Below are 141653 nucleotides of genomic sequence, written 5' to 3' on the forward strand. Positions count from 1 at the left end.
AACTATTAAATCATACATCGGGCATAAGGCAATTAGTCATTCTCCTTCTTTAGATTGCCTTGGGGCGCTGTGCGTTTGTGGGTAGATTCTCTGGAAAATGTACCTGCCTATTCCATTGTAAGGACTGGGGGAAAAAACACCACAACTTCCTGATATTTTTGTCGTACTGCAGTTTATCTCAGAATACATGTGTAATTGAGTTTCATGCCACAGCATGATAAGAAAATGCACAAGGTTTGTCAGACCAATTACAATACATGATTCAAGCGTGACTGAGCACATCCAACAATGATTTCCATACGCAAATGTGGATGGGGGGGGGACACAGAGAGAGTGGTAAACAACACGTGTGGGTGTTGGTTTCAACCGACAGGGCCGTGGCTGGGGCTATTGCTCAACAACACTCATGCACAACCAACTCATCTGACTGTGAAAGAAAAAAAGTTCTCCTACAAGCAGCGCTCACAGCTGCAGCTCATTTCTGAATGTACCAGCGCAATCCTCGAGGTCCTGTGTCACCAGTTGTTACTCTCTGTACCCAAGTCACTCCCTGTGTGAGCACTGAAGTAGAAACAAATGAGTTGGCCTGTAAACAAATTGACCTACACATCTAAACACTTGTCTCTGTTTTAACACGCAGAGCTCGACAGGCCTCATATATATATGTATTAGTCATATTTTTTTATGTTTTCCCATTTTTAAAGGATGGGATATTTATGAAAAGTCTCCTCTCAGTTATTGCAAATAAGTTAATTAAGTAACAAAGGTAACCAGCAAATTAATAGAAATATTAACAGCAACAGTGGTTGTAGTCTTGGTGGCCGGTGATCGGTCAGCCAGGGCCTCCGCTCCTGGACGCCGCCCGACACAGAATGCACCAGACCCTTACGGCGCCTCCTGTGGGTGGTGGGCCTGCAGGAGGATGGGCCCATGTCCCTTTTTCAGGCTGTGCCCGGCCGGGCCCCATGGACTAAGGCCCGGCCACCAGACGCTCACCCTTGGGCACCCTCCCCGGCTGGCTCCAAGGCGGGGGGCCTGGTACCCCTATCCCGGGCAGGGTGAACTGTCCCTTTGATGTTCTACTCATAGGGGTCTTCTGAATGACTCTTGTCTGGTCCCTCACCCAGGACCAATTTACCATGGGAGACCCTACAGAAGATATCAGATCATCCCAGAAGAGCCCCTGGACAACATAGCCCCATGGACACACAAACCCCTCCACCACGATAAGGTAGCGATTCGCGGAGGGAACGGGATACAAGCGGCGATAATGAGCTTCCTCTGAAGGGTACCTGGCCTCTCCCTTAGAGATAGGGTGAGAAGTTTAGCCATCCAGGAGGGACACAGAATAGAGCCCTTGCTCCTCCACATCAAAAGGAGCCAGTTGAGGTGGTTTGGGCATCTGACAAGGATGCCTCCTGGGTATGTCCCACTGGGAGGAGACCCCGGGGCAGACCCAGGATGAATTGTGTTGATGAATTGTTAATAAATATGGTGCAGCAATGGCATGTCTGAAGAGGGGGTATGTGGTCGTTTCATAACTCATGACACGCTGCTCTGCCCTCCATAAGCTACCTTTACATTTTAAAAGTATCAGTATTTGTATCAGCAATACTGGACCTGGATTACTTGGTATTGGATTGTTAGTGAAATTTGCAGTATCACATACCTCCCCGAAATGATTGGCCCCTGCAGGGCCCCTCCTCCAAACAATATCATTGTACTACAGTTCCATTAATCTAACCACTGGATTAGAGCATGGATAGAACCAGTAAGATTGTAACTAAGTAAAAAAAAATTATTACTTTACTGAAGGACAGGTTTAATGTACTTGTATTTTATTTAAGTATTTCTGTGTTTTGCTTTCTGCTTTTACTCTACTAAATTTTGGATGCAAATATTGTAGTTTGTATTCCGTACCATTTTTGTAAAGCTTTAATGGTTAACACATTCACCTTATATGCAAAAGATCTGCATTTCGAGGCTGGAAATAGACACAAAACTCAGCGTCAGTGGATCGCAAACTATTGTATTCCTAGTGCCAGTCCCAAGCCTAGATAAATGGGAGGGTTCCTTCAGGAAGGACATCCAGTGTCAAATCTGTGCCAACTCAAGCATGAGGATCCATCTGCTGTGGCAACCACACTGGAAATAAGGGAGCAGCTGAAAGTATCCATACTTATTTTATTGCTGACAAAATGCATTCCCACAGATCAAGCTTTCCAGCAAATATATAAGAAATTCAAATCAGCAGCAGCTGTAATACTAAAGAGATATGCACTGATCAGTCACTTTGCTAACACTGGGTTGTCTTCAGGACTGCATTATTTCTATGTGGCATAAATTCAACAAGGTGTTGGAAGCATTCCTCTGACATTTTGGGCCATGCTGACATGACAGCGTCACACAGTTGCTGCAGGTTTTGAACTGCTAATCCATGATGTGAATCTCCAGTTCCACCACATCCCAACGGTGCTCTTGAAATCTGGAGGCCATTTGAGTACAGTGAACTCACTGTCATGTTACAGAAAAGTGTTTGAGATGATTTGAGCTACTGATGGTAAGCAACCATCAGAAGATGGGTACACTGGTACACTGTGGTGATAAAAGGATGGATATCATCAGCAACAATAGACTGTGGTATTTAAACAATGCTCATTTGGTACTAAGGGACCCAAAGTGTGGCAAGAAAATATCCCACTCACCATCACACCATCAACAGTCAGAGCCATTGTAACAAGGCAGATTGAATCTACACTTTTATGTTGTTTTCATCTAATTCTGATCCGACCGTCTGAATGCTGCAGCAGAAATCAGCAGTCTGGTTGAACTGTGACATGCTGGTTGCTTACAGCATGTCACAGTAGCTCAAACACTCATCAGACCAGTGAACCCTTTTCCAATCTTCTATTGTCTCATTTTGATGAGCCTGTGTGGATTGTAGCTTCAGTTTCCTGTTTTTAGCTATTAGGAGTGGCACCCAGTGTGGTCTTCTGCTGCTGTAGCTCATCGGCTTCAAGGTTCAACGTCTTGTGCATTCAGGATTCTCTTCCTCATTGCTTGGTTATAACAAATGGTTGTTTGAGTTATTGTTGCCTTCCTATCAGCTTGGTGCAGTCTAGCTATTCTCCTCTGACTTCTCAAGAAGGCATTTTCACCCAGAGAACTGCTGCTCACTGGGGTTTTTTCTCTTCAGACCATTCTCTGTAAACCCTAGAGATGGTTGTGTGGGACAATCCCAGTAGTTCAGCAGTTTCTGAAACACTCAGACCAACCCGTCTGTCATCAACCACTGTGACAGATTCAAAATGACTTATATCAACTTTCTTCATCATTCTGATGCTCACTTTGGACTTCAACATGTAGACACAGTCATCTCAACTATGTGTACAGTAATAGTGTGAGAAATCTTGGAATTGTTTTTGACCAGGATATTATTATTGGGCCCTAACACAGAAAGGCAGACAAACACTGACACTTACATTCACACCTACAGGCAATGTAGAATCACCGATTAGCCTGATCCCACACTTTTCTTTGGACTGTGGAAAGAAGCCGGCGTACCTGGAGAGAACTCATACAGACACATGGAGAACATGCAAACTCAGACGGGCTCCAGTCTTTGGGTCAGCTTTTGCAATTGAAATTTGCTATCGGTTATACAAAATAGACATGGCTGTCCACATATTTTTATACACAGCCGTTTTTTGGGGGTTTTTTTGCATTTGGTACAGAAGTATATTTTGATATTTTTCATAAAAAAAAAACCATTTCATTTCATTTAGTGGGCTGCATGCTGAACTTAGAGCAGCAGTCCCCAACCCCTGGGCCACGGACGGCTACTGGTCTGTGAGTCATTTGGTACCGGGCCGCGAGAGTTGAGACTTTGGTGTGAAATGTATGGTTTTCAGGGTTGGTATCGTTTTTTTTCGTTAACTCGGTTTTCCTGGGTCTTTTCACGTGTGTTATGAATAAATCTTCTTTTTTTCGGTACCGGTACTAGTTTTATTTTGTTGTCTTTATCCACGACACCTTAAAGGCCGGTCCGTGAAAATATTGTCGGGCCGTGGCGCAAAACAGGTTGGGGACCACTGACTTAGAGGACAGAAACCAAGTATCGATCTTATAGCACTAGTATCAGTCCGATACTATCGACATTTGGATCGTTCCACCCATCTCTACCACAAATGGGCAGAACATGCAAAGTCACAAGGCCCCCAGGCTGTACTGGAACTCAGTACCTAGTGTGCACTGACAGTGCTAACAACCACTGTGCTGGCCAAACTGAGGTTATTTCAGAGTAAATATAACCCCTCCCCCCTAGTCTTGTTTTTTGCCCCCCCCCCCCCCCCCCCCCCCCCCACACACACACACACACACACACCCTGTCATCTCATTAAGAAAAAATCCTGGATACGCCCCTGTAATTGTAACTAATTCAAACAAATAGTCCTGCTAAGTTGGTTTAGTTAGTTGGTTTAAATGCCCCATAAATCCATAGTAAATGATTTATTAGGCATTCTTTGTCACTTATAAACCCTTTGCAAAGGTTGTCTAAATATGAACTCCCGTTTAGCGTGTCCTTTAAAACCCACTACTCTGTAATCTATATGCAGTACGTGTACGCTGTTGTCTCTCTTACATTCACATGAACCCCCCCTCAGGTGCAGCCACAGTAAAACGTTGAGCTGGGCCCCACTACCCTCCCACTCTCTTTCCCCCTCCCTCCCGCTTTTCAACGGCCAAACTGCCGAGGCTGGATGCAGATAGAGAGGGGATTAGCTCAGGGTGGGGGATAGAGGGAGAACTTTTTTCCCTCTTTTGTGTTTTTTTAAGTGTCGTTTATTTCAGTGTGAAGAAAAGAAGAGGGGAGGTGTGTGTGTGTGTTTGTGTGTGTGAAAGAGAGGGAGGACTGGTAAGATTTTCCAGAGAGGTGGACTGAGACGGAAACTGAACATTTTAGTTTGAAAGTTGGGTCGGAGTGACCGAGGCTCTACCCGGAGAATGGAAGCGAGCTGAAGGTCCGCACATCTGCAGTCGGAGCCTTTCTTTTTCTTTCTTTTTCTTTCTTTTTCTTTCTTTCTTTCTTTTTTTTAAGAGATTTGCATAAGGAAAGGCAGGGACGGGGAGCAAGACCATGCAGCCGCTGCTGTCGGGTTAGTGGAGCTTGTGAGTTAGGGGAAGAAAAAAGGAAGAGCCTGAGGAGAGAAAACCGGTTTTCCCTTGAATCCTACCGCCGCTGCTTTTGTGTTTTTGAATGGTTGGCTGCCTTTCCTGCCTGACAGGGCCGAGTGTCACAGAAAAGTTTGAGGCTTCAGCAGCTCACGGGCGCGTCGGTAAGTTTGTAACTTTAACTTTAGGCTAACTTAAAACATATTTGTGTGTGTGTGTGTGTGTGTGTGTGTGTGTGTGTGTGTGTGTGTGTGTGTGTGTGTGTGTGTGTCGTCCACAATGCCAGCCTACTCTGGATGTCATCTGCGGTGTTAAGTGTGTCAGTGGATATCTGAATTCAGTTAACAGCCGTATGGAGACAATAGCCGCATATATTCCACTGATAGAGCTGTTGATGGCTGATTATAGTTGAATCCAGATCCTGACTGATCGATGCCAAGCTCTACAGCTGCTCCTCTTTTAAAGTTTTTTAAACTTGAGGCACGTAATGCAACTTATCCCGGAGCCTTTGGGCACAAAGACGTAATGATCCGGGATAATGCAGGCTTTTTGTGTGCGCACTGAACCGGACACTTACACCAAAGTCCCACAGTAATGTGCTTTAATCAGTGGAGGCTAACAACTCAATGTTAGTTATGCTGAAGTTGTGTGTGGGGGGAGAAATAAAAGTCAAGATCTTAGTTGAAGTTATCAACCGCTGCTGATTTGTGCTTTTAATCCGGGTTTTATGTGAGAGCCACAGGTGGTTTGTAACAACACCCTACCTTCTTTTGTATCCACCCAGCGTGCATTCAAGGATAACTATATAGTTACATCTTTTTATGTCTGTGGATGGCGTGCAAAGAGCCCTGCCCTGTGGTTCTGCTGTGTGATCCAGGGTAGGAGTGCCTCTTGGTTTTTCTGGGCAGTATGATGACAACCTTCAGGTCCCGTCTTTACTGGGGGACCACAGTCTGCAGTTACAGCCCCTCCGTGCACCCCCCGCCATCTACACGACCTTCTCCCTCAGCCTGCACCAGATGGTTTTAAAAACTCCTTTGAACAGGCTGAGAGGAAGCCCTTCCCTGCTTTGGGGAAGGAGTAGAAGGAAGCGCGAAGCGCAGGGGCTGATGAAAGTCAGTCTGCAGATGTCAGCGTGGATGCATGGGTCTCGGTTTTTGTCTTTTTGATGTTAGTAAAATATGCTTGCTCATCTAAAATCACTGAAACACAAGGTGACATTTCAGAAAAATGTCAAACACTCTTTGGAGTGAGTGTATGCACATTTAAATCTTTAACTTGACATCTCGGTAGGACGTAGATTACAGTCTGTGTTGTTACATTTTTTCTCTCAAAGTGACCACAGGCTGGTTTTTATTCTTCTGACTAAAGCATTGACTTGCTGCCCGTCTTTATTTATCTGCAGTTTCAAACCTATATGAGACATGTTTTTGCTAAAGATGGAATATCTAAGTTAAATGTCCAAATGCAATGTCTTACAGCACATTGCCAAGTAACATTTAAGCAACAAGAAACACAAATACACTTGTACATCCAAAATGCTGTTGGATGATGATTATTTAGAAAAGTTCACCTCTGAAATTTTCAAGACATATGTGTTAGTGTGTCAGGCCACATGCTTGACCCCAGTACTCTGTACCCGTGACTCCCTCAGCTGCTAGGAAACTACAGCAAAGGTGTATTTCTGAAAACTTCAGTACTAAAGTAAGGCAAAAATGCAGAGTGCAATTTAAATAGATGTGGGCTAAATGGACCTTTACACGCACACAAATATTTATGGCCAAAATGCTGATTTAAATCATTTGACAACATGTACATTTTCCCATGCAACTGTGTTACATAACGACAACGTAAAACATCAAATGCAATGGAATCAGGTCAAATAAAATGTACCTGATTGGTATACATTTAGTTTATGTCAGTCATGTTTTGCTAAATGATTAATTATATGAGAAAATAAACCCTCGATTTTATATATTTCAGTTAGATTTTATTCAAAATTATTGCTTTACATTTACGAGGGCAAAGAATGAGCACTTGAAGCTACAAGCCTCATTCACCCATTCACATACACATTCACCAAGCTTTTTATTCTATGGCTAGGCGCCTTATCTAACATTCACACACACACACACACTTACACTCCGATGAATGAGGGGCAACCCAGGGCTCGGTATATATTGTGTCTTTGCTACAGTGCAGAAAAAAAAACTGCATTTCATCACGTTTTCATCAATTTTCTTTCACTCTAACCGTTGTCCTTTGTACTGATACGAAGCTAAACTGAGTGTTACATGTAGCTTTTAAAGAAGTAAAGACCATAATTTTGAAGGGGGTTCTTCTTCCTGTTAAAAAGGAGATTTTCTTTCCCACAGTCTTCAAGTGCTTGCTCATAGGTGCTCATTGGATGGTTGGGGTTTTCCCTGTATTATCGTATCGTAGGGTCTCTATCTTTTAATATAAAGTGCCTTGAGGCAGCCATTATTGTAACTCGGAGCTGTATAGTTTGAATTGAATTGAACTGAATTCTCTAACATCCAAAAACTATTTAAAGTACTCTGTGCTATAGCTGTGACATGAGGGTGGTGCTGGGTTGGGGGGGAAATGAAGGACGTGTGATATTTTCGGCTTGTGACAGCGCTGTAGGGGGTACAATTATTGCAGGCTGGAATTATACAGAGAGGGTTAAAGGCCTGCTCTAAATGACAGAGCTGCATTGGAAGTGCTGCAGACGTACTGTATATAGACACAGCACTAGAGGTCCGAACCACTGCTGTGTTACGCTCTGACGTCCCTTCCTCTGTACTGGGCTTTCTTTACATTTCAGTGAGTGGCCTTTTTTCAAAGTTTCATGATTGGAGGTTATATTTAGACTCCGGCCTGGATGTCATTGTTCATCAGCCGCTTATATTATCTCATACACTGCCACGCTGGCGCTAACATATGGACATCAGACTCCACCACACAGCCTGCTAAACGCTGCTCCCCCACCACAGACGTTAATAGAGCGTTTGTGAACCCGCCCCTCCTTACAGCACATACGGTGCACTCACAGTGGTAACTTACCACAGCACAGTTGATGAATATACATTACACGTTAGTATATTTTCACTGTGTTAATGACCTTTTTCTCTGAGGTACAGTATACACTCATGCACCACTGACATGTGACTCTCTTCAAAAGGCTGCTCATTGTATATCAGATTTTTTTATGCCTCTTTATGAATAGCTCTCTAAGGATCTCTTTTATTGAGGTGAAAATCAGGCAAGCATGAAATGGAGAGATTAAAGAGCAGGAAAAAAGTTAGATTGCTGCTCATATAAAAAAAAAAGGGAGCCATAAGTGGATGTAATTGGGACCCAGGACTACAGGGGAAATGATTTTGCAGTGAAAATATAAACTTGACTGAATTAGAAATTCAACTAGTGGCTCTCTTATTGTCTTGCAGAGTACACGAAAATACTGCCAATGTGCATTTCCATACCTCAGGGTGATGACCTAATTCAGGGACCTCCCACTGTGGAAAATGAGGTTGGTTTTTTGACCTGGGTCAGTTTTGGGAGGCAAATAGAAGAAATTGTTTAACTTGAACTCAGCATTTAAGAGACTGTGGTCACAAGGCAGTTTATTATCCCCTCTGAACTGTTTGGTTAAAGGCATCGATTGCACTGAGTTTTGTGACATTTCTTTATAGACAGATGTACGGATCCCTGCGTGTGTAGGTATCTCTTTAGTATAGATCAGGACCACGAGGCAGAGAACACATGAAGAACTTTAAAGTGAGGGGGGGAGTTGCAGGTCAGATTTGTGCAGTGAAAAATTAGGTTTATGTTGATGTCGTAGTTCACATGCGGCCCTAAAACGGCTCTTGAAAGTTTGGATTGATATGTGGAAAGTTGTTAAAAACAAGTTGTTGTTAATTCATGTACAATGGAGTGAAAAAACACAGAGAGACCTGAGTTACCTACGCCTCAACAGCTTTGAAAAATGCTGCTTTTTAAAGGTTTTGAACCAAATAGCTTGCCCCTAGTTTTATAGCTCAGTTTATAAATCTCTGTGTGTATTGTGTGTTTAGTTTTTTGGCACTTAGTAATCAGAATGAATAAATAAAAGGACCACAGCCAAGAGTTTGTGACAGCTACTAATCTGTTTTCATACACGGATGCATATGAAGAAGAAATGCAAAGCCCGCAGGGACTCAAAGTCTGGTCAAAGTGAAAACTGACTGTCATGTGGTGCTTTGTTCGTTATGTAAGTTCTTAGCATACAAACATGGCAGTAGCTATGCAAAAAACCCTTCTGAAAGTAGCCACAATCACGTAAGCTGGGGCATTATGACATAATTGAAAGTGTTATGTGTAGCTTAGCCCATGAGCCAGACAGATTACCAGCTTATTAACGCTGCATCATAAGGTTGCCTATCCTGCAACTTCCTAATGGTCAAATTTCTCAGGTGAAATGGTTTCTAAAGACACTGCTAGTTTTTTGACTTCCAGGTAGTTGTTTTTCCTCAGCTTTGTGTGTTGATAATCCAGCTCTTTGATAGCCTTTTTGGTCCATGTCACAAACACAGGGGGTCAGTTCCTGCTGAAACCTGATGTTCCACTTCCTCATGTGGTCCTCAGTTTCCTGCTACGGCGAGGCAGGAAGCTCAGCAGTGGGTCATTTGAAGTCTTGCTCTGTCTGCTTTAGAGTTAAAGCAGATGTTATTTTGATAGGTTTTGTGCTTAGCACAATATGTATTATCATATTTAAAGACCCCAGCTGTGACATTAGTTCGCTTTATTCACATTTTTATTTTCTTGACTCAGTCTTCCAGCTGGTTGGGGTCTTCACCTTGAGGAGACATAATTTATACCAACAACTGTTGAGACCCCAGTGCATCTCGCATTCTTGGTAGGGTCTTCCAAGTGAAGCTGTCAGACGGCCAGGCCATAGCTCTGCAGGTTTTTCAGTTCTCAGCTGGCCCTGGCCGTCAAGTCGGAGAAACGCTCCCAGAATCTTTGGCTGTGCTCGCGCACGCCCACCCCCTTGATTAAACACACCCGCATTAGCTATGTGGGGAACTTTTAGTCAGCCTTGTCTGTTCCAGCAGCTGAGCACTCAAATCTGTGCTGTTCAGGACAGCACCCCGCTGGGTGTGTTCAAGGGGAGGATACCCAAGGACAACACGTTATTCCAATAGCGCTGCAGCTGATACTGAGTGTGAGCTCAGTGAGCTTTGTAGAAGGGATCTGAATTATTACTTGTTCATTGTGTTTTAACAGTGCAGAGGTAGACAGGACACAAAGAAGGGAGGGAAATGAAGTGCAAAAGAGTTATTAAACTGTACAAGCTGCATTTCACAGTAATTTCAGGGCACTTTATGTTGTAAAGTATAAACCTTCCAATGGTGCAATATCCCAAAGAGAAATGGAACTATTTTCTGTTTTCAGCTGGAAGAAATCTGCAGCAAAAGCAGACTTGGGAGCGGCCGATCCAGCTCAATGGAGACAAAACAGAAGAGACTAGAGAAAATACAATAGAGACTACAACAGAGAGAGAAGACAAAGAGGAAAAAGATAAAATTATGGGAGGGACGACATAATGACATGCAGCAGAGGCGCAGAAATTTATGGAGCCAGAGAGAAGCAAAGCTCAGGGCATTCATGATATGAGATTCTCCAGTAAAAACTAAATTGATTGAGCAATAACTGTAAGTGTGATCAGTACAGAAACTTTCAGGCCTGTTCATAAAAGGAGCTACACTGTCTGCCTCAGTAAGACTTTTTAAAACTGAAGGAACCACAAACCTGCACTCTGAGGTGCTTTAAAGGGTTAAAAGCTATTGTGGACTTTACTGTGTGAACTAATGAAGGGAAGCTACAGAAATCTGATTCGTGTTGCTAATTCCTCATTGTACTCACACTGCAACACTTTGGATTAGCTGATGGTTTGTCACAGCGGAGCTTCTGGCAGTTTTTGGGATGTTTTATCTAAGAAGCAACAGATGCATGGGCCTATTTTTGAGTGGCAGTTTGAGACACATGGTAAGCATTTATAAGAATACTTATATGAAGGGCATTTTCCGGCCTTGTTTTCTAATGAGTTACTTTCATTGATGACGCATGGCCTAATTCAAAGTATGTAAACAAGGTGCCAGCAGCAGCTGCAGCAGCAGCATTATATCCAGTGATACAGCGAATATCAAATGTAAGCACAGAAGTAGCTTTGGGTAGTTTTCCCCCCCAGAAAATCTAGTAAAGTAAACTTATAAAATATGTACTTAACACTTACTAAAGTAACTTAACCTTGTAGCGCTGCACACCACGGTCGCATGATTACACTGAAAATTGTTGTCTACCTCTGACGTCAAGCTTTTTAACCTGTTGCTTAAAGCCCTTGTTTTCCACCGTGTAAGCACAGCAATAATTTCCATTCACCGCTTGCTCTTCCTGTCATGCGGGGGGATAGTAAATAGCTCGTCCTCACTCATTCTTATTCTGCTCAGGCTACGGGCACGAATGCCCTAAAATCCTGATGCGTTTCTCTGTTGTTAGACCCTCCATGAGGAAGGGTAGGTGTTATACTTCACCTTAAATGTAGATTTAAGGTTACGGGTGATTTGTTTGTTTTTTTTGCATTATAGGAAGACAAGGTAAAATTTTATTTGACCTCTTTATGTCTTTATATAAATAAAATAAGGAAAATTTAAAAAGAGGCTTTTCTTATGAAAGGTTTTTAGAAAGGCCCATTTTTGTCCAACTACACCCAAGCTCCCCCTGGCTGGTGGTCCTGTGTATGTGTTGGTGTCTATTATTAGCTTATCTAGGTGTCATATTTTGAAAATTTCCCAAATAGCTGCTGTAAAACTAACGAATTTCACTTTAATTTCCACTGAGTCGTCAGAATTGAATTCATTAACCTTTTTGCAGTACTTTGCTGCATGGGGGAAAACCAGTGATGCTACCTTCTGACTCAAAGCGCTGCCAGGCCAAAGTGCAGCCTCGGAGAGCTGCCTGTGTGGCTGCAGACTCAAAGTCTAGTTGACTTCTAATGAATCTGTTGCCAGGCAGCTTGTTGAAAATTCTGCATTGTAAGGTTTTTTTTTTTGGCGGGGGGGCTCCAGGGAGTTCAAGCGTTAAGACTGATAGCTCTGTCTTCCAGTTTAGGACCACCCTTCATCACTTACCAGCCGTCTGAAGGCAAATACTTGGCTCCCCTCTTAAAGCAAACGACTTGGGATGTAGCAGCGTCCTTGCTGCTGCGCTCAGTCATCTTTATGCGGTCTCGTTTTTCATTCGCATGGTTTCCTCCGAGTGCCACTAGAGGTCACAGCATGGGCCTCAGAGTCTTTGTTTTGCCCCATAATGGCTCTATTCTCCCACAGCGGCAATGACTCCCAAGGCTGCTACACATAAGACACCATTGTGACGAAAAGGGAGCATGAGGCAGAGGCATGGGACTAAAACATGGGTGTATATGTGTGTGAAGCTGAGGCAGATTACTGTTAAAATCCTGCTGAAATATGAGCTGATCTCTAGTTTAAGAGTGAATTAAGTCATTATCTTAGCAGTTAAGATATGAGATCCAACAGTAACCAGATATGTGAGAGAAAGGAAGAGGCCTGGGTTGTTATTTCGTGTTAGCGCCGCCGCCGTCCTCCTGCTGTTTAACTAAACCTAATTAGAAGACGACAAAGTGTTCATTCAGAGTCGGGCCTGTGAGTGTAAATGTGGAATATTGTTAATGTGGAATAACAGGAATTACTATAAAAGTAATAATATTTAATAACGGCCCACAAATCTTCGTGGTAAACATTATTCAGGTTGGTGTTGCTGTAGTTGTTTAGAGCCAGTTACCTACCCAGGACTTTAGTCTTCTACTAATTTAAAGGAGTAATGATGCCTGGAATATGAAGAAGCCATCAAACTTGTAAAAACTGTTAAAAAAAAAGAAGACAAAATTGAAGCAGCTGTTTCATATCAACACTGACCAGGTGTCATAATAACACCAGCTAATGCAAAGAGTCTTTGACACAAACCAGCTGGGTTTAACATTGAGTTGAGTGTACACTAAAAGTCAGCTCTATTCATAAATAAAGTGCATCAGCCAACTTTCTTCATTCAAATTCATTTGACACCTAAAGAGAGTCACGCATATACAAAACCTTCCCCTTCTCTCACATGACTGCACCTTTGGTAACACGAGGAGGGAGACCGTAGTACTTCCCCAGCCGGAGGTAAACAAAAGCCTCTAACAGTAAGGGATTTTTTCCCCTTCTAAACCTCTTTCACAACACACTGACGCGAACATCTGCTCGAAATTTAGTGCTTACTCTGAATTTTAGGAGGTAGCATTAACCCTTAATCATACAAAGAATGCAAAAATGTCGAAGAAAGACACCAGCTGTCATATTTGCACTGATCCACCAATGCTGCCCGGACCTCTGTGCATAGCTGCGTCCCAGAGCTGAGTATGGGCCTTCATTGTAAGCTGGCAAGGGCTGATGTGAAGATTATAGTCATGATTGTAAACAGAGATCTGGCCCGCAGCAGTCATTCTTGTTAGAAAAGTTTTTTTTCTCCTTTTTATTATTTGTCCTGCTGTAGTCAACAGAGAGCACAGCTTGGTTTCATTACTTTTTAAAAACAAACAAACATTTTTTTTGCAATCTTTCTATTTGCACAACAGCTTATTCCTTTTGGTTTACTGTTCCAATGAAGAAACTGACAAATAGGAATCATTATAGTCTGAGAATGAGGTTTTTTATTATGAGAAAAGTAAGATATGCATATCTTTAAGTCATTAATCAGTTTTAAAATGCAGGGGAAGCCCAGCAGACTTGCACTGATCATGTATTTTTTCTTCTGTGACCCACAATTGGGACTTTGCAGTTTCAGTGACAGAAAGAAGAGGGGCAGAGAGGGAAAAAGGCAGAAGAACTGTGAGAGACTGCAAAAGAAAAGAGAAATTTCCAGTGGCCAGTTCATTTTTTCCATGTAAAGTCATTCTTAGGCAGGACATCCAAATTAGTCATTCTTCTGTCTGAGGAACAGATAGAAGAAGTGTGTAGAGTTAAAGAGAAAACAGCTGCAAGGTGGGGGAACTTCGATGTGAAACACGGTGAGGTAAAGATGGACAGAAAGAGAGGAGCTGGTTATTAAGGAGAAAAGGCAGCACCGAATGTTCCTGAGTGTCTCAAGTAGAAACGTGAGTTAGTTGTAATTGGATCTCAGCTGCGGTGAGCTCATACAGGAGTCCTGCCAGCAGCCTCAGAAAGAGCAGTCCACCCATAAGTCTTTAGCCCCACTGCAGCCCTCTGTGGCGATCTGCAGGCCTGCCAGCTTAAATAGCATATATAATCTTTTAAGAGTGCTTGTTGGTGCCCTTCCTCTGAAAAGAGATTATAACAGAGTAGAAGAGAAGGTGGTGGGGAAATATTAACAGTCGCCTGCAGTTACAAAAGTGGACTTCAGGCCAATTTAGCCCATAGATAAATCTGTGCCTTTGTTTTCCACGAAACGATTGGTGATTTATTTATTTATTTTAAGGAAAGGGTGAATTACTCAGGGGAGAGAAAATTAAAAACACAATCTGTTAGTGTTAAAAAAATTGGGTGTAGAAGAGTGGTTTTCATGAGACGGTAAAACGTGGTGAAGAAACATAATTCCTTTACCATGAAACCAGAGTTTGTTGACATATAAAAATTCCTTTTCAGGAAGATCTGAGCTTGCATATGAGCGGAGCGAGTGAATGAGATGTTTGACTGCAACATTTAGGGTTTTATTGAGTTGCAGTGAGAGTTGCACATACAGAGCAACATACAGATTTAACACCCTACTTTTGAATTACTTTATTTTCAGTGTTAATCAGCATTAAAAACGCTTCACTGATTAGGATACGGTCACCCTTTCTTAGGTTTCCTTGTTTTATCGGCACTTTTCTCTTCTCTTGCAGTCACACCTGCTCTGATGGACTTCAGATAACGCCCACAGCGGTCCCCGCCTTCCTTATCCTGACTTTCAGCCTGTCCCAGAGCCTCAAAGTTCAACACGATGACGGATCCCACTGGACTGAGCTCTGAGGGGGCAGGGTCAGCCATGGCAGATGCCTGTAGTTTGGAGATAGAGAGGAAGTATGATGTCATCCCTACTGTCATCTGCTCCATGTGTTGCCTGTTTGGAATCATCTACTGCTTCTTTGGTGAGGATCTCTGCTGGCTTACAGAATTTGAAACTTGGGGCAACATGAGACTGCAGGCGCACGTGCAGTCTGCTGTTTTTATCTTCTGGTCATATATTGGCCTAACTTCATTTTTAGTTTCCTTCCAGTTCTTCATTCTCTAATTTCCTCACTACACGTCTCTCCTGTGTGCCCTCCTCCGCCAGGTTACCGGTGTTTCAAAGCTGTCATGTTCCTGTCTGGCCTGATGTTTGGCTCGGTCATCATTTTCTTGCTGTGCCACAAGGAGCACGTGCTGGACACGCAGCTGAGCGTCGAGGCCAGCGCAGGCATCGGCCTCGGTATAGGCCTCCTGTGCGGCCTCGTCACTATGCTCGTGCGAAGCGTCGGCCTCTTCATGACGGGCCTGCTGCTCGGCTTCCTCCTGGCTCTCGCCGCCCTGCTGGTCACTCAGCAGTTCTACACACCTACCACACTGTGGGTGCCGCTGGGCGCTCTTCTGGGATCGGGCATGCTGTTTGCCGTGCTGACACTGCAGTGGCAGAAGATGTTCACCATGCTGTCCACCGCTGTGTTTGGGGCGGCCATCATGACAGTGTGTGCCGATTACTTTGTGGAGATGCTGGTTTTGGGAATGTACGTGTATGAATGCCTGCGCCTCACACCCGGACAGGCGCTCTGCTGGTACAGCTGGGTCATTCTGGGCATCTGGCCTGCTCTCAGCCTCATAGGAGTGCTGGTCCAGTGGAAACTGACGGACAACAGCTTCTCACACACAGAGGGTAAGCGTGGCGCTTTCATTCCTCCGATGAATCAAATCAAGCCAAGGCTTAAACTTAGCATCAAAGTATTCTCTCCGTATGAAAGCAAAGTTTGGCGATCACATCACATCTTCTGACCTTTTTGTGTGAAATCATTTAAATCTGAACTGCTGGAATTTTTCAAGCTTAGGTTTCCCGCATGAAGTGAAAATAGCAAACTTTTACTTTCACAAAATTAACATTTTTTTTCTCATATTACTTTCATAAATATAGACTCACATTTTTCAAGCACGATTCACAATTGATAAAAGTTGCTCTCGAACTTTCCCTTCACCTCATAGTTGTCATCAGTCGGAGACAGAAGAGAGTCCAGCTGATGCGGATCCGAGAGAAAGACGCCAAGAAGCGACAGCAGGCAGGTGGGCAGGAAGGCACTTACCGCCGTAAACCCACCCCAGTGAAACGTTACGCTGGGGATCTACTGGCACCGGTCAGTGTGACAAACATGCCGCGTGCGGTAGCGATTAGACGTTAGACGCTGGACTTTTTTCTAGCTCTTTGTTCGCTTCGCTAATCTCTCTGTTTTTCTTCTTCTTCTTCTCCTCAGAGCTACCTGCAAAGTCTGCGGGACAGACAGATGGGCACCGGCACTTCCCTTAGCAGCGTGGGAACCGCCAACCACACCACGATCGACTTGGACTACGACACTGGCTCCACGGTGCCCCTCACAGCCACAACGCCAGTCGTCAGGGTCTGAGCAGCACAAACATAAGAAGGGACTACTTAATGCACTCTGGTTCTCCAACTGTGTCTTCCTAATGTAGAGTAGAAGTTAATAACTGCTCTTCTATCCATGGGGTGTTTGTCGCCCTTGAACTGATTTTCTCCTCAGTGGGTCGCAGGTGTTCAGCAAAACACAGCGCTGCTGGAGAATGTAAGAGGATGAGGCTAAAACCACTGCAACTTCTGTGTTTCACAGAGAAACACAAGAAAAACCCCAGACACGAACAAAAATAAAGGTCGACCATTTCCACTCTTCACTGAGCACATAACAGCCCAATGAGCCTCGAAGACAGATGTGTTTCTGTTCTGATAGTGAACATCACAAAGCAATGCTTGACATTACATGTACTGTACTTCAGAAGTTAGTCATCGCAATCAAGTGTCGTGTTATTACCTGTTTTACCCTTTTCCCGTCCGGTCGTAGGATTTTTTTTTTTGGGGGGGGGGGGGAGGTCTTGTCATCACAGTAAATTTTATTTTGTGTATTTCTTCAGATGGAGTATGATGAAAAAGTGAAGTATAGGACCTGGCTGTGTGGAGTAAGACAAAGTGAAGTGAAAACTAAATGATGTGAGAGAGGAAAAAACCTTTTGCTGGGACCTTTAGCGGGATCTTCTAGCAGAACTCTAACAAATTCTGTGATCTTTCTGTTTTTGCAATGTAGCTCCCATCAGAATAAAATGGGCGGTGATTTAGAGTCCACTTTTTATAATTTAATTTATATAAAGTTCAAGTACCTTAGTAGCGCTAAGTAAAAAAAGAAGAAAAAACTAAACAAAAACAAAGCATGTTTGTTGTTGATCTGTAGATTTTTAAATAATTATCCAGATGTTGTTGGGATCTTTTTTTGCAGTGACTACACACGTGTTGCCCGAATCTGTAAATACCTGTTGATAGAAGTGTCAAAGATTAATAAATGTGTTTAATAATAAGCAGTTTTTAGTCGTCTCTTGAGTCGGGGGGGAGTTATTGAGACTGTTTGTCTCTCCGGGCTCTTAGCAACACTGCCGGCATTACTCACCAGATTTCTCATAGGCAATAAAGAGGTCATGGGGAGGATTTCCTACTCTGCAATTGGTTGGAGTTGCCATGGCGCTCGCACAGTTTTCTGATTTTTTTTCTTTGCAGACACAATGTGAGACAGACCGCCCTTTCATCACAGTAAATATTTTTTTTCTGTCCTTTCAATGTGGCTGTGTGAGCAACTGTTGTGAAGATGCTGTGAGCAATCCGAGACGCAGTTTTATTGTTGATGTTATGTCTTGTTTATTCGTAGAAAATGATACATTTTCACTTTAAACGAGGGAACGAGTGAGTGTCTCGTGCTTTTCTCGCAGACCAGTGTTACTCATTGAACGCAATGAAGTCCATAAACACAACTGACCAGAAAGTGCATGTTCCCGTCATCGTATTACGTCTTACTGAGTGTATAGTGACAGCTAATCCAACACACATGTTAAATGGAAAAAACAAAAAACAAAACAGCTTTGATTTTTCTCAAGGATCATATAATACAAAAGTTTGCACAATCCTGCATTCAGAGACACACAAACACAAACCTGCTCTCGAGGGTACAGGTTCCCACACTAGCTTTTCCATTAATGTGGTCAGTGATTACTTACGATGAATTGCTGCTCTTGAGGTTAGGGTGGCTTGTAAATGCCCTGTGCTTCACACCTTTTGGTACCTGCTGCCCCCTGATGGTGGAGCACTAGCATCGCATCCAGCGTTTCTTCTTGCTCAGTGGATAGCCTCTCTCTGCTTTCAGCTGCTCATTCACTCGCCAGTAGTCGTCTCCCTTGAATATGTATATTTTGCCATTGGTCCAGGTGAAGGCTGCATGAGGAGCGGGTGGCACTCCAGTGAAGAGCATGCTGAGCGGCTTGGGGTAGAAAGTTAGGTCGTTGTATTTCAGCTCATCCCACTGCCAGTGCTCTGATCCCTACACAGGGTGACGGAAATAAAAAAACAAATGAGGCAATGAGGAATAGAAGGTGTGGATGTAGATGCATGTTTAAGTGCTTCTCTTCATAGCTACCTTAATGAAGACAAGCTTTTTGTTCTTCTTCAGATACAGGGCTGCATCGATATTAGGGGGAATCCTTTTCAGCTCTTTGGGGTAGCCGTAGTCCAGAACAAAACTGGTATACCTCCACACTTTATTGCCTGTGACCAGAAAGAGCACAAACCTTTTACGCTGACTATTCCGACCCAGAGAGCGGTGGGTAACTGAAGTGTAGCTTGACTGGACTAAAATTACCTTTTAAGAAATATGTCTTGTTGGTTCGCTGAGAGTACACAGCAGCATTTAGGTTTCCTGGGAGGCCGCTCCACAGTCTGTCAATTCTTATAGGTGGGTTGTGTCCCAGGTCAGAGATAGTCCACACATAATCACCACTAAAAGCAAAGGTTTTCTCCCAGGGACCTGATTGAACAAATAATAACAGCCATTCATGAGAAACGATCTGAATAACAAGATCTATTAACCCTTTTAACTCATGGTGACTTTGTAATCTTGGTATATTGAAGTTTCATTCTTTAAACTAATTTCGATGGCCTAATGTAAAGTTAGCTGGTCTAGCAAACACTGATCGATAACTTACCTAATATAATCGCATCCAGTGTTGCTGTGCAGGGATCAGGGATGTTCTCAGTCCCCTGGCTGCTCACTGTGGGAACCAGACTGTCTGGAGTTGTGGGACTGGCTAACGTGCTTATGATGCGTTTGCCTTAAACAGATAAGTTAAACATTTTTAGGACGATTGCATGTTTTCTTATATGCAATCAGAGCCCAGAATCATCACCCTTAAACTGACAAATGTTGTATATGTGCAACATCGACAGCCCAGGTCCAGTAACAGCACCAATCATGTTGCAGGACCCCCTCGACACACTCACCGTATAGTGCCTGGATGCCATTCACGTCATCTGAGTGCAGCCTGAAGTTGACACGGTAACCAGAGTAGACCGGTGCCATCAGAGCGCTTCTGAACTGAGAGTGACCCAGGCCGAGAGCATGGCCAATTTCATGAGCAGCTACAATACGCAGATTAGTGCCATAATATGTTCCCTCAGTCCAGAACTCATCCTCATCAAAGTGGACAATACCCGATTCTGGTGACTCAGCATGGGCCAGTACATGACCTGCACCCAGAGCAAATAAACAGTCCCAGCAACCCAGTCACAGACGACCTAGTGACACATGCATTTATAAACAAGACTTACCACGGCCATCAAATGGGACAGAGCAGAATCCATCTTTCTTATGGAAGGAGATCTTTATGTCGGCTCTGCCATAATCGACCTCTCTGAAGGTCAAAGCCGCCACATCGCTCCAGTACTTGAAGGCAGAACGGACGGCGTTCCTGACGTCTGACTTGATCATGTCAGGAGTGTAGTTGTAGATGCGATAGGTTAAGCTCCTTTTCCTCCAGCGGCCTAAAAGAGAAGAACATTTTGTTTCTAAGTCATCATAATGAAACCGAAATCAAGACTTTATGTACTTTATGCGTGGAGAGTTGGGTGGTTGAAAATGCATTTTGTCAGCTCCTCAAGTAGAGTGGATGAATTTGAAACTGCATGGAAAAGCCTGTTTCAGGAGTGTGTTTAAACTAACGTCATAGCTGTTGCCTTTAAAGATCCAGCTTTTTAATGCTAATCTGCAGCTGTAACAAGTTAACAAACGAGTACTAAATCATACTATACCCGGTCATGACAGCTTGTCTTGTGTAATATACATATATTCTTAACTGTAAAGCCTCGGGATACTAGAAACACTGATGTCTTGCTGCTCGTGGTTTTATGAAACTAAAAAAACTAAACAAACCAAAATAATCAGGAAATTGTGACACTGGCTGGGTATTTTGTATAACAGTTGCAAGTAAATGTTAAAACCACCGATGTACACAATTTGCTTCTCACCCATCACTCTGTACTTGTGAAATTTCTTGTTGAAAGGATCCTCCAAACCACAGCGGGGCTGGTTCATCACTTCCAGTGTGGCTTCATCTAACTCTCCAGTAGGTGGCAGATCATTCACTCTCTGGAAGACACTGATGAATACAAGGAAATCAAATATCTGTAAAGTAATGGAAAAAAAACACTCCACCCCACATCCTGTGTAGGGAGTATCGCTCTAACAGATCCTGATCTAACAGCAGATGTTACTGGAAGTGTGTTCTCTGTAGAAATAGCAATAATCTACTTTACCTGAGGGCTTCAATGACCTCCTCTAGGTAACGAGGGTCCAATGTATCGATGGGCTCATTCAGGTAGCCGTACTGCCTCAAATAAGCCTGTGCATGTGTGAGAAAACAACAAAGCTGTCATGTGCGACCACGATAAATCAACTAATTTGGCAGGAAAATAAAGAGACATCTATAAACACATCATAAGGACTCTCTGATTAGATAAAGTAAAAAGGTCTGCTTTTAGAGAAGTTTTCAAACAAGTCACAAAACGACCTGCCATCTTACCGTTGCTTCACTGAACTCCGTCCATGGTACCACTGCGCAAAATACTCCTTTGAGGCTGAACACCGGCAGCAGCAGCACCAGCAGCAGTCCTTTGTGCTCCATAATCATCCTCAGATTTAGATTTCACAGCCGGTGCTCCGGAGACGTGCTCAGCGGAGTCCCACAGCAGACTCTTTGTTCTCTTGGCGCTCCAGCGGTTTTTAACTCGTCCGGCGCATGAGTCAGCCCCGCAGCTGTGATGATCCACCTCTGAAGAATGAGGATTACAAGAGCAGCCAGTTGACCTACTATCAACATGTCTGCTGTTAAATTGTACAGCTGTCAGGGAAGACCGAAAGCCCCCCCCCGCCTGCATGCTCTACACATAAGATGTAGTAAATGTTACAGTAGTGTGGGTTTAGTTTGGTCTTTTTATGAGCTGGTGGAGAGAGGGCCTTCTTCCTGAACATAGCAACACTGATATATCACTATCCAGGATTACAGCAGAGTTGTTCATTCCTTAACACATGACTGGAGTTCAGGTATGGGCCTAAACCACAGGATTTGCCCTGCCCTCTGTTTTCACATTCCTGTCACCCCCACACCTGTATTACCTGGAACAGATATCTTTAATACACAAACAGATAAAAGCTTTAGTATTTCCATTTGTGGAACAGTATTCTTAGTGGACCTGCATTTTATTTTATTTTTTTCCCCATTTTTTAAAAATGTTGTTTTGCGATTCTCCTTATTGTCTTTAATTTCACAAATAAGAAAAAATATACTGTCACAGCTGCGGCGGCAGTCGTGTGGGGTTGAAGGGAAAGGGACCCAATCGGGGGCACTGACGATGCAATGAGTGAGCTTTATTTACATGAGGTGATACAGACAGAGCAGAGATGGGACAGACGGGAACTAAGAACAAACCTAAACTGGGACAATCTAACAAACAAATCTGAATCCGTAACTGACAGGAAAACATACAGGGTGGAACACGGGATGACACGACACAGGAAGAAACACGGAGGAAACAGACGGACCAGTAACAAGCAGAAGAAAACACAGGGCTTGTATACACACAGGAGCAATCAGGGAATGGGAGACAGGAAGGAAACAAAGCCGGGAGGAATCAGAACTGACAAGACAAGGGGAAGCAAAACCAGACACACTACACACAGGACAGGGACCATCAAAGTAAAACAGCAAATACAACAGGTATGAACAAACACGAGCTTAACACAAGACATCAGACATGGCAACAGGGAGGGAACACAGAGACGTGGGAGCAGCAAAGGCACAGAGACACAGAACAAAAGGAGCTCAAAAATACAAAACAAATATCAAACGTCAGAACAAGAAAATCCTAACAAGAATTAACCTGAAACATAAGATAATAATCAAAACCACTGAGTCCACAGACTCAGCACCATGACATTTACAATAAAATGCTCTGAGTGTTCAAGTAAGGCAGAAAGGTGCGATATAAAAACCAGTCCTCATGATCAAGTCCTCATGTTTAGTTTTGCCTTTGGTTTCGATTTCTTCTGCTGCATGTGTATCTTTTTCAGGTTTCTTTGTACAACTCCACTTCAAACTACAGAACTTGAGATTGTGTATAAAATGTAAATAAAAACATATTGCAATGATTTGGAAATCTCAGAAATCCATATTTTACCTACAATAGAACTTAGAAAACAAATCAAACGGTTAAAATAAGACATTTATGATTTCAAGAAAACATGAGCTCATTTTTAATTTGATGGCAGACACACATCTCAAAAAAGAGGGACTGTCTAGCTGATAACAAGGTTCTTGACCTCCATCAAAAGCCTACATCTCTGATGGTAAAAGGGTCCATTAGTTCCTTTGGAATTGACAGATTACATCTGGAAATCTGGAAAGACACCGTCAATGCTGAAAGCCATGTACAGGACTTAGAGCAACATGTGCTCATTTATTCATATGATGTCTTTTTCAGGAAGCTAATGCTAAACAACATACTGCATTACTATTAAAACAGTATGGCTTCATAATAGTAGAGTCTGGGTGCTGGCCTGCATGCAGTGCAAACCTTTCATCAACTGCAAACATCTGGAGCACCATGAAATGAAAACCATGACCAAGAAGACTCAGAACTGTCGAGCAGCTAAAATTCAAATCAGCTGTGTGAATGGGACAACATTTCTCTCCCAAAAGTCGGGAAGCCGGTGTTGTGCCAAAAAGTGATTGTCTGCCAAAAACTGATTTCCGGTATTTGCCAAAAAGCGATTGCTCATATTTAAAGTGCTATCGTCCCTATAGGTAACTTGTTGGGCTATAATATGTTAAACATATGTCAAATGCATCCCTTATGGATGACATAAAGTCATCTTGAGCCACAAACAACATTCGTGTAACAAGATAGAAGCCGCAATCAGTTTTTGGCAGTGACTTTTATATAACCTTTATTTATGCAGTAAAAAAAATCTCATTAACATTAAAAATGGATTTTGTAAGAGTAAGTTGCCCAACAGGACAGCAGAAATGGCAGCAAATATTACAATAGTTCTGTAAAAATATTTTAAGTGAGGATAAAGGACCGGCTTGGTTATAATGTAAGTACAAGTTGTAAAGATACTTAAAAAAAAGAAAATTTTTTAATTCTTTATGTAACCCCTTTGTATCCCCTGTTCACCGAAGTCTATTTACGAACATACGTAAAGATATTACACATAAAAAATACACAGAAACATCAGTTTTTGGCAGACAATCACTTTTTTGGCACAAAACCGGTATGCCAGATGGCCAGTCCAGCAAGTCATACCTTTTGACGAGCTTAGCTCATTTTGAAGATTTCCTGATTTCGTTCAACCCTGCTTTGGCATCTAATGAAAAAATTGCAGATGATGGAAGGCTGAGATTGTATTTTGATGTGTATTCTTGAAAATGTCTGCGATATGATTGGAATAGAGCGCTGTGTACTGAAGTGGCATAAATGTACAGGAGCATTAAAGGCAGTAAAACAGCTGGTCTCAAGATGTGAGTGCATGGTTGGCATCGTATAGCCTCACAGGTACCACACAGGCAGTCTGTTACACCAGCAGAGGAGTCTGAATCCACATTTTTTTATTAGGTTATAGTAATAACTTTTATAACGTGATGTGTCTTTGCTCATAATTATTCAGTTCTAGCACTGATTTACATAGTAGTACTAAGCTAAGAAGAATGACTTATGTCTCAGCTGTCCAGGTTCATGGTAGGCGCGAGAGCCTGAAAAGTTAACAGGACTTCTTCAGTTCTTTTAGTTCTTAAAAAAAAACCTCTTTCTCATCATATCAATGACCGAGAAGACAGATGGTGTGAAACAGGAGTGAAAGAGGTTATCAATGTCCAATGTGAACAACCATCATTGAACAAGAGGCGGTGACTTACACCAGCTTTAGCCACCTAAAATGCAGTCTTGAGATCTCTTCCCAGGATCTTCAATTAACACTCACACTATTCCTTAGGTGACCTCACATGGCAGAGTGGGGCAAGGTCTCACAGGGGGTTTCACCCTTAACCCCTGGTGATGGTAATGACCCACGCCTTTTTTCCACAACTTGGCTCATATGAGGACCCTCAGGATTACTTCCAAAACCCCACTAGGGTTTAAATACGTTGTTCTTTTTCCACTATTTGTTTTTAGAAATGAAGAAGCATCTTCAATGAGAGGTGAAACATCTTTTCTTAATATTTGTCTTTTTATAAAACTTTACAAAGAAAACAACTGTATTGCAGACTTCAGTTATGTTAATCTTGCATCATACTGGCAAAATATTACCATTTACCATCAATGTGACAGTTCTGCGTGTTTGCTGACCTTGCAGTAAACCTCAGGCGTCAGCTTTGTGCTTCCTGCCATTTGCATTTGTCATTGTTGTGAAAGTTAGTTATGTAATTAAAAGGGAAAAAGGAACAAAAGGAGGGAAGAGTAAGACTAGTATGTACAAAGTGTTCTTTTTTTGAGATCGGGCTGCTTTTGAAATCATAAGACAACACACACACACACACACACACACACACACGTAAGTATCTAAAGCAAACAGAGCAGAGCTACGTGACTGACAGGAGGAGTTGTGTGTACCAGCTGGACTGAAAGTTGCTGAAATCCATCTGTAACAACAGCCATCTGTCATCATGGTGTAATTATTCCTTGTACATTAATTTGAGAAAAAAAAAAAAAAAAATAGTGTGAAAGGCCAAAATCAGGAAAAGCTGAATAACCAGACATAGGCCAGTGTAAAGTCCAAGTCTTTATTCATTGTAAGCAGTTAAATACATTTCATGATTCTCACACTTTCAAATATAATCCACCTGTTAATAAGACTTAAGAGCAGTGCATCGGCATATTTTCATAATGTTGTAAAAAAATAAAACCTGCAGTTTCTCCAGTTCTTCAAACAAATGCTAAAATGACTAACCGTTACATTTTACTGGTCCTACATATTATTCTCCCGTCCTCTCTCTGAGTGTAAGGAGTCAGCACTCACTTCTCAACAGTATATTTTTTCTGGCCTCTCCTTACCACACAGGGACCTCTGCTGCGCTGTAGCGTTGTCCTGTACACAGCTGGACTTCAGCTGGAACTTCACACTATAGTTTTGTATTTCATATCTCCTCTGAAAGAGCAGCATGATTAGTCAGAGGCCACAGTCCACCACTGATGCGCTAACCTAAGCCAAACATCAGGTAGATTTTCTTTGAATAGCTCTAAGTTCATCTTCAGTGTTATAAATATGGATTATAAAAAATAAATGCTTCATCATTATAAACCACAGAGCTTCAGAGTCAAACTGAACCACAGTTTTGCTTAAGAATAAAAGACAGTGACTAATAAATGGAGATAACCAGACAATTTAATTTGGCTGTTCACAGCCTTGAGCTTCATCCCATGTGTGTACCGCTGCAAATCTCCCAGGCAACAAAGTGAATACATTTTTAAGGCTGTTTGTCAAAAATATTTCAAAATGTAGTGCTACTCCTGGTTGATCCTACATTTGCTGAGTCCATGACACAAATGTAATTAAAAAAGACAAAAAGAGCCCACTCTGAGATGACTCTGTTTAAGCTCTAAGTCTTTTGATTTCTGTACTTCAACCGCTGAGCCTATTCTTCGTCGTCATCCTCGCTGATCTTCACCTTCACTCTGTGCCAGGCGTTACTCAGCAAGCCCCTCACATTCCAGATCGGACCGAATGTGTCCGGCTGCGTGTTGTAACTGTTGTCCACTGCCTTGCAAATGAGCTCCAGCTCTTGGGCCTCTGGAGGAAGAGGAACCGTTATCTCCCACAGCTTCCATGCCCAAGCTCGTCCTAGTGGGGGAGAAGTTTGATCTCCTTCCTTGTCGCTGCTCTTCAACTTGGCCTCCTTCCACGTCTTCCCTCCGTCCACAGAAACATCGACGCGTATCACCTCTCTGCCCCCGCCGCTCCAAGCGTAGCCCTTCACAGTCAGCATTTCTTCGCTGCGATCGATCACGGAGCCTTCTGCAGGTGTGGTAATGGCAGATTGAACAGGCAGCTCTTGGATGGCTGGAGCAGATTTGTAGTCCACTGTGTCCCAGTCTATTCCAGGGGCGAAACCTTTGTAATCGTTCTGCTGCCAGTGGCTGCTGCTCTCCTGTGCACTGACTACTATTTTACCCAGCCACTTCACGTTGCGTGTGCCCACTACACCTGGTACAACCACACGAATGGGGAAGCCATGGTCGGCTGGAATATCCTTGCCGTTCATTTCATAGGCCAGCAGCACATCACCCTCCTCGCTAACTGCCTTATTTATAGGGATTGAAGCACCGTACGCAGTCCCTGTTATTTCTTTATCCAGTCCTTCAAACTGAACGTGGCGAGCCCACTGGGCTACATCTGGCCCGTAACCTGCAGCCAGCAGGACATCCCTGAGCTTGGCGCCGCTCCATGTCGCATTACCAATGGCACCAAAGCCCCAGTTCAGTCCCTTAACCTGCCGGGTCTTATTCATCTCACTACGGCGGTTTCCTGCACACTGCAGGGTAGCTGTGATGGTGTGTTTGGGGAATCGAGTCTTCAACTCTTCTAAAGACAGTGTGAGCACTCCTCTGGGTAGCCCCTCCACATGTAGGCGATATAAATCGGGGTCCACCTGAGGAACCGGGAGGTGGTTTCTTTTGAAGAAGAAAGCAGTGGGCGTGATGTAGCTGTCAGCGAGGATTTCAGGCGGAGGTTCAGCATTGAAGGGCTTGAGGCTGTTGGTGCGCAGGGCAGGGTGACGCTCAGGGTCAGAAGAGTAGGGGTCTGATGATTTAAAAGTAGATTGCTTCTTCAGGTCTTCCGCTTTCAGCTCACCAATCTTGCATCAACCACAAACACAAAGATTTTATTAGACCAAAACTGCAACTGAACTTCTCTTCAGCTCAAGAAGCTAATAAAAACATTAGCCACACATTTTTTCCTCAGTGACCACTTGAGGGAGTGCCAGCATTCAGCTTACAGCCATGAGGTTTTCCTCAGTATATAGTGTGCAGCAGACCTTTTCATATGTGTCTGCATTGAACAGAAGGGCAAGATGAACAGCATACATTTAAAAAGTTAATTTAAGGATAAATTCAAGCGATGTGCTGCGAAAGCTCATCAACCTCTGTTGCAATTTTTCAAAAATATCTAATGAACAGCATCTACTGTTTTATTATTATGTCAGCTTTTCTTTTGAGTGAGAACCTTATTAAAAGAAAGAGCTCTGCAAGCTTAGCAGTGGGTATGTCTGTGTTGATGTCAAATGAAAGGCTCACACATGTGTTGAGGTCTGCAGTTTGGTTTAAGTGCAAATTTCCACACAGCTATACTTTGTAATATCCCGTTTGACACAACTATTTCCACCCATAAGAAAGTTTTTTTTCCTGGTAAATTTCTATGAATAGCAGTGTTGCTAAAGCTTTTACACCCACGCTCCCCTTTAGCTAACTTACTACAGGGGTGATTATGTTAAACTCTAACCAAGCTCAGTGGTTACACCTGATCTTTTAATACTGAATAACAAACCCCAGTGCAGTACATTTTAACTCCTTAGTATGTAACAGCGCTTTAGTTAAATCAACAGAAACAAGCGGGTTTCTCACCTTATACTCAGAGAGGATTTCCAGCACATGCTCCTGATTGTGTACCGCATAAAGCGACCAGAAGGGCTCAATGGCACCACCTGCTGCCATCATGATTTTCTCCCCACCAGGGTGTATGGAAACAAACTCGGTAATGTCATAGACACCGCCTTGGTAGGTGACCCAAACGCCATCTTTCAGGGAGCGATGCCTTGTAACTTCCTCCTGGCTGATGATAGGAAGCGGGGAGCTCTTCTCTATAGCCTGCACAGAAAGGCATCAGGCATCAGTTTCTATCAAAATAGCAATAAACTAATGGTCATGCACAGACCTATATACTCCCTACTTATATTAAAAACACCAAAAAGTTCCCTGGGATGTCAAAAGAAGAAAATATATGAGCTTTCAACTTTTCAAATTTGAAGCGCTACTGCTGCTTACTACCTTAACATAAAACCGTGTGGCCTTTTTTATTTGACTAGATAAACAACCAGTAAGCAGCTCCTTGAGAGTTAGCACTGACTGCTTGCATACGAGCCTCATTAGGTACAGCCTAATTCCTGGAAAGACATCAGTTGACATTTAACTGTTAAAGTTAGAAAATGTCAGACTTGGCAGTTTGAGAAAATTATGCTGTCGGTGCTGTTAATCTGGTTGTACTGCTGAGAAAGGGTTTCTGTAACGACCGTGGACTTTGCAGGGCAGTGCTCTGTTTTTGCTTGACAAACTCTGAAGGTACAAAATCTGCTGATAAAGATTTTTGCTGAGACGGTGCAATTTTAAATTTTCATTTGCTGCTGTGGTTAAAAACATATGTAGTTAGCATAATTTAGCAAATTATGGCAAAAAAAAAAAAAGTGCATTAAACTTTAAAAAGAAAGTAAAAATGGACAGATATTGTCCGTTTGTAACCTTGTGACGGTGTAGACCATATGCTAGTACAGCCCCTGTGCCAGCCAGCAGTCCTGCCAGGACGTGTCTCCAGCTGGCACTGAAGCCATATTGGTGAAACCTCTGGTCATTGCTGCTGCTGCAGAGACGAACTGCACACGATGCAACTACAGGTGCCACCTGATTTCTGAGAACATTTTAAAAATGGAAATATAACTTTGACATATATATACACACACAGCAAAACCTACTAGTAAAATTCTAATGAGAATGAAAGTGAATGTTTGGTATGACCACCTTCATTCTTAAACACAGTCTGACTCTCTTAGGCAGCTTTCTTGTCATTTCATTAACTAGTCTTCAGAAGGCTAGGCTTCTTGAAGGACATTTAAAGCGCTTCTTTGGAAGATGGCTGCTCTTTGTTCGGTTCTCTGTCATAATGATCCCACACTGGGTCAGTAAAGTTGAGGTCTGAGCTCCAGGATGGCCAATCCATGACTGATGCATGCTTTTACTGCACTGGCAATGTGTTTGGGTTAAGCTGAAAAATGTTCTTGTCAATCAGACACTTTCCAGGTTTAAGGCACTTCTGCATTTTCTTTACTTTTTATTCACTGGAAGCTACAGCCATCATTTGTTTACAGATTATGCCTGTGACAGAAAGAAGAAGTGCACAATGCAAGACAAAAAAAAAAAAAAAAAACTAAGACATCCTGTAGTTGTCAGTTTTCTGTCAGTTTTAAATATATTCCAGGTTTTTCCTGGTGAACATGTTGCTAATTGCTACTGTAGCACCAAAATAAAGTGCAAGCTTTTAGATTTATTGTACACTAAAAACGTAACCTAAAAACTCGTAACACTAAATTAATTTGCAGGTACACAGTCTGTTAACCAGAAAAAGTTGTCTTAGTGGAGCTCAGCTACTGAGCTACATCACAAGTAAAAATGAAGTAAATTATATGAAATAAACATTAGAAATACGTTGTTATAATAATGTACCTGTCAATGCTGAGCGGGCCAATTGGATTCAGCCTGTGGCAGCGTCTGAGGAGCAGCATTGCATTGACGTTCTGACAAAGAAAGAGAAATAAAAAAATAAAAATAAAAATAAAAAAAGCACATGAGCATCATCTGGTAGCTGATCATTATTTTTCCATCCACACTTTGTTAGCAGATAAATGTACTTCTGAAAATGTCAGTAATGTGAAACATTTCAACAGAGTTCCCAATTTTTACTTGTATAATTCAATGTTGTTGCACTCCTCGAGAAACTCCAAACTGTGTGTACACTTACAGCCAATGGGTTTTGAGTAAATGACAAACAGAACTTTAAAATGTTTCCATTTCTAATCAACTGACCAACAAGCTGTTACTTCATCCTTCAAAAAAAAAAATAGCCAACCAGCTGAGGGGGAGTGAGCAGGGAGGAGGGGAACGAGGAGGCCAAGGGTTCAATTCACTCTTGTATGTTGTCCAGCAAACAATAAAAACTGAGGAATAGAAGATTGACTAACCCGAGAATCGAGAACAATACCATACCAAACTAGAACTACCAACCAAAAACGCATTTACAGACCATTGATAAACCAGAAGATATCACATGACATAGCTGTGCTTTATCAGGTGATTACACATATCTTATCACAACAGCCATAAACATTACTTTGACTTATCTGACAGCTTTTAAAGAAGCAGCACAGTTACAATCTAACCACTTTCTTTTTTTTAACAGAAAGCGTTGTGCAACCACCGAGTCATGTGTTCACAAAGCTGAACAGAAGTAATGCCATGACCTCAGTCTGTCTCACTCAGAATGACAACTGAAAATTTCACTTTTTAGCAGAAACATCACCAAATCTAACCTTTCGGAGATGTTACAACTGAGCATATCACCATAAACACAACTGTATTGGTGTAAAATAACAACAGGGCTACAGAAAAACATCTGTGTGTGTGTCTAACCTGTAGAGTTAAGCTTACCTTATATTTTATCATATAAAGTATTGGGACCAAACTTGGTACAACGCTCTGCACGATTCTGCACTGTTGATTTCAACTACAAACCTGATTTGGACAGACTGTATTTAAAAGATGACACAGCTTTTACAGTGGTTCTGGTTTTAAATGTGGATGTATACTAGCAATCATGATTCTTGGCAACATATTACTTTATGAATGGGTGTAAGACGAGCGACATGCAGCAGTATTGTTACAAGTATGCTAACATGTGACAAAAGCACAATGATGCGGTTTTTGTTGGCACCCACAGCGATAAGAAAAAGATAAATAGATATAGAAAATAAATACATAAAACCTTGATTTATGATTTGTATTTATGATTTACTCCAACTTGAAAAACAGATTTTTGTTCATCAAAAGGCTTGAAATAACAAGAAAATGCATAAAATCCTGTTAAATAAGGTATCACAGACTCTTTGTGTCTGAATGGTGATAGATGGTGAAATATCCATATGAATTTATGGGTAGAAGTTCATAGGCCACGATGCAGGGTCTCACACTATACGGCCTGATATGACCTGAGTGCTCAAACTGTGCATTCATAACATGAAGCTTATCATACAAAATCTGTCTCTCGCTCTCCCTCTCTCTGTCTTTCACTCACTCACACAGGCACACACACCACCACCGTCAACTTTGCTAAATTACTAATGAAAAACATTGACCAGGCAGCTGTGATTGAGCAGCAATGTCCATCCAGCTCTTTTCATGGTTGTTGTAGTTGTGATAATTTTGTGAGGCCACATTGAAAAGCCTCGGATACGGAAGCGTATCAATATAATATCACGTTATTACAATATACAGAATTATCACGTTCGTACAATATAAATATTATATAGGCTACATCGCAGCTCCAGTCACGCTTCCATCAATGTCTTTCTCGTCTTTTCCCAGAGTAACAGCCAAACAGGAGGATCTATTGGCTAGCACTGCTTAGCCTTGCACGCATTCTTATTTTAAACTTAACCCATATGGAAAAGAAATAGTAAAAACTTATGCGATTACTCATGAAAGTGGCCACTTTCATGAGTAAATTATATAAGGCTTACATGATTTACTCATGAAAGTGGCCATTTTCTCATTACTTTCATACATTTTAGTAAGTATCCAAAACATATAAGTTTCATTATATAATTTTTCAAGGGATCTTATATCCATTTTCACTCTTATATGCTTTTCATACAAGTTTCACACAAGACAGATACAAACTTTATAAGATTTATATATATCTTTTCCATATGGGTTAATCTGGAATTCATTGCAAACTGTTTGTGCGGGATATGAATGACAAGATTTTGTTTTTCTACAAGAGTTAGTAAAAAAACATCTCCAGTGTGATCGAATCTTCTTGCCAAACATCCACAGCTTTGCAGTGTATACAGCACTATAATGACCAGAGCTAATTCTTTTGAAAACCTTATATCTTTCCACAGGTCTCAACTTCATCGGACATCGCCTAGACAGAGCTGGATGAGGCCAGCGCAAAAAGCAGCCTAACCGACTAAGATGATGGATCCATGGGGTCAGGAAAGCCAGAAGCAGGGCTGGAGAGGTACCTTTCATGTCCATTCACTGGAGGTGTGGCTCTATTGCATGGTGTTCCTCACATCAAGAAGCTGTTGATCAAAATCAATACAGCTCTTCCTGCATCTGGAGCTTGTGAAGGACTTCTCAGTCATGCAGGACTCCTGTTCACTGATAAACAGTGACAGCTTCACAGCAAGAACCTTGAGAGCAAACTGCTGCTGAAGCTTACCATCACCTCACTGAGTGAAGAAATGGCACATTTTTGCTAAATATGCAGAAATAGATGCACACCCATACAACTTATGGTAAACTGAGCTGCCTTGTATGTACATATGATGAAGATACCTCGTTCTAATGTTTTCTCTGAGGCTGCTGTGCCATTTGGAGCAAAAATGAATATAAAGTTTACAGCATATCTTGTCACTGGAAATTGTTTGCACTGTTTATATATTTATATTATTTACTGTAGGTATTGGTGAAAAAAGCTTGTTTGAAAAATGTTGTGAAAATCTGAAATCTTGAAATTAGAATTGTTGTGCCTTATTTTGTTGATTTTTACATATATTCCTTTTGAAAATACTAAAATTTGTATATTTATTTATTGTTTGTCTGATAGCATTTATTTATAAAAATCAGACATTTCAAACAGTTACTCGCTACTTGCGTAGTCTTTTCACCAAGTACTTTTTTACTCTTACTCAAGTAACTTTTTTGAAGACTACTTTTCACTTTTACTTGAGTAATAATATTTTAAAGTAATGCTACTCTTGCTTGAGTACAATTTTTGGATACTCGACCCACCTCTGAAATTCAACCACAATCAGTAACCACAACCACAGACACAACTTCCCCCAGCACAGCCTGCCAGGGCAGAGCTCAGTCGCAGCTCTGAATGGTGAAAGGACGAATGAATAAATGTATGTTACAGCCTTACCAACTGATCTAATCAGTCACCATCAGCATTTATATCATCCAGTAGATGGAATTTTAAAAAGAAAGGGATAGGATAAACGCCAATCACCCATGTTATGAGTGTTAACATTGCGTAATTTGTCCAGCCTTGGCTTGGATTTTACCATCTTTGGTAAAATCTTTGGAAAGCAACAACAACAACTGATCCCAGCAAGGTCGGGCAGAGCATAAAGGAGTAAATAACAACACACAAATGTTATGTAAATATGTGCCTCGAAGAAAAAAAAAAAAAATATTGGCCAATATATTGGAATACTGAATTTACAAATCAACAAAATCTGCAAAATCCCATATTTGGTCGGGTTCAACATTTTTTGTAAAGTGCTAAATCACCTTGTTTCTGTAGTATCTGCTAGTATCTGCATGGTGTTCCTCAAAACTAACACTATGGACAGGACATACTTACACTTCATATGTTACACTTCATAAAGTAAATTACATGTATTAGCAGACTTATATAAAATGTATGAAACTAAAATGAAAACAATATAAAATCCTGCATTTCAGAAAAAGTAAACTAAAAGGACAATATGTACTTTCAAAACAACCAAGACAGAAATAAAATACAGAGGAATGTCCTTTTTACTTTGGTCAAACCTGGCAAAACAACCAGCATGGACAACATCATCATAATAATAATACCAAAAAAGGAGTATGAGGGCACAGAAGCTCCAGGTCCCTGCTGGTTCACGCTGAGTACACATTAGCTAAACCGGTTAGAGGCTTCTGATGACAAGCGAGGGAAAAATCTATTAAAAATCTTCACTGACTATTTTATATTAACCACAGCGAACCAAGGCGGCAATAATCCTAACGAATTCAACACAAGCACAGTTTTAATTTAAATTTTATTTTATTTTTTTAAAAATGGCAGCACTTCAATGTCTACGTAACAAACATGCCGGCGTTGCGCTTCATCACCATCCTCACGGCTAACCTAGCTAACATTTCAGTTAGCAAGCATGCTTCTTGTAGCCCTTCCTCACCCAACTTGTAAATAAGTCTTCATGAACAGAAGAAATCAGTTTTCTCCCGCTTTTTGGTCCAAACCGCAGCGCACTCACCTCTCTTGTGTTTCTGTGTGCAGTGTTCTGTGTTGCTCAAGATGCCCGAAGGACAGCTACCCTGTGGATCTCTGAACTTACCCACACACACAGTGAACGAGGAACGTTCAAGAAAGCCACTACTTCATCCACGTAATGACAGCACAGGGCACGCTTCATCCGCCGAAATAATTAATAATAAAACTAAATTTTGAATATTCTGTCTTAAAAATAAAACAACTTCACTACTAACTGTCTAACAAATAAAACACCTTTTTATACCTTTAATTAACCATGTACACCTCGTTATTATTTTTTTGCTGCAAAATATAAAACATTTATTAGCGTATTATCATATAGTTATTAATGTGATATCAACATCTATGGCAGAATTTTACATAACAGGCATTATAAACAATTTGCTAAATTGACTGTGCCAGCAGTGACTTTAACACGCTCAGCTCTAGTTAAATGACCAGATAATCCTGAACGCACCTGATTGACAGGTTAAATACTAACTGGTATGCAGAATACAGCTTGTCCTCCACACCAAAAATTGAGATAGAGCAAGAGAACAGAAAACACAGAGACCACACCCTGAACAAATGCACAAATGTAGAAGCCACGAAAAGCCTTCATGCGCTGCTAAAACGAGCAAATATAATGAATGGGAACAGCCTCACTTTCACAGAGACAAGAAAGCTCTGAAGGAGCTGCTAATGTTCCAGACACAAGACTAACTGAATGTATTGTTTCTTCAATCAGCACAGCAGTTTTCCGCTTTGCTCATGTAACCGAGGACAAGGGATGAGTAAACGGGGCAAAGAAATAAATTGATCATTTATTTATTACATGAGTTAGACATACAAATTCCCAGTCATTTCCAGACAGGACTTACAACACATCCTGCTGATATCCCAGAGCACATGAGACTTACCACACAAACTGTGCGAAAATAACAACACTGCAACCCGTCACACCCCGCTTAGCGACACTGCAATCGTGGCACACACACACCGCAAACAATTCGGGTCTCAGCGCAGCTGGGAATCAGTGCTATGCATGGCCTGCGATCTGGGAGATAAAGGGAAGTGGCACAAACAATTAAAAAACAAAAAGGGGGATTAGTCCGCCCTTACACAACTTACTCTCAATCAATAACCGCCTTTACGGCTGGACGGACTAACCAAAACAAAATTACAAATCAATCAAAAGAACGAAAAAAGGACGAAAAAGGACAGCAGAGACAGCACAGCTGAAAAACAAACAACATTATCAATTAAAATATTACCCAATAAAATATCAATTTTATGAAACCATTCAAAATCATGAAGCTAAAACAAACACTCAACATACCTACAATATTGATCAGTTTCCCTGCGCGCAGTCGATCTAGGGCTTGATCAATTCTTCTATTAAAATTCGTGGTCACACCAGAGGCGGAGCCAGACATTTGAAACACCCGGGGCTTAGCCCTAAAGGGTAGTATGCATGTGGGATTTTTTTTTTTTTTTTTTTTTGGGGGGGGGGGGGGGGGGGTTAGAAATGACTGAAAGATTAATTGGCTTTGTTTTGAGTTTTGTTCAAAAAAGAATGACTTCATATAGGGAAAAATATATATCACATGTGCAGGACACCTTAAACTAGTTTTTTAATTAAGCAGCAAGGCAGAACAAAGTCTGGCTGTATCAAGACACGAGGACTAAACCCCAATTCAACCAGACCCAGAACTGATCCTGAATTAAAACAGGACTACAACAGTTCAAAATCAGGGCTACTTGGGACTTAACCAAGACAGAATCAGAATCAGAACTAGATGATAGTAGCACTAAAAATCATCATAGACCTGCACTACACTTATTTTTTTAATTCTACCAAAGTACAATATTTAGATTGAGAAAAGTTTATATAATTATTTAGCCTTGTTGTGCAAACAAGCTGCATAACTTAATAAATACAGAATTTGAAAAATAACAAACCTAAAAAGAAACACTAGGTACGAGATACATGAGTACCTATGATACGGTGATACTTGTGGTAAACGACCATTTGACTAACATGTGTGTCTACCTGCTCTTGTTCATCTCTGTTCTGTTCCCATTCTCCTCTCCCTCTCTCTCTCTCTCTGTTCCTCTCTCTCCCTCTTTGTGCTGACAATCATCAAATCTACAGTTGAAACCAGATATTTACGAACTCTTCAGATCAAAACACTTTTTTTAATTGTAACATCAAATCAGACTAAATGTTTTTTTTTTTAGATTGATAAATATAAAAAACATATTTGTTAACTTTAAGAGTAAAGAGAGAAACTATCTGTATTTCTTAATTGTAAATGGCACCAAATTGTATTCAAACTTGAGCCACACTTATGGAGCTCCACAATTCTTTTCCTGGTGTTTTGGTTGATATCTCTTGATTTTCCCATTTCAAAGAAACAGGCTCTGTGTTTTGCCTTATATGCATCCACAGGTGTGCCACCAATTTACTCACATGGACTCTACTAACCAATCAGAAGCTTCTTCAGCTCAGAATGGAATCGTCTGGAGTTTTCTTATTAATTAACAATAAACTTAGTGTATATGCACTCCTAAATTTGATGAAAGTGATAAAAATAAAAGCTCTGTCTCTTTTTATTCTGACATTTAACTAATTCAAAATATATTTCAATATTTATCTAAAACAAAAATTTACTCTAAATTGATGTTGTACAGTTAAAATGTTTTACGTTTTCTCCCTAAAGTGTATGTAAATATCTGGTTACAAATGTGAATATCCTGCTGTGTACTGAAATCCCTCTTGTTTTGCATAGAAATATACTGAACACCATACATAGCATAATATATAAAATAACATTTACCTGAGTTTTTTCTTTGAAAGAACCCTCTAATGTCCATTCTTATATTTCAGTGCATTACTGAAACCGATTTAGTCGGGGAGAGTAAGAACTGAAAATATGAAATAAACACGCGTAAGCTAAGACTCTCTAAAAAAAAAAAAAAAGCATTTGTTCGGCTTTTCATTTCGCCATTTGTTGATTCACTTGAAGAGCAAGTAATGTAATATTGGTCAAGTGATCAGTTTGATATCAATCTTTCGTGATGCACAGTCATATTTACATTATTTGTACGGTACGAATGATTTGCTTTGGTACCTGGTCAAACTTAAGCTCTCCTAGTATGGCTGGCTCCGTTTCTCCAACAGCGCACTCACAGGCGGCAGCTGCCCTGCCCCCTCGCTCAGTCGCTTAGTGCCTGAGCTTGGATCATAAATGGCCTGTATTTGTATAGCGCTTTACTAGTCCCTAAGGACCCCAAAGCACTTTACATAGCCAGTCATCCACCCATTCACACACTGGTGATGGCAAGCTACATTGTAGCCACAGCCACCCTGGGGCGCACTGACAGAGGCGAGGCTGCCGGACACTGGCGCCACCGGGCCCCCTGACCACCACCAGTAGGCAGCGGGTGAAGTGTCTTGAATCATACCAATATCAGGGGGGATTCACGCACAGTCGTAAATTCCCACAGTGTGCACTATGTGCTTCGAATATTGTGTGTACTTTTTGTTTTATACAGTTGTCAGCCAGGCATCCAACTATGAAAAAATTACACTCCAAAAGACCCCGGGCTTCTGACAAAAAGACCCGGGCTTAAGCCCAGTAAGCCACCCCCACGCTCCGCCCCTGGGTCACACTAAAAAAGTCCAATGACACATTAAAAATAGACACATGCAATAGCAAATGATCCAAACAAAGATGGCAAAAGTCTCTTACCGACAGTATACCCACTCGCACCTGAGTGAATTAATTGCCTCTGGTTTTTTCCACAGAAGAGCGCTGACTTCACCCCACACACCCACTACCTTTTCTCAGCTCTTCAGCCAATCACCTGGCAGAAGGCAACAAACTGCCAGGTGACACTTGTTACACTCACTAGTCTTTATGCATGGTAAACTTGCAGAAATGGTGGCTGCCGCCTTACTCTACACTTTTGCAGATGTTCTGCTAAAAATTTATATCTGGTCGTTTGATTAATCATCACAGTGGAAAGGAAAAACTCCTTTTTAACAGGAACAAACATTTAATAGAAGCGGGCACAGGGAGGGGGTGAGGGGAGGAAGAGAGCACAAAAGACCTTGTACTTTCTTTTCAAATGCAAGGAATTTGAAGTGAATCCCAAAATTTGGACCAGTAGCATGACATTTATCCATCTGCATTCATATTTGTAGAGGTTGTGATAGCTCTGACAGGTTGGCAACACGGTTACAGTACCTTCTCAAATTAGTGCAGATATTATTATGATTGAGCATTATTGCTCCCAGACACATAGATCCTTATCCATTCGCTTCCACTTATCCTTTTCAGGGCGAGATACGCCCTGACACACAGAGACAGACAACCATTGGGCAATTTGGATTAATCAGTTAACCTATTCCCACAAACTGCATGTCTTTGGACGGTGGGAGGAAGCCAGAGTACCTGGAGGGAACCCACACAAACACAGGGAGAACGTGCAATGGAAATGGAATTGAACTCAGAAACGTTTTTATTCTGTGCATCTCAGCAGGAAGAGGTGAATGAAACTGCAAAATGAAGACAAAATGCCTTTTTTATGATGGCATGGCAACCTGTTTTCTCTTTTAATCCCATCTTTTCAGTTTCATTTTGAGGTCACGCCCGCAGTTTCACTTTCCTTTACACATTCAAATGGAAAACCCTGCAGTGACTCACATTTTGGAAGAACTTAGCAGTGTGCCCACATTGGTCCACTCTTGTGTTTGATGTGTCAGAGTGTTGCCCCTTTCCTTTGTTTAAACTTGGCCAATATGTGAGCTTTGCCATGTTTGAGTAATCCAGTCAAAACTGGTCTGAGGACAGGGTTGCTATGTCAACAGCAGATTTAGTGGACTGCCCTATCTTTATTTTGGCAATCTCCTGGTACATTTGTGAATGTGTGTGTGATTGGGTGGATGACTGAATATAGTGTAAAGCGCTTTGGGGTCCATAGGGACTAAGTAAAGCGCTATACAAATACAGGCCATTTACATTTGCACACATAGTCTTCTTGTAAATCAAAATATATATTTTCGTATCCAAGTAGTGATACATTGCCTTTTCTTTTGTTTCTTCATGTTGTTGCTAGGTAGCCCGTGAAACAGGTACTCATGTTGTGTATTTTAACATTTCACAGACAAAACCTGGTTAATGACAGATTCCACATGGAAAGAGAGCCACCAGGTTACATTCAAACTTTACACACACCTTATATAAATATTTAAGAGTTACTTATGTAATACTAACAGTCTGCCAGTGGTGTGTAGGTTGTTGCAATTCGGTGGAATGTACTAATTTACAAGAGTTGTAAAGATCCCTGTAGGGTTCAGTTCAGGTGAAAAAATTGAATGGATTATGTTCTTATTGCTGTGGAGTTCATATAGATTTTCAACAGCTTATAGAATTTATTCTCTGAGCAGTGAAAGAGGTGGGAAGAGTGTGTAAGTGTTTTTATGTCTCTGTAGGAAAATTCTGTCACATATGTGCATAATAACACCTAGAATAGTGATCCTGTTGTTTTGTTAACTGGTTGGCTTTCTAGTGCCATCTACTGGTCAAATGTACTCCTCGTGTCTTAATACTTCAGCACTTTGGTAACAAAAAGGGTGACACTTGAGAGGAATCTGGATTTTCTGGTTCTTTAAAATTCATCTCGAACAAATCAGAGCAGGATGGTTAAACCTGTACTGACATGCTGTCAGTTTAATGAAATGTGTTATTTTGTCAGTCCTTTAAATGCACTTGGTATGTATTTTGGGAAGACCATTGACTATTCATGCCTCATTACTCGTTGTCATTCAACAAAGCTCTATGGTGAAAATAAAGTTTAATGTAAAAGTTAATGACTCTACTCCATCCTACAGTAACTGAATGTTAGGCAAGATAACTTCCTCTAGGATTAATAAATTAATAATAGAGAATGAAATTAGTTTTGTGAGCAAACAATATTTTAGCCTAATTAAGGCATATTAAGCTTAGTTAAACAGAAGAACAGGGCAAAGGCCTGCAGGGCGCCTCTTATACAACAAATAAAGCTGTTGCAGACTAACAGACTAATATCACACAGGAAGAGCAAAGGCCATAAATAATTTTCCCCTCAAATTCTCCCAATCCGTGCATTGACCTCACTGTTATAGTTTAGTAAAATCTTTCTTACTGTTGAGATGATGGAATAAAACTGATTAAACTTAAGTTAAAGGCACTCAGCCCAAGAGGAACAACGTAATACACTCAGTTTTGCTCACATGCATTACCTTTTTAATTTGAAAAGCCGAACTAGCGATCACTGGTGCTCTCAGACACTTTAGTGGTGTTCAGCACTTAAAGTGTCTAAGTTAAACAGGGAGTTCATTTTCCGTCAGTATGCTTCATCATGCATGCATGCATGCTAAATAAGCATATAAAGAGTCTCAGTCAAAAGATATAGTGGACTTATACCTCGAGTCATCTTGTGTAAAGTCAATATTCAGTGTTTTCAGATGTTTTTCTATTAACTTCTTATTTACAAACAGATTTCTTTGCAAGTTTGTTTCGTCCAAAACTGTTTTTTTCTTTTTTGGGAACATGCAAAATTTAATATTCAAACAGCCAGACATTCATTGTGTATACAAGTTTATTAATTTGAAAAAGTTTTACTACAGAATTTAAATACAATATTGTGAAAAGCTGGAAAAAGCGAGGCTCTGTGAGAATGTCTACATTACATACAACATAAAATATCCACACACCAAGTAAAAACCTGTTGCTGTCGTGCTCCAGGATTTAGCTGAAGCCTGTGTGAAAATCACATTTCAGGCTGAGGGGTGAGAAGGCCATTGTCAGTCCTATCCCCTCGAAGCACTACAATGCCTCACAAGAGCACCTGTAACCAGTGTTGAGCAGACTGCCTGATATGACATGCTCTGCTGCCATAGGCCGATTCTGCAGCTGCAAGGCTGACGATCACTGTTGTGTCATCTTGGCTGCTTCAGCTTTTATTAGAGAGATGAGATCCAGATTAATAAGAAACACGAAGCGAAGACCTGCAATCTGAAGAAACAGACAGGTTATTTAAGCAAGAATAAAAGATTAAACAGCCGTTTAATATGAATAATAAACAACTTGGTTAAGATTCTGACATTACCTCCACCACTGAGTTATTATTTAATTTCCACTTGTTGCCTGACAGGACCGGTCTGCCATCTATGTAAATAGGCCGCCTGCCCTCATTGGCAATGAAGAAGTCTCCATTGTTCTTCAACTTAATAATTCCTGGCAAAACAAACAGTAAACATCAAGTACATCTGATCGACCTCTGCAAGCTGAAACACTAAAATTTAACCAGACAAACTGATGCTTCCATTTGTCAAAAGAATGATTCAGTTCTTCTTCTTCTGTTTTCAGCTGCTCCCTTTAAGGGTCACAGAAGTATATTATCTGCTTCCATCTCACCCGTTCCCTAACATCCTTCTCTGTCACACGAACCCTCTGCATGTCCTAGTTCATTAAATCCATGAATCTTTTGTGCTCCTCCTCTTTTCCTTCTACCTGGCAGCTCCATATTCAATATCCTTTGACCAATACATCTATAATCCTTCCTCTGCACATGTCCATGTCCAATAAATAGATACATGTGGGTGAGAAACATCAATAATCATGGCTGTAAAAAGCACAGGAGACACAATGAGCAATCAGACAGAGGGAAGGGAGCAGATTTGACTGTGAGAGAAATGCTGTTCCACAGCACAGAGAAGCACAGAGAACAGTCTCCTCTGAGTTTAACTCCAGAGCAAGGGACAGTCAGAAGCATCGGATCAGCAGACAAGAATGACCTGGAAGCTGATCGGGGGTGTAAGAGGTCAGAGATTTAATGAGTGAGTCAAATCACTATGGCTTTTGTAGGCAAACAAGATGATCTGAAATAGATTCTGAACCTTACTGCCAAGCAGCTAAAACAGGTGAGACCTGATGTCTTTTTCAGGTGCCTGTGAGGAACCGAGCAGCAGCATGGTCACGACGAATAACAATCTTAACATCTTCAACTCTGCCACCTCCAAACTGACCTCCTGTTACCATACATCCCAACAGGTCTCAGTACCATGATGTAAATCTTCCCTTGCACTCTTGCTGCCATCCATCTGTCACAAATAACCTGATACTAGTTTCTACCCATTCCACTCTGCCTGCACTCTCTTCTGCACTGTCTGTTAGGGCTGCTCAATTAATCGAATTTTAATCACGATTACGATCTGGGCTTTCAACGATCATTAAAAATGACTGAGCCGATTATTAGGCCCTCCCTAATTTATCTGCGACACCTTAAAGGCCGGTCCGTGAAAATATTGTTGGGCATAAACCGGTCCGTGGCGCAAAAAAGGTTGGAGACCGCTGATTAAGAGGACCCGAGGGAAGCTCGGAAAGCTAAGCAGAAGTTATTTGGAGAGTGACTGCCGTTGGTTGAAAAGAGAGTTTAAAAAAAAAAAAACTTCAGTGGTGTTGCACACTATTTTATATTATTTTTTTAAAGTCATTGTTAACCCTTTAAAGCCGGTCAGAGCAGCACGCTCCGTTTTGCGTAACTATTTTTAAATCCCTGTAGAACCTGAACCGTGTAAGCTAGCGCAATAATTTGTTTTGCATATGAAACCGGAGGAGTTGTACTTACATCTGATGCCATCAGCTTGTCCTCGGTCACGGTTTCCTTCCACATATAGCTTTGCAAAAATTGCATAAAAAGCGCTTGCAGGAACAAAAACATAATATTCCAGAAACACGCTTTGCCGTTCCTATCAGCTGTTCGTAACACTTCCCACAGTGAAATGATGCACATGCTGTTTTCTTTGCAAATTTGCATCATAGGATTGTTTTTTGTTTTTCCTGCAGTATATAAAAATTGCTGTATCTCCAAAATAAAACTATGAAGACACTCAAAATAAATTTCCTGTGGTGGGAAACTATTTTTTGCAACTTTATTGTATTTAAAGTTTTGAGGGATAAGCCTCTTAAATTTCTCCAAGTAGAAATATATGTAAACAAAACAAAAGCGATTTTCAATTTTTTTTGTAGTTTATTGCACTTTTTTGCAATTTATGTAATTACTATGGACTTAATGCATACATATTATTAAAATATGGGCTATAACAGTTGTATTGATGTATAGCAACTTGAAATGCTCCCACAAATGGCACTACAGCATGTAAAAAAATAATATAAGCTCTGGTGGACTTGGTTCTATAGTAGGTCTTAAAGGGTTAAATAAATATCGTCAAATAATCGTGATCTCAATTTCAGTGAAAATAATCGTGATTATCATTTTTGCCATAATCGAGCAGCCCTACTGTCTGTTGCTTTGGATGGTTGACCTCAGGTATTTATACTCATCTACCTTCGCACTCTCTACTCGTTGCATCTTCACCTTTCCAACTCTCTCCCTGTCATTTACACACATTTTCTGTTTTGTTTCTACCGACTTTCATTCTGCTTTTCTCCTCTACCTTTTCAGGCTCTCTTCCAACTGCTCCCACTACAGATCACAGTGTTATCTGTAAACATCATAATCCATGGAAAATCCTGCCTGACCTTATCTATTAATCTGTCCATGACAACTTCCAACAAGAAGGAATGGTGCGATTTCAGAGTCTCTAAATGGTTACTGGATAAGCCATGAAGACAAGCTATACTTGTCATTGCTTTCTTTATGCATGCATTTGGCCAAAATCCAAATGAAGGGACTAACAGTGATGTGTGCGTGACTGGACTTAGGAAAAAAAGAAAGAAAATGATGAAACGACATGGTGTTGTTCAAGAAAATGCTAAGTTACCTTGTTTTCTTGAGATTTTCCAAGCAGGCCCCTCTAGCGACAGATCTACATCGATCTGTTTGTCCTTGGTTGCTCTGCCTAATGTAATCTGTGTGAATACGGGTTAAACAAAAAAAAAAATGTATCATACTCCAACAAAAAGAAAAAAAAGATTTTCTTTTACAGTTACTTGACATTTTCTAACAAACATCTTCCTTAAGCATATTTTCTCTTTAGCCCTTGTTTCTATTATTGAAAGATTACTTACCTCTCTTGATCTCATAAGGTAGCGTACCATTCTTCCACGTAATGCTGCAAGTGTCTGGTTGTCAAAGTCAGGCATGCTCATCCCTGAAACCCCGAAAACAAAATAAAAACATATGCACACAAATAAGTTCTGCATTCCTCAGAACATAAACAAATATAAAGGCTTTCATTTGCACTTTATGAATGAAAGCTTAAGTAACCTGTGATACTGTCCACAAGAACCTGCCAACGAGGCAACTCCTGCTCCAGCTGTCTGATTTCTCTTTTCTGGTGACGGTCTGAAATCATCAGCTCTGAAAGAAAAAAAAGTGTGGTGAGCAACTGAGATTACTCTGAGTCAGTTTCCAGTGAGTCACTGTGAACTTAAACTCAACCCCTGACGCAGCAGTGTGAACTTCCCCATCCATACAGAGGACATTAAAACAAACAGATGTCAACAGCAGAATTCCTTTTAGTTCCTTTTAGACATCAGTTTCTTATCCAATGCCTACTCATAGTAATGACGCAGCTTTTAGGATCCCTGGTCAGAACATAGCAATGTCCTGACATTCAAAGATACACATTGTGGATTCAGAATAAATCTACACAATGGCTTTTGTAATGCCCCAATGCATCCAAGCGCATTAAGTGAACAGCCAGGTTGACTAATGAGCCAATGAGTTCCCCTTAACTTTTTACATTTGCTGCACATCAGCACAATCAATGAATAATTAAAAAGTCTGAATGAAAAAGAGCAAAATACATGAATGATAATTTCTCATGCTCTGGCAGGGCATACTGATGGAACATTCCTGTCCTAGATATCAAGAAGATTATGTAAATGGTTCAGATTATGTAATATTTCAGACTTTGGCTGACTGTTTTTAGTGTTTTAGTGCATGCTTAGTGCAGCTAAAAAAGACTTTTGAACATTTGAATACTTGACTAAATGTAGTTTGAACCAGAGTCTTTATTGATCTAGTTTTAAGAGCATTTAAGTTACACCATTCAAACTCTGCAGTGTGTTTAGATTAATTAATTACATGATGCTGTTTTTTTCCTCTGCACATTACCTATCTGTCTTATCAGTTTGATCTATATTGCCATCTCTGTTCTTAATTTACAGCTGAATAAATATTTAGTCTAGCTCTTTAACAATGACATTGTTGTTCACAACCTTTGGTTGCCAAATCAGACATCAGTGTTTGCTAAACCTGCTTAGGTTTAACAGGTTTCAGGAGAAAGGAAGTTCATGTAAATATTAATATAACCAGAGGTTTACGTCCATGTCATCTACAGACGGATACATTAAGACATTTTAATTCCAGGTAATTAACAAGGAAAAACAAATTATCTGCAATAAAGAACTACTGGAACAAAACGCATCTGATCTGGAATTTGACTTCAGCTCACATTGATAATAAGTGATCTGAGCTTCTTTTGACATTCACAGATTAAATGGGTTGGTAAATTGTAAATGGACCGGTGCTTTTATAGTACATTTCTTTCTGAAGTGAACACTCAATGCACTTTTCATTACAACCCAAATACACCCATTTACAGTGCTGTCTCATGCTTTTCAGTGCTTTCCAACTATCACAGACACACTCACACTTCAATGGGTGCATCAGGGTCAGTCTACTGTTCAGTATCATCTCATGGACAAACTGACATATGGACCACTTTGAACCCAGAAGAACATTAGAAAATCCACTATTTCCTAAATCACAGTAATCCACAGTGACCTCTCCTGTCTCTTCTTCTTTTAATGTGAATAAAGGTGATGTGTGATGTGCAAGATTAACTGAATTTCCGTCGTAAGCAAATTACTTACCATGTTCCAACACTTCATCTCTGCTGTCCCTGTGTGAAAAGCAACAGAACAACTTATAGGTGCCCTGAAGTCATGGAAATGCAATGCTTTTTAAAAATTTGGAAAAATATAGCATGTAATGTCCTTTAGCATGACCGGAAATGTTACAAGCAGTAAAAATTTGCTGAACGCTGAAGTGAATGTCTGACTTACTTTAATTTTACATCATCAACCATCTGCTCGGCGTCGGAGAAGTTGAGAACTTGGTCACCTTTCGGGAGGGGCTGTACTGCAAAACATAGTCACAGGTAAGATGTTTTTAACAGTTTTTTTTTCTTTCATACATATTTTAGAGAACAACCAGGTATGTCAAGTTAATTCTCAGTAGTTTTATTGGGAGGAAATTATAACATTCATCTTTCAAAACACTGTTTGAGTAACTGCTTGCTATCTTATGTCCAAACAACCTCCTCTCCTCTATTAAAATGTTTACATTGCAAATCTCACAAAGCCACAAAGATGATCAATGCATCCAATGTTGACATGAGTTATACTTGTATGGTTTTCCAGCTGCTCAATACTCAAACTGTCAACAGGAATTTGAATGGATCCTCCGGGAAACTAAACTCACCACTCTGGTCGTCCAGTAGGTAGTACTGCTTGAGCAGCTGCCAGTGCACCAGTAGGCTCTTGGGACTGCGAGATGGGTGAAAGACATTAGGGTGCTTACTTAAAAGCTCCTGAAACACGTCCAGTTTAGGCTGACTGGTCTGTTTAGAGAGAAACATAACACAACACTGTGTGTGAATACAACAGTCCAATATGTACAGTAATAATGAGTTTCATTCCAATCCAGGTGAAATCTCACAATTATGAGCCATTAAAAAGTGACCTTAACTGGGAATGCATTTTCCCTGTGGAGCACTTATAATAGAATATACATGATAGCCCACTCAATATAACTTACTGAACCAATCTTGGCCAGCAGTGCCTCCTCAGCCTGACTGAAGAGAGCTTTGCTTTGGATTGCTGCAATTGCTTCTGGGTGAAGCTGCCGCATGGCCTGCCATGCCAGCCTAAATAAGACACACAAAACCAAGAATGTGCTTAAAAGATGACTCAAACACACAAGTGTAATAAAGCATATGGAGATATGCAGGACTGGGAGACTGTAAAAACCCAGTCAGAGTCAACAACAGATGCTAGGCGTCTTACTTTGAGATGACGGGATCGTAGAGCAAAGCGTACCACCGCTCTTTAATTTCACGCAAAGTGAAACGACAGCTGAACTTGACCCCCAGATGAACAGACGTTAAGTCAGTGGTCTACAGACAAACACAGAATACCACACAAGATACCATGAATCAATACACATTAGATCATACACTGACAGTCAAAGCCATTAAACAAAGCAGCTCCTTTGAGCTAATTCAGGACAACCTTTTTGACAATAATCTTCTTTTTGGTAGCTCACCTGCAACACTGCATTTATAAGCAGCAGATCATCTGTGGGTTTCCATCGGCCCAAGTCTTTAGTAATATGTAAAGGCTGCTTGCTTTTCTTAACTCTTTTGGTTAAAGGTGCAGGGTTTAGTACCATTGTCAGAGATGGTGTAAGAGTTGCTCCTGATTTTGTTACCTGAAAAAGCATCATAAGGGGGGGGAATAAGAAAAGAGAGAGAATCATAAAAAATGTGCATATTTATCATCTTTAATGTGAATTCACTCAATAATCTGTGGATTTGTTGGTCTTATTTACCTTTTTTTTCTCACTTGAGGAAGGCTCACTCCCCGAACAGCGCACAGGCTCCATTACGGGTGGACCTTTGACTCTACTGGATGACTTCACAAGACTGCTTTCCACTAGCTCATCGTCAAACTTTTTTCGCTTTATTGACCTAAACAAATTGTGATAATAAAGTGGTTCTTTAAAAATTTAAAGATTAACCAGGGAAAAAAACAAAACAAAGCACAGTACTGAAACACCATCAGCATAGAAAACGAAGGTTCATTTCTTCCTGCTAATTATGCTGGAATACCACCCTGACTGAAATAATGAAATATACATTAGTAGATATCAAACCTGGATGAACTTCTGCGTTTGGGAACACCACTGCCAAATGCTTGTGTTGCTGTCCTTTTCAGGTCTTTTACTCCAAGTGACTCTTCATCCTCTGACCGACTCTGAGCACCACCTACTCCCATCGAGGTGCCAACCACAGGTTCACCAGCCTGCATCTGTTCAAATGCGTCAGGAAACAAAGCAAGAAAGAGTTAAAACGTTTCTCAGCAACACTTTGTTTCACAGAGTCGCTAAACTTTAAATATGCTGTTGTCTGTAAAGGTTTCTTTACATTTGCGATGAACTGCGGGTTCCTCTGGTAGGTTTTCACAAAATTCAAACGCCATGATATTAAGCATTTTATTAACACTGGAATAACAATAAAAGTATAACTCCAGACGTAAACCGAAAGTTACTCCGGGCACACAGATTACAGGATAAATGTTTTATTAATAGTTTAAATTCACAATTGTGTATAAAACTGACTAATATTATTATTGCTGTTTTTGTTGTTGCTTATAGGAGTCAGGGGAATTAACGACTAACAAGTTAGCTAGCTTTGAGGGGCCTTTGTTGACATGTAAACAAATGCCATCTATTGCTGCCTTCAGAACGTTATATTAAATAACAATTTGATATCTATAACAAACCTCTCTCTCAGAAAGCAACACACTAAGGTCTGTTTAGCTAACAAGCGTAATTTGATTTAAATGACCGTTGGTTTGTGTTGGCTAGCTAACATTAGCTAAGCTAACTGCTAGCTTTGATTATTAACGAGTTAAAGTAACAAGTTACGCTGTTTTGCCACTCACCTTCCCACACTGTCCCCCTTCGTTGTGTCTTTAAAGGAAAAGATTAAGTTATTATAGTCCAGTATTTCTCTTTGTAAATCCCTCGTTGCTTCGGCTACATGGCTAACTCGCTTACTTGACGCTTGCCTCGTTAGCAATAGCCGTTTGGCTAGACAGTTGTTTTCTTCCTGTCTAGCTCACCCGCTGTTCGCAACACCGCCGCCATCCGGGCTAAAGTAACAGTGGCCTCCGTTATCTTTAACATATTGTATTACAGTGCCTAACTCTGAATATTCATCTGTCAGAACAATGCACGTCGTAAGTATTTGAAACGTAACTTTTTTTTAAAACTTCTTCTCTATTATAGATGTAACCGGCAAAGTGAATCCCCATATGTGTAAAAGTGAATAAAATCCACATTTGAATGTAATTATGCAGCTTCATGAAAAAACATCTTGTCCACCAGGTAAATGTAGTGACCAGCCCAGCAGTTTTAATATTGTAATTTGATACTTTTGTATCTAATACACCACGCCTCATTGGTCCTTTTCCCAGCAGACACTTTAAAACGTTTCCAGAAGAGTTTTATGGTATTTCTGGCACTTTTGAAAATGTACTCACTACAGGGTATAAGTTGCAGCATTTATGTCATCTGCATGGCCTGGCAGAACAGATACTGTATCACAGTATTCACACAGATTCTTCCATATCCATTTATCTATAGCAAAATATAGATTTGAGGTCAAGAACACACTTGAATGTCATGGTTATTTGGGGCCAATGATTTCTTTGAATTGTTCTTTTTCCTGGGTGGAATCATCATCGTACATGTTGTTTAAAAACAAGAACACTGTGTACAAGTTTGGATTTATTTTGGATTCTCTCTAATACCCACAAGGTCAAAAATATACATGCACGCTCAAATATACATGTACAGCCCCATTCATTTTTGATTATGGTGGAATTATGGAAAAAGAACAGCTCATGCCCATGATGAGTAAACCTGTGACCACAACTGTAATAACTGAAGCACATACCTATAAAACACATGACAGTGGTTGAGGTTGTGCTTGGCAGCAATGTGGTCCAAGCTATTGAGTCACAGCAGCTGCACAGCAGTTTACACTGTCATGTCACACAGGAACTTTGATACCCAGCATTATTTTATGCAAACATTTGTAGAAAACGTGTGGTCCATGTAAAACATGCTTGGTTGACCTGAGCCCTAGTCTGATGGTGCTGTGGATGATGATGGAGGGAGATATTTTCTTTAACGAGACACAAAGGCATCACATAAAGAAACACATGGTGTAAACAGTAGGCAGAGATTCATCGTGAAACCGTTTGACATTTACAGTGACAGTTTCCAAATGCGATAAATTAGAATAAATACAAAGTTCAGATCATGAAGCTTATTACTTACAAAATGATGTAATATCTTTCATGTTTAGATGTATAAAAAAATAAAATAAAAAAATAGATAAGCTTTGCCAGTGAACTAAAGACAGTATTGAAGAATTTTAAAACAGTACAGAGTGGCCTATTTTTGGATTTTAGTGGCATTATATATTCATACACAAGCATAATCTTAGCAGCTGCCTTTTTTTAAGGAACCCATCACTAGAGGTTTTTGCACCATAAAAGCACCTTTAAAAACACAGTTCAATCAACATACTGACAATCATGTTTACGGACACCTCTGTAGATTTTTCTTTCTTCCGTGTGCAAGACTCTCTGCGACTCATGATGTTCTGGACGTACATAGAAACTCTTGAAATATTTGCACAATCAGGACACGCAGGAAACTGCAGATACCACGTATCTACGAGCGTGCACGATCACAGTTCATAATCAGATTTAAGAGACGGTTACCAAATTCAGGGAAACTAATTTCTGTCAAATTCCAAGAAATGCGGCAATGACTAAAAAGATCAAATGAAGGACGAGTAGCGAGGGCACACATGTCAGGCGAGGCGCAAATGTCAGATTTCATTTCCTTACTGTCTATCTTTCAACTCTCTCCCCACTCCTCCTTTCTCAATCCGTTTTCCACACCGGCCCAGATTTTGCCCAAAGTTTGCATGAATTGTACCGCACAGCAGATGGAACAGACGACAGACAGAAGATCCCTTCTTTGGGTCTGGCCTTTGCACAAATGAGCACCTTTTGATAAAACTGGACGTTACCCTTCTCCCAGTTGATAATGCCTCTGTAATAATCCATCAGCCCTTACCCTTCATCCATCTGTCCTTCTCCAAATGTCCGCCTGCAGGCTGCAGGTGAGAAGGGCTTTGGTTAGTTGGGATGAAGGCTGAAGGCCCGCTCTGAAATATAACACCGCGATAACGGCGCCTGCTTGTTCTGTCCTGCTTGTTGCCGCTCACAGGCACGTAACTGATCAGTTCCAGGAGATTAGGTCACCGTTCAATAAACTGCAGGCTGATGACATTTTCAGGAACTAGAAGTGTCCGTGTCATGGGCTTCACAGAAGCTCCCTCTGTGTTCGGCTTCACCTCGAACTCTGAAATGATCTAATGAAATCAGAAACAGAGCAGATTAAGCGCAGGGCGCCTGAAATGAAAAGCAATCAAGTGCTGCGTAGTGACCCTGAAATCTACAATTCCTTACATGACTCAGAGAAATAATAGAGTAAGAAGATTTGCGGGAACAACTTCTAACACATTTATCAAAATCCTACGCTGTGTAAATTACTTGCAACACAAACTGTGTTCAAACACCAAGTAACAGAATGTGTTTTTCTTAATTAAATACATTCCCAAAAGCTGACATACACTGTACAACCTAATTTCCCCCAAAAAGTTGGGATGCAGTGTAACATGTAAGTAAAAAACAAAATAAAGTAAAGACTTGAAAGGCTTTTCTACCCCATAATTAATTAAAATAGTACAAAGACAAAATATCAAATGTGAAAATTTTAAAATATGTGATATAATATGTTCAGTTTAAATTCAGATGCAAGTAACAAGTTTTCAGAAAGGACTGGAAATACTACAATACTATATTTGACATGTTGTCTTTATTACAGTTTCCTAATATTTTGGGGGTAAATGGGGTTGTATATTCTTTAAGAATGCTTTTAGGGTTTTTTTGTTTGTTTATTTTAGTCGGAGTTTAATTGCAAATGAAAAAAGAAAAAACACACAGAAAAAAACCAAGAAAAAGACAAAAATTGCTGTAACTCACCCTGGCAAGAGCAAGGTAGAGCTCCAGCTCAGCAATACGGCGACCTATGCAGCTGCGTTTTCCCACACCGAAGGGCACAGAGGCATATGGGTGATAAGTCTGGTCTTTGTTCAGCCATCGATAGGGATTGAAATGATTTGGGTTTGCAAACACTCCTGGATCCCGCGATGTTGCAAAGTGGCACAGGGTAATCAAAGTCTGAAAGGGAATTTTATTTTGGTCAGATAGGTTTTTGACTATAATGGAAAAACTGAAGCATTACAACTTGATACTGGCTAGAGTCAGATGGTGAACTCACATTTTTTGGGATGAGGTAGCCTCCAACCTGGATGTCTCTTTCTGGAATGACCCTTGCATTAGCAGGAATAACAGGGTATAACCTAAAAAAAAAATAAGGAAAACAAAACAAAACACAATAGTGTAAGCTAAATTTGATTTCAAATCTCAAAACATCTTCAAATATCTGAAACCTTTTGAGTTATACCTGAGCACTTCTTTGACTATGGCCTTCAGGAAAGGCATTTGAGCTACATCGGCAGCCTCTGGTATCTTTCGACCTTCAAGTACAGTCAACACCTCCGCCCGGAGAGTGGCCTGTACATCTGGATGACGGGACAGCTCGTACAAAGACCAGGACATGGTGCTGGAGATCTGAAACAACAGAGCGACGGATGGTTTTAACCATTTGCTGGCCTAAAATCAGGAACTGATAAAGGAAGACGGCAAAGGAGCCACTCTCACTGTGTCAACTCCTGCAAGGAGCAGCTCCGTGACGTTGCTGTAGACTGTCTTCATGGGCAGCCCCATCTGCGACAGGAAGTAGGTGAGATAACGGCCCTCTATTTTCTCTCCTCGGGCAACCTTATCTGCTTCGGCAGAGAGACGCTGGTCAATGTGACCTTTTGCTGCAGATACATGGAGATAAGCCATGACACATTTATCCCTCGATGGCGATGATGACACAGAGCGTTAAGTCTTTAACTTTCCAGTGTCAGGTTCAATAAAGTGAGGTCAAATTCCCCTTCTTAAAAAAAAAAAAAAAAAAAAAATCCCTAGAACCACGTATCAATTTCATGACTAACATTTACACGTGTTTCAGCGCAGATGATCTTGAAGTGCGTGAAGGTTAAAGACTTTAATCTCCCTCTTGCCGATCTAGCTCGAACCAGTGCGATTACGTCAAAACATGTCTGATGTCTCAGATCTTCTGTGAGTCTTAATGTACTGTGTGAGAGAGCGTGGGATGTCAACCCAGGGCTAAGTGGAAACCGGCGGCAGCCAATGACAAGAGAGGAGAGCAGAAGGAAAATAATAACATCAAGTGTGGAAACATCATGTTTGTCTTGGTTCCACATTGCAGTGCCAGCTTGTGTAACGTATCTCCAGCTTGAGTACAGCCAGAAGCATCTTTATACGGTAATATCCTGTAGTCTCATCTCTGGTATATGACTTATATTTAGTTTTTACTTGTGCATTTTATATAATATTTTACCGAGTGCTTTTTTGGAGACTGCAGCCTGCTTGTAGTTTCTGTTATCACTTTTAATTTTAAAGTACCACTACAATCATCTCTAAACATTTTTCTGTCCAAGCTTAAAATGTTGTGCTGTGAGAAATAGCTTACCAAACTCAAACATGTAGTCCCAGCACTGGCAAAAGATATTCCAGGGTTTGGGGAACAACTGGTGCAACCAGCTGGGCATGGCCATGGTAAGAAGCGTCATCACAAACATGGTGTTGATAGATTGGATGAAACGCTCTGTGTCTTCGGGAACAACCTGATCCAGGCAACCAATTCTGGATTCGAACAAGACCGAAGAAATGCCTGCCAGAGCAAATAAAACCAAGCTCATGACGAAGGCAAGAAACGATGACTAGCGGCTTTTTTCTTTTTTTTTTTTTACTGAAAGCTTCCGAGGTGACCATGCATGACATTTATTTGCCAGGTTTTTAGCCTCTTTATCAGAAATGCCTATTAACTAAAGGTGTTACAGTTAAATAAATAATACTGTCTGCATGCAAAGTGAAAACTTAAATATTGGCAGCTTTCATCAGCTCCAAGTATCCAGCATTTATATTTAACTCCTGCAAAAGTGACTATAAAAGAGCTTCAGTGTAGCTATTTATATCATTGCGTAAGATCAACAATGCATCATTTCTCATCAAAACATGGTTACATGCTTTTTTCCCCTCCAGCTGTACAATAACAATGATGACAGAATGGTAAACTGCACATGAGCATGAGTTATTAAGGCATGCCTGCACAGGAATGTGTGTTTAAAATGTTAACAATGTGACATAATATTTGTGCATACAGATGGATTTGATTACAGCGTTTACGTGGCATGGTACATCCTGTGAAGATGCTTAAGACGGCATGAAACCTTACCCTCGAGGCCGAAGCGATAGAACTCGCTGGCGATGTCGGTGACGAGGCCCTGAGGATGTCTTCTGAGGCGAAGTTTGGCAATGAGATCACTGACGACACTGTTCAGGGTTTTATCATAAGCTTCCACTGCCTTCGGCCGCAGCATGTGTTTCCCCAGGAGACTCCTCACTGTCTGCCACTCCTCCCCCTCACTAGACACATGCGCGCACACACATTAATGTAAAAACTGATACAGTGGCTCCAGCTGTGCACACAATTCAGTTAACTGCTGTATTGCATTGTATACTGATTGCATACGCTAAAGTTGTGGCTCTTTCTATCTGTAAGTGAAGGAAAGCTGAAAGAAGAGTGGTATAAAGTTTTTGAACTGAATGAGCATGGCCAAATATTACATTTACTTCAGCTTTATCATCTGATGAGAAACAAAATGGAAAAGAGGAGGAAGTAAAGCAGAAAGATTTTCCTGCAAGCTTACGCTGTCAAAAGTCCATAGTGATGACCTCTCAGCTTCCTGTAGTCCTTCCAGGAGGAAAGATCGGAGCGCATTGGGTGCTCGCCTTCCTGCCTCAGGATCTGCTCAATGAGCGATGGATCAGCCACATGAACTGTCAGGATGGGACCAAAGCTTGCCTTCCACATAGGTCCATACCGCTGGACTCCCTCCAGCTAGGAGATGAGACAAAGGTTGTAAAGGCACTGCAATCATCACCTTTGGAGGCACCCTCCTCCCTCCAGTTTAGAGCTCACTGCAGAGATGTATTTGCCTTGCAGGCGTTTTAATGCACTAGTTATTAGTTATTTGTTTTAAGGATGCATTCACTTCACATAGGCACGCTCTGTCACGTTGACAAAGGACAGTTCATTCAGCTTAGAGTGAAGTGCAAAGCTCTCAGTAGATACAGAGATTTTAAACTGAAGTGAGAGACAGCTTGAAGCAGGAGGTATAGACTGGATGTGCAAAGCAAAATAATTTAAGAGGATATTTTATAAATGTCACATTGAGAGGGGAGTCAAAGTTCTTGCATTGTTCTATGTAAAAAGAACCACCTGCACAGAATAATACACTCACGTTTTTAGTCTACAATGACGACACGTGCACTTTGGATATTTTTAGTAAAAGTGCAATAATTGTAAATATCTCATACAGGTTTTTTGTTTTTTTTTTCGTGTTTATCTTCTTACCTGTAACTCATGCAGGCGTGACAGACCGCGTTTGGCAAACAAGTCCCAGGCGAAGCTGGTGACCGACGGCCCGGGCATCTCGTTCAGCGTCTTCACTCCCTGCATCTTGGTGCCCTCCGAACCGGCTGCTGCACCCTCAGTCCACCTCTCCATCAATTTGACCAGCGGGAATGAGCTCCGGCCGGATACTCTGAGCGCTTGCTGCAACATCCTTCTCACTAAGATCATGGAGCGGTGACGGAACGCGGGCCTCTCGGATGTCGACGCTCATTTTGTTTTACCGGTTGAGCGTCCTATTTATAACTATCTTTATGACCTGCTCCTCGAACCAGGCGAGCAAAAGCTGTAAATTTGCTTAGTCTGGGCCAATCATGGGTGCAAAGGCAGCTCAGGTCCCGCCCCACATGGATGGAAATGGGGAAGGCGTGTACCAAGAAAAAGGTGTGTCCAATCAGAAGGCTGAACTCAGACCATCCCAGCGGCGGCACACGTGGAATCCCAAGATACTTGTGTTACTGTTGAGGTTCTAGTCCCGAGAAGCACTTTGGTCTCCGATAGTCCCCCACCACCATCGCCCACCCACGGCCAATGCTATGGTAAATCCAAATTATCTGAAAGGGGATAAGGTCTATTTAACAGTGATAACAGTGCTGAAGGTTAGGTTCGCCTTAAATAAACATGACAGGCAGCCCGTTGATCCAATAACTAAAAACCTTTAGAAACACTAGACAAATTTCTGTAATAAAACTGAGGGAGAAAATAGGTAGAGCTAGTCTGTGTCCTGCCCAAGCTTTGTTTATACAGCTATGGCCAGTTCTTTTGCTGACTTGGTGGGTTTTCTAGCAGAAAATCCTGACCTGATTTCATACTGGAAGCTGTCCAAAGCACCATGTGTGCGGACTGTGAAGTAACAACCCTGGGGCTGTACTCAGAATCTGCTTTGACATTTGCTCCCATCTTAGATCACCCACTTTCACAGAAACGCAGAGGAATGACCGGCATTTTCAGGCAGAAACACACCCAAAGGTTGGATGAGGGTGCAATATCTCAGCTCATGCAGCTTTCTTCGTTTTTCATATTCGCTATGGCACATTCAAACATGTTGAATGTTTACAGGGCAAGCTTGAAAACATGTTTTGCATGCATGTTTTTGGCACTGCAGTGCAGGAAAAATGCACAAAGTGTGCTATTTCACACCAAGGGAGCTACAGGAAGAAAGCATTTCTAAGTGCTATATTATATAGTACTGTGAAAAACCCTTGTGCCACACACCCCTCATTAAACTGCTCTTTAGCAATAGTTCTCCAGGGTTTCTGAAGGTCTTTCAAAGGTTTGGCCCTGGCTGCTTTTTCACTCATTTCCAGTCCTGTCCTTGTACCCTTGTACCTGACCATTTTCAAAGAAACACGAGTTTTGTTTAAGCCACTTAACACTGATGTATGAATCATTCAAGCATAAAAAGGTACTTAACTGTTAACCTGCGTTGTGTCTACAAATAATACAGTGGCTTGCAAAAGTATTCGGCCCCCTTGAACTTTCCCACATTTTGTCACATTACAGCCACAAACATGAATCAATTTTATTGGAATTCCACATGAAAGACCAACACAAAGTGGTGTACACGTGAGAAGTGGAACGAAAATCATGCATGATTCCAAACATGTTATATATATATATGTGTGTGTGTGTGTGTGTGTGTGTGTGTGTGTGTGTGTGTACTATATGATCATCAAAAAGAAAGCCCTCTTTAAGCTGCATACTCCCCTCAAACCCAGGACTTAATCTTTTTAAATCATACATTATGCTCATAATATGCCAGCCAAGCATTACAAACCTTAATATATAAATATGTGCTGCCTAAGGGAGGAAGAATTATGGGTTGGTACCAGAAAATTAACTCTGCTGCCTACAAAGGCTTCTTTCAGAAATGATATATTACATTTGTTTTCATGCAGTGAAACACAGAGTGACACAGACATGAATGTTATACATGCAGAAGTATTCATTAGAGTTATTGCAGTGTTAAAAGCCTGTTACCCTCAGATGATCGGACTCTGTCATGAGCAAACAGTGTGGGGTTTTTTGCTGATTAAAACTGTGATTAGGAGAATTTTTTTTCCTTGCCACTGCAACATCACATGTCCAGTGAGCCTGCTGGTGGGTTACTTAACCCCTGCTGACATCATGCAAGATATTCAGACTTTAAGCACTTAGATGATGTTTGGGATAATGTGGAGAACACCCCAACCCTTTAGATGAATTGTCTTTATTTTATGGTCCAATCTCTCTACAAAGGCCAGATATGGTGTGATTTTTTTTTTTAATTGTTTGTTTATCTTTTTTGGCTCAGGGGAGGATTCAGTCTTATGAGGATCACTTTCTGTGCTTCTGGCCCTTCCCCCCACACACTTACATAAACTGTTCAGTATAATCAAAAATACACCCTTGATAGTCAAGCTGAACATGGAGATTAGTTCTTCTGAATCAGTTATTTTCCCAAAGCGTAGTGCTGGTCCAAGGAGACGGAAGTGCGAACATTACAAATAAAAGCAGCACGACTGTGACATAATAAAGTTAGATTTGATTGCACAATGATGATAGTGAATCAAGTGCTTGCATGGTGGATCGATGCAGGCATTTGATAACAGCTCCAATTGTATTGAAGAACTCCTCAGGGTAGGTGGAGGATATTGTCAGGAGACCATTTTTACGCATTGCAGCAATCCTCGTACATCTGACATCCATCTGACTAGACCATGTGAGGTGACTTCTGAATTAGAAGCTGCAAACAAACTAACTTTGACTAACGAAGATAAAAGTGCACCATGGAGCAGGACATGAGGCAATGACACCAGACTTCCTGAATCGAAGATGCATAGCTATCTTGAAGGGTGATAGATAAAGAGTGACCTCTGAAATTTTCATCAACACTAATAACTTATTAGACATGGCCACTCGTGCCTTGATAAGTCTCGGTCTTACACAACGCAGTGCAAACGTGTTATTTTTTTTGCTGGTCTGCTGAAGCTCCCTGTCCAATGGATAGGCAGCCACCTGAGAGACAACAGCAACATATAAACCAAACCAACGCTGGATCTCAGCAATCATTTGGTGCTATGTAAAGCTATGATGATGTCAGACTGATGTCATTTTTATTGCATGGAATTAAATATTCTAACTCTTTGTAAGAAAGATGGACACATTTTTGCACTGGTGTCAATTGGACGCACATCCTCCCTTTCTTGTTCAGCTGGCTGGTAACTTAAGACCACAAAAGGAACGAATTTCAATTAATCTGTGCTCGCCTCAGAAGCAGGGGATTAATACTGATTATGAAAAACCTAATAGAAAGAATGGCTTCTTTGTGCTGGCGTAAGGCGTAAGGTGTAAAGTGTCGTGGCCCAAATGTAGATCATGCTATAGAGCACAGAGGGGGTACCCTCAGAGGTATTTTCCCTTATTGTATTGGCCAAATGCCCAGAAAGGAGGTAGTTATACTCCCAGACTAGTGTGTCAAAGTTCACATCTGCAGTCTGCCTGTCTGGGTGGCATCAGAAGAGTGCCTTTGTACACACTTTCAAACACACACAGTGTGTTTGAAAGTATGTACCAGTATGTGTGCCTAAGCGTGCATGAATGAGAATGTGTCTCACTGTTTTTCTTCACTCTGAAAGCTGTTAGTATAATTTATATATGGTGATGGGTCTCCCCGGGGACACCAAACCACTGCTTTCGATATTTGAATGATCATGGACAGACATGACCTGTTGTCGGCTGTGTTTCATTGTTTTGTTGAATGTATCCCTATTTCAAATATAGTCATCAGGTAACAAAAAAGGCCTCTTCTCCATAGAACATGAACATGGCAGCACAGGTTAGGCTTGCAAAGTTGCGTCTGAACAGAACACAAGACTACAAAGTGGAGATGTTTGACGGTAATGCACGCCACCATGTTTGCCGCAACCCAAATACAGCATATCAGCACAAACACTTTACAGTCAAACAAGGTGGGGGAGGGGTGGTGATTTGGGCCACAGGTCCTGGGGACCCTTGCAGTTGAGTTGACCATGAATTCCTCTGTATACCAAAGTATTCTAGAGTCAAATGCGAGGCCGTCTGTCTAACAAACTGTATAAACTCTTGCCATTACAAAAGGAAAATGATTCCAAGTACACGGCATCAAATCTACAACAGAATGGCTGTAAAGAAACAAATTAAGGTGTTATAATGTCCCAAACTCCAGACCTCAACCTGATTGAAATGCTGTGGTGGGACTTTAAGAGATGTGTGCATAAACAAATGCCTGCAAACCTCAATGAACTGTAACAAAGCTGTAAAGACAAGTGGGCCAAAATTCCTCCTCAATGATGTGAGAGACCGAAAAAAGTCATAGAGAAAACAGTTCTTTCTCACATGGCTGTTTATGCTTGTATTAAAGGTTTTTTTCTATTCTTGGATCTTTATATCACAGAGAGGGGACATACTTAATGTGTGATTAGTCCGTTCTTTGCTGGATCATTATTATTAAACTATTATTACTACCTTATCGTGTTTTACATGCTGCTCACATTTGTGTGCTTATATCTCACACATGGTTTTCATATCTCAATGTTTAAAAATGGTCTGTCTTCAGTGTGTGAGATTCAGTATGTATTTATACTGCTTCCGACATGCTTGGGCAACACAGTGTACACTCTGACTCTGCAAAAAAGTCAAAGTGTGCTTGGAGTGACTCAGAGTGTCTGCCAAATGCCCAACAGTTGCTTGAGAGCACAACAGATATGAAGATGTGGTAATGAAGACTAAAAATATAGCAATAAAATTACTGAATAATGATTTTTATTGGCATACATGTGGTAACGTGGTAACTGATTAAGACTGTGTGGACTTAATAAAAACACACTCTTGAATAATAAAAAGGTGTTTAAGGTGTCATAAAGGGCATCTGTCAGAGTAACAGCACATCTGGGCACCAGGTGTGCTTGAGGTATGAGAAAACGTTTTTCACTCTGGCTGGTTATGAGGGATGTCCACCACAGTGACTGCATGCATGCAATGGATAATGACATGTTTCTGGGCTGCATGTAAAGACTGATCACAGGGAAAAACGAATTCTCTATAATAACTATAATATATAATAAGAAATCTGCAGGATCTCTGCAGGTTTGATCTACATGTTCTGTGGTCGGCTTCCAACAGGCAACATGCAGCATTGCAGTGTTTAAAAGAGGTTTTCAGTGTGTGTTGCTAGATTTTCAGAGTAGTGCATCTCCTTTTTGTTCTACTTTGCTCTTTTGACTCTATGTATTGAATTTATTGTGTCATACATTGATCAGTGGTTGTCAATTTGAACACAATTGAGCAACAGTCTTCAGAGCCACAATAACTTTTCGTTCTTCAATAAAATATTAGAAAGCACAATGGATGGATGAAAAAACTCAAATCACTTTTCCCTTGCATTTGTATCATGTGTTTAGGAGTGGCACTAAAACACAAATTTGTCTTACAAAGTAAGGTATGGTTGCTCAGAAATCCCTTTATGAATGAGGTGGACAAATTTAATTTGCACTCTGCCTTAAATTGATAAAAATCATGTGTGCAAAATGAATTTATGCTATTTATGGAAAGTTTCCAAAATCTGTAAGATCCCATCCTGACATACATAAAATAAGTAAGAAAAAACAAATAAGTCAAATGAGTAAGAAACTAAATTATACTCAATGTTTTTTTGTTTATAATGGGGTTTTTTTTGTGTTTTGCACAGTTGCTGCACAGAGACATTGGTTTGCTCTCAAACCTGCTTGTTGGCTGGAGTCCTCCCAGATTCCAAAGACATACATGTTTGATGGTTCGTTTTAAATTGACCTGTGGATCTAAGTATGACTGGCTCCGGCTACCCAATTTAGAATGGGGTGGATGGATGAATAGAAGGATGGAGGGATTTTTCTTGAGTAGGAATTTGCTGAAATATTGCAAATAACAAAACCGCCAAAATCCTATCTAGGTGTCAAATAGATGGACCGATTGAACCAAATTACCAACCTTGCAGTTCTACAAGCATGAAAGAAAAAAAAATTCACCTTAAATTGAACAAATCAAAGAGCAATGTAACTAGCTGTAGATGAATTTATCTCATCCAAATCTGACAGTGATACGAACTAGAGATGGCACGATACCACTTTTTTTATGTCCGATACCGATATCATAAATTTGGATATCTGCCGATACCGATATGAATCCGATATAGTGTTTTTTAATCAATAAAACTGTTTTTTAATATCTTGCTGCATTTTGTATAAGTTCATACTCAAGTTTAAATAAACAATAACACTAAAGCTATTCTGTTATACCTGTATGTAAGAAATACACTGCAGCCAAAATATTTCATAGTTCAGCAATACTGATCAATCTAATAAACTTAAACCTGCTCCATCCTTCCTATTCTGGTATTTTAAAGAGTACTTAGCAGAAATATTAAGCAACCTAACTAATAGGGTTGCAAACTCCCAGCAAAAAAAAAAAAAAATAGGGAACCACCCTCCACCTCATGATGCTTAATTGACATAATCAACTTTAATTTGGGGCAGCACGGTGGCACGGTGGTTAGCACTGTTGCCGCACAGCAAGAAGGTCCTGCGTTCAATTCCACCATCAGGCCGGGTCTTTCCGTGTGGAGTTTGTTCTCCCCGTGTTTGCGTGGGTTCCCTCCGGGTATTCCGGCTTCCTCCCACCGTCCAAAGACATGCAGCTTGTGGGGATAGGTTAATTGGATAATCCAAATTGCCACTAGGTGTGAATGTGAGTGCGAATGGTTGTCTGTCTCTGTGTGTTGGCCCTGCGACAGACTGGCGACCTGTCCAGGGTGTAACCTGCCTCTCACCCTATGACAGCTGGGATAGGCTCCAGTGCCCCCCGCGACCCTGAAAAGGATAAGCGGAATGGAATGAATGAACTTTAATTTGATGCAGTGTGAAAAGAAAATGCACAGAATTAAATTATTTTTCAAGAATAATTAAATAGATTCAACATCTTTCTTCAACAGAATTGCAGAATTCACAGATGGTACCTTCCCAAAGGAAAAAGTAGTATAGCTTACTAGGGTATATTAGACTTAACAGTTACTACACTGAACAAAAATATAAACGCAACACTTTTGTTTTTGCTCCCATTCCCCATGGGATGGACGTAGAGACCTAAAATTCATTCCAGATACACAATATAACCATCCCTCCCAAACAGTGGTCACAAATCAGTCCAAATGTGTGGTAGTGGGCACATCTGCTATATTGAGATAATCCATCCCACCTCACAGGTGTGCCACATCAGGATGCTGATCTGACATCATGAGTAGTGCACAGGTGTACCTCAGACTGCCCACAACAAAAGGCCACCCTGGAATGTGCAGTTTTTTGCGCTATTGGGGGTCTGGGGACCCAGAACCGGTCAGTATCTGGTGTGACCACCATTTGCCTCATGCAGTGCAACACATCGTCGCATGGAGTCTATCAGATTGTCAATTGTGGCCTGTGGAATGTTGGTCCACTCCACTTCAATGGCTGTGCGAGGTTGTTGGATATTCGTGGGAACTGGTACACGCTGTCGTATACGCCGGTCAAGCACATCCCGAACATGCTCAATGGGTGACATGTCTGGTGAGTATGCTGGCCATGCAAGAACTGGGACATTCTCAGCTGCCATCTGCCCTGAACAATGTGAACCATGATTCATCCGTGAAGCGCACACCTCTCCAACGTGCCAGACGCCATCGAATGTGAGCATTTGCCCACACAAGTCTGTTACGGCGACGAGCTGGAGTCAGGTCAAGACCCCGATGAGGACGACGGGCATGCAGTTGAGCGTCCCTGAGACGGTTTCTGACAGTTTTTGCAGAAATTGTTTGGTTGTGCAAACCAATTGTTCCAGCAGCTGTCTGGGTGGCTGGTCTCAGACGATCTTGGAGGTGAACCTGCTGGATGTGGAGGTCCTGGGCTGGTGTGGTTACACGAGGTCTGCGGTTGTGAGGCCGGTTGGATGTGCTGCCATATTCTCTGAAACGCCTGTGGAGACGGCTTATGGTTGAGAAATGAACATTCAATGCATGGGCGACAGATCTGGTTGACATTCCTGATGTCAGCATGCCAATTGCACGCTCCCTCATTGCTTGTGGCATCTGTGGCATTTCAGTGTATATACAGTAATGGACTTCTATACATTTTACATCAGATTAAAACTTTGGGTGTAAGATTCAGATAATTATTTATTAAAAGCTCGACATTTTAAATGAGAATAAGAAAGAAAAGTATGTCTTTGTGCCCCCTTTTCCCTGTTAATGCCCTATCGGCCCCCCTGGCTAAACTTTGCTAGATCCGCTCCTGCACAGTTACCAGCCGTCAGCTGCATAGAAAAGGATCCTGGTGTAGAAAGTAATATTAAATACATTCTAACAACAGCTGATCAAGCTTAAACGTGCTGCTGTTATTCAGCCACTGGTTTCCTCTTTCTGGTGCAAAGTGGGCCAAAAACAAAGAAGAGAGACGAACTCGCAACAGAAAAGCCGAGCAACTGATCATTAAGCAGTTTCATGATTGAAGTAGCAGCAGGAGAGAGAGAGAGAAGAGGCAGTCGCTCCATATATCGGTTGTTAAGCTTAACATGGGAATGCTTTACAAACATTCAGAGACGAACTTTTGATATTTAATGGATCGGATTACATTTTTTATTTCTCTCCGATATCCGATCCAGTAATTTACGTCAGTATCGGACGATACCGATACTAATATCGGATCGGTCCATCTCTAATACAAACCAAGAAAAATATTTACCCAGCATAAAAAGTACAGATTCAGACTAACCCATGACCCTTATGTAGCAGCTCCGACATGATTAATGATCTCTCAGCACATATATCGGGGCGATCCAGTGCAAGCTGACTTGAATAATGAGGCGGTCGTGATGTCATGACCGGCAGGTGTAAACAATTACTGAAAGGGCTGCAGCTGCACTCGGCTTCAAAAATAATTACCGGTGTCCATCAACGCCAAAGTTTACTCTTAAAAGTTTGAACAGATCACATTTCCTTCTATTTATCACTGACATATGCTGGCTGGACAAAAATAAAAAGGAAAGAGAATGAAAGCATGGAATAAACTGCGTTGTTTGGTAAAACTGTGAGACATTTGCTTAGACAGTTTGAGTAATTGTAAATGGCCTGTATTTGTATAGCGCCTTACTAGTGGACCCCAAAGCGCTTTACACATCCAGTCACCCACCCATTCACACACACATTCACACACTGGTGATGGCAAGCTACATTGTAGCCACAGCCACCCTGAGGCGCACTGACAGAGGCGAGGCTGCCGGACACTGGCGCCACCGGGCCCTCTGACCACCACCAGTAGGCAACGGGTGAAGTGTCTTGCCCAAGGACACAACGACCAAGACTGTCCAAGCTGGGTCTCAAACCGGCAACCTTCCAATTACAAGGCGAACTCCCAACTCTTGAGCCACGATCGCCCGTTTAAGATGTTTTTTCCTGAGTAGAGTGGATTGATAACCGTACTTTACACATACATTTCCAACATCTGTGGCTTTGGATTTCCAGCTTCATCTATGGCCTTATCAAATCAAACGTGGGACACTTTTCTGCCATTTATTTCAGTCACGAAAAAAATAACAATAAAACATCACCACCACTGTGTCTACAGTGGAGGGTCAGACTGAACCCTGATGCTGACTTTATGTCAGTCTGTGAATAAAAACAAATGAAAGATGAAAACAGTTGGAAAAGTTATTTTGTGATTTTTTTTTTGTTTTGAAATGAAGAGTTGCAAGAATGGGCTAAAAGACAGCATGTGAAGCTGAATACAAAGTGAGCAGTTTTTCTTTGTTGAGTTGAAAGCCAGGGAAAGATTTTATCGGACACTTAGGTCAATAGAGAGAAGCTTCTCATTAGCTTAGATCTAAGAATCCCAAATGAGCAAGGATCTGATTCTGAAGTCAAACTTGCAGGATGAGTTTCTCTTTTGTGGCTGCGTAAAGCCCCATCAGAATACATTTTTTTTTTTATGGGAACGTGTCAGGATTTTGCTCTAGAAACATAGCACCTCGGTCTGATTTAGGGTTAGCCTGAGGTGGCAGGGTGGGATGTTAATGAGGCAGCAGAGGTTCATGTCTCAACCTGAGTATTAGGAAGGAAAAGAGACAGGTGAGTGCTAGTGACTTGGCACAAGAAGAAGGAAATTTTATGATACATCATTGTGAGTGTAGAAAGAAGAGTAGGACTGTTACGTCCCTCTGCATCCCCTAATCTCCTCAGTGTGTTCAGCTGGTGCTAATTGGACACACCTAGTCAGGTGTTGATAAAAGCATACACGAGGCAGGCTTTCAGGAGCTAAACTCACTGTCTGACCCATACTCCGGAACAGTAGGAGGCGGTAATGCTCCTTTACGTTGGGTGCCAACTGCCGTTAAACACGAAGAAGAGAGAGAGAAGAAGCTTTCAGGAGCTCACTAGTCTTTGCCTTGGTGGCACCAGCCATTTCAGCCAGCCTGCTATGCCATTTTAAGATAAAACCTCTTCTCACTAACACTCTGTTATTCGTCTCCTTTTTTTATGTTGCGGCTTTTGAGCCGGGTCGTAACATAAGTGGGGGCTCATCCGGGATTGTTTGGACATTTTTGTGGCGACTGAATATCAGTTTTTCTCTTTTAAGTGGGTGAGTGAAGGTGTTCACTGTGATTGAGCAACGTCCCTTTAGTAAGTGTGTTTCAGCTGGGTAGCTGTGCTGCCCTTCCATCGGAGCACTTGTTTGTTGTTTTGCTTTGTTTTAATTTGTTGTGTTTGGTGGTTATCCTGGGTGGGTGTATGCTTCAGGGTTTGGTGGGAGACTGTACCCCTGGTCTGCTGCCTACCCTTGAGTTTGCGTTTAAAGTCGCCTAGATCCTGGTACACAACTGAAGACTAGGTAGGTAAAGTTAGGGTTTTATTGTTTTTAGCGTTTTAGGCTGGGAGTTGCACATAGTAAATCAGTGGCACCAAACTTGGCAAGAGGTTTGAGACCATTCATTAATTATGGTCTTGTAGCTGAGGCAGGTAGGCTGTTTTTAAGTTGGCATAGTGTGTACACCGTGTGTGCATCTAATATGTCAGTGTTGGTGGATGCCAAATGAGATCCTCATGGGGTGAATGTTTTATGCTGTGACCTTTGGTGTTGTGGAGGATTTGGCTACTTTGGTTAGGTCACTTGTGAGTGTTGTTGGCCAGGTGATGGCAATAACGCTGAGGGGGGGTGAGCCACCCTCGATGTGATCATTGTGTGGCCATAGCTCTCCATTTTGTGGTTGGTCACTAGTACGATTGCTTTACTGAACCTTGTGGATTAAAGTAACTTGTTGTGGTATAAGGCCACTTGTATGTGACCATTTGTGTAGTGGAGACAACAGATCACTTGGTTGTTGTTATTTGTTGTACCTGAAGTACCTGAAGGCTTCAGAGGAGCTTTTAATTTGTTTAGGGGTCCTAGAGGAACCCTTTGAGGGAGGTGTTACATCCCTCTGCAGCCCCTAAACTGTTCAGCTGGTGCTAATTGGCCACACCTAGTCAGGTGTTGATAAAAGCATACCTGAGGCAGGCTTTCAGGAAGCTTCACTAGCCGTACCTTGGTGGTACCAGCCATGTTAGCCAACCTGCTATGCATTTTAGGATTAAAACCTCTTCTCACCTACAATCTCGTGTCTTCTGGTCTCCTTATTTATGTTGCGTTTTTTGAGCCGGGTCGTAACAAGGACAAAAGGCGGAGACACAGCTGTCACTGGTTCTGTCACACATTCAGACACTGGGGTTCTCTGTGAACTTTCAAAAGAACTCGCTAATCCCGAGTCAGCAGATTACTTTTCTTGGTTTGGAAATATACTCGCTTTCCAGCCACACACGTTTGTCGGAGCACAGAGTGGCCGCGTTTCATTGCTGCCTCACTCAGTTTCAGCTGGGACACAGACTGCGTTTCCAGACGATATTACATTTGTTGGGCATGATGGCATCTATGATCGCCGTAGTGCCACTTGGACTGTTAAAGATGAGAGAGTTTCAACGCTGGACTCTCTCTCACCTGTGCGCATCGGGTCACCTCCGGAGGAGGCTGACGGTAACCGTGTCTTGCATGCTAGCTCTCAGTCCTTGGAGGGAGCCCGGGCTGCTGCATCAGCACTCTCGGATTGGGAGGGTGTTGTTTCGCAAGGTGGTGTCCACAGATGCTTCCCTAAGAGGGTGGGGAGCGCTGTGCGAGGGTGCATCAGTGAGAGGGATCTGGTCCGCAGCCCAGCACCAGCTGCACATCAACCACTTAGAGCTGTTAGCAGTGTTCTTAGCTCTAAAGCATTTCCGTCCAGTCCTGGAGGGCCAACATGTCTTAGTCAGGACGGACAATTCAACAGTGGTGTCTTACATAAACAGGCAGGGAGGAATACGCTCTCTTCCCCTGTTGAAGCTGTCTCGCTCTCTGCTGTTATGGTGCAGTGTTCACCTGCGTTCAAGGCCACCTGAACTTGGGGCTGGACCTTCTCCCCAGTGGGGTCCTCTGGTGAGAGAATGGAGGTTACATCCTTTAATAGTGGCTCAGATTTGGGATCTATTTGGCAAGGCGCAAGTAGATTTCTTTGCCTCCAGGGTGAATACTTACCGCCCCCTGTTCTTCTCCATAATTGACCACAATGCACTTGGGCATGGATGCACTAGTGCACCAATGGCCAGACATGCTCCTGTATGCATTTCCCCCAGTGGAAATGATATCTCCAGTTCTAGAGAGAGTGCGTCAGCAGTCTCTCTCTCTCTCTCTCTGATTCTAGTGGCCCTTTGGTGGCCCACAAGGTCGTGGTATGCAGAGATAATCAACCTGCTAGCAGCGAGTCCTTGGCAGTTTCCTCTCCACAGGGATCTCCTCTCAGGCAGGAGGAGAAGTGATTCATCCGCGCCCGGATCTGTGGCGCCTTCATGCTTACCTGCTGAGAGGTTAAACTTGATTGCTAAGGGTTTGCCCACCCAGTGTGATAGCGACAACTCAGAGCGCTACGGGCCTCATCTACTAGAGGCTTGTGTGCTTACAAATGGCGAGCTTTCGAGCAATGGTGCCAGGACCGCCACACTCTCCCATTTCAGTGCTCTATTGTGGATGTTTTGACATTCCTGCAGGAGCTGCTGGATAAGGGCCTTTCATTTTCGACAATTAAGGTTTATTTAGCAGCTATATCTGCTTGTCATATTGACTTTGACAGGGTGACACCAGGTGCACATCCCATTGCCATACATTTTCTGAAAGGGATTCGCCGGCTGAGATCCATGCTTAAGTTCAGTGTCCCTGCTTGGGACTTGTCTTTGGTGCTAGAGGCCCTTTGTAGCCCCCCGTTTGAACCCATTGAGTCTGTGGATATGAAATTTCTTTCATATAAGACTGCATTACTTCTTGCTTCGGCAAAGCGAGTGGATGTTCTTCATGCGCATCCATGTGCATCCCTCCTGCACACAATTCTCGTATTGCGTCCAAATGCTACCTATTTTCCCAAGATCATGCCTGCAGCTCTAAGTGGTTGAGATCCATCCTTTTGCATCTGAGGAGCAGAGGAGGATGCATTCTCTTTGTCCAGTTCATGTGCTACGCACCTACATTGAGCATACTCAGAATGTGCGTTTATGTGACCAGCTGTTTGTCTGCTTCGCTAATCCAACTAGAGGTAGAGCTCTGTCTAAACAGAGGCTGTCCTGCTGGATTATAGAACCTATCTCACTGGCGTACAGCACCAAAGGTCTTGCTTTGCCCCAGGGAGTGAGAGCTCATTCCACCAGGGGGATGGCAACCTCATGGGCTCTTTTTAAAGGGGTGCCTGTAGCTGATATTTGTACAGCAGCTAGTCTGGCATCACCGCAGACTTTTGTGTGGTTTTATCGTTACAGCCCCTTTGGTGGCTCAAGCTATCCTTTCTGCTGGGTCTACCGCACACTAAGGTGGTGGTGGTCTGATTCCGGTTCGGTGGCTGCTCTGCGGGGTGTGTATATATGTCCCATACTTATGTGTTGTACCGAGTGAATTGACTGAAAGGGAACGAATAGTTATGTCTATAACTTCTGTTCCCTGAAGGAGAGGAACAAGGTACAACACAAGGTGGCTCCACTGAGCAGTTTGGCTCGGTGAAGAGCGGCTATCGAGCTGACGGATGACTGTGATGACAGAAGTTAAAGACATAACATAACATAACTGACTACGGTAGCCATAATTCATCGAGCGTTGCGGCTTCGTAGCTTACCAAAGTCGTACTAAGACATTTTTTGACAGATTTTTGAGCAGCGTGTACCACATAAAATCAGTTCGAGGTCACTAAGCACAACCAGAATTCATACTTAAGGCACACCGGCGCACAGTCAGTTTTTGAGAAAAACTAAAGGATTTTAAGTAAGTGGAAAATACTTTTTCATATGATTGTTTAAGGTTTTAGCTAGTAAATTGTAGCTGGTTATTTTAGCTCAAGATCAAGTTTGAAAATGGAGAGAAACATGAAAAAGGTCACTTATGAACCTGTTCCAGATTTCTTCCTAATTTGCCAAAATCCTAAGCAGTTTGTGGTTTATCAGAGAGGGCTTGTGGAGTCATGTGTCTGAATTTTTCTTAGCCGGGACAGTAACTTCTTTAGAGCATATTGGTTGTCTGGCATTCTTCCAGTGTCAACAAAAAATAAAAAAGTTATTATTTCAGGCTAAAAAGTAGTCTGGCACAAAATTCATCAGTCTATATATATTTTGCTTGTGGCTAGGGTTTGTCTCCAGCCCTATCCATGTCTGCGCTAAACAAAGCTAGTCAGCTGCTGGAGGTGTTTTCATAACTAAGATACAGTACACACAAAAGAGCGCCATCAATCTTTCATGTGGTTTAAAGATATTGTTTTATCCCTGTGTAGTGCCAGAACTGTAGCTTTAAGTTGTCGATTATGTTATGACAAAATAAGTCGAGCACCTGCCTCTGTAAAGACGTTCAGGGGGATTTATCTTTGACCCCAGTAACATTCCAATATCTGGATGTCACAAATTCTTTTTGGGTGAAACAAAAGTAAATCCACACTTTATTAGTCCTGCCAAATGCAAATCATTAAGTTTCCCTTTCCTGGATTCCCATGGAGAGCATTTAATAAAACTCTTATTTGATGACCTGATAGCATAAAAATGTTGCATGATGCATTGATTTGGCTGGCTCAGATGGGTTTGTTGCCATATGGCTAAAATAAGTGTCAACAGAAGAGCGGCTCCCCATCGTCACACATTTGATGGACTGATTAACGTTCACACCATAAAAAAAGCTGGTAATACTTCCTGTATTTAGCAAAGAAAAAGAAAAGAAATTCATGAACAACAATCACATTACTTGGTAAACTGGATTAACTATTTTAAAAATGGATCAAGTAAACTGTACAATACTAATAAGCTTGAAAGTCGGTATTTGCCATGATCCCCTTTACTCTTCAGCACATCCTGAATTCTCCCAGCCAGCCAGTCTTATATGATCCCACACTGAAACAATAAAGTTGAGGTCCAGGCATAGTGCTCCATTGTGTGTTATTCTACCCAGGTATGCTTTTACAGCATTGGCAGTGTGTTTGAGGTCACTTTCATGCTAAAATTAAAGCCACTAAAACATTTTACAGAGGATATTGCATGGTGGATCAACATCTGACTGTATTTTTTCTGCATTCGTAATTCTATTCGACGAGTCTGCCTACAGGAGGGAGGTTGAACGTCTGGTGTCCTGGTGCAGCCACAACAACCTGGTGCTGAATGCCCAGAAGACAGTGGAGATTATTGTGGACTTCAGGAAGCACACAGCCCCACTCCCCCCCATCATCCTGACTGACACCCCCATCACCTCTGTGGACTCATTCCGCTTCCTGGGTACCACCATCACCCAGGACCTGAAGTGGGAGCCCACCATCACCTCCGTCATCAAGAAAGCCCAGCAGAGGATGTACTTCCTGGGGCAGCTGAAGAAATTCAACCTGCCAACACGGACGATGATGCAGTTCTACACTGCAATCATCGAGTCCATCCTCACCTCCTCCATCACCGTGTGGTACGCTGGAGCCACTATCAGGGACAAACAGAGACTGCAGCGTGTTGTGCGCTCTGCTGAGAAGGTGATTGGCTGCAGACTCCCATCTTTGCAGGACCTGTACACCTCCAGGACACTGCGGCGTGCAGCTCGGATCTCAGCTGACCCTTCTCACCCTGGACACAGTCTGTTTGACCTGCTCCCCTCAGGCAGGAGGCTCCGGTCCATTCGCACCAGAACCTCTCGCCATAAGAACAGTTTCTTCCCCTCTGCTGTTGGACACATGAACAATAACCATATGACTGTTCCCACCACTAACACATGACCCTACGCTGTGTCACTGCATCATTCTATGTTTGGCACTGATCACCACCTGCACTCATGTATATATCTTTCAACGTAGCACTCTTAATTCTTATTCTCATGTATATATCTCATGTATATCTCATGCACATATCTTTCCACGTAGCACTTTTAATTCTTATCCCTACTTTTATTTTTTTCCATGTCTATTTAAGTGCTATTTATGACAGCATGTTTGCACTGAAGCACCGCAGCAATTTCCTAATGTTGTAAACCTGCTCAACATTTGGCAATAAACCCCATTCTGATTCTGATTCTGATTCTATTCATTTTGACTAGTCCCCCAACACCACTGGCTAAAATACAGCCCCAAACCAATACAGAGCCTCCACCGTGTTTTACAGATGACCGTAGACACTCACTGTTGTACCTCTCTCCTGATGTTCTCCATACATCCTGATAAAGACTTGTTTATGTCAAATTTGGATTCATCAGACCTGTTGCTGCTGATTTTCAGTCCAGTTCTTGAGTAAATGTCATAACTCAGCCTTTTCCTTTGGAAATCGCAAATCACACAATTATGACAAATCTTAGCCACATGGCAACAAACCCATCTGAGCCAGCCACCCGTCCATTGTGTGTATTTCTGATTTGGCTTCAGTGAACATTAGATGGATGAACTGCAGATCCAGATGCATCTCTCAGGTCCTGTGTCAGGTTTCTGCTGCATTTTGTCCTTCTGTCCTTCACTTATCCAGTTTCCTCCAATGTTTTAAGAACATACTGTGCACCATGCTGTCATATGCCAAGTCTTTGGCCAATAACTCTTTGGAAATCAAGCTGTTGGTGCAAAAATACTATTTTATGCCAAACTGTTATCTTTGGCAACTAAAGAAATGGGAACAAATCATGCGTTTACGTGACAGGCTGCAATTAACAAAGTGCCTAAAGATACAATTTAAAGTGCAAAGTTGTCTGTTATCTGTAAACACAATGCTCAATGTGCATTTTTTTTCCATTACTGAAAGACTCATACGACAGTGTTAAATGGCTTTACAAAAAAGAAAATTGACTAAAAAAGGCGGAGATACAAGGACTGAAAATGACTGTAAAAGCAGCCAATGTCCAAGGAAAACGTTTGAAAGACCTCCAGAAACCCTGGAGAACTATTGCTTAAGACCACTATAATAAAATTCCAAGAAAGCCTGGCTCCTTGGAATCAAAATATAAAGAAATGTGGAGAGGCTTGAGAATTTGCACTCCATACATACTGCCAAATGTGGTGAACAAAGGATACAAAAGTGGAAAGATTTCTAATTGTGATGACGACATGTATTTTGAGAGCTTCTCTTTGCTTTCAGCTCAAGTTTTCCAGTGTCTGGGTTTCAAACATGAAGGCATGTGCTGTCCTGTTTTTGTAATCACCGCAGCCTGCAGCAGCAAATGGGATTCAAATCTGCCCAGCTCCCTTTCCAGACTCCTGACTATCTAGCAACTTGGAATGCTGAGTTAAAATGTTTAAATGAACACAAAGTTAGCATTTTCACTGATTATATAATTGGACTTTATAATGGAACATGCACTGCATTTGTAATGTAATCCACTCCAAAAGTATGGCATGCTGTGCAGTGAGGTACAACAGCCAGTCTAACAGTTCTGTGTTTTAGTTAAAGGGAGTAAAATGCTACAGTCTTATTTTGTGTTGGTATGATACAGCCATACAGTCTATGGATACACGTACATAGAAGAAGTTGATAAGTTAGCACTCCAACACCTCATCCAAGTATTGAAGGCATTCATGCGACAGCACATGAGAAACTGCTAAAGTAATTATTGGCTCCAAAATACCAAGATGGCAATGGTCACTTGAGCCTTGAGGCTTCCAAACAGGAGTTTACAGTGGGTGACAATCATTTATATACAGTCTAAGAGTGAAAACTATGTGCCTTTTCAAATATTTGCTTGTAATCCAAAGTTAAAAAACCTGGGAAGGGTTTTCGCAGCACAGTTATCAGCGAAGTCTGCAGCACAGTTTGATAGGTTTGTGGTTTTAGATAACAATATTTAACCTGTCCATTTTCATTATTATTCTAAAAATAATGTTAGTAAACAAATTATGAATATAGAAATCGAGTCATTAAATGCATTTAAAATTTTGTTAGTAGTTTTTTTTAATTGAAATACTGTACATCTTTACATGACATCCAAAACCAGCACGCTGACATTTGGCGAGAGAAACTAAAGAACAAGAGAGGCAAAAAATTAGAAAGTGTAACCAAACACGTCAGATCCTATCATGTGCTACGTCTCTTTTACAGTCTGAGAAAATAAAAAAAAAACAACATAAATTATGTGAAAAAGCCCCCCCAAAAATTGTTTTTTAAAAATCTGCTAATATTAAAAGGGTCCATTAATAAAAGAAAAAAAAATCAGCATTCATCTGGTTGGTGAAAAATCCATCAGCAGAGCAGCTGAACCCACGCACAGATGACTGCATAAGGCCTTTATTTCAGGAAATCTCATGTGGATCCTCAATCCTCCGGAAAACTGCAAGAAAATTCTTTCCTCCATTTCTCTGCACTTTCTTTCCTTCCTCTGTGCAGGTACCCAGACGACTTATGATGACATCATCAGCCTGCCAAAAGAGGATTTAGGATTGAATCACATCTAATGGTACAGCAGACCAAAACGTGCACTTTCTGACACTGTTCAGTAACTTTTTTTAGCAACTTATTCTAACATACAAATCAACTTACCACCATTCTGCGCTTTTCTGATCAATAATAGAAAATTTACATTTCTTATTTAAGGAAACAGTGCAATATTTTCTATTCCCCCCCCCCCCGAAAAACTATTTCCTATTTCATATCCTACTTTTGACTACTTTGCTCGAGTGAGCAGCTGAACACCAAATGCTGATGTCATGACCTGCAAACACAGCGATGCAAAGCATGTCAACGTACCAGTTCTTCATCGACGACCCGCGTGAACAGTGGATGTTCACTGAAGTGCTTCACCATCCAGAGGTGGACTTCCTCCACATCTGTGATGGTATATACCAAACCCTGACACAAACAGACAAACACACAGAGACCATTAACACAGCTCTGAGAAAAATACTAAAACTTTGCTATTTACTGATATGAACCCATTTATCAAAAAACAAACACACTCACTACTGCACTGATGAAAAAATAACAAACACATATACGAGTCTCTTTTTTTTGACACTGTCAGACATTTCAGACCTGCAGTTAGTTATATGGTTTCATCACCTTTGGAGAGCAATTTATCTCTAAAGATAAAAATAACCTAATGCCAACACAGAGGTGAATCACCTGTGTCAAGGTAGTTTACTTTGGAGACCGTGCTGATAAAATTACTAGAACTTGGATTTCTTTGAACACTTTGAAAAGGCACAGATTTCCACACCAGTGCATGTCAGCACGTATGTGTCTTAATTTCCAGAAAAAAGAAAAAAAAGCAGGGTGAGGGACGCCGTTTTATCCTGCCGTTCTGACAATACCCAAGATTTAAAACTTAGTCACAACTTAAAATTAGACTTGTTTTGGTTTGAAACTGCCTCTACAAATGAGCGCACACTTGACAGCCTCCGCTCCCACCGGCAGTTCTGGCTGCGAGCCAACGCTGAAGGCCCTTGTAGAGTTTGCACGCACACCTGCGCACACACAACGTATGTATGCACACGTGCATCAATGCGCACACACACACAACGGAGGAAAAAGGATAAATTTATACACAAGCCTTCCATTGTTCCCCACAACCTCCATCAGCGTTCACCCCCAGTGTCCCACTGCTGCCTTGACAGCTCTGAGAGGCAGGACTTGGGTGTATAAACCAGTTGTAGGCCACACCGGTTCCCACATTTTATTTCCTGTGAACTCACAGGTTTGTACACAGTTCAATTATGTAGGAAACTAGAAGAAATGGTAGTTTAACTCTCAACTGTGACCCATAGTAGGGAAAAAATATTATTGCATATATGGAAAAACACTTACAGTAATGAGACAAGCTAAACCACACTGTTTTAAGTGGTTATTGTAGTGATACACTATCAATTTCCACTGTCAACAAATTCCATTAAAAGCTCCAAACCATCAGTGAACTCAGCCTATTAAAGCAGAATTCATGGTAGTGCATTTGTATAGGTTTGCGTTGGTGTTTGGATATACAGAGTGAAGGATTATGGGTATACAACCTACAAAACATATACAGAGCCTAAGTGGGCTTGAACAGAAAGGGCAGCAACAGTAGAGTTTACCGCAGAGAGAGATGTTTTCAACATTGTTAACACTCCAGGGCACGCGGAAGGACCAACAGGAAGCAAGAGTAGCCCACAGACGTCTTTATTTACACATTTTTGACACTGCCCCCCGGTGACAGTAACACAGTACAACATGGAGATGGCGGTCTGCAAAGCTGTGCAGCTCACCGTAGGATCAACGCACAACTACGCTGGTCTCTGAACAGCTGTTGTGTTTATCCAAAGACATACGTGAACCATACTGCAGCACTGAAGAAAATGTTACTTTGTTGTTCATAGTTTATCTGAAGCGATAAAATTATTTGTGCATTTCCAATTTTAAATGATAAGCAAGAAAACTGAATAGTTATTTTATAATTTATTATCCAGTACAAGTGAGAAATGTAATGCAAAGCTCAGCACAGAACCCTAAGCTATGTATTTTTTCCACTCAATTAAAAAAGCATAGATTTTATCTTTAGAGTCCGACCGATATCCAAGTTGATAGTTTCTATTTGTTGATTCATTGGTATCTGCATTTATAATGGCCTGTTGCCCACCTAAGGGCACTCTACAAATTCCCTGTTGGCAACACGTTTTCGGAACGCCACATACACGACAACCTGCTGATCCAAGCAGTGTCGAGCAGAGCGTCAGTGAGCAATCCAACTTATTGTAGCAATAAAAAAAGATTATGTTTAAATGCAATTATCATATCATCTTAATAAGAATTTATAAATAACTACATATAACAAATCTGTTATGTCTAAAAGCAAAAAAACAAAACAAGCATTAGCTGTTATATCAGATTCTCTTACATCCCTAAATATCGGTATTTGTCTTAAATATCCGATATCGGTCAGGTTTTAATTACATTGAAAGAAAACTGGAAGAAAGACAATGTTTTACATTTTTGTCTGATAAATGATGCATTAATGTTCACTAAAAACTTGGAATAAGCATAACTCAAATACATACCCCTACTCTGAGCGTGTAGGCGTATTCTGCCAACAGAGTGGGACTAATGATCCTCCATTTGTGCTTGGTCTTCTTAAAGTGAGGGTCAGGGAAGAGGAAGAACATCTTAGTGAGCTGAGAGACAGAAACAACACGGTAACAGTCACACAAGCAAGGACCAAACAAAGTGTAGGCAGTTTTATTCAACTATATTTAGCCATGCAACACAACAAAAGGTGAGCAAATCTGGCCCCCATAATTTGCTGTTGAATTTTACGCTGAGAATTGCAAAGTGGAATTTCCCTCCTTGATTTTTTTTTTCCTTTTCTTCCCACAAAGTTCCCCGTGTCTCCGTCCTTGACAAGTGTACAAGTGCAGGCTCTGTTCATATTTGTCTGGCTGATATATTAAAAATACTTCCAGTCACTTTTTATTAGTTAAAATAAATAACATCAGGTACAGACAGCGAGTTGTGGGGATAATCACTGGGGACGGCTACAGCCTCAGGGGCTCCTTCAGTGCTGACAGAAGGTGGAAAAACCTTCAAAGAACTGAATTATTTTTGGGTTACAAAACACACCAACAAGAGGGAGGAAACAAAGAGATTGAATCTTTTAGAATACACTGTTCCGACACTTGAAACACGGCGTGCATGTGGGAAGGATTGTGGCTAAATTTCTATTTCTAGTCTGGGTGGTCTTCACTTAATACTGTCACTTTAAAATTTGAATGATTTTGAGCCTATTGTAAGAAAAGGTAGACACCCAACGTTAAAGGAGGATGCAGCTGCACTGTTCAGCTCTGGGAAAAAAAATATGAGCCAAGAGGTATTAATGCTTAGAGGCACTGAAGCTCTGCAAGGTTGCTCTTAGCACTGTTCAAAGCCCCAACTCTTTCCAGCATGTCCTATTATTTTAAATGACCTGAAATTGCACACTAAAATATAAATACATTAAACAAATGTGCATGTTTCTATATGAAACACCTTCATGATTTGTGCTCCATAAACGTGTCACTGTTACGCCTCTTTTTCCTCCTTTAGTTGATACCCACACATGGCATTTGAGGTGAATTTTTTTATGCAGGATACCTGAATGAACCCTGGTACACTAAGCCCACTGAGCAGTCTAATGCGGGTTTCAACAAGTCAGAGCGCTGCAGCTAATTGGGCCGGATAAAAGGCGTCTCGCTCAGCTGATGTGATGTCAGTCAATGACCCCATTGTTGTGAAATCCCTGGATTTATTGGACCTTGTATAAATTAATTCAGTCCATATGTTGAACACGTGCATATTCTTATTACCTTGGCATGTCCAGCACAGACGTCAGTTTAATGTTTTTAAAGCCCACGTTGGCTGAGCCATTTAAAAAAAAAAAAAAAGGTCAGGTTTGTATATGTGCTCTAATTCAATAACCTGCACATAATCATATCAATGCTGGCCCTATATATCAGGTAGGTGCATGTGGTTTTTCCTCTATTCATAAAATGCATTAGTGCCACAGTCATATTCTTTAGGTTTGCTAGAGAATTGTAGAAGCTAAAATGAGCCGCAAGCATTGAAGCGCAACAGAACCTGTAGTAGAGTTTTGCAGCTGATATCAATTTTTTGGGAGTATTTATATGCCAGCTGGTAAATATCCACAGAAAGAAAGAAAGAAAGAAAGAAAGAAAGAAAGAAAGAAAGAAAGAAAGAAAGAAAGAAAGAAAGAAAGAAAGAAAGAAAGAAAGAAAGAAAGAAAGAAAGAAAGAAAGAAAGAAAGAAAGAAAGAAAGAAAGAAAGAAAGAAAGAAAGAAAGAAAGAAAGAAAGAAAGAAAGAAAGAAAGAAAGAAAGAAAGAAAGAAAGAAAGAAAGAAAGAAAGAAAGAAAGAAAGAAAGAAAGAAAGAAAGAAAGAAAGAAAGAAAGAAAGAAAGAAAGAAAGAAAGAAAGAAAGAAAGAAAGAAAGAAAGAAAGAAAGAAAGAAAGAAAGAAAGAAAGAAAGAAAGAAAGAAAGAAAGAAAGAAAGAAAGAAAGAAAGAAAGAAAGAAAGAAAGAAAGAAAGAAAGAAAGAAAGAAAGAAAGAAAGAAAGAAAGAAAGAAAGAAAGAAAGAAAGAAAGAAAGAAAGAAAGAAAGAAAGAAAGAAAGAAAGAAAGAAAGAAAGAAAGAAAGAAAGAAAGAAAGAAAGAAAGAAAGAAAGAAAGAAAGAAAGAAAGAAAGAAAGATTGATTTTCTATTTTTGCCTCTGTACACCACCACAAATTTAAATAAGGCAACCGATATGTGACTGAAGTGCAGTGTTTCAGCTTTAATTTAAGGGATTTAACAAAAATAGGAATTACATTTATTTATATACACAGAGACTCAAAAATAATTGGCTGATGAGCAGCTTAATTTCTATGTGAGGCCTGTTTTCCCTGTTATTTTGTGACAAGTGAAGCAGACAGAATATCTTAAGTTGATTCAAAGTGTTGAATTTTTATGAGCGCTAAAGAAATACCAGTGAGGGAGGTTATCATTAGGCTGAAAAGCTAAAATAAACCCATCAGAAAGATAGAGATAAACTTCAGGAGTGGCCAAATCAACAATCTGGTGCATTCTTAAAAAGACTGAATGCACTGGACAAGGTCAGCAACAATGAAAGACCACAGAAGACGACTAAAGCTCATGAGGACAGAATTATTTCCATGGTTTAGAAAAACAACTTCCCAGAATGATGGAAGGAGAAACGTACGGAGATTGAGAGAAACAGCTCATGATCCGAAGCATATCAGTCTAGTGTTTCTTGATGACGTGACTGCTGACAGAACCAGCAGGATGAACTCATAGCAGAGCATCTCAAGGGAGAGAACACAGAATTTGGTCATGTCTGAGAGTTTTACACTTCAAAAATCCCATTTAAAGTCACGCTAGTTTGTTCAGTTTATTTTAAGTGTCTGAAAATGAGGATGACGCATACATACGTGTAACTCCTAAACAGTTAATGCAAACTTTTTGTTAAACCTTAAAAATCTGCACTTCATTCACATCTTGATGGTCTGGTTTAAGTGTAAGAACTACATATAAACTGTGTTATAGATGAATGCCGCACCGCAGACACCGACATCCAGTGTTATTATCTTATTCAAGAACTGAACATTTCATTTTAAATGTGTTTGATATTTGGGGAAAGGTATTCTAATTTGATATGTCAAATGTGTTTGAAATGCTTTTAATTTCTTTAAAAACAAAAGTGAAAAACTGCGACTGATCCAGAAGTGATTTCTAACATTTTGCATTATGTTTGATTGAAGCCAGCCTGAGCCAGCTTTGGAAATTTAAGAGTTCTAATACGAATTCCAACAAAAAGCTCAACTAAACCAAATTAATAATGTTCCCTTTTTAATTTCTTAAATCACACTGCTGCCTTATAATGCCCTCATACTTAACCTTTTTCACTAATCCATTTTATGCGGGTAAGAGACCAAGAACATTTTTTAGGGGACTAATCTGCAGCATTTTTGTGAGCTCAAAGCGAAATATTTCTGCAGGAATTACTGAGCGAGTTAAGCCAAAAGACACCTCTGCCGTGCTGATTCATTAAACAGCAGTAACCCACCTGTCCTTTACAAAAGAAGTTGGGGAGGTACTTCATGGCATTGCTACGAATGCAGGCGATGTTCTGGTAGCTCGCTGGATTTGAGGCACGCAGCGACTGGATACGATCCTGAACATAATCTGACACTTTCACCCGGATCTCCATACCCAGGATGAGCTTATCTGGGAAGAGTGGAGATAACTCCACTGGAGTGCAGAGAAAATAAAGACACAAACATGATGTAGATTACGGAGCAATAAAAGGCTGAATGTGGTCTTTATACACAGGCTGTGTGTAGTACCTAAAAGCCCCCCATATCCACATCCAATGTCAGCAAACTCGACTCGAGGGGGCTCTGTCTCACTCAGGCTGCCAGTGAATAAGTCTGGATACAGCTTGGACCAGTCCATTTTATCAGGACACACAGGGCTGAAGAGGAGTAGGAGAAAGTACATCACTATAAATAGTTTTCAATTAAATCGTATTCTGCGGAAGACAGACCCCTTTTGAAAATAAAGGATCCATCAGCAGCGATCCTCTATTTCCTGTTTCTTTTATGTTATCTGTTTGTTTTATTCTCATACCAATCCAAACACTCAGAAACACCTAATCGTGCTCACAGAGAGCCGTGCACATGGAGCTCACTCACTAATCAAAGGTGTGGTGCGCCATCGGGTTTGAATGGGCTCGCTGTCTGTAGTAACGCTTCTGCGGCATGGACGAAGCCATGATGGATCAAAGGAAAGATGTTAATGCTGACGATATTCAGGATGTTCACCCAGTTATGAACAAACTGCCGGAATCTGCGCTCGCTCACGCTTGTTTCCACTCAGTTTGTTAGTCGCAGGGTTCTTTCGTCATCACCAAGCGTCCGCTCGGGGTTGCCAGGTTTGCTGATACCGGCTGAAAAACTCAACATTACAGTTTCTTTGTTTTCAAGTGATTTGTGTTGTTTTTAATGTTTACTGATCTATTACAGAAACCACAAAAATATGTAAACAAATTTTACCGATAAAGGTAAGTGTAAAATTACAACTCCTCCCTAGTTGTAGGATGGATGAAATTACCTTAAAGTTCTGTTTCTCTTCATGCATTCTGCAGTTATGTGGCTATATATAGGTGTTAAGAAATATGTTCTAAAACACTTCTTCAGTAAAGACTCAGAGAAGAGAAACACACAGAACTTCTTGCTAGCAAGGGCAGTCTCCAGACTGAGAGACTCGCGCTGAGAAACTGCCCCGGTCTTTATTTATACTTCAGTGTGTGTGTGTGTGTGTGTGTCCTGCTGATCAAAGGGTCATATAACATGAAAGCACAAAAGGTACATCCTTGGTCAGGAAAAGGGTAGTCTCCCCCTCACCCTAAATGTTTCACCCTAAATAACATGGTGAGGAAGTCCAGCAGTTCATCTATATGTAAAGAAGCACTTAAACTAAAACAGACATAGCTACGTTAATCCTACCGTAAAACAATAAGACAAGGTACGACCTCTCCCATGCTTCTAGGATGCACCCTAGAATGTTACAGACCTCCTAGGATGAGACATTCTTTCAATATGCCACCAACTATATACTTCTACACACAAATGATTACATGCAGCATTCTACCATATGCAAACTTATATCACTAAAAGATTATACTGACTACTAAATACAATTTTCCATTGACAATAGGGTATCAGAAAATTCTGCCTCTGACCCAATGGGAGCTGATCCTCAATCTTGGAATTTTAAACGTTCCTCAGTATCTTAGCTGTTCCTTGGTCTGCTGTCTTCTGCACAGAAACCTCGGATGTTGTGCGTGGAATCTTTTAGAATCTTATCTTCCAGTTTCTGGGTTTGATCTCCTAGTGCTCCCATTACTACTGGGACCACTTTTGACTTTGTCTTCTACATCTGCATCAGTGGTTCCTTCAAGCCCCTAGTACTTCTCTGTTCTCTATGCTGTCCACTGGGATGGCCACATCTATCACAGCTGTGGTCTTCTGCTCCTTGTCAGCCACCACTGTGCCTGGTTGACTCGCCAGCAGCTGCTTGTCTGTCTGGAAGTCCCACAGGATCCTAGCACCTTTGGTGGTGTCTCCCGTATGTGGCAGAGATGTTCTTGTACACTATCTCAGCCACACAGCACCTTTGTACAATCTGAAACTTGGGTGCAGCTGGCTGTGGTAGACCCCTGCCTTTATAGATCTGATTCTTAGGGGCCACATGTATTCAGTCAGAATGACATCCAAATGGCTTTACTGTGGATCCTGGTGGGCTGGACAAGGGACTGGTGCGATTTGCCTTGGAGTGTTGTTTTCCACAGTCCCAATGAATTCCATTTTGGCCCTCTGGTGTTATTTCCAATGCCTTGCTGAGCTGTGCTCATGTATTGACTCATGTGCCTACTCAGTTTACTCAGTTTGGTTAGCACATTTTTTTAATATTAGGATTTTTACTGACAATTGAACGTTTAAAGCATCAAACAGTCAGATCTTTGTTTCCTAAATTGAGACGAGACAAAACCTAGAAAATAAAATGTGACATTCTATGCACTTTTAACACATCCTAAAGTTTTATTGGTCATTTTCTTGACTTATCCATCAGTTCAACTTTAAGTGAAAACAGCACAAGTTACCAAGATCATGGCAAACTCTCAGACATACACAGAAACATTAGAAGGGGAACTGCTACAGTGGTCATACGTAGAAGCACAATCATTATCGCCATCAAACTCTCACTTACGTGGTCAAATCCTAATCAACCTTAAAAACAAATCCAAATCCAACTCAAATCCTAATCAACCTTAAAAACAAATCCAAATCCAACTTTTTCTTTTCTTTTCTAAGTAAAACAAACTTGTTTGGTTACATTTTGAAACCTTAGTTCTAGTGTTAAAAATGGTTACTTGCTTTAAGAAAGAATCTGTTCAAAATCATTTTTTTTCTCAATTCACAGGCTTCACATTTAAAGTCTCAAATAAAAACTTCAAGTTTCTCACAAAATAGGTAATACTCATCCTTAACTCCAGCAGAATCTGAGAAGGAAATATGAAAGTGGAAGTTCACGGCAGTGTTTATATGGCAGATTGGGATTTTATTTAATTAAACCCCAATCAACACTTTTCTCCTCCTTAAACATTACAGCACTTTAGTCAGCTTCATACGGTGGTCACTCTCATGACCACCTCATGGTTGCTGCTGTGCAAGTTGTTGGGTCTTAGCTGGCTAAGGAAATGTAAAACAGTGTAGCCACAGTGGTGGTTGAGAATAGTCCTGATATGGCGGTTTGCCCTCCGGCTGCTGTCTGTGACAGTGTGAGAAGAGTTCCTCTCTACTCGAACAGTGCTTTTGCTGCTGGAACTGATGGGATCCCCTAAGTCCTTTGCTTTGTCATAATTCAGCACTTTCCACTTCTGGTTCACCGCCTGCCAGCGCTTAAAGATCCGGTAGACAGATGATCCTTCGTGGATTATAAGGCCTGCATGTGAAGTTCAAAGGCAAGAAAAGAAATGTTACTGTAGGCATTTAAGGATGTAGAATGTTTCTGTCCTCATCTGTGTTTGTGTGCAAACCAGAACATGGTGTGCGATGTGTGCTACAATTCCCAGGTTAACTGACATGTCTCCTTGGAATAGTGTGCAGCGGTGTGTGTGTGTAAAAAGTGTTATCCTATTGGCAGTGCCATGTATTGGAGTCTGAAAGATTTATCAGAGGGCCAATCTTAGCAGCAGGCTGTTATTTCTGGCCAATATGGCGATGCTGATCTATCAATGTCTGAATTTATAACAGCTGATAAATAAAAAATTTAAAGAGTAAATAAGTGACAGGAGAAACACCAGTCCACTATGTCATGAGTGTTAATGTTGCATAGTTTGTCCACTAGAAGGCACTTCCTGTCAACTTCCAGCAACAATAACCAGCTGATCAGAGCAGAGGCGGGCTGAGAACCAGCCTATTCATTTATGTCCTCTGTAATGGACATTTGTTTTTGGTCTAGATATCTTTTGACTTATTTGAGCTACCCTACTAAGTCCTGAAGCACTAAATAGAGGACATCTTCCATTGATATCTCATGTGTTTGGGCCTCTTTTAGCTCCAAAGAGGAAGGAAATCACACACAAAAAAATTAATTTGGAAGATCCCTTTTTCCTTGGTTCTCAGGAGGATATATCAGAATATTTTATATCACCAAATATTGGTATTGGTTTCTGTCTCAAAAATTCTATATCATTCAGGCTCTGATATAAACCCTGCTGTATTACAAAGGCAGCACACTCAGTGTAATACCTGCGTGTCAGACCAGAGCGTTCCTCTCACCATTGTCTGAGTACAAAAAGTTTTAAGGCAAACTCTTTCAGTTTTCTTCAGTGTGAAATCCTAGTGTTAACTTCATCCTCTTTGTGCTCCAGATTCGCTTCATCTCCCTGCAAGCCCCTGATCCTCTTTGGTCTGCCGGCCCTCCATCAGACCTTCATTCTATGTGGCCAAAGCCATTCAGGGACATGCTCTGCTACAATTCAGATCTAACAACGCTAACTTTTTTTATATTAAAGCCACAAAAGCATCTATTCAAAATGTATTTGGTTTTATTTACAAACCTAACAAGAAGCAATCTTAATATTGGGGATGATTGGTTTCCCTTTAAAAAGGAAGTAAGCAACCATATTAAATTACTTGTTATAAGGTAAGTTTGGATATGGTAACTGAAAAAACCCCAACATAAAATAATGTATCTTACAGGATGTAGTGCAATTTTGTGTAATTATAGGGAATATACTTTTTGAGCCCCTCAAAAAACTGATTGTCATTCACATAGCTTGGAAATCAGTGATTCTTTGTGTATAATCATGTACAAAGGTTTTTGATAATTTTTGATACAATAGTCACCAGACTGCAACAGATGAAGCTATTAAACAGCAGCTGTAGCAGGTTTTGAAACTACCTTAAAAATCAGTGCAAGTTAGAATTAGACTCTGTATGTACTCTAGCCAAAAAAGTCACACATTCTAATATTTCACTGAACCGTCTTTAGCTGTAATGCATTCATTTGTCTTGGCATCGCTTCAACAAGCTTATGCAGTGTCACAACATTAATTTTCATCCTGAGTTGCGTTAATTGTTCGCCAAGATTTTGTACTTATGAGGGAGTCGGACCGCTGCGCAAAGTGTCCTCCAGCACATACACAACATGATCAGTGGGGTTAAAGCCTGGAATCCGTGGTGGCCAGTCCATGTGTGAAAATGATATTTAATGTTCCCTGCACCACTCGTCCACAAGAAACCCCAGCAACACTTGGGCAGGCATTACACTGCCCCCACAGGCTTGGACGGTATTAGGCATGATGGTTGCATCACTTCATCCCTTGTCTTCTTATCCTGATGCAATAAGAGACAACACGACCCTTTTCCATTGCTCCAGAGTCCAATCTTTATGCTCTATAGGCAAATAGAAGCCTTTTTTTTCTCCACTGATATGTGGTCTTCTTAAGGCTGCACAGCTGTTTAGTCCCATTCCCTTGAGTTCTCTTCACATTTTGCTTCTGGAAACACACTCTTGCTTTCATCAGTAACCATAAACAAAGCTGCAGGTTCTACTGTTGATTTGCTTTACAATTTGATTTCACTAAATATTTAAACAATCTCTGACCGTTTGATCATTCGAGTTTTCTTTTCTGACCATATTTGTTCCTCGAAGTTGATGGTAGTAATGCCGTGCACCGTTCTTAATATGATTTCTGTAGTTATAGTAAGTAAATTTTAGTAGCTTGATGCAGGCCAATAATTCAACCCATCTTTTTTATGACAACGGCAACCTGTTGCCAGCCCAAACATATAAATCACTGTAGTAATGATCCAATGGAAAACTCCTAAAGTACCTATTTACTTAGATAAACCAAACTGTTGCCCTTTTTTGGGAACCTTGCAGTGTATATGGACTCACGACAAATTACTTAGAATAATCACCAAAAGATAAATTCTAATAAATTATTGGGAAATTGCAGAGTTGTAAGATAAAAAGTCAGATTATGCAAGACTGGCACTCAGTTTGATGACATTTACACCAAGTGTGAAATATATAATAACGAATATGTGGCCGCCGTAGTATCTGTGTCTTACCTATGCAAACTATGTCCATGAAGCCGTACATGCCGTAGCATATCTGGAAGAGAAGGTCCTGCCGTTGCCATTTGGCTGAGGGGCTGAGAGAGGACCAAACCAACCAGGAAATACTTGCGATGAGGAACAGAGAGCCGAGGATAATGGCTGCAATCTGTACCTTCTCAATCACAGTCAGAGAGATGGCCTGCCACTGGATACAGACACAAAAACTGAATGAAATTGTTTTTCAGATAGAAACTGCAAACTGCTTCTTGATTATGTGAGATAATAGCACAGAGTTTGAATCGTTGCCGTACATCTAAAGAGGCCCTGGTTTTTTATCAGCACATATTTCCCAGATGGTTTCTGTGATTTCTGGAGCATAATCACTGAATCTCACAGGCAATAACAGCAATTGTGTTTTGCAGGTTTGAAAGTGGATTTGAGGATAATCCGATCTCCATAATGAAACTACAGACTCTTCTCTGCTGCACCTTTTTGAAAGAGAATAAATTACTGGAAACAAAATTATTCTTCGTAAGTTTCATTATCTCTTCTCTTTTTTGTCCTGCTACAAAAGAAAACTCAAAATTTGTCAAAATTGGAAGCATGTCTACTCCTGATTCTGACTGTAACTAATCATAACTACGGTACTGTGGCATTTATTAATTTGTCATGTATTAGCCAGTATGGAAGAACAGTAATGATGGCACATTCTCCAACGTAGCATACGGCGTCTCTCACACAGAAAAAGGACACAGGTCGAATATGTTCTGTCATTTCCTTCCCCTGGCCCCAGACCAGTCAAGGCAGATGGCTGCCCCTCCCTCACTCCGGTCCTGCCGGAGGTCTCATCCTGATAAAAAAGAGATCTTACTTTCCGCCTCTGCCAAGTGCTTGCTCACAGGAGATCATCAGATTATTGGAGTTTCCTTTCTAAAATTATAGGGTCTTTACCTTGGATTAGAAAGCTCCTTGAGATGGCTGCTGCTATTAGCATTAAGATGCTGAAATCACTTAGACCAAATCATTCAACTCTTTCAAATGTGCAGTGCCTCATTTTATTGTTCTTGGCAACCTCCGCCTGCAAGCCCTCAATCCTCACTGTTTTCTTTTCCATTTGTTCATAGAAACCGTAAAAATAGCTCTGTGAAAAGTATGGAAAGCTACTATGCTTCCTGTTGGGAACCGTTGCAAGTTTACTGAACAGCATGAGTTCAAAATGACTGGGAGCCTGAGGGGATGGTAATGTGAATACTTCATGGCCTCTACACAGTGCCAGCACATTGATTCTTAGATTACAGTGGCCCCTAATGTGATTATCGTGCTCCTCTGCCAGTCAGTCACTCAAATCTGGCAAATTAACCTTTATTGATGGCTTTCGGCCATAAAGCCATCAAGGACTTTATTCTTGTAGGCTGGAGAAACTGATCAGGAGGGCTAGCTCTGTGGTCGGCATGAAGCTGGACACTCTGGTGACAGTGGCAGAGAAAAGGACATTAAAGAAACTGATGGACATTATGGACAATGCCAGGCATCCTCTGCACACGGCCATTAACAACCAGAAGAGTCTGTTCAGTGACAGGTTGCTTCTCCCAAAGACAAGAACTAACAGACTTAAAAACTCCTTTGTCCCACACGCCATCAGACTGTTTAACTCCTCTCTGGAGGGGAGAGGGAGGGGAAACAGGAGGACAAAGGAGGGAACAACTAAGCTGTAGTGCCTCTTCACCTCACTGTGCAATACCTTTTGTGCAATACTTTTGTAAATAGTCAACGGTGCAATAGACTCAATACTTGAAATGTGCAATTCACTTGTATTTTTATTTTTATTCCTATTTATTCTATTTATCCCCTTCGTATATTTTATTTATATTGTCTCTGTATTTATATATATGTGTGTGTGTATAACTCTGTAACTTCTGTCGGTGCTGTGCTTTTTTGGAAATCAAATTTCCCAGAGGAACCCACCCGAGGGATTAATAAAGTTCTATCTTATCTTATCTTATCAATTCTAAATCCTATAGGAAGGTTTTACACTGTTAACATTAAAACAGTAAGAGTAGAACAAAACCACATTGACCATACCTGCAGTGGGTTTTTGGTTCTAATGGCCAACACCTGGTACTTAAAGTAGCAGAGCTCACAGCTCCAGGAGCCTCTCTCACTGATCCAGCGGATAAGGCAGGACTGGTGGGTACAGCGCACTGAGCCATCACAGCGACAAGGGCTCAGCAACTCCCCCTGCAGGATGAAACATTAAGTGCATGAAATAGCCTTCCACAGAGCCTCCTGTAGGGTAAAACTCCCACCGAATGAAGATTTGAGTCACACAGTTGACAGTAAAAATGGGAATAAAGATCTCTATCATTGATTTTGATTTTCACAGCTTTAACAATGTTCCTATTGTGTTTTACCTGACGAAGACATTGTTTGAGGGCATCTCTGGGTCACAGACCTGTCTGGAGCAAGTACCAACAGATAAAATAATTTACTGTTTCTGGTTGGCAAGAAGGGGGGTGGTAAATGTTTGAGTTATGCCAGTGGGTTTTATAGGGTAAGTTGTGGCGTAGTTACAAATACCGTGAATTAAATCAAGACTGGACTCGTACTCCATTGCAGACGGCTGCAGACACCGTGGATGGATTGTTATTCTATATTATCTACAGGTCTGCTTTCAGGAAGAGTACACGGTTAGCGAGTCTGCAGTGTTGTGGTTGTGCTGGCTCAATCGTGGTCACTGCAAATTGGATGCATGTCCACTGAGATATACATCCACTGACCTGTCGATGTAGAACGTGTAAAGATACTTACAGTTGTGTTCTGCTTTAATATGGAGTTAAAAACTAATTACACTTGTTTTGCCTTGACTGATAAGCACTGCCTGTACATGTAACCTCACAGTGTTGTGTTATCTCTCTCAGTAGTGAACAGGATCCTGTAACTCCAGCCTCTCCTTTGGGAACCATCTTAGAGTTTGTTGACTCTTCCTACTCTTTCTGACAGCTTGGAGTGATTCTTTACTTGGCGAGCTTTGCTGGCATTTCATACTGAACATTATTTGGCTTTTTCAGCCTGCTGCTGTGCTGCTGATGCTTTGCTACTCTCTTTTTGTGGTGAAGTAATCAATAGCCAGTAAGGCTTTTTTTGTTGTTGTTGTTAAAAAAGGAGAGTTTTTGAAGAACTTCTAGGAAATTATTACTTATGGGAAGGTTTGTGGTTTGAACTTTGGCTCCTCCAGTCTGCATGTTGATCTATCCTTGGTAAATATACCAATGGAAATGGAATGGAAATGCAGTACATAGGGTTAAAAAACAGAGTTGGTATTGCATGGTTGGTCAAAATCTGATGGTATTGCATTCATAATTCCATCAATTTTGACCAAATCCCCAGCATCACCAGCTAAACCATGAAAGAGCCTCTGCTGTGTGTTACAAATGCCTGCAGACACTCACTGTTGTACCTTTCTCTCCTTTTTGAGCCTTTTTTTATTAGTGAATGATTTATAGGTCAGTGTTAAAAGGTTCAGCACACACAAACAACATTCCTCTGAAAATATTCAGGTACACGGACTGGTCTGAAAATGAGTGAAGGAGCAGCCAAAGTCCAAAAAAATAAGAGAAAAAGACAAACTTTGAAAGACCAAGAAAGCCTGGAGAACTATTGCTTAAGACCACTTTAAAAATGACAAATAAGTCTGGCTTCTTGGAAGAAAAAATTAAAGAAGCAAGAGGCGGCTCAAGATTTTTGCACAGTGTATAGTATATATGTGCTGCCTGCCTTAATATCGTGCGCTTAAGCGATTTCAAACATGAATTCACGATGACACTATGTGATATTCTTTGACTATATGCTTCCTAAGACCTTTATCTGAATACCTTTCTATACTTTCCCCTTAAAAGAAAGCACAGGATATCTTTTGCAGGTTTTCATTGTCAGCATGACTCCCTAAGGCTTTGGACTGACAACACTCTTGCACATCTTCATTTATTTCCTGTCTGACTCTGGGTGACGTGCGAGGCCTTTAATTATGTGGATTTCTGGAGGCGAACCAAAAACTTTACGGACACCTCCAGCAGAGTCTGTCTGTGGGAGACACTTTCACTGTACTTTGACCTTCCTGTAACTAAAACACATGATCAAAGGTTTGATCCCTTCATTAATGGTTTCTGCTACAGAGTCAGAGTTATTAAACAGATACTGCCCTTCGAATCCCTTAAAATAACAATGAGCATAGATTGATTTATTTTCATGCTGAGAAATCCTTCTTAAAACCTTTCTTTATTGCTTTTTTAAAACAGCCTAATTTTGTGCATCAGATGCTGAATCTGTTTCCGTAAAGACTTCACTACTTCACACAGTACATATAAAGCTCCTCCCTTTTCTCTGAGACTATTCTTAACTGATGCCCTTTGTCTGCCCACTGCTATTTTCAGATCGCTGTTGATAGATAGTTCCCCTATTTTAGTCTTACTCTCTCTGACTTCGTTCTCTCTCTCTTTTTTAAACTTCAGAGCAGATGTGATGCAGTCTTCCAGATACTGAAAACAAGTTGAAACTGATCTACAGTAGCTGACATGTTCTCCATGTGTTTGCAAAGGAAACACATGGAATCCTTACCACACCCATGGCACATAAATGAAATCCTTACTGGTTTTACACATCAAGATTGCCTTAAAGGTCCTCGGGAGCACTTTTGCATTTGTGAAAAAAGATGTTATCACAGGTTATATCTGGCAAGCAATACAGAATTGTCTGTTGATGTACTCTCAGACTTTGGGGGCAGTGGGAATACTGAACTCCTTCATACCTGAGCATGAAAAATAGCCTTAGATTATTTGTTCACTCTTTTTAGTAACACAAGGCGACTATATGTACAGTTTCACTATGCAAACCTGAATTGACAGTTTATTATGCTGAATCTTGACTCTTATGTGACTCCAGTAAAGGCTGAGGGGCTTTATTTGTGTGTGTCAGATGATACCACTTACTTACTAGTCCTCAGCAGCTTCAGGAATTATCCCCTGCTCCTAGCATTACACACCCAAATCTCTAACTGAGTTGCATTGTGGGTAATGTGCAACACTTTTGGAGTTTCAGTCCTCACTGGTAAAGTAAAAATCTGGAGATTTCACCCTCTGCAGCTTTATTGGCTGTTCCCTTATTTTCCAAGCAGATGGATCTATGTGTTTGATTTCTTGACACAACCTTTATAACGACTTGGGACGGGCATTAGAAGTACACTTGTTGTGACTTCTTGAGAACCAGGAATTGTTCACATTTCATGTAAATGTGTTAACCATTAGACCTGCTCCAGGTTTGACCATTCATTAAGTCTGCCTCTAGGTAAATCACACTCAAGTAAAGCATTTGAGTGCATAAAGAAAGAGCTTGAGTACACTGGGCTAAATGCAGCTCAGGCTGGTGGTAAACTTTAAAGATCTGGCTTCAACTTCTTTACTCTTTTGGACAATGAGTAAATTTTCTAAGCAAATGTTCTCCATGTATCCGGTGGAAACTTTTCTGAGCAACTTGTCTTAAGACAGTTTCTTCAAGTGATTAGAGAGAAGCACCACGAACAAGCCACTGCTAGAGGCTCCAGTTGTGTTTGTTCCTCCAGCACCAATACCTTCTTTTTTTCTAACTTTACCTTTTCTGGCCCCTGGAAGCAGATCCGGCACTGCGGTGATCGCGTCCCGCTCTCTGAGAGACTCGGGAGTGAAGCAGCATCCATGTTTCCTACTCCTCCTCCCTGAGGTTTGGCACCTTCTTTATCCTCAAACGCCAGGCTTCGTGGCCGGAGGTCAGAGCCATAGTACTCCTCCTCGTCGTCCCGCTGAGAGCACCTCAGCTGTGGCCAACCACAGCCTCCAATAGCGAGCCCTCTCATCGTGGTCTGTGTGTTCGGGTCAGTGTCCGTTCTCCTGCTTGATCCAGAACGCATCAGTAGCAACACTTTGAGTTCATTAAAGAACATCCGGATGCGATACTTAAACATTCTTCAGCAGCTTTACTACACAGCCACAAACAGAGCAACCTTCAGCTTTACTGTCACAGTCCCTTCATTATTATTATTATTATTATTATTATTATTATTATTATTATTGTTGTTGTTGTTGTTGTTGTTGAGGTATTGAATTGATTCAAGTAGACAGTTCAAATCTTACTGAATAAAATTCAGATCTGAATTGAGAAAGCATGCGACTAACATGATAGGCTATTAGATCAGCCCATAGCTCTTTGCATATCCTGTTGTTATAGCATGTGCACCGCAATCCAGCCAATAGGGAAGGATTATTTTTCATGGACAGAGGCGTTTTCTTTCGGGATTCAATGGAGGCTGAGAGCCACGAACTGTGAGGCACAAACATTAAAGTCAGAGTAGTCCAGCAGCATCCTCTTACACGTCTCCATCCCGCTCGCTCGCTGATATCGCAAGGTTCAAACGGGTCATCTCGATGTTGTGAATCACAAGGAGCTGTCCGAGGTTTGCCACAGAATGTTTTCTTCTTCGTGAGGAAACAGCGAGGGTGTCTGAGGTGTGGGGTTGATGCAGAATCCTATTACCAACTAAGTCCAATCCGATTTATATTTGAGTTTCTCATTTACCCACAGAGCGGGTAGAATTACACGAGGTGACAAGCGTGCATCCTTTGTTGTCTGGCAGTGGCATCCATCACTTCGCCACTCTTTCCTCCTGTTCGCTTTAGCCCTTTCCCCCCTCTCTCTCGTTCTCTGCTGTTACATCGGGCGGTGGGGGAGCTCGTCCCGCACTTTCTCCCCTTAAGCAGGTCCGACAGCCAGATTATAAAGTTAGAATCCAGCGGGGTTCAATCTCAGCGGAGAAAGCGAAGAAAATAACATCACATGAAAAAAAAATCCTTTCACAGCAACTTGTAATGCCACTTCTTTTCCCGACCGTCTCTGCGCCACAAATCAGGGGGAGCGAGAGGATGCCAGATATGGATTCCTGTGAACACAAAAAGAGCAGACCGCAACTGTCCCTTCCGGGTTGCTAAAAAAAACTGCACCTCCTCACTTATTTAGCGAATCATATAAAGACCCCGGAGAATAGGCGAGACAATGAAGTGCCACTTCACCTGGCAGACTGTAGTATAGTGTCTCCTTCATCATAATCCCAGGATGCTCAAATTCGATTTTCAGAAGTTTCGCATGCACGTCAGCTCAAACCACCCAAACTTCGTTATCTGTATAGTTTCCTATTTTTAAAAAAGACTTTTGCTTCTTGCAGCTAAGAAGAAATTATCTCCATCCTTCATTGGTGGTGTAGCTGCTGACTGTGGCTGCTGTCCAAGGTGCTGATATTCATGTGACGTTAAAGCCACGTGCTGTTATTCGTCTGCTGGTTGAGAAAAAAAGCAACTATTGTAATAATCCAGTGAGTGAGTGTACGTGTGTGGTTGTGAGCTGGTCTGGTATTACCCATGTTGTGGGGACCTAAATCTACTCAAACAGTCAATTTATAGGGACGTGTCTTTCTTCTGGGGACAAAAAACAAAGTCCCCTCAAGGAAAATCATTGAATTGCATGGAGGTAATGAAATGTCCGCAGAAATCATGGAAGCCCAACAGTTTGCGTGTGTGTCTAACAACCAGAACAAAAGCTCTCCAGGGTTGAAACAGTAGAAAGTGTGCATATAAGATGATTTAACAGATTCATCATTCACAGGAACATAACAACACAGCACAGATAATTGTTTCAGAGGAGACAGTGTACGGTTTATTATTAAATAAATAAACATGCTCTCTGTTCTCCCATTACAAGAAGCAGCGATTGGGCCAGAGCAAAAAGGCAGATTCAAAAGATGGAATGTTTCACTAGAATGAAAAAGCTTTATTTATTATTTTCTCATGAGACTTAATCACATGGGCTGGAGGGATTGGTGATCTGTCCACAGTGTCCCTGATAGCTGGGATAGACTGTTTTCTTACAGTCGTGTAGAGAGAACTGAAGCATGTCTGCATGGACTCTGAGAACATCAGTGTGTCGTCTATTCGATGTGACAGGGACCAAGAGTTTTGACAGTTTTGCACGGATTGCAATGAATATTTTGAGCCATAGGTCTTGGACCTGAACAAGTAGATGCAGTCAGACTGCTCGGTAATGTCCTAAGTATAAAGAGGTCATGTAGTGAGATCAGGAATTATTACTCACATTTATTATAAATCACATTTTTATGACACAAAGTTTGTTTTAGCACATTCAAGCTCACAGCTGCCACACTTTCACCCAAACCTCACCTAAAACAACTGCAAGGCTTCTGTGTAGGTGCAGATGTTGTGGTATTTATTTAGACTACATGAAACTGTGCGTGCAAATGTGCATTTGTCATTATTTATTTTGGTATTAAATAATTTTTTAATTTATGGCTTTATGTGTTTCTTAAAGCAGCCACTGTTTCCCATTTTGACAGCGTCGCACGAAGATGCAAAGCTGTCAAGAAGGCATGATTTCATTACCTGGTAAGGTGACAGAAGAGCTTCTTCGGAGTTTAATTGGCACCGTTTGTGTTCCAGTTTAACCAAACTATCTCATTTACATCAGCTGATTGTGGAGGCCAGGTCGTCTGATGCACCACAACACCTGGAGGCTGTGCAAGGGCCACAGGTTCATCTGGTCTGTGATACATAAAGCCATGGTAGCTGGAAACATAAATCTAATTGGACCAAAGCACATACTTTGGTCTTCAGTTCAGCTTGTGTTTCTTGGCCCAAGCAATTTTCTTCTTATTATGGAGCTCCCTGGGTAGTGTGTGCTATTTGAACTGTGGGAAGCATTGGGCTGTAATCTGAGGTGCTAGTAATAGGCTATTTGAGGCTGGTAACCAAACTTTCATCAGCCATTGTGACATGAAATAGTAGGCAAGCACGGGTGTTGCTAATCACATTAATGAAGGTTCAGTTATTTTTAGGTCCAGAAGTATCTTTAATGTGATTAGTAACATCTGTGCTTACCTACTACTTTAAGTCAAAATGGATTTTGTGAAAGCAGACTGTCATACTGAACAGTTTGACAGTTCCTTTGATTTTATAGAACAAAGGATCTTCTTATTGAAAATGACATAAACCTCCTTGAGAAGTAAATCAATCATTTGAAGAAGGAATATAGAGAAAAGTGATCCTTCTTAAAAACATAAGAAGTCTAGTCTGAGGTGATGAAACAAAGCAAAAACAAATAAACAAAAATCAACAACTAGACAAATTATTCCAACGAGATAGAGCTTCTTTTTTTTTAAATCTTACTTAGATACAGAGAAGACATGAAAGAAACACTGATGACTACAAATTCAGTTTAGAGTAGATTATGATACCCAAATATTTTTTTTTGTCCTTTCAAAGTGTTCCAGCACCATTACTGGTTAAAGCAAAAGATTTTGATTAGAGGTTGAGGTTCTGCCTCTTACTAATGAGCACTCAGTAAGGTTTGTATTTATTAAGCAGTAGTTTGTTTGCTCAAATCTACATTTGTAGAATATTAAAACTGAATTGCAGTGCTTCTTGTACTTGTAAAACCTTTTTTAAAATATAATACTGTTATCTGAATAATTTGTGTTTTAGAGTTAGCAGAAAAATAAAGGTTCAAATCATTAATAATATCAGAGAAAAGAAACGGTTTCAAGGTAGAACCACAAGGGGAATCTAATAAACAAATGAATTTAGAAAACCCAATGAACTTAAACATGACCCATAAACATCAAAATAAACTAAAACTCAAAACACTGGGTTAAAAGACCCAGGATCATGACAATGAGCTGAAGATGGTCTTGTTTTTCCTATTATACAGGTTATTTGTTGTGTACTGAGTACCTGATGGCCCAAAAAAACAAGAAAGAAGTTTCAATCTGAAACTTCTTTCAGTTTCAATCTGAACAAGACTTACGTGAAAATCATCTCAGGTTAAAATATTTTAGTCATACAGAGTGTATAGAGCTTTCAGTGAGTCAAAAAATGGCAGCTTGGGAAATTTCTAAATATGGTAAATGGCCTGTATTTATATAGCGCTTTACTAGTCCCTAAGGACCCCAAAGTGCTTTACATATCCAGTCATCCACCCATTCACACACACATTGGTGATGGCAAGCTACATTGTAGCCACAGCCACCCTGGGGCGCACTAAAACATATTTAACTTTGTCTACATTTTTTTTAGCAACGTAGAATTCAACTTGTGTTACTTTTCATGTATTTTCTTAACTGCAGAAAACACAGGTGTAAATCTTGAAATGAATAATTAAGTTATATACGTCAGGTAGAGATACGGTTTTCAGGGGAATTGTGGGGGAGAAAGGTCCTCAGATATTAATAGCGCTTGCATTTTTCAGTGATAATATTAAACTTTAATCATTTAGAATAAGTACTTTTTAAAAAGAGATACAGAATGTATAAGAAACCTAATGCATCATACTGTAGTGGTCTGTGTGTGGAGTATTTACCTGGTGTCTGAGCTTTGTGTTTTTCAAAATAAAGGGGTGGTGAGATGAAAACTCCAGAGATGCCTGAAACCCTAAGGAACAACTTTATTGTCAGACAAACGTGTTTCGGCTTGTGGCCTTCATCGGGGTTATTACAAAACACCAAACAGCTTGTGCTTAATTTAAAGTAAAACAACAGAAAATAAAAAAAACTAATGAAACCAATCAGCCACTCACACATAAACATAATCATTAATGGGGATGATGATTGTTCAAATATGTTCTGGACTGAACCATTACAGGATAAGTGACTGGATGTCACCTTATACAGTGGGGCAAAAAAGTATTTAGTCAGCCACCGATTGTGCAAGTTCCCCCACTTAAAATGATGACAGAGGTCAGTAATTTGCACCAGAGGTACACTTCAACTGTGAGAGACAGAATGTGAAAAAAAAATCCATGAATTCACATGGTAGGATTTGTAAAGAATTTATTCGTAAATTAGGGTGGAAAATAAGTATTTGGTCACCTCAAACAAGGAAAATCTCTGGCTCTCACAGACCTGTAACGTCTTCTGTAAGAAGCTTTTCTGTCCCCCACTCGTTACCTGTATGAATGGCACCTGTTTGAACTCATCATCTGTATAAAAGACACCTGTCCACAGCCTCAAACAGTCAGACTCCAAACTCCGCCATGGCCAAGACCAAAGAGCTTTCGAAGGACACCAGGAAAAGTATTGTAGACCTGCACCAGACTGGGAAGAGTGAATCTACAATAGGCAAGCAGCTTGGTGTGAAAAAATCAACTGTGGGAGCAATCATCAGAAAATGGAAGACATACAAGACCACTGATAATCTCCCTCGATCTGGGGCTCCACGCAAGATCTCATCCCGTGGGGTCAAAATGATCATGAGAACGGTGAGCAAAGATCCCAGAACCACACGGGGGGACCTGGTGAATGACCTGCAGAGAGCTGGGACCAAAGTAACAAAGGTCACCATCAGTAACACACTACAACGGCAGGGAATCAAATCCCGCAGTGCCAGACGTGTTCCGCTGCTGAAGCCAGTGCATGTCCAGGCCCGTCTGAAGTTTGCCAGAGAGCACATGGATGATACAGCAGAGGATTGGGAGAATGTCATGTGGTCAGATGAAACCAAAGTAGAACATTTTGGTATAAACTCAACTCGTCGTGTTTGGAGGAAGAAGAATACTGAGTTGCATCCCAAGAACACCATACCTACTGTGAAGCATGGGGGTGGAAACATCATGCTATGGGGCTGTTTTTCTGCCAAGGGGACAGGACGACTGATCCGTGTTAAGGACAGAATGAATGGGGCCATGTATCGTGAGATTTTGAGCCAAAACCTCCTTCCATCAGTGAGAACTTTGAAGATGAAACGAGGCTGGGTCTTCCAACATGACAATGATCCAAAACACACCGCCCGGGCAACAAAGGAGTGGCTCCGTAAGAAGCATTTGAAAGTCCTGGAGTGGCCTAGCCAGTCTCCAGACCTCAACCCCATAGAAAATCTGTGGCGGGAGTTGAAAGTCCGTGTTGCTCGGCGACAGCCCCAAAACATCACTGCTCTCGAGAAGATCTGCATGGAGGAATGGGCCAAAATACCAGCTACTGTGTGTGCAAACCTGGTAAAGACCTATAGTAAACGTTTGACCTCTGTTATTGCCAACAAAGGTTATGTTACAAAGTATTGAGTTGTATTTTTGTTATTGACCAAATACTTATTTTCCACCCTGATTTACAAATAAATTCTTTACAAATCCTACCATGTGGATTCATGGATTTTTTTTTCACATTCTGTCTCTCACAGTTGAAGTGTACCTCTGGTGCAAATTACTGACCTCTGTCATCATTTTAGGTGGGGGAACTTGCACAATCGGTGGCTGACTAAATACTTTTTTGCCCCACTGTACATGTAAAAGTGGGTCATTCCCACAGGTGCACAAAAAATGCAAACAAGATAAAAATTATACATAACAATCACAGGAACTCTAAGAAATGAATTCCATGAACTAAACAACAACAATATGCATCACAATTTTTTTAGAGACATTTTTTCAGAGACAAAAATAGATCGAATCACAGAAACTCATTAATAGCTAGATCTTCATTCATACCTTTGGGAAATAAACTCTTTAAATGGAATATCTAGAATGCCTCTCACTTTTCTCTGATGAAATTGATATAACCAGCTCTTTGACTGAGCTTGATGGCTTCAATGCCTATAAAGAATAAAGATGAGCTACAATGTTTTTCATTAAAATTTCTTGCAACAGGGCTGGTTAAATCATTTCTCTTAATAGAACTTCTGTGTTTGTTAATTCATTCTTTCACAGGTGTTTTGTTGCATGGACACCGTATCATGTAGACCACATTTTTAGTTTTGCTGGTAATAAAGCTTTTTGCATCAATAATCTTGCCACTTGGTTTTACATTTTTGAGTATTCTCAATGTATGGAAGACCCACACTTAAAATGACCTTGTAGGTTATGAGTTGCCAGGTGTTGTTTCTGGGGTTTAGAATCACAAAAAGCTCGAATAACCCTATCCCTAATGTTTTTATCATTGGCTGTTCTTTAAAAATCTCCTGTAAATTCGAAGGATGTGCCAATATTTTAAAATTATTTCTTTAATGTTCCTGGTTTTTGTTGTAATGGTTGTGCAAAAAACAAGATTTCATTTGGGTTTTGGAGGTTTCTTAGTTACCAGATAAAACTTTCTGTTTTTTGAGTCCACCTTATTTTCTGCAAATCTTAGCCAGTCCTCTTTGTCATTTTTATAACATCTTTTCTTTGCTGTAATTATATTGTTCAGGAATTTCACAAATGCATTTGAATCTAATGACTTGGCTTACAGGTAAACCTTTTTTGAGGCTGAAAACTTGCAGCGTGAAGTAATGTATTTCAATAGGTTTGGAGTAAAGAGAGGTGGACAGATATTTGTCTTTTTTGGTTACTATTATGCCAAAAAGGTTAATTTCTTTACTACCATGAACAAGAGTAAAACATCAATCTGCAAAGTGTTCATTTAAAAGTCGTACAAACTCCAATACTGTGGAGACTGATCCCTTCCAAAATAAAAATACATCATCTATGTACCGTTTCCAAGACATGATGAATGGTAGAAAAGGGTTTTTTTTGGTGGTCGTATAAAATTCATTCTTCCAGATGGACAACAAGTAAACAAGCAAAACTAGGTGTCATTTTCGTGCCCATTGAAGTGCCAGAAATTTGAAGCCATAGTGTGTCATTATAAAAGAAATCATTCCTCTTCAGAACAAAAGCAGCCAGCTTAATTAAAAAGGAAGTAGATGGTGATTTTGTAGGCCTGTAGGTGAAAATGTTCGACTGACTCTTTGTCTTTGAGGCTTTGTTGTTTTTTCACAAGGATGTAACATCATTCATTGGTGGGAGGTATTTGAAAAGAAGCAGGAAATGAGAGCTGTCTTTTATGTAGGAGTTCAAGGTCGGTACGAAATCTCACTATGGAAGCCTACAAAAGTTGATATTCACTAGATTTCTGTGGATTTTTGGAAATATATACAAAAAGCTTTTAAAGGATGTTTACTGCGTAAAAATGTTTTTTCCTTCAGAGAAATTTCACCATAGAAGAGGTCAACAAGGAACAGCTGTTTACAGCTTATTTACTTGTGACCATTGTGACAATGGCACCTCCTTTCTTAAAGGCTTTAAATACAATTATTTATCCTGTCCAAGCTCTATTACTGCTTTCTGTTGATCATTTGTTAAATTATTTAAGGGAAATCAAGTTCTGTGAGTCTACAGTATGTATCTATCTCGTGATTTCTGTTCTCAGTGGGACAAAAATTACTTTTAATATTAAAATCACTTCATTTTGACAAGACTCACTTCTCATTAAAAATTCTCTGACGTTTTTACAGCTCTTAAAAACAAGTTCAAATGGACTTACAGAAGGAGTTGGCACAAAAGAAAGACGAAGTTCAAACACTGATAGTGGAGCGGGAGTCAATACAGTTCTGCTCGGGTTGGCAACAGCTGACTTCTTCCCCAATATTGAGATCGGGTCCATGGGCGGTCGAATGGATCTTTTCCTTTTCCCCCATCATCCAGGAGATGGGGGTTCCAGGGGATGAAACATTTTGCCCAAAAAAGGATGTCCAAGGTGGCTGGAGAATTTACATTGAGTCTTTTTCTTGTTTGGAGTGGTTGAAGGGAATCTTTGCTTGGATGTGTGTGTCATTAAACCAAACTTTCTGTTCTGTTGGGCGTGGTTCAGTGATGGTGGAAGTATTGGTGGTTAAATTGTGAGCGTCTTTGGACCAGGGATATATAAATCCCTCCTTATAGTCGTTCTAATCTCTGAGGAATTCTGGCTTTTTTTAGGTCTTTTATTTCTTTTTCACATTCTGTTAGTCTTATATCAGGTTCCTCCATTTGTTTTAGTGCATCATTATTATCTCTTGTCAACACTTCCAGGTACTGTTCATTCTTTAATATTTCATTTTGTATCTTACTTTCTTTCTCATTCAAGTACTTTATAGTAATAGCCATCAGCCAAATGGCTTTCACATATAGTCGAAACACGTAATAAAGTTGTTCCCTAGTGTTTCAAGTGTTGCTGTAGTTTTTATCTCACCAGTTCTTTATTTTTCTCCAAGCACCTTGGAAAAGGTGAAGTTGAGGCGGAAACTTTTAGATAACTGATTTTTAAAATAAAGAAATTTTCATAATTTATGCAGAAAGGAGACAATTTGGTCCATTATATGTTCAATCATAAGCTACAGTCATGATATTAAACACAGTATCAGGGCTTACTGGGTCACTTTCATACAACTGAGCCATCACTGATGTTATTATTAACAGCTGTGTTTATAAGGCAAGTAAAGTGTCTGCAAGGGAAGAGTCTATCGAAGGTTCTTAAAATAGTTCGAGATCACTTCCTTATAAATCTCTGCAACTGACTCTGTGTTTTCTCAGCAGTTCTCCTGGTAGGCAAAAAGCCCTCGAGCAGCTTTAGAGAAGCAATGCCTTGATTTAGAGTTTGTCCCAGCTACTGGGACAGCCTGCACGTCACTATCACTGTACTATATTCCCATTTCTGGTCACAAGTAGATAATGTCTACTTTCTTCCCCTCTAGCAGGCAGCAGGCACATAAATGCATGAGTGATGGCTGGAGAGAAAGCTGTAAAAGCAGGGAAAGACTGAGCGCCAAATGGATATGTTGTGCAGGATATCAGAGCACAGAAATTTTAGCTGACCTAATGGGATTTTATTTATAAAATACTACGTCCACCATTCATGCTTTTGTTTTTTGACCCCATGCATCAGTGCAGACTGACTGTGGAGTTTGTTCATAACCAGTAAGCATCCATTAAGTAAATATAATGAATGTGTCTGGGATTGAATTCACCCCATTAAAGCCCCTTTATTTCCAGTACTAAACACTTGTATGTTGTTTTGGGTGCCTGATGCAGAATTCCCTCAAGGCACGGAGACAGACAGGATGTCCATTAGTGTGGACAGACGATAAGATCAGATTATTGTTAACAAGAGATTCACAGCCAAAAGTATTCAACCTAATAGCCACGTGTAATTCATTATTATCTAATAATGCAACACTGAATTGTTGTAACAGTCTGATAATCTGTCCAGGATACTCCACCTCGTACGCTACATCAGTATGACAGACTTGATATCCACCACCTGCTACTCTATATTGGATAAGCATTCAAAATAACAGTATGGACAGACTATTAGCTGTCAGAGATGAATGAAGCCTGATGTTATTCCATTTGCATCTTTTAAATAAATACACAATTAGCCATTTTGCTAATCTAATTACACTGTTTAGTTTACATGGTGTAGTCTTTTCCTCCTTTTTAGAGGACACCTGTTTCTCTTTTGAATTGTTTTTAGACTAACTGTTGAGAAAAAAAACTGTTTTGAAATTGAAATTAGGTGATGTTTTAAATACTGAACATATGGAGAGATTAAAGAAAAACTGTTAAATTAATTTGCAGGTCCATATGTCTCTAGATAAAGTTTGCAAACTTTAGTTTGGTATTTATGTAAAGGGTGATTTTAGGATATGAAATAAACTATTACATAGTTACTGGTACACAGTAAACAGAGGACAATACATATATGCATATTTCAAAGAAGTTGTACAACTTTTAATAGACTGGCTAGTCCTCTAGCCTCCATAGAGGAGGTGGGTGAGAGGAGGATGTTAGCCAAGCTAATGCCCATTATGGACAACAGCTCTCACTCCCTGCATGAGACTGTGGAGACTCGGAGCAGCTCTTTCAACAGTTAACAATTACAGCCACTGTGTAGGACGGAGCATCATTGCAGGCCCTACATCCCAACAGCAGTCAGACTGTACGATAGGCACATAGGATAAATACTTGCTGAGAAAAATATGCGTGTATATATTATCATTCCTGCTGCACTTTATTTATGTATTTTAAAAAAAACTTTGATTTATCTTTTAGAGTATTTTGCTGTGTATAGTATTGTACAAACCAGTCTTGTGTAGTGTTTATTTGTAAATCATTTTTCTTATTTATTCATGTATTTTAATGGTTTTCTGAAGTATCTCTAATTCACTTTTTCTTTCTGCCCCTCGTGCTACTGTAACAAGTGGATTTCCGCAGTGTGGGTCTATATCTAGACCATATCTATATCTGCATCAGTCTGTCTGTATCTGTCTAGCTGTAGGAAATGCAGAAAAAGAAGAGTGATTTCAATCTTAGAGTTAAAACTCATTTGACGAACCACACTGCTTCAGTGACTGGATGGACGGATTTTTAACATATTTTTGGGGAGGATCTAAAAATCTATCAGGTACTTCATATAAATTTTGATGATGTGTTAATTAACTCATAATTAGCATTATTTGATCAATTTAAGTTATTTATTTGTCTGTTTATTTATTTTTCAATGCCACCAGCAGTTTTTTCATCTTTGAACGTTAAAAAAATAAGCCAGTTCAAACTAAGAAATGATTTGTTTTATAAGCTGAAATCTCAAGAAACTATTTGTTTGCTTGTTATCAGTAGTTAAATATTTCTAAGCGACGTAAGCAGGCTATGTTATTCTCCTGCACGACGCACAAACTCAGACACGGTAATATGTAAATATATATTCTAAATAATAGTTTTGATGGGACAAATTAGATTTGACTACTACATATCAATTATCCTTAACTACCTCCCGACTGATTGTCATATATTGCTAATAACTGCAGATTCTGGACACTTTATAAAAGTTTAAGACGCACAGCTGAGCTCGGGAGTTTTTCATTCATTTGCTGGTGAATTATTTTGGCTCCGCCTCCGAGATTTGCTAGAAGCAACAGGAAGACAACCCAAAAGGGGTGCAGGCTTGAAGAAAAAAACACAGTGGAGGCCGAAATCATCTCGGTGTATTGGCTTCTCCACAGCAGATCCACTGCTGGGCTTTAAACCTTACCGACCTGCCACTTGTGACCCGTTTGTATGCGAGTTATACGTGGCAGATTAGTGAGCATGTCTTCCTTATAGAGCTAAAGTGAGCTTACCTGCCACAGAAGAGAGAGAGACAGACGGGCGAGGTGAGTACAGTATCTGGGCTGACGATTACTCGAAGCCGCTTGCGATCAGAGTGTGTGACACTGATATTTATGTAATGTGGTACAGATGTGGAAATGGAAGTTGCAGGCGGCGATTTGCCTCATCCGCTGCTTGCTGTAGTTTGCTGTTTTCCCTGCCACGTCAGTGAACATGTAGGTGAGGAGGAAAAAGTCCATGTGGCCTGTTGTTGCTGCACTTTGTTGCCAGTGTAATTAACAAAGGAGCGCTATGGAGGAGCACCACGTGTCGGGACAGAGCAGGCTTTCTGTGTGCCCTGGCCTGCTTTCTCTCTACCTCCGCCCACTGGCCTTCAGCGTCACTGGTTTGCATTTTGCTTAGAAGAATCAGTAAATGAATGAAATGTGTGGAGGTAACTGTGAGCTTCACGACCAGTTCTGGCAGCGATCAGTGACCCCAGTGTTGTCAGACGCTGAAGCTTCCAGATGTGCAGCTGTAGTGTGTCCCCTGGTTGTGCAAGCTGTTCTATGCTGGAAAAGGAAACCGGGAGATGTTTTTAGGGTGACAAGTCATGGGTTGTTCACTTCCTGAACGACTCACAGCTCAGACAGTGAGACCACAGAAAGGCTGATCATTCATTATGAGAGTCATTGCTCTACAGGCAGGCTGTGGTAGTTTCACTGAAAACCACAGGGCTGTTCTGTTGTGTCCTGCTGTGAAGACAAGGGGAAAACACTGCTGGCACTAGAGCCCGACGGATTATTTATTCTGACCACTGTCAACCAAGAATGGGGCAAAATGCACATGCAGTAATCCTCTCTACTGGTTCCTCCTGCCAGATATTATCAGTACATGTTTGACAGGGTTTCGCACATTTGATTCATTTGATGTCCGTCACAAAATTGTGCTTCCCACAGTTTGTTTGAGTCAATAAATGTAGATATTTGATCTGCCTGCTGCAAAACATACATTTGAAACCAGTTCTGGGGAGCGGGGATAAATATTTAAGTCAGCCCACACAACCAAGTGCAGCCTAGCCCAGACCAGTTAAACTGGTGTTAGAATTGTGATGGGAAGGTTTCCTCCCTGACTCCCAAACCCCCGAGAACCCGCAGAACCAACATGAATTACAGAGTGCCTGCTTTGTGACTGTTCGTGGTCATTCATTATAAAGTGAAGGAGTAACCAGGTTGCATGCAGTGAAGAGGCAAGTGCAGTGCATATCATTTATTATCTCGACACATGTTGAGTACCGCTGTATCATGACGCCTTTGTTATCACGGGCAATGTTTTGGCCTATCATATCAAGCGTTAGTAATTTCCTGCCCTGATATTAATTTGAAGCAAATACAAAGGAACTGAACGCGGCCTGATAAATGGAAGTGCTAACAACTAGATTTTTTTTGTTGTTGTTGCTCTTTTAACCTCTGAAATGTAAGGTTTAATTTAAGTGTTGTATGCAAAGTTACTGACAAAGGTGTCGACTTAAATGAGGAGTTAAAGGTGAATATAAACTTGGAGTCAAATTATGTTGCTAGCTAGTTTACTGCTTTTCCCCTTTCCAGGCACATGAAACATGCTCATATGTTCATATTTATATATTAAACCAAATCACAACAACAGTCACCTCCAGGCACTTTATACTGTAAGGTCAATGCACCAACAATCAGATGATCCCCTATTATCAAACACTTGGCGAGAGTGGGAAGGAATAACTCCCGTTTAACAGCAAGAAGCCTCCAGGCTCAGGGAGGGGCGACCATCTGCTTCGACTGGGGTGAAGCAAGGAAGACCGGACAAAAAGCACACGATGGGAGAGAGCCAGAGTTTAATAATAACAAATGATTAAATGATATAAACACATAGTGAGTGAAAAAATGTCAGTGAAGAAGAAACACTCGGTGCATCATGGGATGCCTCCAGCAGCCTATGCCTATTGCAGTATAACTTAGGGTCACCTGATCCTGCCCCAACTATAAGCTTTGTCAAAAAGGTTTTTATGTAAATATATCTTGATGGCAAAATTGATCTCAGTGTTATTTAGAGAAGTGAGTTCTGTTTTGTTTTTTGCAGAAGAGAAAGTTTTATTTGCATCCTGTATGTCGGTTCATTTCTTAATAATTTCGAGAGAAATTTTGGTGGATTCATGTCAGCAGACAAGTCTGACTCAGTTTTCTTTGCACAAGAGGAAGAGTTGCGGTAAATTAAAGCAATACCTCTTCCTCTTAGTAACAACAGTTTATATTGACTACATGTGGTTTATAATTGCCGTTTGTGGTTTGGGAGCACGTCTGGATATATAAAAACAACTGTAGGCAATATTAGTCATTTTTTATTCTTAGTAACTAATTACTGATTACTTCCCCCAAAAAGTAATCCAGTTACTTTACTGATTACTTATTTTCAAAAGTAATTAATTACTTAGTTACTTAGTTACTTTTTAAAAACACGATTTAAAACCTGAATAGGTGATAAAGTGATAGACCTTTCAGCCCAATTCTACTTTTTCTGCATAATCCATCATACAAAATGTAATCAAATGGAAAAGTCCCTTTTTAAAACTTTTATTAGTTTTAATCTTTTAACTTTATGCATCAAGCAAAAATTTAATTATATGCAACATTCTCTGACTGGAAGAAATTTGTTTAATATTTAAACCTATTTTCTGCACATTCCAGCACATAAAATAATTTTTTTTTGTGTGTTTACACTCAGTCTTTCAAATAGATGCAAGTAAAACACAGCAGAAAATAAATAAAGTCAAAGACTCAGCGGTCCTGTTGCTCTATTTTCACCTGTAAAGCAGGAGCGGGGTAGGCGGAGGTTTACCCTGGTGCAGGTGAGCCGCAGCGGTCAGTGGAAGAATCCGCGAGTTTCTCTGTGAGTTTCCCATTACGTCGTTGCGCACTCAGTGCTTGCTTGGACGTTTGGGGGGGGGGGGTTTCGCTGTAAAAAGAAGTTTTCTTCCCACGCACAATGCTAATGGACACTAATGTTTTTGTCACTTTTTATGGAATCAAACTCAAAATAAGGTCAGTACTTCCACGCTTTAAACACTGTGCGCTCATACTCTCTCCCGCACTCGATATATTATCCACTGTTGATCTGCACACAGCTGTTGTCACGAACGTCGCACTTGCTTACGTCACTGTCATGAGACATTCTCGCAAAAAAATCACGGTTTTAGTAACGCAGTAACGCAGCGTTCCTACGGCAAAGTAACGGTAATCTAATTACCGTTTTTGCAATAGTAATCCCTTACTTTACTCGTTACTTGAAAAAAGTAATCGGATTACAGTAACGCGTTACAAGTAACGCGTTACTGCCCATTTCTGGTTGATACAGTATTTTAGCCGATGCAGTGATCCAGTGGATTATTCATTCATTAAACACTTTGAGATATTAATAACAAATCTGAACTTGGCAGGTTTCTTTCGTTCCATATGGACATTTTCTTCTCGTGGAAGATGAGGACTGTAAGATTTTTACTGAATTATCTCTATGCTGACAATAAGCCCATAAGTGCACTCTCTATTTATTTGTTTTCCATCTCTGGGCTCATATAAAACACACAGAGATGCTTTCATACTGTGTAAGCCAAATATCTCACAGCCGTTTACAGTGTTGGACTTTGGATTACCTGTTTTGGAAAATGACATTAGCAGCCAAATCCAGAAGAGAATGAATTCCTTGTTGAAGTGTTGGACTTTGAGTGGATTGTGTTTCTAGTCCTTTGTTGCTGTGCCTTTCTTCAGAAAAATGTAAGTTCTAGGCCTACTTCATCTTTCTTTTCTCTGATCATCGTTAATGCACAGAGTCAGGTGATGTTTCTGCTCTACTTTTATTAACAGTTTGAGTCACATGAAAATAGGGAAAATAGATTTTGTTGGTGGCAGTACATCAGCCTGGGGATGTCAGGTTACAGTCAGCTTTGTCCTCTACTCCTTTTACTCAGAAGGCATGAACCAAACGGATGGTTTTGCTGTGCTGTGGTGGGTAATAAATACTGTTAAACGAAAGTGGTGCCGAATCCAAAACACTGGAGTCTAGTTTGGTTTGAGGTCTTTCTTTATTTCTTCGACAGCAACACATCGCTCGCTCTGTGACTTGACATAATGGCAGACAAGTCTTGGTCTAAACAAGATCAACAGGTTCTTAAGAGACCCTGAATGGGACATTGTTTTGTTTTCACACTTTAAAGAGAAGAGAACTTCTACCAAGGAGTAAGCGAGCTCAGAATGCAAAAGCAGGGCTTGCAGAGAGATCCGTATCAGGCATTAGAGGTGTAGTAGGTCAAAGGGGTGTGGATGGATGGAAATCAGTTAGGGGAAGGGCTGAGCGGAGGAAGTGCACCAAGCTGCCTTGACAGATTAAAGGCCGAGGCTTTAACAAAGAGAAGGAAGCAGAGGGATGATGTTGTCTCTGGCCGTGTACCTGCTTCCTGTCGGGAGACTGAGGGCTGGAGCGACGGCACAGAAAGATTTTTTGGGTCGAGTGATTGAAGGTGCTTCCTGTGCTGCAGAGTGGTGGGCAGAAGTCCCTCGTCAAAGGACCTCGACTTTAAAGTGGAGCCGCATTTGTTGAGTCACATGACTCCTGCCACTTGTGGATTAAAAACCTAAAATTAATAGTATTTCCCTTTTTTGATGGGTGGGGGGTAAAGGGTGGGGTGGGGGTAGCAGTTGTCTTTATGTGGCAGTTGACAGTTGGGGGCAGGCAGGAAATGGGAGGTGGAGAAGTCAGGTGGGGCCGGAGGGGAGTATGATACGCAACACGTATTCCTGGCTGGAATCAAGCTTAAGATGTTTTTTGTGTCATGCGTTTCACCCATTTCGCAAATAAGACACTTCACATTTGATAAGTATATAATAGAGCACTGATGAATATATCTCCGCTCTAACCGATGTTGGCTTAACTAGCCTTCAAATGCTTTGCAGCTCCAAGCATAGTTTTGTATTACAAACACACAGTGAGAAAAAAAGCAAAGTTAATTCTGTTATGTGCACAAGTCAATTTTAATAATGCTGCTGGGTAAAATATAAAATAACACTAAAATAACATCAAAGTAACTTTTTGTTTGAAAAATCTTAACCCTCTCAAGGCAAGCGTTGCAGATTTGCAACAAGTAAAAGCTAACAACCTGATTACTCCACATACATATTTTATGAGTTTGTTTTACTCAGAAGTACCACTGCAGGTGTTCTTTTGTGCATTAGCAACAAAAACTTAATTTGAGCCTGAGAGGGTTAAAAAACAAATGTGTAAATTGTAAAGTATTTACAGCATGTGTACATTTTTAAGGAGCTACATTAAACGAGCTGAGTGACATTTTTACCATAAGTTTGTCAAGATGTGGGACATTTTTCTACTCCTAAAGCATTTTAGTAGAACTTTCTCAGCCTTTCTGTGTGTATATATCTGTATGGACCTTATCACCTCTTCAACAGGGAGACCAGTCTGTGGCAGAATTTTGTTTGTCTTACTGGGCGAGCTGGGCGATATATCGAGTTTTTAAAACATATCGATATAATTTTCATACGAGATATAAGATGTGACAATATCCTTTATATCGATATAGTCTATGTTACGTTATAATTATAGTTGTGGAGCCGCAAGTTTGCCTCTCTTTCGTCCACTTTTGTCTCTACGCAACGTTACTCCGCCTCGCCTTCACTGAAGACAACTCCCCCTCCTCCCCCATCGCTTCACGTGCAGGCAGCGACAAGATGGACACGGCAAATCTCCGTTAACGAGTTACTGCGCATCGCCCTATGCGTGGGGCTGGACGGCGTCAACGTGCTAACGAGCTAAACATGCTAACGAGCTAACCGCGCTAACGAGCTAACCGCGCTAACCCTAAAATCCTTTCATTCTCTCAAAAGTTGATAGCGCGCCTTATGTATGAATTCTGGTTGTGCTTGATGGCCGCGAACCGATTTTATGTGGTACACGGCGCTCAGCAATCTGTCAAAAATGTTTGAGTACGACTTTGGTAAGCTACGGAGCTGCACCGCTTGATAGATTGTCGGCGCATTACGGCTACCGAGGAGCTTCGCGGAGTGATACGTACTGTGCTTCAACGTAATATTACCGTATTGTGTGTGTATAAGGACCATAAATGGCACCTGTAAGAGACGTGGTTATGAAGCGGATTTCAAACTCCAGGCTATCAGTCACACAGTAAAACTCGGGAACAGAGCAGCTGTGAAATCTGTCTGTCTTTGTTATTACGCTCAGTGTCTTTTAGTTTACATTTTGACTGCACAATTGTGAGCTCTTTGTTTAGCACAAAAACAAAATTGTTTTCTTTTATTTATGGAGCATTATTATTTAATAAATGCTCATAATTTAATTTTGAGTAATTTTTCATGTACATCTGTGCTGTATGTTAATAAAAGTGCCTGTGTGACATCTGGGACACAGCTTTGACTAAGAACTCTCTTTTTGTTCTTATTTTATGGCTTAAAAAAATATCGAGATATGAATTTTGGGTCATATCGCCCAGCCCTATGTCTTACCACTAAATATGAATTGAAGAATTTTAAAAAGCATCCTAGGTCTACCTGTTATAAACATTCAAGTGAAGTACAATTTATCGTTTTTGATAACTTTTTATTCTTTAAGGTTATTAAATGGTAGGAGTGGGAGCATCGTAGAGATAATGGTACAAACTGGCTTTGAAAAGAAAAAAAAACACCTTCACTGACAAGGAATAAAAAGACAGACCACATCATACCTTACCATAAAGACCTCATAGTACCACATCACCCCAGTAGAGCATCCTGCTCTCAGACTGCTGGTTTGTGGTTCCCAGGATATTTAAAAGTAGAATGGGAGACAGAAGCTTCAGCTTTCAGGCCTCTCTCCTGTGAAACCAGCTCCCAGTTTGGATCCAGGAAGCAGACACCTTCTCTACTTTTAGGATCAGGCTTAAAACTTCCCTTTTTGACAAAGTTTATAGTTAAGGCTGGATCAGGTGACCTTGAATCCTACCTTAGTTACACTGCAATAGGCCTAGGCTGCTGGGGGCTTCCCACTGAGTGGTCTTCACTCTCCGTGTGTTTATACATTGCTCTGCATTGATCGTTACTTATTATTAATCTCTGGCTCTTTCCCACAGTGTGTTTTTTGCCTTTCTTCCTCTCGTCACCCTCAGACAGTTGGGGCAGATGGCCGCCTCTCCCTGAGCCTGGGTCTGCTGAAGGTTTCTTCCTGTTAAAAGGGAGTTTTTCCTTCCCACTGTCGCCAAAGCGCTTGCTTGGGGTTTTCTCTTTATCAGAATCAGAATCAGAATCGTGTTTATTGGCCAAGTATATGTGCAGACACATACAGGGAATTTGGTTCCAGTAGATGGTGGCTCTCAAGCACAGCAATGTAAATCACACACACACACACACACACACACACACACACACACACACACACACACACACACGTGTCTATATATACACATTACACATACATACACAAAGCTGTGTAAACCAACTATAAATAACGAATCTAAACTTATATACATAAAATACAGAAATGAATGAGGTGGAATGAATACTACAAAATGTACATAAGGTGCAGCTGCAGTCTGGCAGTGGGAGCAGTGTGACAGGTCAACTGTTAAGAAGGGAGATGGCGAGGGGAAAGAAACTGTTCCTGTGTCGGGTGGTCCTGGTCTGCAGGCTTCTGTACCAGCAGCAGATCAAAAAGTCTGTGTCCAGGGTGTGAGGGGTCTGTGATGATTTTCCCTGCCCGTTTACTGGTTCTTGAGAGGTACAGGTCCTGGATGGAGGGCAGGGGCGTGCCGATGATCCTTTCTGCTGCCCGTACAGTCCGCTGCAGTCTGCTCCTGTCCTGTTTAGTGGCTGCTCCATACCAGACTGTGATGGAGGAGCACAGGACAGACTCAATGACCGCAGTGTAGAACTGGATCAGCAGCTCCTGTGGGAGACTGTACTTCCCCAGTTGTCTCAGGAAGTACATCCTCTGCTGGGTCTTTTTGAGGATGGAGTTGATGTTGGTCTCCCACTTCAGGTCCTGGGAGATGGTTGTACCCAGGAACTTGAAGGTCTTCACAGTCGACACAGGGCTGTCTGATATGGTGAGGGGGAGCAGAGTTGAGGGATGTCTCCTGAAGTCCACTGTCATCTCTACAGTCTTAAGAGTGTTCAGCTCCAGATTGTGCTGACTGCACCAGAGTACCAGCCGCTCAACTTCCTGCCAGTATGCAGACTCATCACCATCCTGAATGAGGCCAATGACAGTGGTGTCATCTGCAAACTTTAGGAGTTTGACAGCCGAGTTCTTGGAGGTGCAGTCGTTAGTGTAGAGGGAGAACTGTCACGGATTGCTGGGGCAAGCCGTGTGGAATGTAGAAAAGGACCCAAAAGGCGGCAGCTCTGGTGCAGGTGAGTGTTTATTGACAGGGGTGTAAGTACAAACAGCGGTGGCGACAAAACATGAAACCGGAAACCTAAACTGGGTAAACTAATAAGACAAACCAGAATGAGGATGCAGGGAGGTCCGGAGAAATACATACGGGGAGACGCAGGGAGACCGAGGGGAAACAACACAGACGAACCAGCAATTACTAAGACAGAAAATACAACTTAAATACACTCAGAACACAGGGAGATTACACACAGGTGGGAGACACAGCTGGGAGTGATTAACATGACGAGACCAGGGAGGCAAACTGAAAACACTCACATAAGACGCAGACCTTCACAATAAAACAGGAACACACGGGGGGGAACAGGGTAAACACCAATTAGAGGTGAACAGAACCAAAATCGCGAAGAGAAAACACAAAACGCTGGGTCAAAAGGACCCAGGATCATGACAAGAACAGTAGTGGTGAGAGGACACATCCTTGGGGGGCACCAATACTGAGGGACCGAGTTTCAGAGGTGATCTCCCCCAGCCTCACTTATTTTTGTAGGATCTTTACCTTACAATATAAACTGCCTCGAGTTGACTGTTTGTGTGATTTGGTGCTATATTAATAAAATTGAATTGAATCAAAATTAAAGGGGTACTACATCATTGAAAACTACAGCTGAGACAGTCGAATGTATTTGCACAGCAACACTGACAGCAGTAGTGAGTGGGCTAATTATCTCAAGAAGTCAAAAGGACTAGTGCTGCTAAAGACTTGCACTATAACCTATAACAACACGAGTCTTTGGAGCAATTCATTCACAAACAGACACTAAACTGAAAGCAAAATGAACAGACGAGGACATTTTTACAGATGTTTGGTCTGGTGGCAAAAGTGTAAGGTCTGCTAGACGAGGGGAAAAGCCAACAGCTGCTGATAGAAGTGGATCTCTGTAGTGGGGGGGTCTTTGGAGTATTAGGGAAAAGGTTTTAAAAATGTAATGTAGTGGAAGAAGTTCAACTGAATAATTTTAGCAAGCTAGAAACTTTTTCACATCAAAAACAGGCTAAAGCTCAAAGAATAAAAGAGAAACTGGTAGCTACCAAAAACATTTGCTATAAAAGCCCCCGCTGTAGTTAAACAGATAAAAGTAAGCATACTGTTGCTATAGAAGGTCATTTGCAAAGTTTAAAAAAAAAACACGAACAGGAAGACTTTCATTGAGAGCGCATGAAGTTCTAACACAAAAGTGCTTTTTTATCGCCAATTCGAAGTTATTTCTAAGATGGACTGCTGGCAGTGTGACAGGAAATATACTTTGTACTCGTTTAGAAATGGATCCTCAAGCACAAGAGCTGTTGAGGAGCATCAATTCATTTTGGATGTGGCAGGTTTGCAGAGATGTGGTAATGAATTTCAGCCTCTGCCTGGTGTTAGCCCGAGGACTTTTCTCTCTTTATTACTGAACAGTCACCAGCTTCTCCCACACAGAATGTCTTTGGGAAGATGATGTTCCTTGTTCGGTGTAGAGAGTTCATAAAAAGTTCATTATGCTGGTTGACTGTTGTTAGATGGGTTTTTATAAGTTTTTTTTTCTTTTTGCATTTTTAAGCAATGCCAGTGTTGTTGTTCTCTGAAGTGGATGGTCAGATAACCACTTGGGTCCAGGCAGTCTTCATGCCCAGAGGGTGAATCCAGCTGACTTTAACGATTTCATTACTTTTTTTCTAGCCTCATCATGTATTTGCATCTTCAACCACTGTGATCGGTCACTTGAAGCAGTGCACTTTCCACAGGACATTAACCGATTGCCAGTAATATCATTATTGCTTTATGTGTCAGGCTCTTTCAACTTGGCCATGGCCCACAGCACCAGCATCCAGTATGACCCGGTGGCAGAAATCGGTGGAGGTGCTTATGGGACTGTTTATAAAGCCCGGGACATTGAGAGCGGGCAGTTTGTGGCTCTGAAGAGCGTGCATGTGAGGACAGACCAAAACGGCCTCCCGGTCTCCACAGTCAGAGAAGTGGCTTTGTTAAAACGGCTGGAGCAGTTCGACCACCCCAATGTGGTCAGGTGGGTGTCGTCTTTTCATCTTGTGATTAAAATGAATGCTTCACACAGGAGTCATGAATTTTCTTACTTCTGCAGGCTTATGGATGTCTGCGCCACCAAGGGAGCAAACCAGGAGACCAAAGTCACTCTAGTGTTTGAGCACGTGGACCAGGACCTTAAGACATACCTAGAGAAAGCGCCAGCACCAGGATTATCTCCAGACCGCATTAAAGTGAGAACTGGCTCCAGCTATATCTACACTAAAAGTTAGCTAAAGTAAAATAACATTGCTGATACCACATTCCAAGCATGGACGGTTCTGCTTATTACTCATTTAAATCCCTGTTCCCAAGCTGAAAGCTGTAAAATATGTAGTTCCAGTGAAGCTCTGCTTGTGTTTTTGCAGGATTTGATGAAGCAGTTGCTGTGTGGTCTTGCATTCCTTCACTCTAACCGCGTGATGCACAGAGACCTGAAACCAGAGAATATTCTGGTAACCAGCCAGGGCCAGGTGAAGCTGGCTGACTTTGGACTTGCCAGGATCTACAGCTGCCACATGGCCCTCACTCCTGTGGTAAGACGTGTATAGAGTAATTTTCCAAAGGATATTGTAATTTTTTTTTCTAACTTTGATTAATTCTTATTGTCGATTTTCTACCATTTCATTGTAGTCAGCACTTCAAAGTGTTTTAGGCAGCTAGACAGTGAAAATAACATACAGTTTCCAGTCTTCAGCGTTCTGGTGCCAGGCATAAACATTTTGGAAAATATGCTTATTTGCCTTCTTGCTTAGCGTTAGATAAGAACACTACAACCAGCAGATGGTTAGCTTAGCGTAAGGCAGGACTGGAAATGGTGGGTAAACAATCCAAAAGTAACAAAAGCTGCCAAGTAGTAACCCCACGCCTCGGTAATTAATGCATTATATCACATTTTTGTGTAAAGATGTTGTGTAAAATCTCACGCCGTGACTTGGATGGGAGCAGTAACTTCCTGGAGTGTTAGCAGATTGCCAGGAAATACTCCAGGACAAACCATGATGCCTCAAAACTACATTTTTATAAAAAAAAAAAAAAGACGTAATATCCAGATTTACTGCACTGGCTAGCATTTTATTACTCATGTTTAAACTGCTATGCCTTGTTTTGGCGTTTTGCTTTTAATGTCACGCACATTTGCCCCATAATTAAAGATGCTGTGATTGTGGCTGTGTCAGCTTATTATTTGTTTTATTTGAATTCTGAAAAATTGTTTTAGTGGTTTAAAAAATGAACAGTAAAGTAACAATAAAAGGCTAGAGCCATGCTGGTATGTCTGTAACTTTAGCTAAATGCTAGCTTCTGCATTAGCATGAGTACAGTGAAAGAAAATTACCTGCTGAAGATGCAGACCTTTGCCAGGCAGGGGCATTTTTCCAGGACTTTTAAAAGGAGAGGCCCATCAATTAGTCAAATGAGTCAGGGAGGGAGGCTCATAGAGTTATTTTTGGTTGCTATCTTAATTACAAGGACAGGAAGTAGCTCCACATGCTTATTTTGGTAGATTTTTTATACCAGATAACCTTCCTGACACGACCCCAAAGGACTTTATGTTCCCTCCTGGGATTAAACCACAGACGTTTTACTGATATAGTGTGGAAGTACTGGAGGAGGCTAAAAAATATTCAATTAAATACGTAGGAAAACAAAAGCACTTTAAAAGTGTTTTTAAATTTAGTAGCTGTAATGATCTTAATGTTCACTAGACCTCCATTAGAAGACGTAGCTTCCCCATAATTATAAAGCACCCTTGCTGCAGATTCAGATTTAGCGACAAAGTAATGGAGCCAATAAAATAAAGAGTGGTTACAGCAGTAAGTATGTTTAATTTTCCTGAGTGCTAGAAAAAAACACATCGTTTTGCTTACAGTTTGCAAATTCAAGAGTTGGGGGGGGGGGGGTATGAGGGGGAGCACATCTTTTAACAATGCTATTTAACCCTATAGCTGTCACTGCACGTAATGGTATTTACGTGCAGTGATGCATTGAGGGGGACAAAACAGTTTTTAACAGAAAAAGGGGCTCAAAACTTTCTTGTCTTCCTATCTTATCTGTAATTTCCGCCCATGGTTGGAGTGACATGACTACGCAATTTTGGAGGGGCAACATGGGGGCCCAGTTGAATATCAAGGGGGGTCGACTGCCCCGCCCCTGCTACTAGATAATGTTTTGTGGAGTTTTTTGCTAAACACTGTCTTTGCACTACGAATAAACTCTTTTACGTGATCTTCAGACATCAGTAAAGCATTTTTTCTCACCTCAACCTGAATGACACACTCTGGAAACATCTGCAAAAAAGCAGCTAATGTGCGAGTGTTTTGTTCTTCAACAGTATTTGACCTGTTTGCGACTCTGTTAGAGCCCAACCCCAAGTTAGAAATTCCCATCAGATCATGATGAATTAGTATCAGCATATACATATTGATAAAAGGTTTTTTTGGTATGTATCCATTGAGCTGTTCTGTTTGTGTCTTCCAGGTTGTGACCCTGTGGTACCGACCTCCGGAAGTCCTGCTGCAGTCCAGTTACGCCACACCCGTGGATATCTGGAGCACCGGCTGTATCTTTGCAGAGATGTTCAGACGGAAGTGAGTCAGCATTCGATTTTTGTGATCTGAGTCACTAAGTTAAAAAGTAGCAGAGGCCTGATTACTCATCCTCTGCGAGGTGTGACGTGAGCTCTGGGTTCTCATTAAACTCCTGAAAACAGATTAGATTGCGATTTTAAATCATCTCCATCGTGCCAAGTAAGTTTGATTTGCTCTGGTTCTGTGTGAAACCACTGCCTCGATAACCATGACATCTTTTAACTGCACCTGTGATAGGGAAGCAGTGTGTACAAAGGCACAAGCCTGGGACTCGTGTCTAGTTTTTTATTTGCTGTTCAGGTTCTGAAACTGTTGGCTAAGGTTAGAGAAAGTTAAATATTTACAAAGTGTTGTTCATTTTTTCGGTTTAAGTCAGGCTGACTTTCTCATGTTTGACATAGATGTGGATCATTTCTTCTTTTTAATCACGTGCAAGAAATATTTAGTAAGATGCCAGGACATGATAGCAAATCCAGTGCAAATGTGCAACGAGGCTGAACATTTTACAGATATATGAACATTTCTGCATTCTGCTTCTGACTGAAACCAAAATATTCACGGCACATTTGCAGTCAGTGTGTGCTCTCTGGTCCTGAGGCACGGGCGGTTTTTAGTTTCTCATATATTAGTACATATATCAGTAAAATGAGTTTTAATAAGGGTAAATTGGTTTAAAGAGTAAATAAAAAAGGTCTTTGCCATAAACATTTTATAGCTGTAACTTAAGATTAAGGTTTATTGAGTTAAACTGTATTTTTTTTATAGCTGTTTAGGGAATGATGATGCTTGGTGATACAAATTTACCATAGAGCAGTGGTGGGTAATTAACCAATAAGCTTAATATTAAGATTAAGAACTGACTTCAGCTCAGTATTAATTTTGTTTGGTGATTTAGAAGTTTAATTTAAGAGACTGATCCTGTGATAGCAGCAATTTTATGAACGTATTAGAGGAGCTTTTAAGTTTAATCAGAAATGCTAAGAAGCACACAGCAGCTCCACCTAGCGGTACAAATGACACATTGCATCAAAGGATGAATGCCTAAAAAACGATCCCTTTGTGAGCAGTTCCTATGAAGATGGTGAGATTCTTATGATTCATCAAAAATGCACAGTGTTATGATGTTGTAGCTTTTAGGCCAAAGGTCAAAAATAACCATCAGCTTCCAGCTTTTAACTCGTCTTTGTTCTGTCTGCGTGTTAGACCTTTGTTCTGTGGAGAATCAGAAATGGACCAACTTGGGAAGATTTTTGAGTGAGTAACAAACACTTTCAGTCACATTAACCCGACTGATCATTCTCGCAACTCCTTTGTCACTGAAACTTACACGTCATTTCAGGGTTATCGGCTTGCCGCCAGAGGAGGAGTGGCCGACTGATGTTACACTATCAAGGAAAAACTTCCCCACTCTCACGGCTCGCCCAATCACGGACTTTGTCCCAGAGATAAATGAGCATGGGGCGCAACTGTTGCTGGTAAGGCTCGTGAATTAAATCATTAGAGCGGCTTTGCATCCTGCCTGGTAGTTGATTTATGTCTCAGCTACATACCGAGTTAAAATCAGGGCATTAACAGATTAAGCAACCTCATATCCCAGAAGAATTTCATTTGCCTTAAACACGAGCCTCAGGAATTCAACTGCTGCGATCCTGACAAATTCCTGTGACTCCTTTTGCTTATTCAGCTGGTTGTGTTAGAGGAAGTGCCCTTTTAAGAAAAGGGTTTTGTTCGCATGCTTTACAGAGTGCTGGTTAAAGAGGAAATATGACTTAAATTGACATTTTAAATGGAATATTTAAAGGAGATTTACAGTAAATGTTCATTCCTCCTGTGATTAAAGGCGTTACCTAACTATTTAAAGTAGACAGAAGATTTTATCATGTCTCCCTGTATGATGTGATAAATAATAGAAACACAAGTGCTTTTACTTCTCGGTTTCACTGCAGAATTGGTAAATAGGACTGAATCTGCCAGTTAATCTTCTCTGGTGCAGGAAACATACCTCCGAGATCTTTTTGCTCCATATTGACATGATAGCATCACACAGTTGCTGCACATTCATGATGTGAATCACCCATTTAACCACATGCCAAAGGTGCTGTGGAGGCCATCCGAGTACAGTGAACTCATTGGCATGTTCAAGGAACCAGTGTGAGATGATCTGAGCTTTGTGACATGTTATCCAGCTGGATGGGTACACCGTGGTCATAAAGGGATGGTCATGGTCAGCAGGCTGGTAGGCTGTAGCATTTAAATGGTGCTCAGTGGTTCTAAGGAGTCCAAGATATGCCAAGAAAATAGCCACCAGCAGCAGCAGCTTGAACCATACAAGACACGATGGAGCCATCTTTTCATGTTGGTTACCCCAAAGTCTGACCCTACCATCTGAAAGTCACAGCAGAAATCGAAAGACCAGCTGACGTTTTTCAGTCTTCTGTCGTGTGAATTGTAGCCTCAGTTCCTGTTTTTAGCTGACAGGAGGAGCACCTGGTGTGGTCTTCCGCTGCTGTAGCACGTCTGCTTCGAGGTTTGATGTGCTATGCATTCAGAAGTCTGCCCATTCCCCTCTGACCTCTAAACTCAGAACTGCCGCCCACTGGACATTTTCTCTTTTTTTCTTTGGAAACCCTAGAGATGGTTGTGTGGGAAAATCCCAGTAGCTCAGTAGTTTTAGAAATACTCAGACTGGCCTTTCTGACACTACAACCGTGCCACATTCAAACTTACATCCTCTTTCTTCCTGATTCTGATGCCCAGCTTGTCTTGACCATGTCTACATGCCAGTTGCTGTCATGTGACTGGCTGATTAGATATTCTTTGGCAGTTCATCAAACTGTCCATTAAAGAGCTCACAACGTACAGTGATACACTTCTAACATCGTGCTACTCTTTCCTCCACAGAAAATGCTGACCTTTGACCCCTTGAAACGAATATCAGCCTTAAACGCACTAGAACATGAATATTTTCGGGACGAGGCGACGTCGACTCAGACAAAAAGCTGAAGTCGTCCAGGGAAGCGCGCAGCAAGAGGTAACAGTGTCGGAAGTTTCGACGTATCAGTGTCATTCACCGCTCTGCCTTTCACGATGTCTGCTTCGGAATATTATTTTGTTATTCCCGCATCACAAAAAAAAAGGTAAAAGTCTGAGAAAGAGGAATGAAATGAGGATCGCTGCTATGGTTCTCAATGTGTAAATGTAACGAGTAATAACGTGTCACGTCTTAAAGGACAGTACCAGTGTTTTTTCACGTATCAGTATCGTCAGCTGGCACTCATAAACACAAAAGTCGTGTCATCGCCGACAAAATGTTCCTCCTGCGACATTTCTGGACGTGTCAGATTAGAAAAGCCATTAGATAGTGAGTTTACTGTAGCTGTATTGATATAATACAATAGGAACAATAACATTGTAAGACTGTGACAGGCATTGAGCTGTATGTAAATGATTTAAGCTAGCTGTGTTAAATTTGTGAGGAAAAGGAACAAGTAGAAGTGGATAAGCACACAAGAACGACACACCTTATAAAAATACTGGTATTGCCCTTGAATTAGCTCAAGAAACAAAAGTATTTTTCTATGTGCTGAAAGACTGAATGGGTGTAGTTCATTTCGTGTTTAACATTTGTCTTCTGTTGCTGCAACCATCTGAAATCAGTCATCACTGCAAATATAAATAAATGTTTCAACCACACTGAGGCTTAATTGTGTTTTATTACACAGATTGGGGGTCTGTGGAATGAATGAAACCGAAAAATGGACTGAAATGTGTTTCTTGAATGAACATGAGGTATAAAATTGTGAATCGTGCCATCGTTAGCATATTCAATTAGACGGTACTGTGAAAGCCCCCCCTCACTTCTTTATTTTTGTTAGGTAAATGGGACTGATTCAGTGCAACAAGTGCGAGTATTTAAGGCAAAACAGAGTTCGTAATATTTAATATTTTGTATGACCACCTTTAATCATCAACACAGCCTGAACTCTCTTAGGCAAGCTTCGTCATCATTGCTATAAGTAGTGTCTTGGGAATAGTTCTCTGGACTTCTTGAGGGGCATTCAATGATCTTCTTTGGATGTTTTCTGCTTTTTATTCTGTTTTTGGTCAAGATGATCTCTCGCTGCTTGAATAATTTTGAGGTTTGGGCTCTGGTGAAGCAGATCCGTCACTGATAGTGTTTTGCTGTGTTTTTTCTATTTAGGTATGCTTCAAAAATAAAGTTACTGGGTGAAGGTTTCCAGTATTACGTGGTAGATAAATTCATAATCACTCATAATTCCATCAGTTTTGACACAAACTCCAACACACTGGCTGAAACCATCACAGAGCCTCCACTGTGTTTTACACATGGCTGCTGTACCTCTCTCCTCACCTCCTCCATACCTGTTGATGACAATTTGAACCAAAGATGTCTCAGATCCATCACGCCATCAGACCTGTTGCCACTGATTTTTAGTCGAGTCCTTGTGTATTTTGGCATTTTTCTGCCTCCTTCACTTTCTTAAGGATGCCTTAATAATCCCACCTTTCCACTGAGACCATTGAAGCTTTAGAGAACAGTAGATGGATCAACTGAAGAGGATTTGGGTTTTTCAGATACTGTTTTTTCTTTTTTTTTTATGCCTGCCACTTCTTCATTTGTTCTGCACGTGTTCAGTTTCTTCAGATTTTTTAAGGAGACGCTGCACAGCATGCCGAGATGTGCCATGTTTTCTACTTTGGGAGTAAACTTACATGAGAAAAAATGTGATATTTATGCCTGTCAAACTGTGCTGTTTGTGACATTTTTGTAGTTATATCTAAAGAAATTTGGGGAAAAAATACTTTTTTATATTTTTCTTTTATTTGAATGAAGTTTTATTTGTCTCATGTAGACATTACATTAGTGCATCCATTGAGTTAGGCGCATTTTTAATGCTTGAATGACTCATAGGTCAGTGTGAAGTAGTTTAACAAATAAACAGTAAAGAAAACTTTGAAAGACCTTCAGAAAGCACAGATTGCTCAAAAGCATTTTAAACTTTGCAAGAAAGTCCAGCTGCTTGGATGTGAACTATAAAGAAATGAGAGTTGGCTGAAAGACCTTTTCACAGTACTATACAATAGCAATAGGCACTAGTAAGAAATGCGTTTATAGAGTGTTTTAGACTGTTAAAAGCAATATTTAAATCCCCAGGTCTATCTTGATTTGGTTAGATGAATACATTTACATTAACAGTTAACTTTGTGCTTTTGCAGCATTCCCATTGTTAGCAAAAAGCTCTAAATGTTATCAAGGCTGAAAAATGTGAATTAAGTAAAGACATATGAATGTAATGTTTTGGCAGGTAAGCACAAAACCACATATTAAACACTGTTCTGCTTTTTAAACGTGGGTTTTAACTTTCCATGATTTCCACCTAAATGGCAACCACCTGTGGCTACAAAGAAAACACTCAAAAAACCTGAAAATTAAACAGGCATTTGAAAATAGCGCCATTATTAGCACAACTGAAATATCTGACACATACTGTATATGAGTAATAGCCATTTTTGACTTTTACGTATTAGTTAAGTATGGAAACGAATAGATATCATTCCAGATATGTGCAGAAAGCAAAGTGAACGGTTAACAAGTAAATTATAAAGTACATATCAAAAAATGAGCAACAAAAATGCCAGCGAAGATTTAAGTCGATGAGATAAGATAGGATGAGATGAGATGAGAGCCTTTATTAGTCCCAGAGTTAGCTTCAATGTGTGTGATTGTACTGCTGCTGAAAGAAACTCTACTTTTCATTATTAACTGATTATGATGCTACTATTATAATTTCAGCAGCCTTAATAAATCACAATATGTTTAGTAAATATCTTAAAACCACAAAGGCTTTAACATAACATACGGATGCCCATAGGTTTTACGGCTCGATCTTCTGTTTTTAATCGAGACAACAACAACTGTGACTCTGAGGTTTAAATGTAAGTGTGAGAAGAAAGCCGTTTGCTTGATCCCTGAGTCATGTTGTTGATGCTGACAGGTTCATGATTAAGAGACAAGACAAAATAGGACCTTCTACCTGAAGGTTGTGCATTGCGTTACTTCTAAAGTATGTTTTTGTCCTTCCGCATCTTGTATCTTCTCTGATGTCTTCCACCTAACTTATCATCAATATTTGGAGTTTTCCCTCCATTTCTCCTGCTGTTACTGTAGATAGCTTCCCTCCCTCAAAAACCTATCTTCTGTTTAACATTTTCTATATCTTTCTAATTTTTTTCCCCTTTAGAAACGATCCATCCTGTACATCCTTACTTTCTCACTCAAAGAGGACATGAAGTGAGGCAGAGAGAGAAAGCAGGAGCTGCTCACAAGGAGAGCGGAGAGAAAGAGCTAGAGACAGAGCAGATGCATTGGCAGGAGTAGAGCTGAGGCTTTTTTTCCCTCCTTCCTGTCTCTCTTTGTGTGTGTGTGTGTGTGTGTGTGTGTGTGTGTGTGTGTGTGTGTGTGTGTGTGTGTGTGTGTGTCGGCACAGATAAAAAGAAAATGTGATGAAGGTGGGCAAGGACCACCACCGCCTCACAGCAAGCTGCTCATTCCCCAGCCTGATTGCCCGAGCCGTATCCAGCGTGGATGTGGTTGTGCGGCAGGCTAACGGCGCGTAAGCAGGGGGGCTCCATGGCTCTGTGGCAGTGAGAAGAGGAGGAAAGAAGGAGGGAAAAAAGGAGGAGGGGCTGTGGTGAGCTGGTGGGCTTCCTCTGCCTCACAGACACATTTTATTGACTTGCTAATTGGATGAGGCACTCGGAGGAGAGGATGCAGTGACCGAGAGGAGCTGCTCTCCAGAGGAGGCATACATGCAGAAGAAAGCATTGCTTGGGTTGTGGAAATCGGGCTACTTTATCCCTCTTTCTTTTTTTCTTTTTTCTTTTTTTTTTTTTTTAGCTTTTCTCGAGACATAACAACAGATGTTTTTTCAGCATCTCTCAGTGACCCTCGCACTGTGCATACATAATTTTATGCATGACATTGTCGATCGGAGGCTCCAGCTGCCAGACGCTTCGTGACAAGTGAATGATTTCCATTTTGTTGTTCCCCTTTCACCTGTTTTCATCTTCAGTTGGAGCTCTTTTCTGTCAGCCTTGTTTGATGTGCCATTTGATATGAATGGTAATCCGGCGGCAGGATGATTTCTTCGTCAGATCAAATGTGCACGAAGCCGTGAATGGATACTCTTCAGTGGGGAGAGAAAAAAAAGAAGGTATGATATGAGCAAAAGCCGAGACAAATATTGTAGTAGGGTGGCATTATACAGCTAGTATTAATATTAGCCCTATTCAAGAAATGGATCAGTCATGAATGTATAGACTGTTGCATAATTCCAGGCTGAAATCTGAGGCAGGGACACCTACTCTGTGGAAAGATATACCTTATTTAGATCCATCCATGTGTCTCTGTGTCAGATTTGCTCTGAATAAATGAATTTAAGAAGGAAAGCAAGGCAGAGAGGGAGAAGGATTATGAATGAATCAGTGGTAGAGACCAGTAGTAGTGGTGTGCATTGAAGAGGATTAATGGAGGCATTTACAAAAAAAAACAGTCTAGACTTGTTTCACCAGTGGGTCAGCCTTCTGAATATATTCCATAAATTTGCAATTCAAGTGTTCCTCTATTTTTTATTACTGACTTCCTGTTTTTATTAAGGTTTTAAGAGCAAACTTGGACTACTGTCAAGTGCATTAGCCCGACATCAGCCAAAATCTGCCACACATCATTTGATCAGATCTGTATTTGATTTTGTTTTTTCTTCTGGTCTTCAGTCTCATCCTGGTTGCCATGACCGAGGTGTGCAGGTCTTTTGAGGTCAGAGAGCAGGTGTCATTGCACTGAGGTCTGCTGTCCCAATGAGCAAAGCGGCCAACCCACAGAGACGCACCACCTACCTCATATCCCTCACTCTGGTGAAGGTTGAGGCTTTGCCAGAGGATGTAGCAGGAAGCCAGACGGAGGCTCTTCCAGAGGGGGAAGGGAGCCCTAAGAAGGAGGAAGAGGAGGAGAAGGAGGAGCTGAACATTACTCCTGACAGGGAGGAAGAACCTGTGTGTTTGGAAGTGGCAGAAAAAGAAAACACAGAAGTAAAAGAGGAAGTGGAACAGGTGCGGGTCAAGTATGGCAGCCCTAGTGAGAACAGAGGGAAGCCTGAGAGGAGGGATGGACACCAAAAAGACACTGTATCGGTTGGTAAGAGCAAAGACGCTTCTTTTGAACACCCACCTGTCAAGCAAATGGTTAAAGTATACGGAGGAACTACCACAGAGGGAACTGCGCGCAGAGAGGGACCTCGCTCAGATGCCTTGCGCCCTAAGACTGAGCTCTACCGGGAGCCCCCCATGCTCTTCTTAAAGGGTGAAAATGGAGCGGACTTGAGCGGTCGTTCACGTTGCAGCCTCCCCTTTTCTGTCCCATCACAGGTCAGCCCACGTCCTGAAGTCTTGATGAGATCCCACGCAGGAGGTAACTCTGCATGGAGGGAGTTCAGAGAGACCAACACAACAACCTTGTATCACTCTGCAAAGACTTTGGACAGAAGGGATAACCGCTTTGGGGACCAGTCCCCCTTAACAGCAGCTACAACCATGGGGCCTTATAGGGCGTCCTGGGCCGACAGCGATGGCAGGGGGGCGCTCATCCGTCCCGGAGCTCCCGTCAGTGGAGGATATTCAGGCATAATGACCCGGGACAGCCCTCAGGGGGAGAGATTTAAGACAGTTTCCGTTTCCTTATCCGCTACCGACATGTCCAGGGCTCAGAGAAAGCCCACAAGTCGTACCCTGGACAACAGCGACCTACATTGCCTCTCCGAGGACCTGAAGAAGGGAAAGGAGGGACAGGGAGGAACAATCCACCGTGCTCCTCCTCCTCCCCCTCGTGATCGTAAGATGCTCAAGTTCATTAGTGGGATTTTTACCAAAAGTGCAGGCGTGCCAGCCGGCGTCAACACTCCACCTCCGCTGTATCCACCTGTGGAGAGAGGTTCGAGTGAGGAGGAAGGTAAGGCAACCTCATGAATCTACTATCTCTTCATACAAATGCAAATGAAGGCTGTAAACCAGGGGTGTCAAACTCAAATACACAGTGGGCCAAAATTCAAAACTGAAACAAAGTCGCGGGCTAACGTTAATATTTATTGAAATATATTTATTCCTCCAGATATAAGAATGAATCTTTTCTTATGGACTCAAACACGTTTGCTGAAAAACTGAATATGGAACAAGCAAAGCTTAATACTAAACAATATATATATTAGCTGTATAATACCAGTAGGCCAGCTCTAATAGTAATTTGGTATGGCTTCGCGGGCCAAATGTAATTAGTCTGCAGGCCAAATCTGGCCCGCGGGCCAGAGTTTGACACCTATGCTGTAAACAGTAGCACACCAGCACCCCTTTATTTGACAGTCTCACTCTTCTGGACTCTTTTGACAGACCCAGACCTAAATTAACACGTGCTTAAGAATCAGAGTTTGTTGTACATGGCGAACAATATGAATGAGATCTCTGGTGTAAAAGTGGCAACAACAAAAAAATCATTTCAGATATATTTTGTTTCACCCAACAGCAGTCCCTTGGGAGGAAAAAAATTAGCCAATTAAGATGATTAGTTTATTCTGTGTAATTAAGTAGGGTCCCGTATTTATTACCCATGTATATTGCCTTCTCTGGAGTTTGTGTGGAGCTAAACCCCTCAAAAAAACAAAACCGCCCCCTCTTAGTTATGCTCGAATGCGCTCGCTTATTTATTCACACGTTTAATTTATGTGAAGCACTTGGTGAAAGTTCCACGCAGACACAAGTATAGAGGAAAAAAATGCATTATCATTACTTTAGTTTGGCTTAACGATTTGTGTGAAACATCTTCTGTAATTGTTTCCTTTGCATGTTTCTCTGGGGAAATAGAAGACTTGTGTAAATAAAATAAAAAATAAAAAAAGCTAACATGAACATGTGGTACCTTTACAAGTGAGCTTTGTCACTATTGTTGTATTGCATGGTAGGTAACACCCGAAGGGCTAGAAATGTTCCAGTTACTTAAAGCTAATAGGTAACTTTTCCTATTTAGTGAGATCAGATGAAACAATTCCACTTATTCGTGGGCTCTTGGTGTATTTGAGGTTAGTTTTAGGGTGGAATAATAATAAATATGTAGTCATAAACATATGAGGTGATCATGGGAGATAAGATTAGAAATGAGTGCATCAGAGGGGCAGCTCAGGTTGAGCAGTTTGGAGACAAAGTTAGAGAGGAAGGCTGAGATGGTTTTGACATGTGCAGAGGAGGGATAGTGGATAGTGCACTGCACAAAGGATGTTGAATACGGAGCTGCTAGGAGCATGAGGAAAAGAATAAGATCACAGAGAAGATTCGTGGATGCAGTGAAGGGAGGACATGCATAGGGTTGGTGTGACAGAGGAGGATGCTAGGGGTACGGAGATGAAGCAGATTATTCGCTGTGGCGACCTCTAAAGGGAGTAGCTAGAAGAAGAAGAAGAAGAAGAAGAAGAAGAAGCAATCATAATAACATCTGAGGAAATAGCATACCTTTGAGAATTTATAAGAATTACAACGAAAAGCAAATAATGATGTTTTTGTATCTGGACATAGAAAATAAATACCTGAGTGTTTTTCTATGGATGAAGAGTATTTGTTTTTAAGGTTAAGTGGTATATGTCCTTTCAATATTCAATTACTCTTTCACGGCACAAGTGGGAAAAACACAGCTACCGTAATGAACATTATGCAACATTATGCACTCCACACTGTATATAAATGCCACTTGTTTTGCACATATTCAACTCTGTATATTTTATATATTTTATTATTATTATTTTTTATTTATTTATTTTTTTTACTATTTAATTTGTAAAAATGTGTATACACACACACACACACACACACACACACACACACACACACACACGTAGGAAAATATTTAGTATACACATCCAGAAATGCATACACTATTATATATTGTACATATATTTATTAGTTTCAGGTTGGCCATTCTTGTATTTTGCTCGTTTGTGTTGTTGTGTTTGCACATCTCTGTTGCTTGTGGGGCTCGCACACAAGAATTTCACTCGCATGTGCTGTGCCAGTGTGCCTGCACATGTGATGTGACAATAAAAAGTGATTTGATTTGATTTGATTTGATTTGAATTTGTGCTGCTAATAGAAAACTTGCTGTCCAAAAACTGGTAAAAATGAACAATTTTGATAGTCATTGCAACCATTTCACATTTTTATTCGCTGTTCTCTTTGTGTTTAGCGGTTTTGGACCTTAGAAGCAATTTAAATATATCACCTTGTTTTATTGACCAATCATCTATTTAAGATGGTAATAGATGATGAAAACAAGCTTGTTGGTAATCATTAGATTTGCAGTGTAAAAAGTAAATGTCAAGTTAATATCTTAGTTAAAAATAGAAGCTGGATCTGATGTAGGCCTGCAGGATATCTGATGGAGAGGTGATTAGAATATCAGGTCACTGTGAATTTATAAACCTATGGCAAGAGGGGGGAAATTACAGCAAACTTTCTTAGAGAAGGGGAAGAGATTCAAAGAGATTTTTAAAGTAAGAGTGTTTCAAATGTGTACAAGCTGTTCCTCTTTGGTAAAGCTGAGGCCATCACAGCAGTAAATAGCAAAGATGGGGTTTTTTCATGTGAAAATGCTGTCATGTGTCTTGAGTGCTTTGACTCTATGTTTGGGATATCAAACAAACAGAAATGTGTTCAGTGTTCATGATGCAACTCTATCAATTTTTCATTTTTTTTCTTTCTTTAAAAAAAATCTTTGACAGGGTGTGTAGGATTTGGAGTAAGCCCTGAATAATTTGTCGGGAGTAAGTGGGACATGAATAATTAAGGTTTGGGATACACAGAGCTGTGTTCATCGGCGGAGCGAGGGGAGCGGGTCCCCGCCACTTCCTGCTCTGTGCGTGGAGTTAATCAGCCTTCAAATGCAGTCCATTCATTTGTCAGCGTTATGTTGTGTCATGATGAGTCTGTAATTGCAGCTTAAAATGTCAGCGTTCTGCTGGCGGACAAACTCGGTGATTTTGATGCAGAAAATATTGGCCAACACCGGCAGAATGTGAGATGCGCGCAGTTTCGTGTTTTCAGGTGGACATCACGTCTCCATGCCTCTCACACACGTCGCTGTATCCATGAGAGACCGTTTATCGTATAGAGACCCAGGCTTGGATGGAGGCTTCTGGAAAATGGAGTTGCCATGGCAACAGCAAGCCGCGAGAGGTGCTATTTGGTCTGTGGTGTGACGCTCTTGATGGAGGGGAGTGTGGGTGCAGGTGGGGGGGATTGCCCAAAGATGGGGACGAGGGAGAGTGGAGTCGGTTTAAAGTTAGTATCTGTGTCCCCGTGGAACCAGGACGACGCTGCAGCTCGCTCCACCCAGCTCAGCGTGACCTGCCAGCTTCAGAGAGTGCGCGCGCGTGTGTGCGTGTGCAAGAAATGTCTGTGTCATTGTCTCTGGTGAGACAGTTTCCTCATCACTGTACATCTGTAAGCACTATCTATTTTGCCCCCGCTGATGGGGATTTGTGTTGTTCCTTCAGCTTCATATTTGCACATGTGTCCTCTGTGGCTCTGTCTGTCTGTCTGCCCCTCTTTTTCTCTCTTTTTCAATGTCCATTCACCGACATCTTTCTGTCAAAGATAAAACAAAGGAAAATTCAGCCATAAAACCAGATCCAGAGCCTGTTCGCTACAAAGATATGCTTTATTTATAATGCAGCGCATAAAGGCATTTAAAGGGTAAAAGAAAAGCTGCAGATAATAATAAAATTGTAAATGAATTAAAGTTTTTAAAAATCTCTTTGTTTTAAAGAATTCTTTTGGCTGCCAATTCCTCAGCCCATGGGGATATATATATATGTATATATGTATATATGTGTATATAGATAGATAGATAGATAGATAGATAGATAGATAGATAGATAGATAGATAGATAGATAGATAGATAGATAGATAGATAGATAGATAGATAGATAGATAGATAGATAGATAGATCTCACTGGTATAAAGCCTGAAACTAGTTGAGGTTATTATATAATATTCCTGCTGAATCTTGCATTTCTTTCAAGACAAATTTTGCAGCTCAGATTAAGTGACTTGTGATTTATACTTCTGTAGAGTCTGGAAAAGAAATATATCCATCACCTCAGAATTAAATTAAAGGCTGAGCTACAGAGGAACAAAAATAAGAATAAGAATACATTTTAACAGTTGCCTTGGTACTCTACCTCCCACACTAATACTGCTGTCTGTGCTGCTGGTAAAGAGTTTTTATCATGTAATTTGTCCACTCTACAAAATATTATTTCAGCCTGTGACTGTAGGTTACACTGAGTGATAGAATTACACAGTACAGGATTTGGTATTATGATGACAGTTAACCAATGTACTAGGTACATTTGGCCATACTCTCGCCATCATTTATCACCGTGACAGTTTTTAATAATTCTCAGTCATCATAGTTGACTGAGAATTAATGTTCATAATGTTCTGGTGATGTTCATATCGCTAAGAGGCAGTGACAGGAAAGCAACACAAACAGCTGTTTTTGCAGGGTCTAGTCAATCCACAAAGTGTGGTTAATGTAGCAAATATATTGTTAAAAATGCAATGAAAGAAGGTGTGTTGTGTATGAAAGTTTTTCACAGACAGTTCCTTCAGGAATGAAATATAGGATGGGAGGTAAATAGTGACTCAAATAGCCACTGTCATAACCGAGGTATGCAGAAGAGCATCTCAAATCTTGAAGCAGATGGGCTACAGCAGCAGAAGAACACACCTGGTGCCAATCCTGTCAGCTAAAAACAGGGAATTGAGATTATAATTCACAGTGGCTCATCAACATTTTGAACAAAAATAGATGCCTAGTAACTAAGTGAACACATTTTCTGTACAATAACAACGTTAACAGACGGAGGATTTAGTGCGCTCATCTCTAGAGTCCGACGTCTGCCGCAAGTTTAAAATGATGCTGATTATGAGTTAGCTATCATAAAGAGACATTTACTTTCTGTCTCCTCTCCTCCTCTAAACTGATTTCAACAAACTGTGTACACCCAGAGTCAGCCCTCAAGATTGTTTTCATACAAGGAAAATCTCCAGTGCAGTAAATCTGTGTGTTCCTTGAGTCCAGTGTTAGAGGATTACTCAACAAAACATTATTTCGCAGAATGCTGCATGAGCATACGTGTTTCTACAAATAATTCTGAAACACTGTGACTTATATTTGACTCAAATCTTAACCCACTTTAGGTTATTTGACTTTCTTATGCAAACGATCTTCCATCACAAGCCTTTTGAATCAGGTTTCATCTTCTCGATACCACAGAGCACCGAGTGGCATACTCGGTCTTGTTTCAGTTGACACTGACTTCTATAAAATTCATGAAATGAGGGGAACTGCACAGGGAATAAAATGAATTATCTCACTCCAGCTGGCTCATATCTCTTTTCTTTTTCTTCTTTTAGTCTTCGAGGGTGAATAAAAGAATTAATGGCTCGTTAAGGTTGGTTTTGCCAGTTAACCACAGTAAGAGGGAGAAAAGAAGGTGGTTTAACAATGTTAGGGTAAAGTAAAGATACCTGCCATGCTGGCTAACTCGTATAGACTTGCCCATTTGTACACTTGATTTAATTTTCTGGGTGCTCACAGTTGGGGGAGTGACAGCCTCTTTGAGCTCAGAGGGTGGATGGGGGCGCTTGAACATTAATGCTGCTCACTGTGTTGGATCCACAGATAGTTAGGCCAAACCTGGCCAGCAATCATTCTACTGCTAAGTGTTTTTGGGACATTGTGTGTGTTTTAGAAACTCAAGGTTTATTATTATAGTTTTCTGCTTTATCCTGACTCTGAACTGAATCCAGTGACTGTTTTAGACCGTAACAATGCTGGAGACACTTAAAGTCATATTTTTTTTTTTTTTTTTTATTTCAAATGAGGCTAACTAACTGTGGTTTTCACTCATCATCAAAAGCAACTTCATGGTTGCTAAGTCTGCTGTAAAATGTTACCAAGGGTTGAATTGTTGTGTTAAAGGGTTGAGTAGAGCTATTTTGCATAAAAATAGCAAGAATATGTTTAAATATAAATCTATATTTTAAGTCAAATTATTTATTTAGGGGGCAGTACAGTAATGCAGTGGTTAGCATCACCTCACAACAAGAAGGTCTTGGCTTTGAATCCATCGGCCAGCCGAGTGCTCCCTCTGCGTGGAGTCTAAATGTTTTCTCCGAAGACTCCGGCTTCCTCTCGCGATCCAGAATGTTAGGTTTACCAACGACTCTAAATTAGCCATGGGCGTGAATATGAGCGGTACTGGTTGCCTCCATGATCTCTCCATGATAACCGTGTGACATACTGCCAGCCTGTCCACGGTGTACCCTGCCTCTTGCCCGATGACAGCTAGGATAGGCTCCAGCCCCCATGCAACCCTGACTTGGGTAAGATAAAGGTCAGGGGTGGATGAATAATGTATTTATACTAAATCCTACCGAACTGACTCCAGATCAGCACATACACCCCTATAAAAACTATCAACTTAGAATATTGGGCCTGTTTTTAGGCTAGTTTTTATTAGTCACTGGGCTGCCTGCGTCTCACACAAACCCCTCAAAAATGAATGTGAGGAGCAATACCACCCAAAATAGCACATAGACTCAAAGCAGAGGAATACCCAAGTGCTTTATGTCCTATATCACGTTATATATATTTGTTTGTTTTTGTTCCTGTGTTTCAACTCAACTTTTCACCGATGAATCCCGTCTTCCTCTGTTTTTGCTCCGAACGTTTGCCCTCAGTTGTATGCACCAGCAGTCAAGAATGGACGATGAGCCAAACTGTGCAAGAGCTACATCTGGTAAGCAGGAGACTATAGTTTTTACAAATCAGTTTGTGGATTTAATATTGAATTTATCATTTCTCTCTCTGTCTCTGCTCTTCAGGGTGTTTTGGGTGGTCTGTGCAGTGGGAAGTCTGCTCTGGTCCACAGACATTTAACTGGAAGTTACCTCCCACTGGAGAACTCAGAAGGTTGGTTTAACATCTCCACCCATTAAGAGCAGAGCTTTGTGAATTCAGTTCAGATTGATTTGGTTTAACTTATATAGTTGACAACAACAGTCATCTCAACTCTAAAATGTAAGGTAAAGGCTGAACACTATTAAAGTCAGATCTCCGACAAGCGACACCTGAGTCTCCTCCAGCAGATGGATGCTGGCTGTTTCTGATTTAGATGATCCAGGATCATTCTTTTAATCACTTTAATCACAATTTTAGTGCTGTAAATATCAAATGAGTTATTATGTAAAAGCTTTAAAAACATTTGTTTGTTCCAATATTTGCCAGGACGCCAGTATATTAAGGATGTGCTAGTTGATGGTCAGAGCCATCTGCTGATAATCAGAGAAGAGACAGAACTCCCGGATCCTCAGGTGGGTGGAGAATCGAGCTGAACTTGTTTGAGGGCTTATTTTTAATAAGAGTAAGTATTTCTTCCCTCTTGTACTTTTTGACTGCTATTATTTTTCCCTTTTGTTAGTTTGCAAGTTGGGTGGACGCAGTAATCTTGGTCTTCAGTTTGGAAAATGAGGCCAGCTTCCAGGAAGTTTACAAAATCTATCACCAGCTTGCAATCCATCGGCCCGTAACTGAGATCGCTTTCATAGTTGTCGGCACTCAGGGTAAGATGCTCACGCTCAGCATCTGTGCTTCCTTTATAATGAACTCTCGTTGTAGTTGGGTGATTTTTGCTTATTCCAGATAAGATCAGCAGCACCAACCCCAGAGTGATAGATGATGCCAGGGCCAGACAGCTCTGCTCAGACGTGCGGCGCTGCACTTACTATGAAACCTGTGCGACGTACGGCCTCAATGTGAACAGAGTCTTCACGGATGGTATGTACGTCCGTCATATCCAGAACTATATGGTGTGTGGTGCTGTAGAGGATGGACAAATATGAATTTTATTGGGGACTAATGTTTCATTTTTTAATTTAACTTCTGGGTTTGTTTGTTTTTTGCCACAGCTGCTCAGAAGATCATGGCAGCTAAGAAACAAGCTGCCCTACTGGCTTCTTGTAAATCTCTTCCCAATTCTCCCAGCCACTCTGGAGGCTCCACCCCAGTCTCCGGTGTCTTTCCAGGACAGGTAAAACCAGCACCTTACCTGTTGTCCATAAGAAGCAGCTTTTGTTACTCTATTTTCTGTATTTCATTTTGCTGTCAGGCTATTTTTAAAGTGTGCATGCTGTTGTATCAGGCTTAGCTATTTGCTCCTTCTGCTCAATTATCACTTCATCTCCTCCGTCCTCCTCCTGTTCCTGTTTTTTTCCCTCTCTCTCCCTCTCTTTAGGCGAGTAACGGTGGGCAGAGCAGCGACTACTCGTCCTCACTTCCCTCCACTCCTGTGATCAGTCACAAAGAGATTGGCAGAACACTGAGAGGGGAGAAGCAGGACGGTACTACACCTGTCTTGGTCCGTAGCGTCCGAAGACGCACCACGAGATTTGCGGTAAACTTTACTCAGTGCAAGCTCCAATCATGCTTAGAGACCCTTTTGCATTTTTACTGTCAATCTTCTTTCCTCCACTTTTTTTCTTACTCCAAGCCAACCCTTCGGTAGGTTTCCATGTTTAGAAAATGAGCTGTAAACACTTGGCAGGACAAACCAAACCCAATGCAGGAACATACTTGTGGTCTTAAGTTATATAATACAGACAGCTAATTAAGCTGAAGTGACCCTACATTAACTACAGCGTGCTAAATTATCAGCTAACTGTAGGCACAAGCTGCGTCCAGTGATGCAAAATAATTCCAGTAAAATTGTTTTCCTCATCAAAGCTGAAGCACTGACTTCTTCGTTTTTCTGTTTGTGGAATTAAGAAATTCAGGTAACTATGCAGCAAATTATTACTTGACATCGGCTCGGTCACATTGGAAAAGCTTAGTGGTTCAAAATATAATTTTGATGATGCTGAAAGTTTGTTGCATGCTTTAGATAAGTACTGGGCAAAAGTCTTGAGCCATTCCTCATTTCCTTATATTTTGCTTCCAAGTAGCCAGGATTTGTAGCAGTTGCTTTGAGTAATAGTTCTCCAGGGTTTCTGAAGTTTTTCTCAAGGGATTTTCAGAGAAATGTGTTTTTTGTTTGTTTTTTGACACTTTCTTAGTACATATTTTAAACTTATCTTTAGCCACTTTGTTACTAACAAGCTGTTTCAAAAAAGTAATGATCCCAAACACACAATGGATCCCCATCATTCAGAGCCCGGACCTGAACATTATTAAAGTAGTGTGAGCTCAAACTGACAGACAACAAAACAAAAGGCAGCCAACATCCAACGGGGAGCTTTTAATGTCCGTCAAGAAGCCTGGAGAACTATTCCTGAAGACTACTTATAGAAATTAGAAGAAAACTTGCCTAAGAGAGTTTAAACTGTGCTAAAGAATACATATCATGCCATACCATATTTCCATTTATGTTTGTATATCACTGCATCTTTTTCTCATTTTCCACCCTTTATTTTGAAATATAGAGACATGAGGGATGGCTGAACACTTTTCCACATCATTGCAATAATATAGAGCAGAGTAATATAGAGATAGGTGGGGCTAACAGTCAAAGAATATCAACAAATTAAATCCATAGTAAAAAAGAAATTTAACCTCAGTCAAGTTGAATTACAAACACCACTAAGTGCGGCACATTTTCTTACTCTTAAATCCCCCAAATTATTATCTAAAATATACAGAACACTTTCTAAATTAGATGAATCAATATCCCTTCCTACTGCAAAGTGGGAAGCAGATTTATCAGTCAACCTAGACCAAAACTTCTGGTCTCAGATTTGCTTAAAAACCTTTAAATTAATTAAAAATCCCAGTCTGCAATTAATACAATACAAAATACTTCATAGAGTGCACTATACAGGTCATCGGATGTTCAAGATGGGCTTTACATCTTCCAACAACTGCTCACACTGTCAAGGCAATACACCAGACAATTACATCCACGCTCTTTGGTTCTGTCCACCAGTGCAAAAGTTTTGGCACGAGATATGTGAAGACTTATCAAAGTGTCTGAAATGTAACATTCCAACCTCCCCCTTAGTGTGTCTACTGGGCAGCTTAGATAATGTCACTTCAGCAAAGAATATCGCCCATATGGTTTTCACTGCCCTATGCATAGCCAAGAAAACAGTCCTCATGAACTGGAAAAATAAAAATAATCTTAATTCTAACCAATATAGAAATTATCTATTAGATTACATTAGTCTTGATACAGCCTCTGCCACCACATTAGATCAATTGCTCTGGGCCCCTTTTATCAGCTCCATCACCTAGTGGGGGTGGGGGGTCATAGTTTGGTCCCGCCTTCACTGTTGTGATTGGTGAGGGGGTAGGGACAGGCTTAGGGCGTCGGGGGGTTCCCCGGAGGCATCTTCCTTGGGGGGCTCAACCCGGGGTAGCGGTCACGTCCGGTTGGGGGCTCTGTTGGCTCTCAGGTGACTGTTTCCTCGCGGCTGCGTGCAGCGGGGCTAGGGGAGGGTCTGTGCTGACGGACGTGGGTTACTGACCTGGCAACCTGGCTGCCCCTGGGTGGGTCCGGGATGGGCGTGAGGTTCTGGGGGCGCTCCGTCTCTGGGCTGGGGCCCGGGCCGGGCCTCGGGGGCTTGGGTCCTGGTTGGTGTGTTGCCGGGGTTGTGGGCGGGTGGGTGCATGGGGGCCCGGCCCTGGAGCAGGGTGCCGCCGGTGCGTCGAGCCGCCTGGGGGGCTCTTCAACTGGTGGGGGGGATGGTCACATCTTGCAGGAGCTTTCTTCTCTTCAGGAACTCTCTGCAGGAGGGGGAGATACAGGAGAGGTGGAGGAAGATCTCAGCCTGGGCGTTTACCGTCTTATGTAGTCTGGAAGATGTGTGGATGGTGGGGTGGGTGCAGTTTTCTCTGTGGTGGGGTTGGGTGGACTGTCCCGGGCTCTGTGGGGCCGGAGGGCGCTACTGCACTGGGCCCCGGTCTGATGGGCCTGGGCCCCCCTTCCCTGGCGGGTCGCGAAGGGTGGGAGTGCCTACTGGGGTCAGCGGGGGAGCTGGCCCCAGGGAGGGGTTACCTGCCCCTCCCTTCCTTCCCTCCCCATCTCCAGCTGCCTCCCTCTTCCCGCTCCTCCACAACCACCCACACATGCAGGGCCTTGGAGTGGGGGTATGTCACCAGGGTGCAGAGGAGGCTACCCCCCCCCCCCCCCCCCCCCCCCCCCGTCCCCTTCTGGCTGCCTCTGCCTCAATTTTATCCCACAACTTAGACATTCACATTATTCACACTCTCATTACACATACATATAGGATCTTGGGGGTGGGCACAATCACGGAGTCCAAATTACCATCAGGGTGTATACCTCACCCCTGACGTCGTTGCCCACCTCTCAATTTTAAATACACTTAGTCATTGAGGGCTATCAGGAGGGACTATGCGCTTACCTGCTGCTCCTTGGCAGGTAGCTCCATGCCCTCCTGGGTTTTAATTGCACCTTAGAACACACATGCATCAACACTACAATGAGCGGGTGGAGGGAGGTTTGGAGTCTTCTCTCACCCCCATTCTCTGCGCCCTGCTGGAGCGGGAGGGCTAGTAGGAGGAGTTGACCGTCCGACTGCGGTCTGGAGTGTGGGGCCTCCCTGCTGCTGCGGAGTCGGGGTGGTCTGCCTCTCCCCACCGCAGGGAAAAGGGTAACACCACCTGGGTCTGGGTGCAATTCCCCCCTCCAGGGGCAAGGGTACCTAGACCCGGTTTGTAGAGTACGCTTGGGGAGTGTGATCGTGTGTACAGCGTCTCTTTATGTCTGTCTCCACGTTGGTTGAGTGTGGAGTGAGTGCATATGAGAGTATGAGGGTGGGAATGGATGTTTGTGTCTGTGTGTGCCTGTATGTCTGTGTCTATATGTCAGGTTGGGTATCAGACGCCACCTCTCTGGGGACACCTCAGGCCCTCCAAGGTTTGGAGGCCTATCTCCACCCACCACCACTTCCCCTGCCGGTGGCGGACTCCCTCAGGTGTCGGTGTGTTGGTGGTTCTTTGTGTCTGGGGGTGGGCGTCCGGGTACACACCGGCTCACTCCTTGGCGGCCGCTTGTCGGGGCCTGGGGCCTGGGGCTCGCTCGGGCCCCTTTGGAGGTGGGGTGCCCCCGGCCTCTCGGCCTGGGGCTCGGTCACTCAGGCACAGCTGGGGGCCGGCGGAGCTCACGGGCGCGTCACTGCAACTCCCCCTGACTTCTGCTGGGCGAGCCCTCATCTGGGACTCTCCTCAGCTCTTACTGGAACAGTGGCGCGGCTGCCCCTCTGTTGGTCTTCCATGGTCTTTTGTGTTCTGGGAGCCTCTGGATGTCTGGAGTTTTGATCTCCTCCATACCCGCTTCACACCCTGGAGGACGGGGCTGTGGCCCCCCCACACTCCCTAGCAGATCATTACATGGAGAAACCTTTGGAATGCAAGCATGCTGATCCACACAGGTATGCACACATGGGTATTCACAGACGCGGACTAAAGCTTTCTTGGCTGCTGCCTCAAAGCACACTGTGCGCTGTCTATCTTGCGTGCTGCACAATATCGTTTATTATTTAGTAAATATTGATATCTATGACTAGCTAGTTTATTGTGATGGTGCTTTGTTTTCTCTATTATTATGTTACTCTTTGTTGTTTGCTGTCTCCTCTGTTTGTTTTTTTTGTTTGTTTGTTTTTTTTTCTCCATACAGGTGACCCAGGAGTTCTTTTTTTTTTTTCTCTCTCTTCCCCCCCCTTCTCACCGTCTCTTCTCCCCTTTGGTTTTCTTTCTTTCTCTCCCCCTCTCTCTCTCATTCATTCCCCCTGTCCTATTTATTAAAAAAAAAAAAAAAAAAAAAATGACAAAGGATGAACTGAAGCTCTGCCATCACGTAATGTCGCATACTGCTGTTTCTGATGTCATTTAAAAAAATAAAAAAAAAATAAAAAAAAAAACAGTCAAAGACAATACACTGGCAGAGTTCATGTTGTCATGTTCCTGGGTCTGTTGACCCAGCGTTTTAAGTTTTAGTTTATTTGGATGTTGTTTATGTTTAAGTTCATTAGATTAGCGAAGTTCATTTGGTTATTAGACTCCTTGTGTTTTCTTCCCCTGTATTTAAGTTTCCCTCACCCTTTGTGTTTCATGCTGCGTGTCTTATGTTATCAAGTTTGTATTATCATGTCTGTCTCATGTTTCCTGTTTTATTTTGAAGGAGTCGTGTGTTCTTTGTTCATTGTATGTTTCAATATATGTTTCACTTCCCCTGTCCTGTCATTAGGCTCATGTCAGTCAGCTGTTCCTCCATGTGTTCACACTTCCCCTAATCACCTCCTGTGTATTTAAGTCCTCTGTTTTCAGTGTCTCATTGTCAGGTCGTCTGTTGTCCACGCCATGCTTCCCATCCCATCCCATCCCATCCCATCCCATCCCATCCCATCCCATGCCATGCCATGCCATGCCATGCCATGCCATGCCATGCCATGCCATGCCATGCCATGCCATGCCATGCCATGCTTCCAAGTTTCATGTCTAGGTTTTTCTTGTTGTTTGTTTAGTTCTCCCAGTTTAGGTTAATGTTAGTTTTACTTTAGTTTGCCTTGCCCTTTGTTTGTACCTTTTTTACCAGCCATATTAAATGACTTGCTTTTTGTTAACATTCAAGTTTTGTTCCCTGTTCCTTAGAGTCTGCATTTTGGGTCCACTCTTCACAATATATACAGTCTGCCTCCACCAGACTCTGACACATGTACTGTAATATCCATTACAAACATTGCATATTTGTAATGTCTATTATGTCTATAATGTAATTATAATATTATATTCACTTGGGGTTTTGTTGAATGCTGT

General features: G+C 41.3%; 9 protein-coding genes across 15 annotated transcripts in view; 3 read left to right on the plus strand and 6 right to left on the minus strand.

Moving 5' to 3' along the window:
* The first annotated feature begins 4735 nt into the window (after positions 1-4735).
* On the plus strand, positions 4736-17816 carry LOC146574260 (transmembrane protein 198-like). Of its 4 annotated transcripts, XM_085273766.1 has the most exons (6): positions 4740-5336; positions 8622-8704; positions 15113-15358; positions 15544-16119; positions 16440-16588; positions 16706-17816. In XM_085273766.1, exons 3-6 carry the CDS (start codon positions 15211-15213, stop codon positions 16853-16855), a joined length of 1023 nt encoding a protein of 340 aa, XP_085129892.1. In that variant the 5' UTR covers positions 4740-5336; positions 8622-8704; positions 15113-15210; the 3' UTR covers positions 16856-17816. The 4 variants fall into 4 exon arrangements, with proteins under 4 accessions (XP_085129893.1, XP_085129892.1, XP_085129890.1 ...); XM_085273767.1 differs by lacking the exon at positions 8622-8704 and having other exon boundaries at positions 4736-5336; positions 16440-16517; XM_085273764.1 differs by lacking the exon at positions 8622-8704 and having other exon boundaries at positions 4741-5336.
* Positions 17817-18122: 306 nt separating this feature from the next.
* mmp19 (matrix metallopeptidase 19) lies at positions 18123-21550 on the minus strand. Its single transcript, XM_085273762.1, has 9 exons — positions 21357-21550; positions 21091-21176; positions 20803-20933; positions 20107-20319; positions 19780-20025; positions 19485-19610; positions 19142-19306; positions 18920-19047; positions 18123-18823 (listed from the first exon to the last, which is right to left on the minus strand). The coding sequence occupies exons 1-9, from the start codon at positions 21462-21464 to the stop codon at positions 18593-18595; spliced, it is 1434 nt and encodes a 477-aa protein (XP_085129888.1). The 5' UTR covers positions 21465-21550; the 3' UTR covers positions 18123-18592.
* A 4046-nt stretch (positions 21551-25596) lies between these two features.
* Positions 25597-38714, minus strand: suox (sulfite oxidase). Of its 4 annotated transcripts, XM_085273770.1 has the most exons (6): positions 38653-38714; positions 35818-35954; positions 30319-30389; positions 29341-29506; positions 28450-28692; positions 25597-27683 (listed from the first exon to the last, which is right to left on the minus strand). In XM_085273770.1, the coding sequence occupies exons 3-6, from the start codon at positions 30375-30377 to the stop codon at positions 26463-26465; spliced, it is 1689 nt and encodes a 562-aa protein (XP_085129896.1). In that variant the 5' UTR covers positions 30378-30389; positions 35818-35954; positions 38653-38714; the 3' UTR covers positions 25597-26462. The 4 variants fall into 4 exon arrangements, with proteins under 4 accessions (XP_085129896.1, XP_085129894.1, XP_085129897.1 ...); XM_085273768.1 differs by lacking the exon at positions 35818-35954 and having other exon boundaries at positions 38653-38709; XM_085273771.1 differs by lacking the exons at positions 35818-35954; positions 38653-38714 and adding an exon at positions 34902-35016.
* Positions 38715-41531: 2817 nt separating this feature from the next.
* Positions 41532-50104, minus strand: mcrs1 (microspherule protein 1). Its single transcript, XM_085273775.1, has 14 exons — positions 49645-50104; positions 48854-49008; positions 48530-48668; positions 48245-48409; positions 47986-48095; positions 47738-47846; positions 47402-47540; positions 46984-47059; positions 46792-46820; positions 45179-45271; positions 44980-45062; positions 44733-44820; positions 42056-42183; positions 41532-41961 (listed from the first exon to the last, which is right to left on the minus strand). The coding sequence occupies exons 2-14, from the start codon at positions 49006-49008 to the stop codon at positions 41875-41877; spliced, it is 1401 nt and encodes a 466-aa protein (XP_085129901.1). The 5' UTR covers positions 49645-50104; the 3' UTR covers positions 41532-41874.
* Positions 50105-50478: 374 nt separating this feature from the next.
* On the minus strand, positions 50479-56961 carry cyp27b1 (cytochrome P450, family 27, subfamily B, polypeptide 1). Its single transcript, XM_085273773.1, has 9 exons — positions 56399-56961; positions 55692-55882; positions 55217-55407; positions 54452-54652; positions 53569-53732; positions 53312-53478; positions 53126-53207; positions 52828-53025; positions 50479-52154 (listed from the first exon to the last, which is right to left on the minus strand). The coding sequence occupies exons 1-9, from the start codon at positions 56624-56626 to the stop codon at positions 52041-52043; spliced, it is 1536 nt and encodes a 511-aa protein (XP_085129899.1). The 5' UTR covers positions 56627-56961; the 3' UTR covers positions 50479-52040.
* Positions 56962-74367: 17406 nt separating this feature from the next.
* mettl1 (methyltransferase 1, tRNA methylguanosine) lies at positions 74368-82410 on the minus strand. The gene is made up of 6 exons (XM_085273776.1): positions 82210-82410; positions 81862-81989; positions 81582-81766; positions 78029-78142; positions 75750-75851; positions 74368-75421 (listed from the first exon to the last, which is right to left on the minus strand). The coding sequence occupies exons 1-6, from the start codon at positions 82287-82289 to the stop codon at positions 75296-75298; spliced, it is 735 nt and encodes a 244-aa protein (XP_085129902.1). The 5' UTR covers positions 82290-82410; the 3' UTR covers positions 74368-75295.
* Positions 82411-84097: 1687 nt separating this feature from the next.
* On the minus strand, positions 84098-94900 carry LOC146574266 (E3 ubiquitin-protein ligase MARCHF9-like). Its single transcript, XM_085273777.1, has 5 exons — positions 93293-94900; positions 89731-89886; positions 87661-87853; positions 84347-85021; positions 84098-84306 (listed from the first exon to the last, which is right to left on the minus strand). The coding sequence occupies exons 1-4, from the start codon at positions 93638-93640 to the stop codon at positions 84702-84704; spliced, it is 1017 nt and encodes a 338-aa protein (XP_085129903.1). The 5' UTR covers positions 93641-94900; the 3' UTR covers positions 84098-84306; positions 84347-84701.
* A 10525-nt stretch (positions 94901-105425) lies between these two features.
* Positions 105426-122394, plus strand: cdk4 (cyclin dependent kinase 4). Its single transcript, XM_085273778.1, has 8 exons — positions 105426-105671; positions 115862-116096; positions 116172-116307; positions 116482-116649; positions 118592-118701; positions 119905-119955; positions 120041-120176; positions 121603-122394. Exons 2-8 carry the CDS (start codon positions 115879-115881, stop codon positions 121702-121704), a joined length of 921 nt encoding a protein of 306 aa, XP_085129904.1. The 5' UTR covers positions 105426-105671; positions 115862-115878; the 3' UTR covers positions 121705-122394.
* Positions 122395-125209: 2815 nt separating this feature from the next.
* Positions 125210-141653, plus strand: part of LOC146574268 (arf-GAP with GTPase, ANK repeat and PH domain-containing protein 1-like) — a 24678-nt gene continuing 8234 nt past the window's right edge. The window contains exons 1-9 of the mRNA XM_085273779.1: positions 125210-125936; positions 126496-127726; positions 134567-134625; positions 134711-134798; positions 135114-135199; positions 135307-135448; positions 135528-135662; positions 135794-135915; positions 136120-136278. Of these exons, the coding sequence (XP_085129905.1) occupies positions 126580-127726; positions 134567-134625; positions 134711-134798; positions 135114-135199; positions 135307-135448; positions 135528-135662; positions 135794-135915; positions 136120-136278 (1938 nt within the window). The 5' untranslated portion in view covers positions 125210-125936; positions 126496-126579. The remainder of the gene's footprint in view (positions 125937-126495; positions 127727-134566; positions 134626-134710; positions 134799-135113; positions 135200-135306; positions 135449-135527; positions 135663-135793; positions 135916-136119; positions 136279-141653) is intronic.

The sequence above is a fragment of the Mchenga conophoros genome, linkage group LG5 (assembly GCF_057382185.1).
Source record: "Mchenga conophoros isolate Kocher_MC1m ecotype Shallow Benthic linkage group LG5, M_conophoros_male_GT1.1, whole genome shotgun sequence".
Taxonomy (NCBI): domain Eukaryota; kingdom Metazoa; phylum Chordata; class Actinopteri; order Cichliformes; family Cichlidae; genus Mchenga; species Mchenga conophoros.

Excerpts from the sequence above, each read along its gene's own strand:
- suox (XM_085273770.1), bottom strand. The coding sequence starts at position 30,377 with ATGCTGCTCCTCAGACGCTGCCACAGGCTGAATCCAATTGGCCCGCTC. Across the intron at positions 29,507-30,318 it reads GGCCCGCTCAGCATTGACAG|AAATCAGGTGGCACCTGTAG; the intron begins GTACATTATTAT and ends AAATGTTCTCAG. Across the intron at positions 27,684-28,449 it reads AAATCCTCTCTGAGTATAAG|ATTGGTGAGCTGAAAGCGGA; the intron begins GTGAGAAACCCG and ends GGTTGATGCAAG.
- cdk4 (XM_085273778.1), top strand. The coding sequence starts at position 115,879 with ATGGCCCACAGCACCAGCATCCAGTATGACCCGGTGGCAGAAATCGGT. Across the intron at positions 116,650-118,591 it reads ACATGGCCCTCACTCCTGTG|GTTGTGACCCTGTGGTACCG; the intron begins GTAAGACGTGTA and ends TGTGTCTTCCAG. Across the intron at positions 118,702-119,904 it reads GCAGAGATGTTCAGACGGAA|ACCTTTGTTCTGTGGAGAAT; the intron begins GTGAGTCAGCAT and ends TCTGCGTGTTAG.
- mcrs1 (XM_085273775.1), bottom strand. The coding sequence starts at position 49,008 with ATGCAGGCTGGTGAACCTGTGGTTGGCACCTCGATGGGAGTAGGTGGT. Across the intron at positions 46,821-46,983 it reads GTTGATGATGTAAAATTAAA|GGACAGCAGAGATGAAGTGT; the intron begins GTAAGTCAGACA and ends CTTTTCACACAG. Across the intron at positions 44,821-44,979 it reads ACCTTATGAGATCAAGAGAG|ATTACATTAGGCAGAGCAAC; the intron begins GTAAGTAATCTT and ends GTATTCACACAG.
- LOC146574266 (XM_085273777.1), bottom strand. The coding sequence starts at position 93,640 with ATGTTTAAGTATCGCATCCGGATGTTCTTTAATGAACTCAAAGTGTTG. Across the intron at positions 87,854-89,730 it reads GAACCAAAAACCCACTGCAG|TGGCAGGCCATCTCTCTGAC; the intron begins GTATGGTCAATG and ends GTCTGTATCCAG. Across the intron at positions 85,022-87,660 it reads CATGGACATAGTTTGCATAG|GCCTTATAATCCACGAAGGA; the intron begins GTAAGACACAGA and ends CTTCACATGCAG.
- mettl1 (XM_085273776.1), bottom strand. The coding sequence starts at position 82,289 with ATGGCTTCGTCCATGCCGCAGAAGCGTTACTACAGACAGCGAGCCCAT. Across the intron at positions 81,767-81,861 it reads TGGATATGGGGGGCTTTTAG|TGGAGTTATCTCCACTCTTC; the intron begins GTACTACACACA and ends TCTGCACTCCAG. Across the intron at positions 75,852-78,028 it reads CCTACACGCTCAGAGTAGGG|GGTTTGGTATATACCATCAC; the intron begins GTATGTATTTGA and ends TGTTTGTGTCAG.
- cyp27b1 (XM_085273773.1), bottom strand. The coding sequence starts at position 56,626 with ATGATCTTAGTGAGAAGGATGTTGCAGCAAGCGCTCAGAGTATCCGGC. Across the intron at positions 53,208-53,311 it reads ATAGTCAAAGAAGTGCTCAG|GTTATACCCTGTTATTCCTG; the intron begins GTATAACTCAAA and ends TTTTTTTTTTAG. Across the intron at positions 52,155-52,827 it reads TCTACCTTGCTCTTGCCAGG|ATCATTTCAGAGTTCGAGGT; the intron begins GTGAGTTACAGC and ends TGATTTCATTAG.
- LOC146574260 (XM_085273766.1), top strand. The coding sequence starts at position 15,211 with ATGACGGATCCCACTGGACTGAGCTCTGAGGGGGCAGGGTCAGCCATG. Across the intron at positions 15,359-15,543 it reads AATCATCTACTGCTTCTTTG|GTTACCGGTGTTTCAAAGCT; the intron begins GTGAGGATCTCT and ends CTCCTCCGCCAG. Across the intron at positions 16,589-16,705 it reads CTGGGGATCTACTGGCACCG|AGCTACCTGCAAAGTCTGCG; the intron begins GTCAGTGTGACA and ends TCTTCTCCTCAG.
- mmp19 (XM_085273762.1), bottom strand. The coding sequence starts at position 21,464 with ATGATTATGGAGCACAAAGGACTGCTGCTGGTGCTGCTGCTGCCGGTG. Across the intron at positions 20,320-20,802 it reads TCACAAGTACAGAGTGATGG|GCCGCTGGAGGAAAAGGAGC; the intron begins GTGAGAAGCAAA and ends CTTCTCTTTTAG. Across the intron at positions 18,824-18,919 it reads AAAAGCTTGTCTTCATTAAG|GGATCAGAGCACTGGCAGTG; the intron begins GTAGCTATGAAG and ends CACCCTGTGTAG.